The following is a 144179-nucleotide window of genomic DNA, read 5'->3' on the forward strand; positions in this document are numbered from 1 at the left end:
ACTGCCCCCAGACTGTACACTAGACATGACATTCTATGGCATGGAATATTCCTTTGACCAGTTCTGTTCACCTGGCCTGGCCTTGCTCCCCACCAGCTTCTCACACATCTCCTCACTGACAGAGCATGAGAAACCAAAAAGTGCTTGATTTAGGGTAAGCACTACTGAGCAACAATTGAAACATCATTCTCATAATAATAAATTCAAACCACAGCAATGTACCAGCTACTAGAAAGACTATCCTAGCCAAAACCAGGACACTCAAATACAGCATCAGGTCTCTATGTTCCCTGGCATTGAAAGGGGGAGCTTTCACAGACATAACTCACCTCATTGCGAGGGACTGCAGTGACACTTACGTAGCAGATTTCTCAGCACAGCATCAGAATTAATGAAAGAATTAAAGAGCTTCATAAATAAGTTATAAAATAATAAATCTCACTTGAATTTAACTATTTCCCTTGGTTGAAAAACAAGCAAATAAATCCTAAGAACTGGCTTAGAAAATGCCCCATATTTCATATCTAAGTTGAAGGATCTTAAGGTTTCATCTATGGATATGCTCAGATGTTACCAGCATAGTGGAAGGAATTGAATGCCACCTAAGGATTGCCTGTCCTTAAAAATAAAATAGATCAAACTCATCTGGAAAAATACTTTAAACTTTAGTCTCAGGAAGCCAGATTCATTCAAGAGCAGCCTCACTCATTTCAGTGTGTATAAGGACACAGAGACTACAAGTAGCAGTTTGCTTTTGCAGCTATACTCCACTGGGATAATTGTAACCATATTAATAACTTGAACACCAGGTTGGATGCAGGCGATTCCAGTGCTGCCACAAAACAGCTATGCAAGAGCAGAGGTAGATGATGCTGAGGAGAGTGAGCTGGTGCAGAAACCCAGACAAATTTGCACAGAGCCTCACTTAAACCACAGCACTGTGGTAGCTGAAGGCTCAGTTAGTGATGCTGACGGCAAAATGCTTAGCAATTTCACTGCTCGTAATACAAGATGAATCACACCTTCTTCACTCTTTGGTGAAAGCTAATTAGATAAAGTGCCACCTCCCAAAGGCTCATGTTCTGTATGTGACAACACCCCTATCATTGCCTGAGTAGGTGTTTCAGCCTCTTGATGGCCCTGAGCAGTGAATAGCTGTCACCAAAACTGCCTCCACCTGAGGTAGATGGAACGAGAACGGATGACAGGGGATGAGACACAATGGCTGCAGGTACCACAGGTAGGTAACAGATGCACAGATTGTGATGTCCAGGCTGGTTCCCTCTCCCAGGGGGCCAGGGCTGGATTGGCAGCACAGCAGGAAGCCTGGGGCAGCTGGGATCACTGGTTGAGGACAGGCAGGGTTATGATCCCATGACAAAATCCTAATGCCCACTTTACACCTCTTCTCCCTCTCACTCTTCATCACCCACCCACTGATCTGGTACCCACTCCACCACCTCCACTGGCTCAGGTCCCCTGCCTGGGGGCAGCAAAGTCTCCCCACACACGGGAAAACTGTGAGTTGGTTGTGGCACAGGAACAAGCCAGGAAGGGAAAGACTGAGGGAGAAGGCCAAGGCTTCAGATCACCTCTGCTTGGCAAGGCTGTTCAACGCCCACTTGACTTTTTTCAGTCACCTCTAACTCAAGTGTAACAAAAACCAAATGAGGAACAGCTCAATAACCTATACTTTGGTTTTATTATAAGCAAGTGTGACAAAAATCACCTCAAAATTTTAAAACCATTGTAATTGAAGGAGTAGTGGGTTGTTGGCAAAAAGGGAGAGAGAAAACTTTACTGAAGAGATGGGTGGTGGGAGTGACCCAAAAATCATTTGAGAGGAATAAGTTACAATTACTCTAACCTTTTCCTTCATCCTTTTTGTTCTCCATGTATTCCCATTTGAATGCCAGCCTGCTCTCACTTTCCTTCCCTAGCCAAATTCTGTTTTGTGAATGAAAAACAGGACCAGTAAGTTACAACATGAGATGTCATGAAACCATTAAATCTGCACTTGAACAAGGCTGCACTTTGTTCCTCCTCTGCCTCACTGCTCCTTCTCTCTTGGCATCTGAAAATCCCTGAAGCCAAATCACTAGGCATCAGAACATTGTAGTCACTGCAAACATGATCTTCCTGGCTTTTATGGGATAAATAATTACCCAAAACCACTCTAATATATGACACACACCTCTCAAGTGCATTCTGCATTTACTTGAGGCACTGCTCTGCAGTAGTAGAGGAAAGCCTACAGTACTACATTGCAGCCGTGGGTCTTGCTGGAGGCATCTTCCCTGCATCTTCTCCACAAACCATCCCAAAATTTTAAACCTATGTACGTTTTTCCATTCCTGCAAACTCCTGGATTAGAAAATAAAGAGTGTGAGGCAGTTGAGCTGCATGTGAAAAGCTGCAGTGCTGCACCACAAATGCATGCAGGCTTGGAATCACACGGTGTCTGTCGGGTCCTGGGTCATCACTGAAGAACAATCATTATCTAGTATCTCTTCTATGCAACCACCACTGAGACCCACTGCCTGGATGTGCTGCTGCAGGCATAGCCAGACCCCATCCTTCCGCTTGGAGGCATAAGCAGTCCCACTGCCACAGCTCGACCAGAGCCAGGGTTCTGTAAACTCTTCTGGCCTCGCCCCTGGCCAAACCAGAGGTACTTGGGATCCTGGCATTGCTCCGCACACCCCAAGTGTCCCCTTCCAGCCAGACCTCTGTCACTGGCTGCCTCAAGGCCCTCAGCACAGCTGAAAGTGGCAGGGCAGCAGAGAGGAAGCTTTACTCCCTGTGCAGCACATTGCAGAGACCTGAGAAGCCAAGCAAACCACATTTGGGCATAGGGGCCTCTCGCTGGGCCTGCAGCTACATGGATGGAGGTGGCAGTGCAGACTGCACTCCCTGCCCACCCCCCACCAGACACTGGAGCAGCCCTGTACCTCTGCCAACTCCCTAGCTCTCCAGGTTTCCCTGTGCAAATGACAGGACACGTCTAGGTCATGCATGAGCAGCCCAGATTCATAGTGGGAGCTAACCAGAGAGGCTTTGCCTGGAGAGGGAACAACTGTGCTCGTTTGTGTTGCTTCATCACCCAGGATAAGTGGGCAGAGGGGGCAGTAAAGGCTGTCACTATATATAATCTATATATTATCAGCACTGTTTTCAGCACAAATCTAAAGCACAGTCCCATACGAGCCACTGTGAAGAAAATTAACACTACCCCAGCCAAAACCAGAACAAGTGGAAAGACTGGAAAGAAACCATCTGCCTGAAGTCCAGGTCACTTACCTCAGAACTGCCTGAGGGCTGGAACTAACAGGCATGGCAGAGCTCACAAACTGCACGAAGAGAGCAACCACAGGCATCATAAACTCAGACAATTTTTGTTTTCAGCAAGTACTCAGATGCAAGCAGAGTTCAAGTAAACAGGGATGATTTAATTATCATATAAAATTAATTAATTACACACAGGAATCAACAGGGGGGCCTTCTCAAACACTGGTGACACATTACTGTCAGTTGTAGAACACTTAGCCACAGACCTACACTTAGCCACAGACCTACATGAGCAAGACCAGACACTAGTTTCTACTCTTAAAGTAGCATCATTATTTTGGCAGACAAAAATAGGGTTTAAAAGCATCACCAAAGACCATACAGCACTTTCAAAGCAAGTAACATAAAACCAAAGCTGGGGCTGCTTCAGTGTTGCACTTGTAATATGAAAATAGACTAATGATCAAATTAATCAGTCCTATTCATCAGGAGGCTTAGTTCTTTCTGCTAGAGGGCTGGGGACAACTAACATGATGTTAAGTATGGACGAGGCCAATGGTGCTTGTAGCAGCTGTACTGAGGGACAGATCATCTCCCAGCTTCTTGCACCACTTAGTGCATGGCCCCAGCATCCAATAACACTTCATGTGCCTGTTCTCTGCTCCCTTTCCCTTCTGCCAAAAGCATGAAACGGGTAATTTCATCTGAAGTTAAGCATCTAATGTCCACATTTGGGCTGTGATCCCATGACAGCTACAGCCACTGAGAATTCGATCCTGTTGCCCCCACGTTTAGCAATGATGCCCAAGATGACTTAGGGCATCATGAAAGATGTACCTGACTGGCAGATATGACTGAGGACGGATGGGAGACCTGAACCTTTCCTGATGAGAAGCCAAAGGCCAGGCAGGACACCCTACAGGATCTAATGTGGCACTATGCATTGACAATCAAGGCAGTCAGTAGAGTCAGTTCAGCCTATAGAATGAGTCAGATTACCCTAAAGGAATTTAGTACCAGCTCAACTGCTCTGTTCAGCCATAGACACATTTAGCTCAATGCTTAAATTTTAAGTGGCTTAATCCTGAGCTGAATCCCACACACAGCCTGCAGGAAGCAAGAGGACTGTAGTTCCTTCATCTCCCATTAACTCACCACTGTTGCTTACGGCTTAGCTGCAATTGAACCAGGTCCTGTTCATATGTTATCTTCAGATATTCATCAGAAACCTTGTGAGTTATGGCAACCAACTCCAGGTAGGGCACATTTATAAGACTGAGGTTTTGCTCTAAATTATTCACCTCAAGGAACTAAAAGCCCAGTTCAGCATCAGCCCATCACCCAGGAGACAATACTTTCTTTCACACACAACGTCATGTATCCCACCTTATGTACTTACTGGGGATTTGAGCAACCTATTTTGAAAATCAAGGAATGCACCAATCTCAGTGCTGGCGCTTTATGCAAGTTCACAGAAAAATAGTCAGACATCAGGTATCCAAGCTCCAGAAAACAAAGGGCTCCATTTAGATGCCTGAATGCAGCATCTAGTGCCATTTGAGATGCCCTAAGGCACCCAAGATACACATAGGGTTGGCAGATATCACATAGGACCTATGGAAGCAGAAGCTGGAGGCATGGAGACCATGCAGGATACCCCAGGGTGTCTCAAATGGTACTTGATGCCAAAGCATAAGCAACCAAATTAAGTTTTAAAAATCTTGTTTATACTGAAGTCAGCTGTGTGTCTCCCATATCTAACAAACACGTATCTTGCAGAGCAGCTAAGCAGCAAAAGAGCTACAAAGGAATTGCATCCCTCTTTCGGGTCTGCTGAAATCTGGCAGAGCTTACAGACTGTGTCAGCTTATTTTGTTATGAACATATAATGCTCACTGAACCCCGTGAGCTGCTGTGATAACAATCTCTGCCAGCTTGCTGAATGGATTCCTTTCAGTTGCTGCCTCTGAAGTTATGTGGCTAGAACAGAGCTTCTGCAGTATACCAGTGCACCAGGAGCACTGGGTTTTAACCATGGGAGCAAGAAAGTTGTCAGAAAAGATTAATGGCTCAGAATTGATTATCAGACTGTAGGAGCAGAAGGTCATTGTGTCAAGACTCCTGGCTACTGCAGCGAGAATGTACTGCTGGCTAATCCTCTTATAAACACATGCACTGCCACGAGGAGGAATACCTCTAATGATTTAAATCCAATTTGTATTAATCGGTGCACTGTTTATTACAGTGCAGTTGTTATGGCACTACAGTCTTAACTGAGCTAGATGACAGCAGAAGAGTGTACAAGTCTTTCATCTGCAGTTAATAAATCTGGGGTCCCATGAAGGCTGTGTACATCTTTCAAAGAATCACAGAATAATTTAGGTTGGAAAAGGCCTCTATGAGACCAACCATTATCCCAGCACTGCCAAGTTCACCACTCACCACTAAACCATGTCCCTAATGTCACATCTACATGTCTTTTAAATACCTCCAGTGGCAGTGTCTCCGCCAACTTCCCTAGGCAGCCTGTTCATGCCTGACAATGCTTTTGGTGAAGATCTCAGAACCCAGCACTAAACTAGGTACAATAAGTATTTCCAGCAATTAGTGTTACATGAGCATGACTAGACAGCTTATTAGTTTTCTGGACTATCAGCAAGGAGTAGTGACATAATTTTTCCCTGAGGAGTTACTTTGAGTAACCAATGTCCAGGTTAAATCTGAGAATATTCCACCACACATTTTTTGCATAATCTAATTAACCTAATTAAAAGATTTAAGTGGTGAAAACCCAGAAAATACGATTTGTCTTTGGATTTTATTATTAAGGAACTTAATGAAAATTTGTATGCACCAGCATACACCTTCCTGTCCAAATTAGAACTGTAAGTCATTTTTCCATAACATGCAGCTTAAACAGCCTCCATCCTTGAGCACAGGTTATGTGAGTGAATACTGCCATCTAGGCAGGCTTTTGGGAGCAGCACCTATTTCTAGAACATTATCCATCTTTGCCAAGGAAAAATACTCTATTATCCAAAACAGAGGAGAATTGAAAAATTTTTTTCATACTATTAAAACCGACACATCACCAGTCACCGAAAATACAAAACCTGTCCCTCAACCACATTGTCACAGTCCACATAAAGAGCAAATATTTTCTACATGTTTATTAAGAAATATATTATTCCATATTTCCATACAGTTTAATTGAACTTAAGCTTTGCATTAAATTAGAAATTATTTTTATCTATGAAAACTGCAAATACAAAGTATATTGTATTAAGGCTATTAATTACCAAAGTACATTTTACTATGGTAGTAATATAATTGCATCTATTTTATATGCTTTGAAATATAGTAACAGTATGTTTTTAGAAGACAGCTACTAAAATATGCATTGATGTTCTACAAAGACAGAAATAATTTTTAAAACCGTTTTTCTTCATACAACCAAAATAGCTTCCACCCAGAACAAAAAAAAAAATATATAATATATAATGTATCTATTTTATTTAAAACAATAAACAAGTCCTCTACATGGCATTTACAGGAGACTTACAAGAGTTCACTACCAATCTCATTTTGATTGGAGACATTAACAACTAGCTTCACTATCAGCTGTGGGATTGTTCAGGTAATGCACAAACTACGAAGGTAGAATATTGCACAGAATGGTAGTAGGACCTGAAAAGATTGTCATTTAGCACTTTCCATAGATACAAGTCCCTTGAACATGACTTTTTGAAGAGTTCTGCTGCAGGGCAAGCACTGCCACACACTACAAACAATGAAGTAACCACAGGGGAGCTCCTGAGGTTTGGGAGAGTGAGGCGAGAGTTGCTGAGGAGCTCTGAGAAGCACACCACTGAGTTGTCGGCCTGTGCACCTTGGCACTCATCGAGGACAGATTTCCCTTGGATGTCAGTGGATCTGCCCAATTAACAACCTCCCATGTGATCAAAATGGGTGATAGAGGGGCTTAGGGTGAAAATCCACAGTAAAGTTATCCACCTCAGCTTCCTCCCTGGCGAGTTTCCGCTGTCTCCTTCAGGACTGTCCTGAGCAGCTTTGTGTACAAAGGTATTCTTCCTTCTCCCTGAAAATTTCCAGGATAATCATGGAAATGTGATTATCTGGTATACATCTCCCCAATCCCTTTGCTCATGCAGCATGAGACTGGTTTGTGCAGAGAGCAAAGCAACCAAAAAACTTGGAACTGCTCTTTGCACAACTGCTCAGTAGCAGATGCATCACATATCTAGAGGAAAAATAATTAAACAAAGATTGCAGAAAGAATGTACCAATTAAGCATCTCACCTACAGCAACAAAGCAAAAAACTCTCTCTTCGCTTCTCAAGAAAAATGGAGTTTCCCCTTGCAGAAAGGAAAATTAAGTATTACAGACTATCATGCATGAAGCCACTCAACTGAAAGCTAATGCCAGTAGTCAAAGCAGGGTTCCACCACACAAGTTGGTCTGGCTGTCTAAGATTTATTTTGCTGAAAATACAGTCACATTCAAATCACTTCTTTGGGTTTTTCCAAAACAATAGCAAAACTAAGAGAAAACATGAGCATAATATGCTTTATTGAATAAAATTCTGCTTCTAATATTTACACATTGAAGTCTAGAGATGTAACCTAGTGAAGCATGGCTATGTGTAACATTCATATGACATTTGGAATATCTTTAAAAACATCTGATACTACTTATTATAGCAATCACCTGCCCATCACTGATTTCATAATTAAGGAAAATCTGAAGTTTCTGAAGAGTAGCCAAGATGAATATTAAGGATAGCTGAGTTAAAAGAAAACAGTCTGCTATGTAAATTCCAAACCCGAAAGATCTGAAAAAAGTGTCAAGAGTTTTGAAGGCAGTTTCTGTATATCCCTGTTGTTCTTCTCATCTCTGCAGAAAAAGATGACAAAATAAGTTATAAATCTTAAGGCTGAAAGTAATATCCACACCTTAAACACACAGTGCACTCCACGATAATCTTACTTATTAAATTATAATGTCTTAATGTCTAGAAGTGTGAAATATAAGAAAAAATTCATTTTTTATTAAATACTATTTAATTAATATTTTCAAAGCTGACAATGCAGACCCACAGAAATTAGAAACGCTGAGACTGATATCTACACAACATTAAGTATTGCCATCTGCACAAAAATTTTATGAAGTGTCTTCCATACCACTCTAGAACGTTAAGCAAATTGTATTATGCTTTTTCTGGAGCTCTACTAGATGTACTATCAGTCTACTATTACAATGAAGAGGGATCTTGTAAAAAAAATAGAGTCAATATCTTTCCTGTTTATAGGGGTGTTTTTTTAAGATAATTTCCTTATTGATCCTGCATGAATTCTCAGCAAGGTTTGAATGCAAGTAATAGACTTGCAACAGCCATACTAAAAGACTAACTCATAGTTCTAGTAGACTGTTATCTTACATTTGGACTACTCACTAGTTGTAAATAAGACATGATTCACTGGCTATTTGCATGATTTTTGTCATGCAGCAGGAAAAGATTATAAACCAGGAATGTTGTGTCCTACTCAAGCCTCTGCAGATTGTTTATTGTAGTGGGTTACAGACAGTCATTATTAGGCAGGCATTCTAGTTCAGTGTGATAGCTTTGTGTTTTTAGAGACTGTATTTGTAACAGGAATGATGTCCCTCCATAAACACACACTCACCATCATGGAGGTAAACTGTAACCTGCCAAGGAACAGCTTTAAAATTCAGAATTTGACAAGAAAACAAAATATGCAAACGCGGTAGTAAAAGTTGCAAAAGATAACAGAAAAGCACTTAGCTAACTGCCATTTCTATGCTACAGTCACCCCTCAACATATTTGTGTATCATAATAGTATGTTTCATTAAATTTGTGGCTATTTTCTTCCATTTTGTTCTTTTAGGGTTTTTTCCCTCTCTCAAATGAACAGCGAGACACTATCCCATTTACACAGGAAATGTATATCCATCTTAATCTCCCTGCTTCTTTTATCTTTATGTTTTCCAACTACAGAAAGTTATCTGGAACACAGCTGTCTACCTGGAAGCTATTTCTCTTATAGCTGACATAGCTACCAAATTTAATAACTAAGAAGCTGCTGAAAGATAGAGACTTTGCTCTTGCCTGTCTCATCAGTAAGGTATAGAGGATGAATCGACAAATGCTGTCTTTGAGCAGGAAATTCATCTGTGCTGTCAATCTCAAGATAAGCAACTATTCATGTGTGAGATGCTGTCAACATAGGTTGAATAAAACCAAATGTACATTAAGATAATAAGGTTAACTTTAGAAATTATTAACTGCAGCATCCAGCTTGAAACCCTGCATTAGCCTCAGACCAGAAGTAGTAAGTTAATTCAGGTGTCTGAGGAGAACCATTCTGGGTTGAGGTACCTCTGTGTATGCACATGAATACATTTCAGGAAGAATTTTGTTTGTTAAGATGCATATTTCTTCTTTGTAAAGTGAGAAATTCTTAGTTGCGTGAATAGCGGTGGAAAGACTTCGACACACCAATACCTTAAAAGCATATTATGACTGGTAAAAATAAGTTTGGAGTTGGCATGCCCATGCTTTAATATAACAACTGTTTCCAGGTCTAAAGACAACTTTCAAACAATGGTAGAACATGAAACATCACAAATAAAACTTGGTGCTATCCAGTAACAAGGGGAGGGAATCATATTGCTGCAGATTTCATTAAATGACATTTCAGGTAGCTTCTCACTCAAAATACAGAGATTTCAGGACACGCTGGAAAGGACAATCTGATGTATAGCACTGATACATTTGACAATTACCATTTATGTCTTTTTTCCCACAGCCTACCTTAAAGCCATAGATGAAGCAATTCGTAGTAAGCTGTCAATTAAGAGAGAAAAGAGGAAGGTAGCCAACCACACCACCAGGTTGCATCTCACAGAAATGACTTGAAGGCCAAGCAACATCTTAGTGAGCTGTGTTGGTTTTGGTTATGATAGAGTCAATTTTCTTCACAGTAGCTGTGTTTTGGATTTGTGCTGGAAACAGTGTTGATAACACAGGGATATTTTTGATATTGGTAAGCAGGTCTTGCACAGTACCAAGGCCTTTCCTGCTCCTCCTCTGTTAGTTTCCCTTTCCTTACAAAGGTAAGAATATTTGGTCCTTTGGTTTCCTTTGAAAAGGAACAGATCAGCGGCTACCTAGCACAACCCAATAACTCACCTCAAGGAGCAGATACAACCAACCCATTCTCTTTAGGAAAGTGTCCCTGCCTTTGTTACAGAGGTGCCAAACAGAAAAGAAATGTATTTAATGAGTTTACTTCAACTCAGATAAAAGGCAAGGACAACTGTCATGAAAAAGAGAGCATTGACTACATAATCTTCAAAAAAGATCTCATATCAGAAAAGAGCTTTGGTTTTAATTCTAAGGAAATAGGGGAGCATCAGGCAGAGCATTGCAAGCCAGTCAAAAAGAGGTGATTGTCCAGCTCTACTCTGTGCTGATGAGGCCTCATATTGAGTATTGTGTGCAGTTTTAGGTGTCATAATATAAAAAAATACATTAACCTCTTGGAGAGCATCCAAAGGAGGGCAACAAAGATGGTGAAGGGCCTTGAGGGGAAGCCGTATGAGGAGTAGCTGAGGTCATTTGGTCTGTTTAGCCTGGAGAGGAGGAGGCTGAGGGGAGACCTCATTGCAGTCTACAACTTCCTTGTGAGAGGCAGTGGAGGGGCAGGCACTGATCTCTTCTCTATGGTGACCAGTGACAGGACCCAAGGAAAAAGCATGAAGCTGAGTCAGGGCAGGTTTAGATTGGATATCAGGAAAAAGTTTTTCTCCCTGAGGGTGGCTGAGCACAGGAAGAGGCTCACCAGGGAAGTGGTCACAGCACCAAGCCTAATAGAGTTCAAGAAGTGTTTGGACAATGCTTTCAGGCACATGGTGTGATCCATGGGATGTCCTGTGCAGGGCCAGGAGCTGGACTCAATGATACTGATGGGTCCCTTCCAACTCCGCATATTCTATGATTCTCTGAAATGCTCTGGTATGTCAGTAACAGGTGATTTTTGAGAAAAGTGGAACTACATTAGTTTTTGGAGACACTGCCTCACTAGTACTGTTTCCATTTCTCATACAGGCATTCCACTACCAGCTATTGAGGGAAACAAGCAGAGTGGAATGCAAAAACATCTCCTGAAAGTAACTATGCACTGAAAGGATATTAACATTATGGTATTGACAACCTTCTACCCCCAGCCCTAAATTTAATTCAAAGTTTAATGTACAGGTAAAATGGACAGAGGATGGCGTCCCTAAAATAGGACCCACCTTGGCCCTCTCATCTTTTAAATCTACAGCTTAAAATCCCCTGCCTGCCTGCTACAGATTCTTATTCCAAAGAAAAACAGGCCAGTTGTTTTCTGCTTTTCTTTTTAGTTCAGAGATACAAGATTGTATCTCAAAAACTAGGCTAGTTAGTTCAATTAAAGGAAATAGAGAATACATTGTATTGACACGTTTTCTAAACTGTTAAACTTTGGTCACTAAACACCAGAAGTTCTGATGCACAACACTGAGTCCTGGTTGGCCACCAAACAGTCAAATGCTACTATTACAATGAAACAGACAAAAAATGTTACAGACATATAATAGAAACATACATTATGCCACAGTCCTGGTACTCTGCAAACAAATCCTCAAGCAGGAACAAATTACATAAAAGATTAAAAGGAAAAATTATTTTTAGAATAAATACTGAATGTTAGTCTTATAATTGTACTTGAACAGAACTGTAAGATGCTACAGATATTTCACATATTTTCAATGGTTTGTGTATGTTTGCAATGCAGAGCAATTTAGAGAAAACTGGGCATTATTAGTACCTTGCACGATTCCATGCCACCCTGAAGAGTAAAAAATCATAAAATTTAACACTATGGTTTGCCTATGAAGTAACTCTCAGTACCCTAATAGAGACCAAAATATATTCTCTCTATTAGTGTTCCTTTCACCTTTCACTTTACATTTATTTTCACTTCTCAGCATTCAAGACATTTAATTTGGAGATTAATTAAGTAAGTAATTAATTTTTTTTAAACACTGACTTCAATGGCGGTACTTAAAAATATTCAGACACCTTTAAGACTGAAGGCCCAAAGCCGTAAGAGGCAATTCTTATTACCAATAAATAAATAAAAGGGCAGTACTATAGCCCCAAACCTTGCAGTTATTCTGTCTGTTACCTTACAGGTAAGCTGTCAGTTACGAGATGTTATTTCTCACCTGTACTACTGCTCAGTAGTTAATCATTTTTCGAAGAGCATCATAGCATTTCCATTTGTCTGGGATGTAGAAAGGCTCAAAGATGTGAGGGAAGGGAGTGTCATAGCCACATACTCTTGAAATAGGAGCTTCTAAATTCAAAAAGCATTCCTCCTGTTAACAGAAATACAGAATAAATGTTAGTGAGGCCATTATTTTCAGGAGTCTTGCTTCACAAATTGAGGTCGAATGAACTTTGCCAGACCGACAGTCCTGGAAACTCAAGCCTTCTATTTATATCCCTGAATAAGTAGTCGAGACCAGAATAATGCTTCCTTTTGCCCAAAGGTCCATATTAAAATAACAACCTGTATTAATGTTATTTTCATTTTCTACATGTGTGCTGCATTAAATCATAGGCAGGTTATATTTAGTACATCTGCTATACATCCAGGCACCTGCTGCCAAGAAACAAATATTTCAGGAACAAAGGAGTAAGAGTCTCTTTCCTGCGTCACTTTTAAACATATAGAAAAATTACATGATCTAAGAGTGTGTATTACTTGTTGGATACGTGAACATCATATTCAAACTTCTTTGAACTCTAAGATCATTAAGACTCTGTCTAAGCATTAAGGAGTTATGGAAATTATGAATTTGAGCTCCAGTGGATTCGCATATGACCAACCTTTGAGTTGCTTTACTCAAAACCCCACAACCTGTATTCTACTAGGAGACCAGATCTGGCTGCAGGAGTCTCATTATTTGATCTAGTAGAGCATAAAATATTACAGATACACCCTACTAATCTGAAAGTAACCTGCAACATTATCAGCCCTAAGAATCAAATAAATAGCGAGGTTTCAATCTTCTTACACTCAAGTATCAGAGTGATGGCATGGACCACAGTAATGTGCAAGAAGCAGATGTAGAAATAACTTTGCCAGATCAAACTGATGTTGAAGCTAATTATCAACTCCCTTTCTCCTAATATCTTTAGTATATGTATTTGCTTTGTGAAGCAGACAAACCGAGAGACAAAATATGTCTCGTCCTGGCCCCTACTTTATGGACTGCAGCAACTGAGACATCCTGGCCAACTTCCCCTGTACTTGGCTCAGTAAAATGGAAGATGAAGTATTATCTACTGGTCCTTTTCCACCAGTCCACAAGGAAAACAGTTAAAGAGCTATGCTTTTCTACAGAAAAGTGTTAAGTATTTTCTCAGACTGATGAACTGTTTTGATTGCACGTTGCCTTGCAGTCCACGGTAGCCTAACTCTACTTACTGTGCTTTGTACACATCACGACATTTGGCAGTATAGGAGGTATTCATAACACACTGAGATTGTAACTTTCACTACAGCTACCACTTTGGTATATTGCAAAGTGGATATTTCTGAAAGACAGGTGGAAATAAAAAAGTCCGAGAAGTTGTGTGATTGCATACAGTGTCATTACATTTATTAGTTAACTAATTCACCTAAAAAACTTCAGAGTCTCAGTAGATCTGTGATAAAAACATATGCAAACACAAATATTTTTGAGCTCCATCTTCAGGCACTCTTTTCTTTGTAAAATGAAAGATTCACATTAGTACAAAATGCTGGGTAGTAGAGTATATTAAATCCTTTACCTGTCCACGAGGTAAATCACGATGCCCTACTCTAACCTGCTGGCAAGGGTATTTTTGACACTAAGCAGTCCTTGATTCCCACGCTGTAACTGACCAATAATTCAAGGCAGTAGCTTTTGGACCATCCCAAAGCCGACTGCCCAGACCACTGGTCAAGCTGCATTACCACAAAACATGCAAGTGCATTCTAGACCCACAGCTTCCCAGTCCTGCATTGCTGTTTCCAAGTACCCGACACAGACCACTACCTAGGAGAGACTTTTGATTGACAGTGTAACCAGCTCAGTCTATCCCAGATGAAGGTCTGAGAGAAAGTTCATTAGTTTCACTGAAAATATTAAGTGCAATACTCCCAGTATATTACTGCCATTTTTACAGAAATACAACTAATAAAGTTAATAAAGTTTATCAGTTCATGGGGGTTTGATTTATCTCTGGAACCAGTTCTAATTTATGGGACAATATATTCAATAGTGTCCTTTAAATGTAAATCAAACAAAGCTTTTTCACAATGCTACAGAATATGAAATTGCCTCCTTGATGGCATTAACTTAACAACTGTAATTTAGCAAATCAGATTACATTCTTCATTAGATGCCATCGTGCTTTGAAAATCATACTGTTAGCAAGATATATATTGTGATATAGAAAAAATTACATAGTTTATGGACATATTTCTAACTAATCTTCCCTTTTGCACTGAAAAAGGACTTAAAGTCAAATGATCAGCCCACCAAACAGACAAGAGTCCACTTCATCCCAAATATGATACTGCCCCATTTGCTGTTCATACTGCTGGGCCAGATTTTTTGCATCTGTGCAGCCACATCGTAGAGAAACATGACAGAGAATTTTATATAGAACTCCCAGCTCTTTTTAAGACTAAATAGTAGATATCCATTGTACAAGCCTACTAGAATAGGTCTACCACAGTTTTTAAAAGTGATAGAAGGTCAAAATTTTAAAATAAGTTGATTTGCTCCATATTGCTTGGGCTTATAAGGGCTGGTACTAGCCCAAAGCACTCTTGCACAGTAGAGGAATGGAAACTTAAAGCTTTCACTAAGTCCCTGGATATTTTCAGAGAGACTGTTTAAACAATCTGACATCTTTCAAGGAAAGACCTTAGAAAAAAACTTTTAAATTAAATGGTTTTGGAAGCAAAGTAGTAGGCTTGGGATTTCTGATTCAGAGTAAAATGGTTTAAGCTCAGTTTTGAAAATTGTTATGAAAAAGTTATACTTATTTAGTGGGATATCCATAATTTCCAAAATTCAACCAAAGTAAAAAAATATTGTTAGAAAACTAAATGCTTACAAAGCAACAGATACAGTTATTAGTCTAATATATCAAGATCTTCTTAATAAAACATTAAATTACTATTCTTTTTGCTCTGCTTCCTAAGTGCAGAGGCCAAATTCTGGCCTCTGCTATTCAATATGACCTTTGCCAATTACCTTCATTTGCCTGATTTTCACTCAAAGCTTCCTGGAAAATACATCATTATATTCTATAAAGGCATCTTAATTGGTCACATTATTTCTTCTCAACATTTGATGTTTAATACACACTTAGGAAGACCTTTCAAAAAAACTTAAGCACACAAGTCTCACTAAAAATCTCTTCTTGAAAGTCACAGCAGTCAAACATAGCCCACACACCACTTCAAAACAATCTCATGCCTTAATTTTTAGAATAGATGCTAAAAACAAGGACTTGATAGATGTTCATACGTGAAATGGGATCCTCCAGTACTGGGTACACTCCCTGTATTTCCCCAAAGTACAATATTGTAGTACACTAACATAGAAAGCTCTACCCAAGACTATTTTAGCTTTATTTAAGTACATCTTTTCCCCTCATCAGAAATTCAGGTAGTCATTGATAAACCAGGGTTCCAAGTGTAAAACTCGTAACTGAGAACTGCAGACATTTATAGTTATACAATTGTATAAATAGGATAAAGTAAGAAAAACAAATCCACTATTGGGCCTTACTGGAAGGAAATATTACTCATCCTTCTGCAATGTACAGAAAAATAAAGCACTCCAACACACAGTTTAGATGCTTTTAGGCATCTGGCCAATAAGAAAATAGTTAAAGAGTTTCTGGCTCCAGACCATTCATCCTCTGAAGGGTATTTCTATCATTCCACAGTCATACTAAACAAATCTTCATATGCAAACACTTTTGTAAGTAAGTACTGGTAAATGAGACTAATAATGCACAGATAGTAATTCAGACAAATTCAAACTCATATTTTCCCCATATTTTCGTTTTACCCTCCTTACTTCCATACTTCTGGGGTCTATTCCATTTTTCCCCTCTAACTGACATGGATTAAAATCGGTAAAACAGATATTTTATTTTGTTTTATTTCTACTGCTCTATAGAATACTAAGTAAGTAAAAAAATTCTTTAAAAATAAATTATTTCTGCAGTATATTTTGTCCCCAGGGTCTCCCTCATATTATTCTTATTTTGAAAATCTACAAGTATCCCAAAAACTTAAAAGTACAAGAATGTCAGACGACTACTATATAAGAACACTGATTTTACAACTCTTTTTTTCAGTATAGGAATTTACTTTCTGTAGGATGATAAACAAAAAGTTGATATTAAAGACTAATATGAATAAGAAGAGTTTGATAGAAATTTTAATATTTATTTTGGTATTATAGCTATTGTAATAAAAAGAAGACTAAACATAAAGTCCATTACACAAGGCAAACCATAGGAACATTTTTCATATAAGATTACTTATTCTATTGCTGAAAATAACTACAAAATTTATACTCAGGAATTCACATGAAAAGTTGCAAATGTTTAATTAAATTGTGGTCAATTCTATCAATGAGAACTCTGAATTTTGCCATTTCATCTATTGATTATAAAATTTTAAAAACCACATATATACTTGATGAATTTTTCAGACAGAAAACTGTTATCACATTAGTTTCACTTTCTGTTCTGGTATTTTTGTTCTAATTTATTTATGCTGTTGCCATAAACTAAAGTGTGGGGCTCAAACAGTTAAGAAAATTTATTCCAGATCACTTTGCTGATGAATGTTATCTATTAATATAGAAATTATTTATATAGTAATACCTATTTATATAGTAATATCTATTACTATAGAAATCTATTACTACTACTAAATTTTCTATTACTTGTCCATTACTTCAACTGCAAATTACCTACTATTGCAAGAATAAGATGAAACCTACTATAGGTTAACAACAAAAATAACAATCTCTTTTACAAGAAAATCTATTTTTATCTCATAGCTTAGATAAAGATGTTCAAAAGAAGTTTTTCAAAGAGGTAGCAGATCAAACTCCATTTTTATAAAAAGTGGAGTTCATGCAATAAGGATTTAAGGTCTCTTTCTTTGGTTTCTGCTAAAAAGAATGCCTAATCTGAACAATTTACTTTCAATAACAGAAAAAAGCCTCTGCAGTTTTCATATGTTTCTCAATTGTAGTGCAGTACTTTCCTTTACAGCTTCAAGCACCAAATGCTACACATTTCAAACATAATCTGCTTTGACAACATATATATGTCACATTCTTATGAACAGCTACGTTACTTTTAAGTTCTGTTTGGAGAGATAGATAGATAGATAGATAGATAGACAGACAGATAGACAGATAGATAGATAGATAGTTTTTTTTTTTTGAGAGGAATACTTTTTTCCAACAGCTTAGCCATTTTCGTCTTATATATTTTTTATAAATCTTTTCTTGATAGTTACAACAGTGACACAATTTTTCCTTGGAGAACTCTGTAGTTACATGTTTTAAATATTTCACTTCTATCAAAGAGGGTTTTCCTTTTTAAGTCACTTTAAAACTACCTATTTATAATTTAGTACAGATTAGTAATGATTCATTTTATTTGTTACCAAATTCTTTGAATTTACATAATTAATATCTTGTCAAATACAGAAAAATAGTTCACTGATGAAATTATTTATCTTACGATTGCAAGAAGATATATTTTTACTTACAAAATACTTCAGTAATTATAAAATAAAGAAGCATTTAGGAAGAAGAAGTCTGGTCTATGTAATTCATTGGCTTGTTATCATTAAAAAGCAATTAATGGCAAATACTGTCTTTACAGTAATAAACCACATAAAACAGCATTTATAGATGAAGTCCAATTTACCCTATTAATGATAAAATATTTTAACATAAAATGAACAAATATTCTCATTCATACACAGGTTTGAATATTACCTTCAATTTCATTTCAGCCAGCTTCAAAAATTAACAGAACAATCTTTAATAACCCAATGCAAGACTGGTATTGTTTCCTAAATTTTCTTTATCAAGTTAAAACAACACAACCGCTCTAACAAGCATTCACAGCAAGAGTATTGACTTGGAGCTGTTGGGATTGGAGTGTTGGCTTAGTTGTCTTGGTGTAAGAACTGCACAAAGAAATCATGTTCCCCAGGTATTCACAATACAAAACAAACATACAAACTCACAGAACAAACAAAAAACACCATTCTATTTGTATCAAATAGCTTATCTTTATCACAAGAGGAGGTAAACGAATTAAAAGTAACTTCAATTTCTTCCCAATCTATCCCATGTTTTATGCAAAAAGGCTAAGATTCTCCATAAAAATTTTACATAATTTAAATCCATTCTGATGGGATCTAGAATTTAAACACATTCAATTCAGAACTCAAAAAAATAAAACAGAAATCCAGTTCTTCCCACTAAATGTATAATTTGCATTGTTTATAGAGTATGATGTGCAGCACCCAGCACAATTCTTCTCCACAAAATAAATAAGACGAATACGCTCAAGAGGATGTAAGAGGATTTCCAGATTATGGAATATGCTACTGCCTTAAATAAACCATAACAATGCTCTTTCACAAGTGAGGTTTTTGATAATTATTTTCAATCCACTAAATGGTCACTTCCCATCTTTTCACCCCAAGTACTACCAACACTATTTTTTTCTATCAATTATTGCTGCACGATAGCTGAAACAGTTTAAGGTCTTTCCTAAAAGTTATATATCCTATACATTATACACCCATGATACGACAAAATTATTCAAATAGAATTTATTTCTTCTGTATAGCAGCAAACTGCCTTACAGCACATTCACTACAAATTATGTTACTGTATATGATATTCCAAGTTTCCCGTACACTTTCTTAAGTAGCAATTATGAATATTTGCACCGGGATCCACATATTTTCTAAAAGCATGCCCAAAGCCCCACAGTTAGAATGATTTCCCAGGCCCATGAGTATATGAGGATCCTTGTTTTATTTAGTTACTTGGCATTACTAACTCATCTGTTCAGCAAATGACCCTGCAAACTGCTACACATATGTTAACACGGGTGAATAATCCAAGAGAAACCAATGGAGCTAAACTGCTTGCATAAAATTATTCTTATGTGAAAACATTTGCTGATCACAGGTCATTTTTCTGCACAAATGAGAAATATAACAAACGTTTGTTAAGATTTTCATTGAAGATTATCCTTCTAATTACATCCTACATCTTTTAATAACAAAGTTAGAAATATCCTACCAATATAATGAGATTTTGTACTTTTAGATCATCATTTATCACCTACCATTCTAATTACTTATTTAAGTATTTTGTAAAAACATTTCCTGGTTAAGCTCACCATGCCAGAAGTGACTGGAATGATTTGCTGCCAAGAGTTTTAATAGTCAGTGAGTGATATTTTTACTTTTACAGCTGTTGAGGCAGCTGAGAGAGTCTTGCAAAGACAGCCTTGTCAGTCTACATATCTGGCTCAGTAAAATCCTAATACTGAGTGAAGTACTTCACTCAACACGCACTAATGAAATTCAAAGGAAATGCAATTTCAGCTGCTGTTGCTTAACAATTTTAACCAGTGTATCTTCCTTTTTATATCAAAGCATTTTCATTTTGGGGCAGCACAGTGAGAATTATGCTGTCAATCTGTCACCAAACCCTTCACCAGGGCAAACCCACAGCTTGGCCACGTAGTCAGGGAGAGACAAGTACAAAGGAACTATCCTGCCCTCCCATGAAAAGGTCGAGGCTTACCTAATATCTTTTCAAAGCATTTTTTAACATTGCTGTCTTTGTAAAACAGCCTCAGAGCAGAAGGGACTTATTAGATTACTTGAAACAAAGATACAAAAAGAATTTTATAGTGTATTCTTTAAACCAAGTTGTCATTTTACTTACATATTTATTTTATAGAAAGCTGCTTAATGATTTAAACTCAGGTAGAAGAATTCCAGTGCAAAGCTTAAACTCATGTAATAAATATTCTCTCATATAAGGGCAAAAGTAACAGTTACAAAAGTTGACTGGTGAGAATAGAGAGGAAATATTTATTCTACAGAAAAAGTGTAAAAAATTGAATGGAAAAAAATGTAATGAGGTTTTACAGGAAGTATAAAGGTTTATGCAAAAATACTCAGAAATACTAAAAGAATCATACTGGAGACTGAGCTTTGGGGTACAGGGTGACTTAAAAAGCATGAAATAAGTATTTTACCAACTCTTTTACAATAATTAGCTTTTCTTCTTTTCTAGAGACATCCATTTTTTATAGTTTTGACCAGTTTTTACTACATTTCCTACATTATTATTCAAACATATTAAATTGCTATTCCAATGTAAAGAAAAGTTGTCAACCAAACAAACAAAAACAAGACTTCTAAGAAAATAAGAAATTAACACTTCATTAATTTTTGCATGTAGCTGCATATACATAGTCACTGCACCAAGTGATCAACGAAATGTGCTGCAAATGAAACACTTTCATTTTAAAATGTTTACTTAAACCATAAACAGCATGACATCTCTTAATTTAAGAACAAAATTTAAAAACAAAGATGAGGAATAACACATTTCAGAGGCAATGAAGTTTTTAGTTTATCTTTTTGCCAGAACAAACAATTCAAAATTATTGACCTGATTTTGAAGAGTCAATGAAATGTTTATATAAAAACAAATGCAAGGGACCTGTAACATATCCAGTAACATTACAAACAGAAATAGAGGTAACAGAATTAATTATTTTTACACAATAGAGAAATAAAACTATAGACGTTAACTGTATATTCTAGGAGTTTCACTGAAGTTTTAACTGGATTAAGCCCAAGTATTTAACTTGGTCAATATTTTAGAAACGACTGTTTAAATAAATTTCATACATGAAATGGTTATGTGAACTTTACTTTTACACTATATCATTTATACAATTTTAATTTTCACCCCACTAATGAATTTACTGTATTAATATCGAAACTATAAAACTTTTACATAACCTAATATATATCTTCCAACAATTTTATCAATTGTATAGCAAAATTTCTTAATGAAGAAACAAAGTAAAATACCTACACAGCTGCCTTAGTTACTGTGAAGCACCTCACGAAAATTTCTTCTTTTCAGTCAGTTAGCACTCAACATACACTTGCCATGAATAAAATGTAAAATTAAGCTATTGGTAATAATGCAAAAAGAAAATTTCAATACAGTTCAAGGTGAGATTTTCTTTTCCCCTATATGACTCCTAAACAGTAAAAGTAAAAATGTTCCCCTCGTGTAATACTTTAAAAAATTCTTTCTCATTTTATTCACTAAGTAAAATTTTTGCAGAGCTCAATCTCTCAGGACTCTACAAGAGTAGTTATTACTAACAAATGGCATTCAATATAATAAATATAAAATAATAGAATTACAGTACAAATGGAAATTATTTATTCTTTACAAAGTCTGATTCCATTAACATAATTCTTAGTATCCATAACAGTACTTCTACTCTACCTGAAAAAAAATCTACAACTATTATAGTAAAGCAGGATTGTTTGAGAATAAATGGTCCTTATGTCAGACGATTTTTTTCAATATTTAACATACTTTTTAAAAGCATGTTGGGCTTCTTGTTTTGTCCTGTATCAGCATTGTAACTGTACATTAGAATAAACTCTAGCCTCTTGCAATCACAGAGACTGCATATATGGTATACAAGAGGAAGCTTAAAGGAATAAACCAAAAAGCAGAATTCTTGGAAAGTCAGAGTTTTTATTTAGGTCCATTTCATTTGCTGGTGGCCAAACTCACCATTGCTCAAATCAGATTTCCTGTCACATAAAGTCATTACTGATGGCAGAAGACAGGGATTAGGTGCACTGACACTGATGTGCTCTTCCAGCTGGGCAACCACAAAACCAAAACACATTTCTAAACAACAAATTCCTGTCCTACCAGCCCATGTGTCTTGATTTCCCCTTTAATAAATCAGGCCACCAGGCCATATCCAGCTAAAGGTTGTTTTTTTTTTCCACAGACTTCTAAGAAGGTGTAAGGACACAAGACTTAGCAAGGTCTCAGAACAGCAGTCTTGTCAATGCCATCACAGAAGGTCATTGTTTCTATCAGAAATTGCTTATATTTGACTGTACTATATTTTACTGTGGTGACAATGCAGTTACTGGCTTTTTTAACCACATTCCTGTATGACAGTCCATCTTGAAACTCATTTTCTAATTTCAAGCCATTTACTTAAAATTCATTTGTATATAATTCTTCCTCTTAAATACTTTAATATAATTACTTTTGCTGGTTACCTTTGCTCATTTGCCCAGGAAATTTATAAACAGGACTTACATTCCTATAGTCTTCATTTTGATAGTGGGAAGAAGGCAGGCACTGTTAAGCTATTATCATACAGCAGGCTCTCCACAGCTTCTGATGACCCTAGCAGCTCTTCACTCACATTGTCTGGTTTCAGTGGTCTTTTTAAAAACTAGTTGACCACACTTAGATACAATAATCCACATGAGATCATACCGCTGTCTTCCACAACAAAATAAGTCCTTACTGTTTGTACAGTAAGGGCCTCTCCAAACACATTTGTCTTTTCATCTGACTGCAGGATACACTGAGCCAAAGGTAACTGATACACCAGGTCTTCCACCTTTGTCCAAATAATCACTTCCAAGCTTATACTAAAAAAAAAGTTATTCATTCCTAGCTACATAGCAACTTAGACTGAATGCTGTTTCTGAGACCCTCAACATCATCCAGTTTCATTACAGGATTCTAATTTTTACTGTATCAACAATAGACTGACTTTATGACTCAAAAGTTCTGGGTTTTGCAACTACGAAACTCCAAGAGTGTTAAGATCTAACCAAGCCTTAAGAAATGCTACTGTTACAACTTCATAACATTTTTGAGAGCTCAACACACTGCAATCTCCACGTCATATACCTTACAGTTCTTGTACTGACAAGATTTTGTAAAGTCAGGATCTAATACATCAAGTTAATCTGGCACAACCTACACTTGCTGTATAAAGCCCAGTGAATTCAGTGGCAAACTAAGTTTCAAAAAACATCAGCCTCACAAACATTTTTATGAGAACACAATAGCTAAAGAAAAGCTGACCTTCATGCTTTTAGGAGGGATTTCAGAGCTATGAAGACAGAAGACCAGTGCTGAGAAAAATCCAGCTGGTACAGAAGTTATTATGGAGCTTTTCTCACTGTACTTGCTGAGATTTTTCACTTGCCAGCTGGTAGAAATACAGTCAACCAATTCTGCTAACAACTATAAGAATATATCCTGCAGACACTGCAGATGTGCACTTATATTGCTAAAGATCCAGTTTAAGTGTTTGACATTGTACTTTTTCTTGAACAAGACAAGAAACGTGCTCTCAATGCCTTCTTTTGTGGTTGGTTAAAGAATGAAAAAAAAGCCAGGAAATAAAGTTCACAGCTAACATTACTATCAGGGTTTGTATCTGCTATGAAATCAGAGATACCCCAGAAATTATGGATTTTGTTGGCTGCATAGTCTCCTGTCCATCATAAAATCAGTATTATTTTGAATGCTCCGCAAAAACAGAGGTTTAAGCAGCTGTCTCTGAACAGTGTATAATTTTTAAGGCATTTCTACTTATTTTAGTGGTCACTACAAATTATACAGAGAAAGTAAAGCCTAGCTTTTAGTGGTTAATAAACAACTTCAGCCTAGAAGACCCTGTGACCAAACAAAGCAATGGCTGAGGTTTGTTGTGGCACAGTGACCAGAGCATGCTGAAATTCAAGTTGCTGGTTTGCATTTTTCTTAGTGAGTACAATGGTTTCCTTCAGCCAAATGTCTTGTGTGGTTTTCTTAATTATTTGATATAACTTTTCTAAATGATCATTACTTGCACCTGAAAACAGCTGTTTTCAAGACTTTTTTCTTTCTGATTTCCTCCCTAGCTAAAGAATTACTTAGGGGGAAAACAGTCAGTTCTGTATGATTCATTGGCTTGTTCAGATCTTCCTACTCAAAGCTACATCAGAACTTCTATCCTTAAAGAACAATCAAAGTTTCTTTATAACTTTTGCAAAGGTGTCAACATCCACATTTACTCACTTAATCCCATCATGCATACTTATATGAGAAATCCTTTTCTTAGTATTCTGAATACAGATAGTGATTAAATACACCATAAATAAATGATTTTGCCTCAAAGGAAAATAGATTTATCCATTTTTATTTAACCAGGTAGGATTCCTCTTCAGGGAAGTTGTTAAAATGGTCTTGTAAATGCAACATTGATGATGCAAGTTCATTTTTTAATGGATTGCTTCTTCTGTATTACTTAACAGGTTCTGTGCTCATTTGAAACATTCTCAATACATTCTGAAGCTAAATTGCTTACCTGAAGCATTGTGGATAAATAGGAACAATTTTCTGACTCAACATATAGCAAAATATGATGTTACAACTCATATTTTGGAGATGTTTTTTCTCCTTTCATTCCTGCCCTTTAGGACTGAATAGAGCATAAATAACTCCTTCAATATATTTATTAGCTTATAATCACATTAATTCCATCAATGTCAATATCAATATATATATTTTGGTTGACTCAGATATATGCACATGCTGCAGACTTGAACTTGACACCTACAGTATACAGAAGAATATTCAGTGTTAGCTTTTTATACTCAATATTTCTTATTCTCAGCCAAATAGGATTCCCAATGCAGGCCAGCAAGCATCTGACATTTGGAACCTAATCCCCAGGTATGATAGCTGCAGCTAATCTGCAAGAAGCAAATAGAAAATAAACAAACAAACAAGAAATAGTAATTTTTGAAATACTCACATGAATTCAGAACTTCCCTAACAAACAGACACAGAGAGGGGTAAAACTGGAACAAGGGGCATCCTTCTTGTGGCACCCCAAAAGTCACTGTGCCACTGAACAGCAAAGAAGGGAGCATAAGTGAACAGAAGAGGCACTTCTGCCCATTGCCAGGGCACTCATCCCAGGGATGGCAGCTCCTCCACTCTTGTTATTTCTCATATATGCATTTTATGTAATGGCTGAGGATGCAAAACAGAAAAACAGCCCAGGAAAGAAACTCAGACTTTCAACCAAGAACACCAAGTTTATCAAAAATTCCACCTGTAAAGATAGAACTACTACTCCCAGAAAAAACTCCTGGTAAAACTGGCAAAAAGAAATTGGCATTTTCTGACAGGACAATAATTTGCCAAAAAATCCACAGCAAGTCCTAAAATAGGGGCACTTTATCTTTATTTTTGCTAAAGAATGAAAGTGTTGCATGTAATTAGCTTCCTACCTGGTTGAAACAAAAGATTTGCAGAGGCTGAATACTATCAGCCCCCAAACAATGGAATTGGATAGTTATTCCTCCTCCAGGTCCTCAGGAATTTTTGTCTGTCTTCCTCTTTCCCTACCATTAATGTCTTGGATCTACCCATGACTTGCAGACATACTCAAATATAAGAGTCTGCACATCTTTTACAGTTCATCTTAAAGAAAAATATTGAAACTATGTTAGGCCAAGGGACAGATAAATCATATTTCTACTTGAGTATTTCATAAATGAAATGCAATGCTTGTTTCTCTGGAATAACACCAGTCAATGCTAGCCACCCAAGGGGCCTTCCAGGACTTAATTACTGAAACTTGGGCCTGCAGATAGCTTTTTTCTATGACAATACTGAATAGCATAAGTTTGACTGTATTCAGAGCAGCAGCCAATCCTAAAATACAATTCATCCATCTCAGCTGTCCAACAAAAGCATGGAGCTTTCACATTATAATGCAGGATTTAAGGAGTGGGGTTTTCTGCCCTTTTTTTTCCCCCCTTAAGTTTTTGCAGGAACACCACGTGAGTTGTCTTTGGACTCAGAAACTGTTTCTTGTATGCTTTTTGGATTTCACTGTTACCAGTATTTCTGCCTCCCTGATGGAACATCTTAGGTCTGAGGTTTCATGATTCAGAGCAATTATATTATAAAAATTGAATGTTAAAATAATTCATTTACACATATGTTTATATTGCTCCAAAGATTTTGTACACTGAGATCAGATTATGAAACACATGGAACTCCACCTGTGTTTCAGTTTCAACTAGAGTATTCACATCCAGTAAATTGTTTTAAAATACGATGACTGCACTTAATTTTAAAGTTTGTGTATTTTTATAATTATATTATACTTTAATGTATTTTTGCACTGAATTAATCACATTATTTGGCAAAAGGACAAATGCAGCCCCGTGAAATTTCCATTGTACTACTCAAAACTGCTTTTGACTATAAAACCTAAGAACAGCTGTAAAAAGGAAAATTTTTCCTTTAGTCGTGAAAAAAAAGTTAAAGTATAAAAAAATTAAACATGCAGAGTTCCATATACAATACCATAATTATTATCATAATTTTTAGATGTGGAAAATTTATTTTTAAGGTTAGAGAGTTCTGCTCAGTGTTTTTTTAAAATCAAAAATTATGTTTTTTTAAAAGAACTAATACTAATATGTTCAACATTTTTCTGATCTTTAGAATGAATTTTAATAATTTGTTAAATAGTACTAAATAATAAACAGATCAATTTAGTATAGAAAGCATATATTTAAAATTACAGTCCTGTATTTAAGTTCTGTATTTGCGCTCCATAATTTACTGTAAAATCTCATGCTATGAAATAGGCATGAGAATGACTTTCAGATTTTAAAGCTGTAGTGTTACTACAAACCAGAGCACGTGGAAGCAATTAACTCAAATTGCAATCATCTTATGCTGTGCTTATAGAAAATTAGGTTTAAAAATACTTATATGAAATAGTGATAGTTGGCAAATATGCTTGGTGTAAACATAAAGAGAATTAGAGGTAATCTATTATTTTTTAGTATCAAACTACGAAAAGAAATATACTATATTAATGAGGTAATAATAAACCCATACGTTTTCTTTAGAATATATTTCATAATTGTTATTAATATTTATAAAGAAAAGCACACTGAATTCTTTCATTCTTACTTTCACTAATTACCATTTTGAATTCTTTCTGCAATGTAAACAAAAGGACTGGCTCAGAATTGTCAAAAAAAAGTTAATGTTGCATAGAGGTTAAAAACTCCAGCCCTGTGAGCTGTGAAAATGCTTTCCACGTTTACTGAAAATTCTCAGACCTACATCAGAGATGACAGCAACAAACAACACAAAGGGTTAGGTCTGAAATTTTTTTTGTGAACGAAACAGTACAAAACATACTAATGCACTAAACTCTCTTACTGATATTACTGATCGAACATGTTACAGCACACTAAAAACTGCAAGAAAAAGCAAGAAACATTTCATTTGTAAAACAACTCCCTGGTTTGGTTTCTTTGTCCTCAGGTAGGACACAATTCAGCTCCATGGGAATTTTGGCCATCAAAGAAGATGGACATACACACCATCAAATATTCAGATTTCTGTGACGTCTGATCAAAAACTGTAAAAGCTGAGACAACAGATTTTGCTTTATACTTATTGTAATTCAATTTATTCTAATATAGCAACCTGTCTGCTTTATCCACTGGTCTCAGGGAGCCCCTGAGAAAAGCCATCCATTCCACTCATCAAAAGCTTGCTTCAATAAAATCAATTTTGAGGGCCCTCTTCCAAATTATTTCTGAATTCAAGCTAAAGACCTTCTTCAAATTCTCTAGGCAACTTCCAGACCCAAAACTTCCACCTCGCTTGGGACACATTTCAAGGTGTGAGTGCACCACTACAGTCACCGGCAAAGCTCCTCAGCGAGAATTCCCCACAGGGGGCATCTCCCACATTTCTTTGAGGGGACAGAGCCCTCCCCTCCACTTAGCAGGCAGGGATAGCCTAGTGATCACCCTCCAACCTCGGGTAGCACAATTCAGTCCCTCAAGTCACAAAGCAAGCACTAAACCCCCAGTTTGGCAGCTTTAAGTCATCTAAAAGCAGGTTTTGTTACTCAGAAACCATTGAATAAATTTGTGTTACTGTACTACCCAGAGGGGAATGGCAGCAACCGCAGCTGAGTATTACCTGAAAGAATTTCAAAATGCACTTTGGACAGTAAAATATTTAATTTTAAACTGTTTTGTCAACAAAATGTCTGAAATCTGTCCAACAAAGTGGGCAGTTTCTAACCTCAACTGGCTATTTTAGAGCCAGCATCTGGTTTGAGCTAGTTGCCTGAAGCCTCCTCACAGTTTGAGGGAGAAGACAGGCTCCCCCGGGACACGGCAGACCCCGGGCACTCTGCGTGACTGAGACTTCTGCTCTGCAACTGCAGAGCAAGCTTATGGCACCAAAGCCTCCAGTCCTTCAGTTACCCTGCCCCAAGCAATTGTACATTCAAGCAACAATTGAATCAAAAATTAAGTCCCCTTTATATAAAAAGTTACCAACACTAAATTGAAGTTAACTTGAGTCATAAAGAACATACAAAAATGTACACAGAGTGTATGGAATTACCATGAGCCCTGGTCACCCTGACGGTTGCCTACATAGCAAAGTAAATCTTTATTTTTCATACAGGGCAATAAATTAATACATGCTGGTAGATGTCACCGTAGAGCATGTCTTAAATCAAGAGTGCCACGGAGGAATACCTAAAAATGTCTAGCCAAAGAACTGCAAAGAATCAGTACTAAAATCTCCCACATGACATAAAGTGTTACAGTGTGAAAAGGAAAAGTACAAAAATACTTTTGTGGTGTGGAAATGCTCAACAGTTTATATCACTGCAGTACACTTGACTATCAGCATGGTTATCTGCACAGCAGCATGTTTAATCTATCTGTCTTACACTGAAGATCAAACCTTTTCCCACTTCTCTAGTGCCATATGCTGGCTCCAGGACTTCCCCATTCTATGACACCACTCAGTGCCAAGATGACTGGGATTAATGACTCTGGCCTCCCTCAGTTTAAAACATAAATACCCACATTTTGCAGCTGAAAATCCCACTTTTCAACTCTCTTGCTGTAAATACTAAGCACCTCTGAGCTGAGGAGGAATTTTGTTTTCTTAAAATTTAAGGGTGAAGACTTGCAGGAGGAACATAAGTAATGGGTCGCTCACCATTTCCCAGCCACAGAAACAAAACTGTCAGCGGTTCCAACCAGCTCAAATGCTTTGCTCTGCTAAGTTTGAATCAGCTTTTCCAACAAGCTGAGTAGTTAGAGGTTATAACACATGATAAAATCAAAGCACCAACAGCATTTGCACAACAGATTATTGCAAACATCATGATTTTCAAGAATTCAAATACAGAAGATCATTCTTAAGTCTGCTGAATTGTAAAATCTGGTCACTTGTAAAATCTGGCACCCACAGAGCAATGTGGATCTTACCAACCTGAGCAAAAAAATTAAGACCAGCCTTTAAAGTTTTATTTAAGTATGCTTTATTCTTAATCTTAGTCTCTTCTCTCCAGAAATTGTGTTTTCAATGAAGCAAAAACTTTTCAAAGTCCAGAAAAGTGTCAACATAATTACAACCATATGAAGCAAATCTCCATAACAAAACATTTGTGGAAAAGCCTCAGTGACATGGAAGAATACCTCTCAACAACAGAATATATTTTCCTGATATAGTCCTCTTGCATGTTTAAATACAATTTGTGAAAACTGTCATGTATGTAATCCTCTCAATCTGCATAATTACCAAAGCTAGTAAGTTAAGGGTAGAGCCAGTTTTATATCAGAGCTTCCCTCACAGTTATTTTGTTGTGCTTCATATGCTTGTCCTCCAGAGTCAATGTTATCCGTCCTGTTCAGGACTATTATCTTGACTGTATGTCCCCTCCTTTTCTCTTTATGAATTCTGAACTTCACAATCAACTCCTGAAATCCTCTGAACTCAGTTCTCCTTTTGGACTTCATTCTGAACTCCAACACTATTTATTTCCAGTAATATTAGTGAGAGGATTAGAATTAGAGAGCAATTGCTTGGCATAGAAATTCAGATTTCTGTCACTGTTTTAGGATATTTGAAAACTCAGGCATTGGGCAAATGCATCACCACTGATAAAACTCATGTTGTTAGTATATTTCTTACTAATATTTAAAAAATTCAAGTGATTTCTGCTTACTTTCATTTGGTAAAGTGTCATTTTGTCTACAGCATTACACTAAAGTCAGACTTACGACAGACCTATTTCAGCTTCTTGTATTTCAATATCTGAGAGAATTATTATTTGTCATTTTCAAAACTTTTAATCCTCACATTTCTCAGCTGCACTGTGTAAAACACTACTGCTTACTCTTTATGTATGATTTCAAAACTGTCATTCATCAAGCAAGTCATGTTTGAAAGGGTATCTATCCCTTTTTTGAGAATAATTTAAGGTTGGGATTAAAAATTTAGTTTGATATCACCTACAAACTTCCCATTGAACATTCGTTACTATAGGGTAAGAGGTTGTTTTGCAATTGTCTTCAGAAAAAGAAATAGATATTTAGTCTTTAATTCCTCCTTTTCACAGGCACATACAAGGCCCTCCTACAATCCAGTGAGCTTTAGGCATATAAAACTAATGCTTCTAGATACTTGGGAAACTTGCTAGATCATGCAGGATGTAACTTTGTTAAAGACACTATGGTAGATTAAATGGGGTTTGGTACCATAAATACCTGTACACACTCTAATCACATGTGAGAGCATTTTCCTGTCACTGAGATTTATAACTGTGAGTTCTTAATTTATAGCAAACTATAGGTACATAGATATATTAAAAGGTATATATATACAAAGGGTAGCTGCTCCTTCTGCTTCACTTACATTTTATTAATAGGCTCATAGAATGCCTTCTTCCCTGCCGACTTGTCTTTCAGCACATGGAGACAGCCTGCCCCTCCACCTTTAAGGTTTCCCTCTTGAAGAATATTCAGCTTTTCTGGACCCCTCTGACCTTCAGGACTGCCTCCCAAGGTATTTTCTCAATCCATCTCTCAAACAGGTCAAAACCTGCCCTCTGGATGTCCAAGGCAGCCATTCTGCTGATTCCCCCTATTTACTTCTTCAAGAACCAAAACTTCATAATTATTTTGTGATCACTGTGCCCAAAACAGCCTCCAGCTATCATATCACCCACAGTCCTTCTCTGTTCAGAGACAGCAGGTCACGTCACCAACCCAAGATCAAAAAAACCACAGAAATTCTGCCAGTGACCCCAGGCTCAGAGTTGGCTCTTCCTTTTTCTTCCCTCATCACTCCCTGCAACTGGAAGGATAGAGGTGAACACTACTTCTGCTTTTGATCCCTTAACTAATTGTCCCAAAGTCCTGAAGTCTCTCCTGATTGCACTTGGACTTCTTGTTCCAACTCCATTGCTGCCTACCTGAAAAACCAACAATGGACAAAAAATCTGAGGGCTGTGCTAGGGCAAGAAGTTTTCTCATCACATTGTTAACCCAGGCTCCAGGGAGGCAGCAAACTTGCCTGAGAAGTGGATCTGGTCTGCATATGGGGTATTCTGTTCCTTTCATAAGGGAGTCTCCTATGACAATGACCCACCTTTTTTTTTTATGAAAGCAGTTTTGACACGGAGCATAGGCTGACTAACCTCTGTGACATCTCCGTGCTAGATGAACCATCATCCCTATTACTCATCAGTTCCACTTGCAGAGCCTCATATCTATTGTGTCAGAGCACTTGGGGAGGGGGGACAGTCACAGAGGAGACAAGGCTGCTGCATCAGGCAGGAACTTGTCCCCATTGTACCCTGTCCTTGAGTCATCATGTTTAGCCAGGTAAAGAGAGGACAGGGAATCCTCCTGTCTGCCTGTTGGGCACAGCTCAGGGAAGAGCAGGGTGCAGTTTCAGTAGTCTACTCTTTCTCTTGACGCCCTTGACATTCTTTAATCACTCACCTTCTCCTGGAGCTCTGTCACTGAGCAGAGCAGTTCCTCTGTCTGGGTGCACCTCCCACTGCTGTGCTCACAAATGCTGTTTCTCAGGTTATAGCTAATGTCATACTACTATTAGATATCACCCTCAGTGCAAAATTCTTAACTTCCTCTGCATTTTAAAGCTAATCTCCTCCACACCTCGTCTTCAGAGATAAACACATTAATCTCAGTTCTAAATGCATTCTTTATGTTAAAAATATTGAGGTTATCCTAAGTATACAACTTTTCTTTGAAACAGTGTAATAGTCCTCCTTTATTGGGCAATGAATGTCTACTCTGAAGACAAACTGTTTGACTCTGAATAGACAAACCAGAGTGTCTTCAAGTGCTAGTCACAAATAATTTATTATTAATGTCTCCTTGCAACACTTAAACCAAGCAAAATACTCCTGAAAACAATGGAATGTCTTAAAAATGTTTATTAACTGTCTGAATAGATGACATTAGCACTTCTTACTCAAAATTAAGGATTTTCAACATGTAATTATTATCAGACATGGAATTAATAAATCATCTTTTGTAAAATATGCAGCTTCTTCTGTTTAGTTCAGCTATCTGTTATTTCTTCCCTATAAGAGTAAAACTTCTCCCTAACTTCAGCTTAAGTCAGGCATCCTAACCAACCTAGTATCAAAGTACTCTAGAAAGGAAATATGACACATCAGAGATTAAACACCCTCTGCATATGTCAATGGGTTTTAGAAAAGGGTCACCTCTTCTCTGTAAAATTCTGTTTCATCTGTTATTAAAAGAAATAGATGAGACAAATCTGATCTTAATTGACTAAAACTCTGTCTGACGAAGTAGCTTGCATTAAGGAACTGTCTATCCACAATACAAATGTAAACTATTGGCTAATATTCAATTATAGAAGCAGCACATTTGCCTCCAGAGAACAGTCCCATTCAAGCATAGATATATGTAGCGTAAGAGTAGAAAATAGTCACAAATAAATAATAAATTCAACATCTGCTTTGAGTGTTATTAAACAATTTTATTTCCATTTTTTAAGTAATGCAAAATAAGTAAATACACCAATCTCAAACAAATACACATCTGTTATGCTGAGCTGTAAAGGTCATACATTGCTATCATTTGTAAGTGAAGCTAACAGGCTTTCTATAACAACTCAAAGTTTAAAGAACTTACTTTCAATTGCTGACATTTTTATTGATTGCATTGATGTCAAGTGGAGGTAAATTACATGAGCAGTGGAGCTCAGTTATGCACTCATTCAATATGACTACATAATAATTGTTGATGAGCACCCACCTAGAGAAGAAATCTCAGCAAGATCAATTAGATGCTTGCCAATACTGCCAAGGTTTAGGGGTTGTAGCCTGCATTCTAATTCAGAGAACCTCTGCAACTTCCATGAAGATTTTGGGCTGCAATCTGCAAAATCCCTTACGAAGTGCACTTGCTTACTCTGCAATTCATCTTAAGACAGTAACGGTTTTACTTGCCACTTCAAAATAATTCTCTAATTATTTTTTATAGCCTGAGTTAAAAACAAATCAGTTTATCATTACAGGTTTTCCTTAGATCATTTTAAAATATTTTCTTGTAAATGAGACCATACGATTGCTTTCCTTCCAAGAATATTTGAAAGAGCTTCTAAAATAACTGAATAGTGATGAATTTGAGGAAAGGCAAAAATGAAAATATGAAACGTACATTAAAAACAGAAAGTAAGAAAACAAAATAAAATCTAATAATTAATTATGTCACATGACCATATAACTTGATAGTGTGAAGATCTGATGTGTTTTCCAGAACATCTAGGCTGTTGCCCCATACAGAACAACTACGTTTCACACAGATAGCTTCCAGTTATCCTGAAGATAAAATGGATTCATATACTAAAACTCCATAGAAACTACTGACACCAGAAAGTAGGAGACAAAGTGAAAGCTGTTTGTCAATGGCAGCCAAGATTTATCCAGCATCAAGGAACTGATCAGGAGAAATACGTACAAATAATCCCAGATACCAGATGGACATCCACGCTACAAACTGAGTAGTTTTTCATGATAATTATTCCCACATAAACACATCATGGGCTCCCAAACTTTCCAAACTAAAGTTCTATTTTATCTAAATCAGCCAACAATATACAAACCATGGATCTAGGAGAGAAATTTTTCCAAATTTTCTTCAGAGAACTGCTTCCTTTGTCCACTTTCTGAGGCCAATTCCAGCTGTTGCAAAGGAATGCAATGTAAAAAAAACCTTCCGAGAAATCTGATGCTGAAAACCATGCATCCCTGCAGGATAAAAAGCCTATCAAACTTCCAAAATAAATACCTTCCTTCCCTCAAAAATAATACAATATTAATTTAGCTTATCTTTTTCAAATATCTCCATATTCAAACAAAATCCAAATTGACTTGTTTGATGATGACTGGGCTTGGCAGACCAGTTGAGAGTTAATTTATGTAGTGAAAGATGTTAACACAATACATAGTAAAAGCATTCCAGTCTCATATGGTCACTGCAGCTTTTCATATTAACACAAAAACTACTAAGCACTGAATTGGGTTTGGTGGGGTTTTTTTCAGAAATGCTATCATTAGTTTTCTTTTCACCATAATATTCTAAATTAATTAGGAAAATTAGTTATGTAAGAACAGTCTAGCCTATGCACTTCTGCCAATACATTTCATTCAGGCCACCGGGTACTGTATAAACAAAACCCAGCACAACCTTTAAACTAAATCAGGTGGCTGACACAGGGTTGATTTTTTTGCCTAGAGGGACTCCCTGCTACCACAGACAGATCTATAAAAGCTGATTTTTTCCTTAAATCCTGTATGATTGCAGGAATAAGACACAGTAGGTATATGATTTGCATAGCAATGTAATAAATTCACATTTTTAGGCAGGGCAGGAAGGCAGATCTACAGAAATGTGATTCTGCAAGTGAAAGCCAGTCAGCCTAACACCAAGTTCCTATAAAGGAACAGGTTGAAAAAGTGAGCATGGGTTGAAAACTGTCTGGATCAGTTGGTTTCAAAGGGAACCTGGATCAGAGGAACAAAATCCAATTGGCAGCTAATTAGCAGACATATTCCTCAGGGATCAGTATTCATAAATAGCTTTATTACCAACCTTCACAGTGGGATGGAGCGCACATAGCAAGATTACAGGTGAAGCCAAACTAGGGGGGGAAAGGACTGATAAGCTGGGACATGGAACAGCTACTCAGAGGCACCTTGTGAGAATGACAGAAGCAGAGAATGACAGAGAAACAGAATGACAAGCATCTCATGAAGCACAACAAGTCCAGGACCCAAGCACTCTGACCACCACTGCAAGCTGGGTGCAGCTGGCTGGAAAGCAGCCTTGCACAAAAGAAGCTAAAAATCCTGCAGGGTAACAAGCTGCACAGTGTTAGCAAATCCAGGATCCTACTGGTTTTAAAGACTTTGCTTTCAAGGTCTTTTTTCTGGTGGTTTTGTAAATCATATTCCTTACATGACACAAATATAATCCTCGTGGGTTAATACTACAACTGCTAGTAGTTTTCAGCTAATGACTTCCTCCTCAGCTCTCACTGTCTTTTCTTTCACATATTTAGACTCTTCATGGATTTTCATTTAAAAAATAGCTTAGAAGGCTAGGAAAAGAAAACAGATACATTTTTGTCTGGGTTTTTTCTCTGCTTTAAATGAACACTCTTGTGCTAATGAATCATAACACATAACCCCTGTTCATCTCTATTAGTTCAAAAGAATAAAAGCCAAAAATAATTGGCATCAGCAAAGATTTTGGATTTAAAGAGAGTGAGCACAATATATTCCTTGTGTTATGCCTCTGTACTGTACTAGGAACTCTGTAATATTCCATCATTACAAAATGTGCCTGTGAAAGAATATAAAAATAGGCAAACAAAATAAAGACCAAAACACTCAAGCTCAGAACACACAGTGCACAAAGTACATTCCCATTGTATTTACCCAGTCATTAGCTATCTGTTTGCATTGTATATGGGGAAGTGCAAAGTAAACCAGAAAGCCTGCTTGCGTAGTCACTGACATCAGGACTGTAGGGTTATTAGACACTGGACAACCTTTTGCAAAAAGCTTTTATGATTTGAAAACTTTCTAAAATAACAAATATGGATTTATTGTGAGAACTGAGACAAATCTAAGCCCTCACTACCCTGCTTTCTCTAATTAACATTCTTTGCTATGATGGGCACAGTCCCAGGCATTGCATGACAGAGGCACCAAACATTCATGCCTTCTGCTAACATAACACTCTTGAATTTCAGTATATGATACTTTAAACCCCATAAATGCAGAGTACAAGATTATGCAATTCTTTGTTAATCAAAAGCCATTATTTCCCTCCCATGCCCATCAGCAAGGCACATAAAACTGGAAGGAAGAGTGGTCACAGCTGTGAAAATATCCCCAAGATCTGCTAATGATCTTCTAGAGAGTTACAGCTCACATTACCAAGTACAACTGAGAAAGCAGGGAAAATGGCCCAGAACAGTAGCATGAACACACCCTTTTCAGCCCAAACAAAGCTATGAAGCAATAATATCCAATTCATATTCATTTTTAGCACCAAACACAGGTTCTTTAGCAGAATAGCTACCCTAAACTTGTGGGTTTTGCAAGCACAAATATGACTCTTTAGCAGAATGGTTACCCTAAACCTGTAGTTTTTGTATGCATGGTAAGAAGAGAAGAATATTAAAGCAGCATGTTGGTACACATCTCCCAAAAATTAGTTTCTCCTATAATTTTTTTTATCTAAAAAAACATTTTGTTGAAATGGACAGGAAAACAAAATCACCTATATAGTAAGCTTAATGTGATGACTGTCATAATTTTTTATGATTGATGTACACCAGCAGATCAGCATCGTTCATGTAACTTAGTCCAGTTGAAATCTAAGGAAGAACAAAACATTCCCCAAAAAACAAAAGAGAAAAATTTTACAGTGAAAAAAATTAAGAGTTACTCTTCCATTTTGGAAGCACATCAAAACAATATTTATTTCACTGTTTATTTTCAAACTTGAAAATTATCAGTAAAATCTGCACCCATATTCATCCATTCTTTTCTCCTTCTCAGTCATCTTCCTTATCTTAGCCATTTTCCTCAACTGTTTTGTGTTTTTAACAGATCTACTGCTAGTAAATTGTAACAGAATTAAAAGCAAACACAGATTAGAATATTTTGCAACTGACTGGAGAAAGCAGTGAGGTTGCCTGGAATACAGCCAGGAATTTGTCTCTATGCCTTTGCAGAAACTGTCAGTTTCAAGGAATAAAGCTATTGCACAGTGCAGCTATTTCCAAGCAAATTGTAAGGCTCCAGAAATTAATTGAAGTGGTGTAAATGACAGTTCTTAAAGAGAAACGGGATTTCCTTCTAGCCCTCAACAGATATCAAAGGGGAGAGGGGAAAGATACTACCTTTGGGTTTTGTTCAAAATGATGCTGTTATGCTCTATTCAAAAGCATATTTAACACATTTGTAATATCCAGTGAGACTCCATTCTAGCCAATAAATTTGTACCTGAGGAGATTTTAGTTCTGACAGACGGGTTTGGGGTGTTTTTATACTTTGAACAACCTTCTTTGTCCTGGCCTTTGTGGCTGCTCAGGTTGTACTTTCCCCTCTCAGGGAGAATATGCTTCATATCATTCCCTATTGAATAAACTTTCAGCATTTTTAAGATGCTTTCCTGCCTTTGCTTGTGATGAAGGGGAAAGCAAAGGAAACATACATGTGTTTAACTCAGTCACCACAACCAAACAGCTTGTCAGATCTGTACATCCAGTAAACCATGAAACACAGCCTTTCCTAATGTTATCCCACACTCAGAGATTTTCAGTCTTTCTTCCTAATGGTTTTCAATCAGCATTTTAAGTGTTTACTGCCGCTGTGATATGGGCCGTGATATTAATGCTGTCACATTCAGTCAGGAATAGACGTCACCTATACATTGGCCCTTATGTGTTTCATAATTTATTTCAGCCTTGTTTTGAAACACCGCCAGTCACTGGCTCTATTTATATGCCTCAGTGCTACTCAACCTTAACTACTGCAAAGCAGGACCATATTAAGATACAGATTGCGCAAGGGTTGATAATCAGCACTCATACCTCTCGTTTCCTGAAGTGCCGGGTAACTGGCAAGGCAGCGAGCACTGCCCTCCCCACTGAAGCCGACACGATACCTGTGAGCACGCTAATAAAGGACTGGGACCTCACACTTGCAATACACTTCAAATGCTGCAAAGGGCTTTTCAAGTCAGATTACTCTGATTTACTTCCACAGGAGTAAGTGATCTTCATCGTATTTTTAGCAGCAGGCCCAGCTCGTGACTCAGAGCGGCACTAACTTACGCAGAACCACATCCCACTGTAAAGCACTGGAACATATGCAAACAAGCAGGTTTGGTTTTTTTTCTTTTTTGCAGAAGATATTTTAAAATGTCACTGAGGAGGACTTGTTTCTAATAATACAAAATACAAGCATAATAAATACTTAAGGATTGATGAAAGAAAAACTACACCCATAACTATAAAACTGTGTAGTCTATAAAACTTCTACAACAAACCAAAATTCCATTTTATTTAACATTTTAAAACTTTTTTTAAAGATATTCTGCATTTTTATTTAACTTCAGTCAGATTAGAGCAGATATTTTCTTTTGCAATACATGTTTGTATGCTCAGAAATACATTTTATTCTGATCATAATACTAGCACAGGAATGCAAATTTCAGTAGCAGAATTTTCTTTCATATTTAATTCAAGTAGTAGCATGTACTACCACAACTCAGACCAGAAATTCATTTCTGCAATATGAAATCACTTGGCTGCAAGAGTTTCAACAGTTTTCATAGCACAATTCTTGTATGCATCACTATAATTCTGCATTTAAAACTGATATGTAGTGTTTTCTTTGAAATTAATAGCAGCTAATTTTATTATGTCATCTAGACTGTATTTACCTGTGATGTTCAGGATAAGCAATAATCAGTAATAGCCTCACCATGGGATCAATTATAATTTAATTATTTCTGCTTACTTTTTGTTAGACTGTTTGCACACATTAAATACAAAATATACAAACAGTTTAACAAAAAAAACCCACAACCTGTTATTTTATCCCAGTGGATATTCTTCCATCCAAAAAATGTTATGTGCATGGTGGAGATTATTACATCTGCATCTTTTAACTCAATCAATTACTGAAAAAGCAATGTTTTTAACCACAGGAGGCCCAAATGATGTACTCACATCATGACAGAAGTCAGGCAGCTTTCTACAAGTTAAGTGATTAAAAGGTGCACATCTCTGATACATGAAAACTCTGAACTCAGCATCAAAACATGTTTGAAACATAGTTGCAATAATTCTCAGCTACCTTTTTTTGCAAGCCATCCCACCCATCAATAATACTTGCTCTGTGGTAAGTTCAGCTCACAGACAAGGAAATAAATCAGAGGGAAGGACATGAAAAGTAATTTTTATTCCAAATGTTAATTTTATCCTTATTTCAAAATAAATTCTCAATATATTAGCATCATAGATTTCTGCATGTGTTAGCATTACACATGTGCAAGACAAGTATCAATCTCTGTCCCTGGGAAGCCGAATTTTGTCACTTAAATTTGTAAACCATGAAACTCACCACTGTTAATCATAAACATGCTGCTGCCTCAAGGAATAAGATGCTTCTAAATCTACAACGCATATTAAGACAACCTTTTAAACCACACAATTTTATATTTTCTTATTTTTAAAACACTCTAAGTCTAAAGATGTTCTCAAACCAGTAAATTAATGGGCAGATGTGCACAGAAAACCTTACTACTTTCCAGTCACACAGTTATGAGGGCAAAGCTGCTGTGTAAAAACCAGATCTCTCTCAAAACATAGAAAAGCTTCTTTACAGAATTTTGAAATGCTGGCTCTGATTTGTTGATCTCAGTTATTCAATCACCTTTGAAGCAAAAACTTCAATACCCCTTCTTTTTCTTTCAGTACTTTCTTAAGAAAAAGTAGTTCTCTTTATTTCTTAAGTGGATGATTTATGGAGCATCAACTTTAAAAGGAAGAACTAGGAGACACTTAGGTTAACTTTTTCATAATAACTCTGTTTTTCATTAATGAGAAGTCCTAAGAGAAAGAAGCCAGCAGAAACATTTCATTAAGCTTCAGGACAGATGTGGATTTTTTTTTTTTTAAGTCAGTCCATATATTTAGGTAACCAAATACAGACTTCTCAGTCTAACTACACGTACCTCACAAAGAAAAAAATCCCCAACCAGACAACTTTAATAAGCTCATAGGAGAAGGACTGAGAAAGGGAGACTGCAGTGTCTCGCAAATAGCTTTTAAAACCAAATGTTAAAAAAATAAAATGACATTTTCTGACTCTCCATGACAGACCCATCATAATTGTGGCATATTTTTCAGAGGGTTGTGTGATGTCCAGAAATGCATTGCATTGCCTTTCATAACTTCCAGTATGGTAAGACACACTTCTAATTTTTAAGTTGCATTTTTGCTAATGGATAACGAAGATTCCATCTTTACTGCTGCTTTTATCATTTAATCAGACATGGGTGCAGTTTTGAACTGAATTATTGTGCTGAGGAACCTTGAGTCTTCTCAAAAAATGCACTACATTTTGACTAATAGAGCTTAACATAAGTGTGTCCAAGTTCCAAATTTACTCTAATAGTTGGCTGCTAAATAGCTTCATTTAGGTCTCCTAATATACAATAAGCACTGGATATTCATATAATATGAAATACAAAGCCATAAAGGATTCTGATATAATACTGCTGAAATCAACAAAATTAGAGAGTAAAACCATGAAAAGTTCCCTCTCTAGAACATGTGCAGATGTTTTTTTTATATATAGTCTATCAAAAATATTATTCCTAACACTAATATTAGAATACAGTCTTGGCATTTTCTTTCCCTAAAGATGCTGCACTTTTTATTTTTATTCATTGCAAGGTTATTCATCCATGCACAGGACAACTAATGCTGCTGCCTGAACAAAAGAAGGTACAAAAAAGCAAAGCACTATAGTTTTTGCTGTAAAGAACTCAAGGTTTCCAATTCTACACATGTGCAACCAGTTAAAGAAAAAAAGGTGCCTCTTAGGGCCAACCATCCTCTCCACGCACTGTCATGTAAAAGAAGTGGAATACAAAATGGTATTCAGAATGAAATCTTAATTCCACAGATTTCATCACCAGGGCCTCTATTTTCACTGTGGGTGACTTAGAGCCAAGTTGATAAATGCCAGAGACACATGGGAAGTGGAGGATATGGTATTCAGATAATGACTCTGAAATCTCTGCAGCTTGCATTTCCTACCACCTCCCAGATGACAAGTTAGGGGTTTTTTAATACTCTTTGAGTAAAAACTGACATTTTATCTATATTCCTTCCTAATCTTCATTAATCCAAATGTAGGACAGCAGTTTCTTTAAAATGTAGTGGAAAAATGGTACATTTTCACCAGATGATGGGAAAGAGTGAAACACCTCTGTGCTTCCCGCTTCAGACATCCATCCAAGATCAGACATCAAAGTGTTAGTCATTTGTGCATGCTTAGTCCTTCAGCAAAACACAGCTGGGTGATGAGCACACCAATTGCTGTAACACTGACAAAAGGCACTTCTTCAGTGATGACAGGGAACAAAATATTATTTCCAAGCAAATGTATCTTGGGAAGAATTCCAGCTACAGCTACACAGACCAACTTTTCCAGAGTCATAAACTTCCATACAAAGATTAATAAAAGATGGGTTTGGCTCTTTGTAGAGCAACTTTTTCACTGTTTTGAATGTTGTTTTATAAAATTATTGCTTCAGTGTTTGGTACAGAGGAAGCAGTACCTTCCTTCCTGACTCTGTCATGTCCAGCTTTAAATCCTCACTAGCTTTCTCTCCTTTGGAGACAACTGTCTGTAGAATGATTTGCACTATGTGTGCCTAGAACTTTTTTTCCTGCGTAGATGTTCTGCTGTTAAACGTGGTAGTAACAAACATGTCCAATGGGATGTAGACAGGTGCCAGTACTGCCACTGCTCTTTGAATAAAGCTGCTGTTCAATATCCTGCTCGTGGTGGCAAACAGCACAACTACATAAAACATCACAGGCACTGCCAATATACAGCATGTGAATTATATGTACAGCTAGGAGCACCTCATGCTCATTCTGTTATGCTGGTGTTCATTATAGAATAGGTCTTTCCCTAGCAGTCTAAAGCCTTGTCACAGATAAGGCCATGGGAACAGAGGGATGCGGAAGGTTCTCTCCTAGTGTTGTCATTTGTCTCATGTAACTGAGTGCAACTTTCTTTTTCTCAGGAACTAATTCCAGGCTTATATCTACTTACCAGGAATTCTTAAATTACTTTAATCATCTCTGTAGCTTTCCAACTGTAGTTTTTTAACTGCTAGATCCCTATATGATAGCACTGAATATATGTAATTTACATTCAAAAAGACTATTCAACAATTATTTCACCTGTGCCTACCTAAAATATCATTACGAAACTCAACATCATCATAACTCACCCTACAGTCATATGTCCATATCTGAGGCTTTAAGCCAGAGTGACACTTGGGCACTGACTAGCTGTGCCTCTCCCCAAGGAGAGCAGGCAGGTCCCTTCTCAAGGAAGCAACAGAAGCTCCTAGACTAATTCTTTTAGGCAGTAAAACTGCACCCTCCATTTTCTCTTCTTTATTAAAGATCTTAATGTAGCCAATAGCAACAGTATAAAATTCACAGCACTCTGGAAGTGCACAGAACCACACAAGAGTTCAAGAGGGTCTTTTTACATTCCCTCCTACAAATATATTCACCACAGAACTGAAATAATTTGCTCTTGTATGTGTACATAAAACATCAATAAATACACATTGTTTTACAGGTCTTTTATGTATTAATTAAACCTGCAAGAAAATTTAAAAAGCAATGTTCCTTATATACAGTACATGGAAAACTTCACTGAGCCAATAACATGCAAGGATAGATTTTTCTGTTTCCTACCATAATTTTCCCCTTTTCTGCATAGATTTTTATATGCCACAAACCACTCCTCTCCAGTCACACTACTCTGAACTATGTCTCTTTCTCTAAACTAATCATCTAGCCAGACCATTTCCAATGGTCATATCCATATATGACAAGCCAGGATAAAAACAGAACCATTTACTTTGAGGAAGCAGCACTTTACAACCCCAAACCAACCCACTAAAGCAAATTTTTAAGTAAATAAGATAAGCTACTGACTGTCTGCTCCAAAGAAGTAAACTTGACATATAGTGCAAATAAAAACCTCCACATTATTCTTTACCCTGGCTTGCCAGGCTGCCTTGGCACATATTAAGTTGCTATACCTGTAACTACTAAGGATTCTAGCATCCCACTGAAGCACTTTGAGAAATTATGCCAAAGGTCGAGTGAATTCAACCACCCAAGGAGTTTTTCATAGCTCTAAAGCACTGGAAAAGGGAAGAAATGTCATTACCACACTTTTACAGGGGACTCCTGCTAAACTGCTGCTCAAAGCACTTCACTGGAGTTCTAAAGCAATTCATAATTTATTGGAAAGAACAGATAATGCCAAACAAAATAAAGTAAGTCAAACATAGTATTGTTCACTTTTCAAGCAGAAGGGAAGTTAAATATCCTTGACTTAGTAGTTGCTTTGCAGAGTTGACTTACTCGAGAGTCCTACCACAGATCATCTTTTATCAGACTAGAGTGAGAATTTCAGAGAACTGTAAAGGTATTTTTTTTTACTAATTTTCATTAAGCAACGTGCTGGTGATTTGATATGGTATAATAAAAAGGCCTGCTGAGTAACACCTTTAACATGGACCCAAAATTGCTGTAGGAAAGTTCATAGTTTTGATGTCCTCCTAAATCATCATTAGTTATGTTTACAGGCCAGTTAGAAATGCTGATGTTACTGAACTCTAATATGGTATTAGAGAAAATAAAGGAAAAAAAAGAAAAAAGGAAAAATATCACTGCATTCACAGACCAGAAAACACAGGATATGCAGTCCACAGAAGTTTTTTTTGCTCTCCTCACAATGTGGAGTAAAACCATCTAATTTCTATCAGCTCCATGGGCTATCAGAAATGTAAATGTTAGAATCTCAACATGATTCTAATTAAAACAATTTGAATTACAATTGTAAATGTATACTGTACCTCAGAGTAAGTATAAACACAAAAAAGTTCCTTCAACTAGAAGAACAACTCCTAACAGCTAAAAAGATGAAAATGCAGATGGGGAAGAGTGTACAGCAAAGGGAAAATTTTAATTTGCCTCAGTGCCCATGTTTTTGGTCTTTTTGAGAATTAGCATTTGGAAGACCAAACACATTGTTCAAAGTCATAAATCGCAATGAATGAACAGGGGTGCATCAGCAGGACAATGATGCTGGAGTTCAGCCTCAGGCATGTGAACATTTGTATGCCAAATTAAATATCACAACATGGAAAAAATGTCCTCAGTGAATACACTAAGAGCATACTTAACACTATACACTTGACTGATTAAGGTGAATCAAACACTGCGCTTGTTCAGTAGTTAAAACTTTTGATTTTACCGAACCACAATGACTCTCAGCATATTCTGCCACTTTACCACTTTGTATTGCCCTGGGGATAAACTCGTGCCTCTTCAAGAATTTGCATTAAAAAAAATTGAGAAGTACTTGGCTGCACACTTGTGTACCCCACCAACACAAAGGAAAACCAGTTCAGACAGGAGAAGACAAACAGGGTTTGATGCATCTCAAAGAAATGCTGCCCTCTGCCTAACAGACAGTGCAGCTGAAAGTGGGACAGGAAAGGGTTATTTTCCTTCAGTGCCAAAAGCCATTCTTCAATACGTTACATGAAAATAAGCAACTCTATAGAAAGCATGTAAATTAACCATAGGCTTTAAAAATGTTCTTTTCTCAGTTGAATGCTTTCCTAAAAGGTGTCTATCTTGCTGGTCATTGCCTATCAGAAATGTCTGCGTGGAGGAACAGGCAGTCTCAAGCTGATCACTGCCTTGAGTTTTCCCTGCTCCATCCATGGTGAGGTGTTCACTGGCACATACCTGTCATCCTACCACCCCTTCCATCAGTGAACTCTGATCCCATGGCAGCAAAGCTGGCAAGTGTAGCACACTCCAAAAGAGCCAGCATTTATCTTGAGAACAGCCTCTCAAGACCTTACTGCTCACCTTCTTCTCTCACTTATTAAAGACTTCTAATGAGCCAGTACTTACTGTGTCCCTCTCCCTTCAGTGCCTATGGAAACTGCCAAGCTCCTCTTTCATTTTTGCTTCTACCTCTCTAGTGATAAAAAAGGAACAGCTTTAGCTCTCATAGCGCATGGGAAAAGCTTACTCCAACTCCAACAATTTTTACAGAGAACACACCCAAAGACAAGTAGATAAGACACACTCTCGTTGTGCAGAAACCCACGTCCAAATCAGTGCCACTGGGATTCAAGTGGGGGTTAATAATTTGCTATCAGAAGCACATGCCACAACTGGCTGACTAAAACATCATCTGCAGGCAGGGCATTGGTCTGTGTTCCCTCTCACACAGGGGATGAGACTGTCCTCAAAGACAAGAGGAGCGAGCGTGCATGAGCAGCTCCATGGCTGGGACATGTCTTAGCCCACATGCCCACTCTTGCATGGACCTCTTCGTGAACCGTTTCACAGAAGCTGAAAAGACTTCAAGTTGAGCTGCAGATGAATAAGACATTTTGATTTTTGTTATGTCTAGAGACTGGACTAATTGGTCATGTAAACACTCAGTGTTTACAACTTTAGAGAGTGTGTTCTAGGGCTGATTTTATGAAAATCTACCACAATCTTTGAGCACTTCATTTTCCAACTTGAATGTTGTTTTAGGATTTGGGGGTTGTTTGCTTGTTTTAAGAAATGTATTTGGGGGTTTTACACAGTACAGAATACTGTGTGTCCCATTTAATATTTGGCTATATTGAATTCATTAAATCATTTTTCTCTGCTCAGTACTGAATTTATTCCAACCTAGAGGAACATAACATTCCCTTGTAGCCTGAACTGATAAACATATGCCAGTATTATAATAATTTTCTGTTTGCATTTTAGAGAAATTTGTTCCTCCTTATGTTCATGAAAATTAAATAAGCACGCAAAAAGCCTCATGGGTAAATTGGACTTTATGACATGATAACATCAAACAAAACATCTTAAAAGTCCATTCATTCTGTGCTGCATTTCTTGCAGTTATAAACCAAGATATCAGTATGGGTCATAGTATCAGAACATGAGACAAATGAAAATTAAGATACTTCTATGCAGTGAGTCAAACTATAATAAGAGACTTTTGTGTAACATCCAGACCAATTTTGTCTTCAAAGAGTTAGTGTAGAGAAAGTCCAGGCACCATTCTGTGAACAGGCATAGCTTGTTAGATTTTGGTTTCCTCTTAAAAGTGACACAGGTTGAGAAAAATGCCACCTCTGCTAGACAAACACAACCACCAGATCTCTACAGTTGGGCTCACAAGCCCCGGGACTGTGCAGGCACTGTAGCAATGGTTTAGGAGGGGGCACACATTGGAGTACAAAACACAAAACATGTTCTTCCTCATTTACAAAGGAAACAAAAAAAAAATCCTAAATGCCTATTGCTGTATCCAAGCCCTTAGAAAGCTCCTTAAGATAAAGAATAACTCTTAGTTTGGTAACTAGTATAAAAGATTCACATTAAATTCATAGATCAAATTCCTAATCTGAAAGATCATTTTTCATAAAGATTTTATGGAACTTTTCAGTACCACTGGTGGATCTTACTTTTCAAATATTTTTGTAGTACATAAACCTCATTTTTATTGATTAATAATACAGTTCCATTTCTTTTGAGAAATCTTATATTGTCTATTTACTTTCATTTTCTACATTGTGTAACAAAATATACTTACATTCAATGCTATGCCAGATTTCAGACTTGCATAGCAAAATTTGCTTCTCGTTCATGCTGTATCACAAATTGTGAGTTTGATCAACTGCTTATAGTCACTTTTTATAAATACAAGCAGCATTTTCATGTACTTTTGACTCAAGTTACTGAATGGTTAATTTATGTTAATATTTCCCTTACTGCTCCCAACCTCTCACTTAAGAAATAATATTATTATTTTTTATCATTATGGTTTATTTATATATACTCTATTTTCTTTTTCTTCAAATCACTGCTCTTTTCTGTATTACTATACAATTTATGCCCACCATGAATTTATTTCCCTGTATTTACTCCACCTTTTCTTTATATTCTACACAAATATTTCCTAGGTCTCACTCCTCCTGACAGAAACTGATGGTGTGATCTATAAAACCAGACTTTTCTATTGTAGTTTGTGATTCCTGCTAGATGTGCCACAAATGAAGGACCACATTGTGTCAGTATTTCATCTCTTCCAATTTTACTGGCTATTGTAATTGTGTCAAAGAAAAGTTAAAAAATATCAGTTCAGATGCAGTAATTTTCTGACACCACCTGAACAACCACACTGCTGTTCCCGTATGTTTTAGTGTGCCTTTTCCTTGAATATTTGTGTTACATTTAGTCCAGAGACTCTCTGTTCAGACATTCCATGAAACAGTACTCAGTGAAAAAAGTCTGTGTCCTATGAAAAGCTGTCCAGGCTGGCCTGTGCTCAATCATCTTTTTCATTAATATGGGAAAACATGTTTGAGTCTTCTTTTATTATTTCTCCAGCTGAACAGAGAACAATAAAAATTTCCTTCATTTCTGTAATTATGTAGTTCTAACAATTTGTACCTCAAACTCTTCCAACTTCTTAAGACATACACATTCCACCATATCTCAGTTCAAAAGGCAATTTGCTTCAACACATATTCTGAGAATGAAAGCATTTAAATATAAATTAATAACAATTATACCAAAAGCATTGCTTTCAATAAAGACAGACTTTAATACCAGTTAACAGCCTGCTCATTAAAATTAGATTTTAAGTGGCACTAGCACAAAATCTGATGTTATTCACCATAATTCCAAAATAAATCCCACAGATTCAGTTATTAATTAGTTCCTTTTGTACTTAGTACAGACACAGGTACACAATCTGAAACTCAAACCTGGTCTTACAGATATTTTGGAGTACTGCATTGCTTTCACTTCCTCAAAACACCACAGAGAACTTTAACTTCCACTTTAACTTCTGCTCAAAAGAAAACTGAAATAATGGAGCTATTTGGAATATGTCAACATCCCAAATTCTAAAGACATATAATGTCTTTAAAGAAATAATTTTCCATAGACATATGAAAAATGATTCAGGACAAACATTCTGAAAACGCTTTGTTGGAAAGCGTATTTTATTCATAAAATAATAGTTATCTATAGTTATTTATTTTTCCATAAAATAGTAGTTATTTAAGACAGTTTCAGCCAATACCAGTCCAATATCATTTTACTTTAAATGTTCATACTGATGAAATCACTGAATTTTGTTGTTGTTGTTGTTTTGGTACTTTTTCCCCTACGGTAACCTTCTTTGGAATAAAACTGCTGTGAAACTCTTATGTCTTTGAAAGGTATTCCTAGATACACCCACTTTTCCTCTTCCTGAAATGCTTCTCACAAAACCAGCTCATCTGATAGTTTCCCCTAATGTCACAATCCAGCAGGAAATTACACCACTTACTGGAGACTAGGCCTTATTTTGCTGCAGGAGGAGGAAATCTAAAGCACCACTGACCAAACAGTCCAGTACTATTATACTCAATTTTTAGATACAGAATCCAAGATTTAAAAATAAGATCACGTAACTCAGCCTCAGAAACAGGTTATTTTATTGAATTTTCTTGGTCCTATCCTCTGATTAATACCAATCTTTTGGAAGACTGATACCCCTGTGTAATTCTGAGAAGCACACTGAGTCCTCTGGAAGGGCTCAGAGGGACAAAGTAATTACCAGGCAATAAGAAAAGAAACTACACTACTAAGACAGAAACCCACAACTAAATCAAAATTGCTTTGTTCCTGTAAGAATGACAAAATGTTCCTTTTCACATCTGTGCAACCCTCTACAAAAAACAGTGTGCTGACTTGCTATTTTATAGGCAGCCATGACCTTTACCAGGTCAGCTATCAACTTACATCACGTGCATTTCTTGTATTTTAATAACAGCATATATTTCCACGGTGTATTCTGCTGCTAAGTCATCCATGTACACAAAAAACAAGATTTCCTAAATGAAATTTTAAATATTTAAATATTTAAATTTAAAATATTTTAATATTTAATATTTAAAATATTTTAGCCATTATTTGTAGAGAATGGTTAGAAACCAACACGACCTTCCTGTGACATATGATTTCTGTATTTGCAAGATCAATGCCAAAGGATATGTGCTAATTCCCTACATTTATTTCAGCCCTATCAGAAAATAGTAACCAACAAATTATTGTAACCATAATACAACTTTTCCTTTTATCCTTTTATATCTAAATTTTCCTGTATCTATGCCTCCCCAAACCACCTCAGTTCTCCACCTCTCCCCAGTTTTGGTTCCTCCTCTAAACACCCAACAAGTCTTGCATGATTCCAAAACTCTTCCCCCACACCCCATACCAAGTCTCAAATGCTGGCAGGCAGCAACTCCACTCAGACTGCAGAGTCATCCAAAGTGTCCCTTACTCCTGGTGCTGGCTGTCTCCACTGTGGCCCATGGGGCTGAGGCTGGTGACAGCCTTGGAAAGAGCTGAGATGGGGGCTCCATTTCCCAGACTGAGTTATTTGGGTTCCCCTGCCTACTGAGCCACTAAACTCCTTTGTGTGTGTCTGCACAGGCAGTTGAGCCTTTTATCACACACCTTAACATAGTCTACTCCTGCTTCCCTTTTTCCACACATTTATCCCTCTTTGAAAACGTCTTGTTTCTTTTTTTTCCCCCCTTTTTTTCATTTTTGGTTTTTAAAACAGACACAATTACTGGATTTACGTCCCTTTGTATTACAAGTGATTAATGTACTGATGAATTCCACACCAAATCCTTCATTATTTTGGAAGTGACATCTCAGTGGGCCTTTCTCCCAAGGTTTCTCAAACTGTGCTCCAACCATTTGCCTTAAGCAAAAGTTTAATGGCTTCTCTGCTGAACATGACATTTTTGCAAGCTTTTATACAGAATACAATCAGTTTGGAATATTAACTGTGGCTGTATTGAATTTATCCTAACATTTGTTGCTCACTTCAGAATACTTGCCGAGATCACATACAAAGCATCGGAACAAAGGGCAATGTCATATCATGTAGAGTTTTAACTATACCACCCCATCTTGTTCTTAGTTTTACATGTTTGAGCAGAGTAAAAGACTACTTACTACAATAATGTGCCCCTTTAAAATATTCTGTGTTTGACACGAAACAAATCTGATTTATTATGCTCTCCAAACGCTGCTTTTAATCTCACATATGAAAAAAGAAAACTATTCCATGCAGTTTTTTCCTACAGTTCATGAGTGAAAGCCATCATTTCCATTTGTACTCTTTTCCTTGAAGTGTACATCACCATGAAGTGTTTGTGACCATTAACTTTTAAAATAACCTATGTACTTTTATTCACCTTGTTTCTATGACAAGAGACCTCACAGCACGGATGGAATAACAATATGGAAACTAACCATCTAATCCAACTGGACACACTTTATTGAAGTCCTATTACTTCCATGTGTAAGAGGAAACTAAAGCCAACTGCAATCTCCAATTTTTGGCATTCTCAGTATAGACTGTATCCAGCAAAAGAGAATTTCACTTTTTGTTTTTATTTTTACAGCACAGTGATATTAGACATATGGGCTTAACTTGACCATTTAGAGATCAAGTTTTTTCAGTGGGGATGAAAGGTAAGGTCTTTATTATGCCTAAAGCAATACAGTTCTTTAAAAAGTTGTAATGCTTTGTAAATATTATTCTAATATCTTTTGCAGTATAGTCTTTAAAGTAACTCATATCAAAGTTTTAGTATGGATGATAGAATCTTCAAGAATGGATATAAAGAGTAAGGAGAATGTAACCATAACACAGAGTCGAGTTGACCCAATTATATGAAAGAAACTTGTCATGGATATATTCAATGCCAACGAGTTATATTTCAATTTATTCTGAGGGAGCAGGTGTGATAGATTAACTAATATTTCTCAAGATAGAAAGCCTAGTTTCTTAAGAAATATGAATATAAAATTATGAGCAGCTGTAATAAAACAAATATTTTCTTTCAATATTGACCGAAATAAACAGCTCTTTACTAAAGCATTTTAAACTTTGTTTTCTAAATAAGTGATATTTGTCAAGATATATCTCTGACATGAAAAACAACACCAAGACGGATCAGTTAGGTGAGGAGCTTTGTCAGTGGAGGTGTGAGGAGATTAAAAACTCATGCTGTAGTTTAGCAATATACTGGGCATCCCATGCTCTTCCAATTATATTTACTGATAAGCTTGCTTTCTTTTCATCTCACTTTTTTCTTGAATACATGCTTTCTTTTGTTATACCAGTTAATCAAGACATTGCCAAAGGGCTTAGAATAGTCTTCTCCCTAGGTGTTAATAATAACATAAGACACTAAAAGACAGGATCTTTTGGTTGAGTTTATTTCACATTTTTGTAAGAGTTTTAAAAAAATATAACTTTCTATACTCACATTTGGCAGTACCTTAGGACTTTATTAACCATAGTTTAATCAAAGAGAATACATATTGAAGAAAGGAGGTCAAAAGGCCATGAGCAGGGACAACTTCCACTAGTCCAGGTTGCTCAAAGGTCCACCCAGTGGCCTTGAACACTTCCAGGGATGGGGCATTCACAACTTCTCTGGGCAATCTGTGCCAGTGCCTGACTACCCTCATGGCAAAATATTTCTTCCATATATCTAATCTATCTTCCCCTCCTCCCCTGAACTTCTCATCTTTCAGTTTGAACCCATTACTCCTTGTTGTGTCACTACAGTTCCTGATGAAGAGTCCCTCTCTGGCTTCCTCTAGGTCTCCTTCAGCTATTGGAAGGCTGCTATGAGGTCTCCATGCAACCAAATATTTGGTTCTTAACAGAGAAAAACATTTTGGTAGAAAAAATGAATGACCTTAATATAGTCATGTTAAAATTAGCACAACTACTCTTTAAAAGAAATTGTACCACAAAGCTCAAGAAACATAGTTTTCTGATTCCTTATGCACATTTAATTTAAAATTACGTTCCTGAAATTATTAACTCTATTCCTTCCTACAAAAAGGCTGATTCCTGAGCTATAATTATTGACTATATGGTTTATATTTTGTGAATTTTAGAATCTCATGTCTCTCTAGTCCTGTAATTTAACTATTCTAAAATACTCAGAAAATAGTTATCAGGTGGTGATGGGCACATTTAGTTTTAGATATTTCTATAACCCAGAGTCACTGGTGTGCATAGGAAAGAAATCAAGGTAAGGGAGAAAATCTGTATGCTGGTACAGATATAAAGCACAACACAAAGCTTAGAAGGACTTTAAAAGAAGCCTAATGCTCCAGATGTAACTGGTACTGATGCACAGCCTTTCAAAGCTGTTCTGTGCGTACAAGCTCAACACGTGTGTCAGCACCACCACTACACATGAACAACTTCTGCAGACTCCTTTTTTGTAATCAGGTCTCTGAACACGATGTGTAACCCCACGTTATACTGTACTGGACCTGAGTGCTTTTCCTGTGTCTGATTTCAGCATTTCTAGAATGTATTTTTAAGAAGTTTCAGCGATAAGCATATGAGGGGAAAAAAAAGTAAATTAAAACCAGACTATACATAAAGTTTTTTCCTCTGCATCTGACAGTTCATTCTCCCTGTTTTGCAGTGAAAGTTGAATTTCTAGCTTAGCAGGCACTATGCAGAGTGGCTGGTAGGTAGATGATTTCTCAGCTGCTCGGATAAAGTAAAGCAGGCATCCACAAAACTGAAATTTAATAAAAATGCAAAAGAGAGTAACTTGAAAAAAAATTAAAACCTCAACTTTTAATGTAATAATAAGCATTGCTTCTATAGGTAAACACATTCAGCCATACAGAACACTTAAAAACAAATAACCTGTGTACCTGAACTGTGGAACTGATTTCAGATGCAAATCCTCCTGTCAAGGGAGCCTCATGGCTAATCAGCAATCGCCCAGTCTTCGCCACCGACTGAAATGGAAAAACAAACCCCCAAAATGTCATCAAATTACAACTCTTATGATTTCTTACCAGTACTATTTGTGGAACACGTGAAATATGTGATGTTATTAGCAGTGTTAGAACTTAGTTACTTTTCCACTCTTGCATTTCCAGTGAAAGATAAATTATCCTAAAAGACTAAATTGAGTAATTAATAGGATGCTTTTATGTTTACTACAAAAAATGTTTACATTTTCTACTCAATTTTAAGCAAATATCAAGAACAAAAATTGAATCCATCATATATGAATTTACACTACTAATGCAAACTGTAACATTTCTGAAATAGAATAAAGGATTTTAACAAGTATTCCATAATAACTCAAATCCTAAAAATACTAAAAGACACACACATAAAGTAATCCTTCACTGATATCTCCGCACAATCAGTTCCTATGTTCTATGAATCGTAGCTATTCAGAAAGTAAAACTGTTAAATAAAAATTTCAGCAAGAAAATACCTGGATTATTGCTGCTTATTTAAGTTTTACATAGCAATTAGAAGCACCATTTTTTAATTTTACATCTCAATGTTTGTGCAATCTTTATGTGATCTGCCTTACAAATAAACACATAGCATACAGAAGATGATCTAAGCATCTTTAATCAAAAAAAAAAAGTCTGTGTTCATTACAAAACATAACAATGAAAGTAAAATATTTTTAATCTGATGGGAATATGGAGCTTCACCACACTCAAATGTCTTGATGTTTATTGCAACTACAGGTTAAATTGCCTAGAATCAAACAGTATCAGATACCTTTGGTCAGAAATATGGTAGCAAAGTCTCTGATTCCATAACATGCATTTTAAAATTAATACACTAATAAGGTGCATTAAAAATTTTCATAAACTTTTAGACATGCACATCAGAAAAAAAAATCAGATTAATGTGTATGTTAATCTTTCAAGAACAGTTACAGTCTGATATTTAAGATAAGTACATAGTGTACTGCTGGTGCACCATTAGTCATCAAGTGGAAAAGCCCAAGTCAGCACTATCATGTTAGACTTTCTGAATACTGTGATCTTCAATTTAATGACTACGCCAGCACAGTCTGCAGTTGGGCAGCTCTGTGTTATCTGTGTAATAGAATACACAAAGACAATGGCTTAATTATGCAGCTTTCCCTCTGATTCAATATTTTTCTAATTTTTTGCCTATCCACAGATGTGCTGGCAACTCACAGGCTACGAACACGATCCATATACTGTACTATGAAGTGGTTTGACAACATTCAGAGCTAAACAAGACAGAAAAAAGCATTTCAACACTTGGAAAGTAACCCAGTTACATAGGCTGATTTCCTTCTTTTGCCAGCACTGGAAACTCACACCAGAAGAGCAGAGGCATTACCTGCACTGTAAATCTGTCCAATACATTAAAACATTTCAACAAACAAAATGTACACTCCAGTTTTAAGTTGGTATGATAAAACTGATATAATCAAGTACAAGTTGCTATGGTAAAACTGATACAACTAATCAGTGTAAAAGTTCGTGAGGGTTGTTTTATTTGTTTGGTTGTTTTTAAATCCTTTACTTTAAATCCTCCTACTTAAATCCTTCTTTCAAAGAAAGATTCAGTTGCATATATTGGTTCTGAGAGGTTCACATTTTGATACGTTATAAACTGTCATTAAAGTTACAGATTTCATTTTTCAGGATATAGTACTATGAAACAGATACTCTTAGAAAGCATATGGGAAAATTCACATGTGATCAGACCAGTAATCCAGCAGTCCAGTATCTTATCTCTGGAGATAACTCAATGTTTATGGGAAAAAAAAAAAATAGGGTCTTCAATGTGTTCCTTCACTATGTCTCAGCCTCCAATTATTTTCACATTACCAGTTTCCTGAATCCAATGTGGTCTCTTGCAGTAAATAACTTCTAACTTTTATTTCAACTGTTCTCAAACTGGAGCCATGTAAACAATAAAAACAAAAAAACCAAAACAAACATAGCAAAAACCAACCAACCAACCAACCAAAAAACCACCGCACAACAACAACAAAAAAGTAAAAAATAATCTCTTTTTGGAAACCAGCCTCTACTATAAGATAAATCCTCCTTTTATTATGTGATTCCCAAGGTCTTCAAGGACTCCTTGCCTGTAGGAGGTCATTAAGAGGGAGCACGTAGCTGCAATCACCAAGCCATGCATACAAATAGCTCAGCCCTGCTAGAACACAATATATATGTATATCACTCCTAATACAAAACCATGCTAGCATAGCTTCAGTGCTTTTAGTATCCATCCCAACTTGTTCAGGGGCAGCATGGATACCTGCATCACATTGCACAATATAATAAAAAAAATGGTTAAACCAGATTCAAAGTGAGCAGAAATGAACCACTACACTGCACTGCAAATAGCGCCGTGGACTTTAAGTAAGGATGTTAAGTTAGCATTGTGATTACTAAATATTACAAGCTCCCCACATCAACTTCTACTTTGCATTAACTCTGTGTTCCTAAACTACAGTGAGTCTTTCAGAAAGACATGCAATCTTAATTACAGTGTTTCCAGCTTGCAAATGCATCACACCTACTCATAAGTTCTTCCAGTGCCTGACTCCCTTCCCTGTACAATTCTGCACCTTATTTCCAAACTCATTTGGCTGACATCAACTACAAAGATGCTGATTCTTGTTTTATTTGTTTGCTAGAAGGAGACCCTATCTATGATCACATTTCTGCTCCCACGTGAATATATTAAAACTGGGATCAGATGGTCTCAACCACAATTTTGCTAGGCTTAGCAGCCTGAGCTCTAAATCTTTCAGCAAACAGCACATTTCCAATTCCTTCATCATTCTTACTCTACCCTGAGTCATCTCCAGTTTCCTATGTCCTTCTTGAAGCACACCCATCTGGAAACAGCACTGCAGACTTTCTCAGAACACCACCAAATACAGAGATAACACAGCCTCAGTACTGCAGCTCTTAGATGTATGAGGCCTTTCAACCAAAGCATAATAACACCAGTGCAGCTTTAACTAACGACTGTGATTCCCTGTTCTTGGGAAAGAGAGTTTTCTTTTTAAAGGATAATTGCTTCCTGGAATAAAGATGGAAATATAGTGTGCATTTATTATTTCAAGACACAAAAATTATATTTGGATGTGCTGAAAAATACATTGTGTGTCTGAGTCTAGCTCAGTTAATGAGCATATCTTCTCTTTATCAGTAATTGAGTGCCTATTTTATCTGTTTATTCAGCTGTTTGTTGTCTCTAATTTTTTATCAGTAACAGTTTTAAATGTTCTCCATATATTTGATGGAAATATTAAACAGGTTCAAAATCCAATTTTGCAGGACCTTGGGACGTTACTATTTCAATTCACTAACACTGCTCTTCTATGCCAATAGATTTGAAGTCAGCACAGCACTAATGCCCTACTTCTCAAACTATGTTAATTTGTTTTGTGAGTGTCTATTAAGTGTTCTTTAAAAATAACATTGAACTGTAAATCATGTATTTCTAATTATTTTTTAATAGCTCCTTCTTCCTTGATAACTTCTTCCCAGTTTATGGATCATTCTCCCTAATTGATCTGGTACAGGGGATTTTTTTGTGGTAAAACTGCTCCATAAGGTATCAGACCAATAAATTCCTGGTCAAGAGGTACTTTCATTTAGCAAACATAGTGGGTCTTTGTATGCCCTTTTAATTTTAATTATGTTATTATTCTTTTCTATCTGACAAATGACAGTACTATACATTAATAACAGCAGACAATAGCAACAAATGTGATTTTTTTAAACACAATTTTAAAATATATATTACAATTTTAAAATATATATTACCATGTAGAAGTGTTTCAGTCCATATAACTTAGGAGAAAGCCTGATCAAAAAAAACCCCAATGTTTTCATATACTGGTAGTGTTCTAGAATGGCTAACTTATTAATTTCTCTACTTTCAAATGAAAATTTCATCTTATTTCCTGGAAGCAAAATAGTTAATCAGTTAAAAACGTCAAGATTCAAAACCAGCTGCTATGCATTCTACAGGGCACAGTGGCCATGGTTCATGATTATTTGCAGATATCAATGCTCTTCAATAAAGAATTAATTTCATTTTTAAACTCTACTCAAAACATTAATCTCTGTTAGTTCAAAATGAAGCCATAATTCAACCTCCAGGATAACCAAAGCCCACTGTTCAGAAAACCATTTACAGTCCAAATGAATGTAGCTCAGTAACATCATCAGGTAATGGTGTCCTCAACTTTCAAACTTAATGGGAAATATCACTGGCATAAAACCGGACAAAACAGTGCTAAGTCAGCACAGCGTAACAAATCTGCCAGCACAAAATCCTACAGTTTTATCATCTTTTAAAAAGAAGTGTAATCTTTCATTTGGATTAACAAGAGAAAAGGACAGCCTTTCAAATGTATTTAGTCCTCTCACAACCAGATATTTGCATTTCTGTAAGGGCTTGATTCTTCATTTCCTCAGCATCCCCACTTTGTCTTCCAAAACCTCAGTCTTAACACCTTTTCTTACCTAAGTAAAAGACGACAATTTTGAAATGCATTAAGATTTTGAAATTCTGCAGCTCATGTACAGTGCTCTTGAAAATGTATTTTCAAAGAATATGGTATGGCTTAAGACTGGCACTGATAAAAATGTTCTTTCTGTACATCCCAAACCAGAAGTTGTTGCTTGCTGATCTTTAAAGTCCAGATATACTTCTGACGGCACTAAGAGATTCTGTAGGTATATCATGGTCTCAAATTAAATGAAAACAAACTTTTTTGTTGTCATCTTTAGTAACAGACCATAAAGGAAAGTCAGAGGCAACATCCAGGTGTTTAGAGAGCATGGCTCCCCTTTGTGTCATGGTCACTCTACCCTTTCAGAGACAACTTCAGATGAGGCAACCTTGGGCTTTTAAAACGGAAAGGTCCTACCCTGCTCAGAACCTCCTGTTCCCAGCCCATCCCTCACATCTCTTCAACACCCAAGTGGCTATGGGGAAAGCCATCTGAAGGGGATAATGGGGATAATCTGATTTATGCTGTACAGTTAGCACAAAGCAGCAAACATCACCTCAGAGACAGATTTAGAGATGGGAGGCAGATCAGGATTCGCTCACAGAAATCTTCAGCAGTGCTCTCTCCCTCCAGAAGGCAGCAGAGACCCAGGCTATGGCACATCACTCATCTCTGCTATATCCAGTCATTAGAGAAGACACTCTAAACCTTTACACTATTAGATTAACCCCAAAACAGAACCAGAAACCAATATTGACTACACTTTTCCACCTCGGTTTAATTGCCATGACTGTTTTACCTTGGTGTCATTCACAAGGACAACAACTGATGTTGCATCAGAGCCAAAGGCTAATGATCACTCTGATAAGGAAATGTAAAAAAACCCCTAATGCCTTTGCAAAGCAAATACTTTCAGTGTGCACTCTGAAGGTTTTCTGAACTGCAACCCAGCATTTTTGCAGCGAAGCAGCTGAGCAAATTACTTTCAACTTCCCTGATCACGTTCTTAATCCCAGAGTTTCTATAATCACTTTTCTGTTCAACTCTCAGTTCATCAAATTGGTCGTTTTCTCCTCTCCTACAGGCATTAACGACAGAAGAAAACAACACAAGAGTGGCACTTCCAAGCACTTTGAAACCTAGAGTACTGACACTACCAATAACATTTTCTGCCCTTACTTAGGAGAAAGCAGTCAAACCAAAATGAGGTTGATGGTAAACTGCATTTAACAGTACTACTCTCCACACATAGCGACATTGCTACTTCCAGTGCAACCAGTTGCTTCACTAACACAGCAACTGCCTTGAAAGAAATTATCAAAGTGAAAATTTTATTAAAAATGACTGTTATTTGGTCACAATGGCAAGTTGACTATTTTCTTTAGGAAGAAAAACTTGTTTTCAGAACAAAAAGATATTTCATCTCTTACAGAAAAGGAATTATTTTGATCTTCACTTTCCCACTTAAATTTTTGCATAGTTTTGACTGTGTTCTTTAAAGACTATAAAAATGTTCTGCATAATTGAAAAACTAGATTTCCACAATATTTTTTTAAAAGCCGGCAAAAGTACTGAAATTGCATTTGTGTTGTATCTTATTTTGCCCTAAACATGTATGATGCAATTATAAAAATTATATAGAAAAATGATATAGAAATTAACATAATAGATATGTGCTGTTATCAAAATCAAATCAGAATATGGAAGCTTAAAAAAAAAAAAAGACACTTCGTAAAGTTTCATTAAATGCCTTGAAAAACATATTTCTTTTTCATTTTTAGATCAGTTTTAATGAATTTTTACTTGGAAAAAATAACACCTGAGGGAGGTTACTTTCCCCAACCCATTAGTTCTACTTTCCCTTTAATGTTTCAATAACAAATTAAATTGCATAGCAGCATTCTTAGTACTGAACACCATAACCATAGGAATATAAATAAGATTCCCAATTTCTATTCAGCACTTCCCACAGAGAAATATGAAACATAACCTGCCAGATGAACCTGAGGATTACATTTACTTAGCACACACAGATCCATAGGATGACACACCCCAAATACAATGAATTGTTTGTGCATGTGATATACTGACAATCTTAACAAATGCAGTTATTCCAACCCCAGTATCCAGACACCCTAGAACCTTACTGGAGTTGTGGGATCTATGGAAAACCAGATCCTCAATCTCAATCACTTTTTTTTTTTTTTTTTTTTTTTTTTTACTAGAGTCCTAAGAGAAGGAATGGGGAATAGGTTGTATCCTACTGGCCTGGACACAAGAAATCCCTGTAGCTTTCAAACGATCATGTTCTAGTTTGCAAATCACAGCCATCAGTTGCCCACGACTGCCTTGTCCTAGAAGCAAGAAAAGCTAGGAATAGTAGTTTTTAAAGCTCCAACAGACTAAAAAAAAACCCCAATTCTTAACACTGAAGAAAAAATTACTTAAAAAGAAAATGACAACATTTAGTGTGGGTTTCCACAGAACTAAATTCTCAGAGAAAGAAAATGATAGAGGTTTCAAATGTACTCTATCACAATGTACACTACACTTCCAAAAGTTGACCGAAATTCATTTACTCATTTATCAGTAAAATCAAGACAATTCAGAAATAAACAAATGACATCAAAAAACATTACTTCATAACATACAGATCAACAGCCCAAAGTATGAATGAGATTTCTCAACTATTGGTACAAGACAGTCAGCATTACACTCCTTCTGTTAATATCCTATTAAGTATAACAAACACATCACAGCACTGCAACTGTACAGCAGGCAATCCTAGCTGAACACTGGCAACAATCTATGCAGATCAAAGACAAGCTACTTGGAAAGCAAAATATGTCATTTTTATACCATCACTTATGAGGGCCACTGGATAAAAATCTTTAACCTAAACTTTTCAAACAATAAAATGAAAAAAACAGGCAATTCTGTAACAGCTGAGTATTCTGATTAACAGTAGGGAATGGAAAACAAGTCCAATGTTTCTAACTTGACACAAATAGCTAAAAAGTTGCCTATTTTAACTAATCCACATTAGCAGAGCACAAATCTTAGTCTTCCTGCTAGTAGTTGATCAAAACAGAGGCTTCTAATCCACTCCTGTCTGCTTGTTCAGCTGATGCAGCTGAGGTTTGTGCTTTCTGACCTACAAGTCAGGAATTCATTGACTGCAGATGGCATAGCTGAGACTGCTGCGGCAGGCTTGGACCTACTGCCAGCTTTGGAAGATCAAAACGCGTTTCCCCAAAGCAAAAAAGATCTGTGATAATAAATTTACACGGCAAGGATGAGCAGATCCTTTAGGGCTCCCAGACTGCAAAGAGCACAAAGATGAAGAGGCTTTGATTCTGAATTCTATCAAGGAGAAGCAAAACATAGGAGACAACACTAACAGGAATTAGGGACAAGAGAAATAACAGAGAACAGCCCTCCACTGCTGCCGACCTAGTGCAACCTTTGCGTATCAGGGTGGTAAAACAGGGTATCCTGCTGTACAAACACCCTATGACACTGTTCCTATTACTTTACCTACCTTCTCTGGAACAAAAGATGAAAACAGACAAAATCCACAAAAACCAAACTAAAACAAAAACAACAACAACAACAAAACCTAGAAATTTTTAGTCTAACCTCCTTTCCAATTAACTTCAAATCACAGTAAAAGACCAGATATTAGAGAAATAAACAAAGATCTAAAAGTAAAATGCATTACAACTCTATCATAGTAATGGAGAAAAACATAGGAAAATTAAAAGAAGTATTAGAAATGTCTTTGCTGTCCAGTGAGAGGTTTACCTGAAATCAAAGAATTAATGCTTCATCAAATAAATTATCAAACCATGTACTAAGCTGCAGCGTGTTGTACTGTCCATTCAGATCATTGAAAGTTACTACCATGCATCCAAATATTGATTTCTAACCAGGAGTAAAGCTCCAAAAAAAAAGAACTTTGGTTGTTGTTATGTGGACACTTTAAATCTGTTCTCCCTAAGCAATCAGTCCAGCTGTACTTCCACCTGACTACTACTTTTACCATCTCCATAGTATTAGCACAATTTAGCGGGATGAAAATCCTAATGAGAGCCCAGAAGGAGAAGGAACAAGCAAACAACTTAGAGTGCAGGGAAAAGCTGGACTAAACTTTTGACAGTGGCAAAGGCAGAAGAAGAAGAGGATGCTACCAGTAGAACAAGGGAGGAAAGACAGGTTCTAGTACAGACCCCCACAGTACTTGCTTGTCACCAGCTTCCTGGTAAAATACCGTACTCTACCCACCAACCATGACCATCTAGGCCCCATCACACAAAAACCACCCTGCATATCCAGCTGTTCATTGGATCACAGCATAACACACTAACCTGGATACAGGAATATTCTGAGAGAGAGTAACAAAAGCTTTGCTGCAGTCAAGGAAAGTGTCATTCATTGTTCATCCCTTGTCACAGATCCAGACACTTAGATTTAGCCTCAGGAAGGCCATGCTTACTTTTCCTCATCTTCTCCTTAATATGTTCAGAAATTATGTGAAACTTTCAGTCTGTGTGGAGAACACTAGTTTTAACTATTAAAAACAGCCTCAAAGCATCTGCTGATAATTCTTTCATGAAAGATATAACATTTTCTTAAATTTGATCACAAAAAGGCAATTGAGTGGTCACTATGAGCAGTCTTAGTGCTGCCAGTGAGATGACCCAGTGCAGAGAGCACTTCAGCAATCTCAATACACATTTGCAGAACTGTATTCTAAATCATTATTTAGAAAATATTATTGCTGTTTTCTCCTCGAGCAACTCTGCAGTTGCATCTGGGGTAGACTATATACCCTCAGTAGAGTCGCAGATGACACAAAACTTGGAGGAGCAGCTGATAGGCCAGAGGAGCTATGCTGCCATTCGGAGAGACCTGGGCAGGTGGATGGGAACCTCACAAAGCTCAAAAAGGGAAGAGCAAAGTCCTGTCGCTGGGGAGGAACAACTCCAGGCACCAGTGTATGCTGGGGCTGCACCGCTGGAAAGCAGCTTGGCAGGAAAGGCAGACAGATGCCCTGATGGACACCACCTTGACCATGAGCCAGAAACGTGCCCCTCCTGCAAAGAAGGTAAATGGTATCCTGAGCTGCATTAGGACTGCTGCGAGCCAGATGAGGGAGGTGATGCCGCCCCTCTGCTCAGCACTGGTATACATGGCCATACCTGGAGTGCTGTGTCTGGCTCTGCACTCCTCAATAAGAGACACATGAACATATTGGAGAGTCCAACAAAGGGCTACAAAGATGATTAAGGGTCTGGGATGAAGGGACTTCATCAATGTATATACATACCCAAAGGGAGGCTGCAAACCAGACAGAGCAAGGTTCTCAGTGGTGCCCAGCAACTGCATTGCATGGTTTGTTATTCTGCTGATGTTGCATAACACACTGGTTAAGCCTCACCACTTTGAAATCCTCATCAGGATGAATCTTTTCCCCAGTTTAAAATGTATGCATGGCAGGAACAGTTCATAAAGAACTAATGTGACCACAGCAGGGATGCACATATGGAACATCTTGCAGAGAAATGTTAACACAACCATAAAATTTATTGACTCGACACACCAGGATTTTAATATTCCAGTATGTATCATTTTACACTATAAATGCCAAAAATAATTCTGAAATTATTCCTGCATATTTCTGCATAGCGCCAAAAACATAATGCTGTAGCATGAAAATGGTGGTGCAGAGATAATAAAAAATGAAAACAAGCACAGGAATAATGCAATGTACATGAAAAATTTTAAAAACTACAGTCAAAACCAAAAGGGCTGGCTACAGGACTAGGTAGAACATCCCAAGAAGCAATGAAGAGACAATATCAAAAGAGTTATGGCCTTTTCATCCAACACAACATTGTCAGGGAATGGTTGAGATGATCAATGGAGAGATTTATAAGTTTCCTGCAAAGCCAAGACCCAAGAATAGACTCCCAACGTGTTAGATACCATAAAAATACAGAGTAGCAGCTTGCAATTTAAATAGCTGAGACGGTAAAAAGAGAAAAGAGGTATAATACACAGCAGGGCTGCTTCAGTTGTAATAGAAGAGTGTTAAAGCAGATTAAAAGGATTGATATTCTATCAAGTAGTGACTAACCCTCTAATGCCTTTCAGTAAACTTAGTCTTGTAAAACAACACTGCTATAAACCCTCTTGTAATACCTTTATAACAACATTTTACGTACTCTAAAACAGTTAATTGCTAAAAAAGCAGCAACTGCTAACAGTGGTCACAGAATGTAGGGACAATGGAGAAAAGTTACTTTTTGTGCAGATGGGTACTCCTGCTTAACCTAAAAATAAACTAAGGAACACAAATTAGAGTCTTCATAAATTAACTTGCCTATTCAGTTTTTCCATACTCATGCTCAGAACTAACACTTATTTTAGGTCTTGGAAGTTATAAGTCTATTAGTAAGTTAAAATTTAAGATTATTTAGCCCTTTTGCCTTTCAGAAATTATGTGCACAGTGTTTATTAATAGTCACAGGTTTTGAAAATTTCATCTGTCCCTCAAATTCCTGGAATAATCAGGCTGTAATAGTACATCTCCTCTTCACTATAACAATTCTTTATTAAAAATAAAATAAAATCCAAGCTTTTGAGTGTTTTTTTAAGGTTCCTCCAAGCTAACCTTTAAGGAAAGACTGCAGTCTTCTACAACCAAAAAGGCAGGGAAAACACTCACTTTCTATAAGATGCAAGTCCAAAAGTCTTAGAGGCATCTACCTCAGAACTACCACGGTATCTAAACCCCTGAGACACTAAGAGCATCTAGCTAGCTTTATCACCCATGCTCATGACCATCACCACTCCCTATTCAGCATCCTAGCTCTTCCAGGTGCTCTGACTCTCATGTAGAGTCACATGGAAAAGTCAGACAGCAAAGCTGAGTCTTTATGTAAACTTTATGGGGATGAACAGTGCCTCAGCTAAAATTTCTAATTACTATTTATCCTTTTGCTTTTGAAAAACAGATGGGATCTTGGCCAGTTCTTAAAGAGCTCCCACAGACAATCCAGTTATTTGTAAGATTCGCAAATCTTCTGAACACCTCTCCAGTTAATCTGGAAGATCTAAGAATGGGACAACTAATTCACTGCCATACTCACAGCCCATTACATACACAAAAACACTGTCTGGAACAAATTTTAGCACTGTTCATGCAGAAGAAAAACACTGTGTTGCCAGATAGGACCCACACAACAGGCCTCTTCAGAGTAATTTTATTGAGGCTAACTATAGGTTTAGAGAACTTGAAAAAAGCCAACTACTGTTCTAAAAAGAAACAAAATACCATCAAGTCACCAGGAAAATAAGTAAAACAGTCTGAAATTTTATTGCTGAACACAACAATACTTTTATTTTCTCCTATTGAATTACTCAGTAGCTTCTAACATGATTCAAATAACAATGTGGGACAAAAAACAGTGTCCCAGCAAAAATCCTGCCTTGATCTGAAAAGAAAGATTAAAATGAAAGTGATATTTCTTAAAGCTGTAGATGAAGAAAAAGACTGTGAGATGAATTTAAGAACTTGAAGGCAGAATAGACAGAAATAAAACACGAATTCTGGAAAATGAGAAGTGTAAGAATGTCAATGAAGAAAACAGTAAGGAAAAAGAAAAGGTCATAGCAAGAGAGAGGTCAAGTTTTTGAAAGAAAATACCTGGATTCTAGAAGATATGAAAAAAGGAACTGAGAAAAGTGCTGGTAATACCAGTTGTGGTATATCCCTTGTCTGTTTTTCACTCTGGTTCATATTGGGAGTTCTAGCATGACCAGGACAGCAGTGAGACTTTGTTCAAGCCATGACAATTCACTCTTAGTCTGATCTATGCAATTTGCTCTTTATGACTAAACAGTGCCTTCAAAGACTCCCATCTGTTCTGCCCTATTCTAAGATTTAAGACCCCTGACAGTCTTCCAAATCACAAATATAACTGTTTACCTTTCCAGGAGGAAAAACACCAAAACCAACCATGCACAATGCTCAAAGATTCCCTTCTAAGACATAAAGCCTTCTCAGGCTACTATATTGAACTGATAGAACCAAACATCTCAGCAAACTTTCAACAGAAAAAGATTGAATATCAAGTTTTAAGACTAGTATAAATAGCATCTGAACTCTAATAAAACATCATCTATCTGTAGGCTAATCATGACAGTCAGAACATCTGATAACACAACTAATCAAGTGTAATGTTTCAGAACTGGGTAACAGGGTTTGGTTTTTTTTTTTAAACCACAAACAGGAACAGAGAAATTCTGTTCTACTCCTTACCAAGATATTGGCATGGCATGAAAATAAGTCTCCTTGATGATGAAAGATATTTTATGCTTGAAAAGACTTCTGCCCTGAGTCAGAAGTCATCTAAATTGCTCACCAGGGAAAAACTTTCCTAAGTTGATTCCCATTCCCTGCATTTATTTATCTAACCACAGATTGTGTTCTCACAAACAATCCAGACATTACTCGCTCTTATGATGTACCCAAATAGCAAGTGAAAGTTAAAAGGAGATTTTTCAACTCAAGACTAATATGGAGCCTTCTAAAAAAGGGAAATAGATGTTTTAAAAGGATGTTCTAAATGGTGAAACTTTCACAGATACAGTTTGTCCAAAACAATGAACTCAGTACTAACTCAGAGTCCTCCAGTTGCCACATGTTCACAAAATGTTTTAGACACAGAAGAAGGGAACATCATTAAGTTTCTAATCACCAATAAACACCTGTGAAGGTGTCTTTTAAGTGTGTAGTGGGGAAAGAATCACTCTGTTGATTTCATATCAGCAACTGTCTTTTTCAAGTAACATTGCAAGAATCACATTGAGGAAGACCAGAGCATATATGCTAAATCTGAAAGCTCGTGCATTTTATAATCTGAAAAACCAATTTGAAAATTTACACTAGACTTCTAAAAAAAATTCACTAAAACTCCCAAAGAAGCAGGAGCTTCAGCATCTATGAATCCAGCATCTGCTTCATTCCTGTTTCCTGAATTTAATTCCAATTTTGATAGCAAAAATACCACTTCACAGACAGTTGAATTAGTTTCACTGCAGCTGTTGAACCCACTTATGCCTAGGATTTATTGAACTTAGAATCTGAATTACTAACATGGATTATATGGGAAAGCAAGAGGCAATACAATGGAAATATCTGAACAAAATGATCACTAAATAATTTAAGAAAAATATGAAGTAGACCAGGATGGTCAGTGAGATGTCTGAAAATGAGAGTTGTGCCATCTCTGACCCCTTTAAAAAACAAGCTTTAGTAGGTATCTAATGGATGTGATAACTATTGGAAGGATACAAATTGTTTACAGAATGTTTTGCCAAGTATCTTGCAAACCTATGCCTTAAAAAATACTGTATCCCTTGTTTATATTCTTCTTAATATATTTTTTTGTATTACTTACAACTTTATTTTTCTAAAGTAACAACCAATTTGCCTTCTCTTTTCACTCATTCAGTGTTATATTTTGTCCTATTCTCTCTCTATCTCTTGTGCCCTCTTCATCAAAACCATCTAAGCAATCATCGTGTCATTTCTTCAACAGTCTCCATTTTTTCCTATGTTACACACACTCTGTATTTGGCCTACTTCAACCTATGGAAGAATTAATAGTCATTTACAAGGTATATAATCATTTTCAGGCTGTCAGCCAAGAAAATGAGGGTCCTGTGACCCTATTTTTCTGTCCATTTGTCAGTGTCCCAAAAGTAATTTTGCAGCCATTAAAAGTATTAAGTTCCTTCAAGCTTGGTAAAAATCAGCTTCTCTGAGGAAGATTAGTACTCCTACTTAGTAAATTAACAAAAGACAAGATGCACTTAACACTATCTTTCCCACCGATCTTTCAGCAACCAATAATGGCCAGTCTTCGCGAGCGAAGATCCGGGGAAGGTCTTTACACCTTCCAGCCTGCGCACTGGATTTTTTAGGTGAGACACAGTGTGCGCGGAACTGAGCCCACCCTTTAATCCTAAGGTTCATCTGCCGGGGCCAAGCGAGCTTGGACGGTGGCAGCGAGGTCCTCAGGACGTAGGTGGGTTGCCTTTAAGTGCTAACGAGCCCCACCTGCCCGGGAGTGGCCCTGACCGGGAATCGAACCCGGGTCTCCGCGGTGATAGCGCCGCGCCTTTACCACTAGACCACCAGGGGCTCCTCAGCAACCAATATGCATCAATAAATTCTCTTTGTCACTTTTTGTCTAGCCAGCCATTTCAGAGAGGAGCTGAGCATCCTAACGTAGGTAAATAGAGAATATGCAACGGTGAAAGGTAGGAAATACAGAACATAAATCCATATAAAAACGAGCTTTAGTACTCACACAGTAATTATTTTTCATTCTTTATCACAATGTTGTTACCCAAGGTAAAGAAATCAATTCATTCCTGTGCCTTCATAGCATTGCATGGGAAGAGAAGAGATGGTAAGGCCAAATCCCAAATCCATGGAACATATACTTGAGAGTTCTGTATGCGTTTTTTTTCCAGATCTCCATTTAATGGAACATTCCTACTATGTTGTTGGGATTTTTAAATCATTAATCATTCTCAGTAATTTACCTATAATGTTTTAATTTCAATTTCCATAAAAAACCCATCAAACATGAGATAATAATTATTTTCTATTTAAGAAGCAACTCTGCTGCTTCTGCAACAATTAGTTTGATCTTTGTGATGTGTGTCTCTCAATCCAGTAATTTTGATATAACTTCTTTTTCCCCAGAAGAGTGACTACAGCTGCAATCCTTGGGATAAAGGTAAAACATTACCTCTTGATATCAACTGATTAAAACTACATGATGACTCAATTTATATAAATTTGCAGGTTTTACTATTTCTGTTTTCTGGACTAATTGCATGTGACAAGAAGTCTGAAGCTCTATGATGTGAACAGAGGTTGATATTCAGCAATCTTTATTGTAAATTTGACTTTTATAAACTATGAGTTTATTTTCTGACAAAACCCACTATTACAATCTTCCAGCATGTTCCATCAAAGTCTTCCATAGCCAAAATAAAACTAATAAAAAGATTAAATTACACTAAAATTAGAACTTCTTCCAGTGCTCAAAGACATTAAAAAGGTCAATCATATGCTTTTTAGTTCTACACTATTCAACCAAATTCATTCTCCAATTATCCATTTTCATTAATTTTAACAGCCTTTTTGCACAAGTGACATGCTACTTAGAGCTATAGTAAGACAATGACATTTGCTGGGTTAGCACAGGACAATAAAGCATTAATATACATAAAAACTATCACAAAATACATGCATTTGTCACTGATGTCAATGGAAATCTCTTCAAACACCAAATCAAGCCTCAGATTTGAGAAACATGTTTCTTGACACAAAATAGCTACATTTCTTTGCTACATTGAACTCTTTAACACACGTTAGCCCAAAAATCACTAATTATAGTGATTTCAAAATATACACAAAAAAGAAGTCTGCCTATAGACAAAGAAATACACTTCATTTTTAAATAGCCTCTCCTGATGACCTGAAAAACTGATATAGATTTTTTTTATTATACTGATCACCACAGAATCAAAATGAGTCAGCAGCGTGAGCAATAAGAGTTTATAAATATTCCTTATCGTATTTAGTGTATACTCCCAGAAGATTTAACTATCTGGCTTCTTCTGTTCAGCATGATACACAGACATTTGCATTTCTCACTTAGATAAGTAGCTTAAAAGACATGTTGAACCCTTTACATGCTTATCAACTAAAAGACAGCAGTCATCTTTGTTCGTGGCAGAATAAATACTCAAAGCCTGTAATTCATTCACTGCAGAGTTCTGAATATTGCTGAATAATAGTCTTTGTTCCCTCATTTCTTCTTATGCCATACTGTTAACATATCTGAGACACAGTGTTTACTCTAAACACTTTGAAATGTGATAGTCTTAGACTACGTGTCACACGAATATTTTTCTCCCAAATCACTAAGGCAGTTATGTCTGACAGCAGATAGGACGCAGACAGAAAATCATGAAGTTGGCATAAGAACCATACGAGGCCCAAATGAGCCCTTCTTGTCTGAAGCTTTGATTTCCTAATGTAATCCTATTGAATAACACTCATTCCAAATCAGGAATTAATTCTACACCACTGTAATCATTAAAATGCCTGTAGAGATCTCCTCGTTTACATCCTGTACATATGTGGGGAACAGAGAGAAAAGATGTTAAATACAGATCCATGAACTACCAAGGAGCCTTGTACTTCTCAGAGCACGACAATGGAAGAGGCATAACCAAATTCATCAATCGACCAAAACTGTATTTGACCAGAGTGTCACTTCACTTTTGGACAGCCAACTAGCAGAGCTGTAGATCTGTTATAGATCTCTAAAAAATTTGATTTGCTAGTGGAAAGGTCAGATGGAAGACCAATTACCAATTACGTACTGTAGGTAGTAAACAAAATGTGATTGTTTACTAGTTCTCTCTATTTTCCTACTCTGAGCAACATTTGCTTACAGAAAACCACTTGCTACACACCCTCTCTTACAGAAGCTCTACAGCTTACTGCTCCATAACAAATTCTGTGTTTTCTTATACTCTTTGGAGCTATGTTTGCAAAAAGCTGTTCAGGAGCAGGTTCATCATAGTTTCTAGATTTCTCAGGTAACATTTTATTGAGTGGAATGTATTCATTTTAGAGAACCTGTTGCTTAGCTTTTGTTGTCACTTAGTTTCCTCAAAGGGCAACTGGTTAAGCACATACTAAATGGCTGGCATGCAGAATTCAGAAAATTGGAAAAGGGGACTAAGGGTCTGTTTTGTAGTGCCTTGAAGAAAATTAGACAAAATATCTAAAGCTTTAAAATTTACTGGAAGTCTTAAATAATTAGTGTATTTACATTAGACAACACCAGAAAAACGAGAGATTAATACAAGTTTTATACATGGGAAGACCATGGCACAAAGAAATTGAGTAATTTGACAAATATCTTAAGTAGCATGTGGTAGAAAAGCCCTAACTAATGCAAATCACAATCTCTTCCTTTATACTTTCACATTTCTAATTATGTTTACTTGTAAAAGCATTGGGCCTCTAAATGATGTAATTTTAGATTGCTCAAAGTCTCCTATTTATTTAAAGATGATCATTTCTGTATTATCAGTTATGTTTTATTTCTTTAGAAGTTTTTCATTGTATACAGCTCAATATTTTAAGGACACGTGGAGAAAGCTTAAAACTTCATCACATCAGCAATTTCCTCAGTACTTTGCTGAATCATCAGCTGCACAATCATGTTGGTTCTGACATTACTTTAGACGGTAATGAAACTAATACTGAATTAATAAAGAATACAGGAGGAAGGGGAAATATGAGTCTTCTGCTTCACAGTGACCTTTATTATGATCTTTTCCCAATACTGAAAAAAAAGGTATTTTATTATGGAGTACTGCAGGTCAGAAAACTAGTTAACACTATGTTCCTTTAAGCAAAAAAAGTTACAGTCTTATTAAATATTTACAACTACTGAAATCCCTGAGAAAAAAATATATAGCTAAATTTATCTTTTGTATTAGGCAAATTCCAGTGTGCTACTAAGTCATTTCTGAAATAAGAAAAGGTCCATATATTAGCTTTTTAATTACCCAAATAATTGCCCCTAGAAAATCTCTTCTCCTAGAAAATGCAAAAAGCATTGCAACATTTCACTAGTGCAAGCAAATGTAATTAGGTCTAACACTCAAGATCTTTCACAGGTTTAACTTCATGATGGTACTTTATACATGATGGTACTTAAAAACCTATACAATGTAGATGATCCTTTAAATCTAGATGGATACATAACCAGTAACATATGCATTAACTACTTCAAATACATTTTGATTGTCCAGTAGAAAGGACAATTTACAAATGATTATGTAGACTGATTCACAGAATCACAGAATCTGCTGAGTTGGAAGGGACCCACAAGGATAAAGTCCAACTCCTTTGAAAGATTTATTTTCTTTCACAGGAAAATAAAACTATACTAAAATAAACTACTGACAAAGTTTTTAAGATCTAAAAATCACATTTTCCTTAGTCAATCCATTATTTAAAACACCATTAAGCTCTTAGCCAAAAACAAAAAATTACAGCATCAAGAGATTTCTCTAACATGAACAAAAAAACATAGTTGGTAATCAGAATTTAATTGTTTCCACAGGCTTTTTAAAGTGCAACATTTGTTGCCATCATACTGCAAATAGTTCAACACTAACAAGTGGAAAACTGAAAGTCACATTACTGTGCTTAATAATCTAAATTTACTTTTTTCTCCTCAACTCTAACTCCATTCTCCCTGTAAGAAGAAGCAGAGGGAAAACACACATATTCTAAATTTAATAAAGAAATTGAAATTTCTAAAGAAAAACCTTGAAAACTTTGAAAAAAGTAATAAATCAACTTTTGCCTTTAGTGCTAAAATAGTGTACCAATTTAATGTTAAATGATCAATAGATGCCAAATACTCTTTAAATACAAAATAGATTCCCCTTTTGCAATAAAGCCTTTTAAGCCCTTCCTCCTTAAGGAATTTGTAGCCTTCCATGGTAGCACTATTTTGAACATCAAAGTCTAAGTGCGTGTCAGTCAATGCACCAAAAGTGCCAAATATGATAATGTAGTATGGATTAACACCTCCTGGTAAGGTTTGACTACACGCCAAAAGAGTGGTTTTACAGTTTTGTGCAGACCAACTAAATTCATGAAACTGGTAGCATAGTTTTTTTAGCTGGATAGAGAAATCAAAATGCACACCTACAGCACAGGCATTATACTGTAACCAAATGATTTTAAATTACCACTTACTGTTTTTCTCACCTGGAAAGTTTGATTAGCATTCTCTGTGAACAGTTGCAAGTCTTAAGCTACAAGACACAAACCAAGGTACAGTTCCAACTCACAGCACACCGCACTGCTGATCCAAGTAATGCGACTACCCTTTAAACAGAATATTGCTCAGGCAAGTGGATAAATATCTCACACATGTATCAAATGGAAAAAAAAGAATGAATTGCATGATCTTAAAAATATATCATGGTAAGCATTTATAAGACTGGCAGCTTCTTCAAAAAATTTAGGCTGAATGAACAATTCTCCTCACACCACACTATTTTAAAAAATGTTTAAAATTATTCTCATGTTTAGCATGGTTATTTTAGATTGCTTCAGATTAAGACCTTCCAATACTTTATTAATTTCTGGTTGCTTTTCTTATACATTATTTTTCATATTCTATCGTCAATGAGAAGAAAAAATGGTTTGAACTAATTCCCCCAAAGACTTTTTATAATTTTATAAATAAAAATCTTGCCTATTTTTAAATTAAATAAACTGGCAAAACAACTACATAACACCGACACCGCCTGTTCACAAGGTACAAGACTGATTAATGGCAAAACCATTTGCAGAGTAATCACCCAGGTATAAAAGTAGTGGAGGAAGAACAGTGTCAATGAGATAGGACAAAACAAATTTCCTGCACTAACGTTTACAAAAAGCAGAGAATACCTGATGTCTCTGCATGTTTAGCATTGTAGTGAGATTCATTATGCAAAAAATGCATAAAATCACACCAGAACCATACAAATGCGTACTTCTTAGTCAAGTCATGGGCAGAAGAAGAGGACATGAATCAAGCATATGACAACATTCTAGCACCACCAATTCCATCTCCTGCTTTTCCTCAGATGTCACTTGTCCATCCCGCTTTTCCTACCACTAAGGCCAAATTTTTTCCATTCTTCTCAAAGTAATGATGACGTATGTCATAGCTCAAAGTGCTTCCCTTCATCCGGATCCTCATTTTAACTAGTTTGTACTTTAAGTACAAAGGTTAGAAATTAATATAAAACATCTCTGAAAATGGATACCAGAAAGAAGAGAGCAACACAAACAGCAGCAAATTTTGTTGGAATCAGATATTACTTTTTTTTTTTTTTTTCATTTTGTTCCTAAGAGAAGAATGAAGTTGAATAACAGCAAAGCTTTCCTCTTTTTCAGCACAGAAAACTGAATATGCTCACATGCCAGAAATGAACAGGTACAAAATCTCCAGAGATACTAAAGGGCTGATATTAAAAGGTAAATTAGATGAGCATCTTCCAAGAGATGAAGCCACATGGGTGTCACAGTATCACTAATCAGCTGCTGTATCCAGCACACAACCAACAGAAATCTATATGCAACTTAGCTGGGAGCAAAATTTCAAGCTGAACAGACTAAGAGTAAAAGGTAAGATCAGTCCCCTGAAATTCTGTCCTGTGTTTACTGTAAAAGGATATTCTGCACAACAGGCAGCTTCTTGGTTCCATAGGGTTAGCTCTATATAAAACTGAAAGGGAAATCAGAGATAAGGGGAAGAATTGCTAAAATAGACTGATGTAATTTCATACCATAGAAAATTGTTATTAATTTTTTATCCTTTTATGTTAAAAAAATCATCTTCAGGAAGTTCTGGAATACAGAAAGTTTAGGATTTCCAAAAATGCAGATCAAATGAAACAATTTCTAAATTACCGGTATTAAAAGTTTTAAATATCAAAAGCATTTTGCACACATAGAGGTAGGGAAAAAATGAGTCTGACTAGTTTCTGGAGGAAAAAAACTCCAGATCTATCTTTTCATGTTATACTGTTATATAAGCATGCAATATTTAAATCCACACATCTCTTTTATTTTTCATTATATTACAGGAGAGTAATTTTTTGTTTTCCTATATCCACAAGCAAAAATAAAATGTCTACAAAGCCCACACAAATTCTGTCCTACTCTGTCGTATTATCAAGTGAAATATTATAATAAATTTCAGGACAGTCCTTATTAAAATATACTATAAAAAAACTTTCAATATCGTAAAGTTCTTAATGTGTGTCAGAGACAAGAAAAATTGTGTAACAAGAAGATATAATACATATAACAAGAAAATAACTGTTTTCTATCATAATGAGTCAATAAGGTAATTAGACATTCAGGATTCTATGCATTAATTCAGCTCATCAGATTTGCAGAGGGAATCAGTCACACAGGCTAAAGAATTTCAAGAGACATGGGGGATTTTAGGAATACTCCATAGTAGATTGCCAGAAAAAAGTTACTGTAGAATATACTGAGTTTATTTAGAAACCCTTCGACTGTGGTGTGCACGGTAGCATGGCAGACCAAAAATAAGAGCCATCTGTAAGTATGGACTCTTGAGCACAAAGTAAAGATATGGTAAATGGTTTGTCCAGTCCCACATCAGCGGTATCAGAGAAGACAAGAGCATGATGAAAACTGAGTCTAATCAATATATCTATCAGGTCAGCGTTTAAGATACCATCCTATTGGGTATAGTTCTAAGACCTTTGGAAAATATCTTAATGAAAAAAAAAATTCTTACTATCAAAAAATCCAGTAATGTTTACACTTGGAAATCTCTGCAGTCTACATAGTTTATGCTTGATTACAAGCATTTCAGACTGCCTTCACAGAAAGCTCACTGTGAATAGAAAAATACTTACAAGAAGCCAAATACAATGCATTCTGCTATTAATAAAGGCATATGCTGTTAGACAATAATTCACTAAAAAGCATGTGAAATATTGGTATCACAGATTTCAACATTATGTTTAAAATCATTGCAGAAATACTTAAAATTACATTCTCATGGGGTAAAGGTTAATAAAGCACAAATAATAAGAATCTACAGCATTCAATCCAAAAAAAACCAAAAAAAAACAAAAACAAACCAGTTTAAAAGACCAGCTGGCTTAACTAAGTGATAATAGCAGGATAAATAGCTACCGGCATTTAAAGAAGGGCAATACTGTAGGGAAGCAATTATTATCTCCATGGAAGAATGATTCATACACAATTACCATCATGGAGCTTCATCCCAACTACCATTAGCATTCAATCAGCACCAGTTGTGAAGAAAAAAAATAAACACACATAATGGAGCTATATTTAACTATAGACTACATACCACTACTCATTTACTTACATAAGTGCCTTTAAATTTGAAGTTTGTAATATGGAATGTGACCAAAAAAGAAAAGGCTTTATGAAGAATTCATGGATGGTATCATCAGCACTATACTCAACGTTAACAGAAACTACACACAAGTGCCTTTTCTCTATTCAAGGTTTTCTATGATCTGATTCTTTCTCAAGTATCACTTATGAATACATACGTAAAAAGACTGAGAACTACTTTCATATTGGGTGGGAGAAAGGAGAAAACAGAACTGTATATACACAAACACCTCAGCACTGAGATACTTCCCTGAAACAAGATGCATAGGAACAAAAAACAAGGCTTCCATTCAAAGTTTTCTTGAAATATAGATGAGAAAGATATGAATAATTGGTTTCTAAAATGGTTATGTATATATTCTCATAACTTTAAAATGACTGCCTGCAAGCGTGGCTCCAGTGTTCTGCTTTTGGAAGCCAACGAACAGTCCACAGCACACTCTAGTAAACTGAAACTACAAGACCAAAAGACACAAGTTTCTTATGGAAACAGTGACAAACTGTCATCATGTAAGCAGTACAACTTTAATCATATTTTATAGGTACAAGATCCATTCAGTAAGAAATCCAAGGAGCAACATGTAAAATGGCAAAAGTTCAAGAACAGATAGCCAAGAAACATAAATCTGATCCCAGGATACCTGTGCTACAACTATACAGTTTGATGCCTGGTGAGTGCATTTAATGCATAAAAAAACCACATCAGGCTTGCTGATCTTGATTTTCCTTTATTCACAGTCCAAATAGATGAAGTAAACTTAAAGGAATGGGAACAACAAGCTGGTAGACCAATAGGTCTGCTAGGACATGCTGGTTCTTAAGTATAGTACACCAATGATCTACTATTGAAAATTATTCAATTGCTGATGATGTCTGACTAAAATGCCACTTGTGTATTAAGGAGAATGCTCTAATACATGCTGTAAAAATGGCTCCCATCAAAGCACCTTGATGGAAAACAGAGTTTTCCCCTGATCTGCTCCCCAGTGCTGTTCCCTCTGAGGAACTCTGCTTTCTCTTTTGCTCAGATTTGTTCTTTCCAATGAGCAGCAGATGGTTTTGCAGCCTGACAAGAACTTGTGCTGACCTCCATGGGGAGGTCTGCAGAACCCTGCCTAAAGAAAAGCAAGGCAAACACCAAGTGCCCAGAACTACAAACACCCTTTCCCTTGTCTGTAATAGTGTCCTAAAGAAGCAACTTCAGAATTACTATCTTTAATAATGTCAATCCATGAACTACGCTCCTGCAAAGGCACCACTATTTCTCCACAAAATTCGGAGCTACCCAGGCTCACAGTAACCCGCAAGCCCTTAATGTTGCAGTTCAGATTACAGTGCTTTTATTACTAAGTCATGAAGGAATAATTTTCCACATATCTTTGCACTACAGTAGTAACAGTTCAGAAAAGGTTAAGATGACTAATTAGGTAATAAAAGCAAATTTTCATCATTATGTGTGGCAAATACTTGTCTGCTAAATAATACAAAAACATAGAAATGTGCATTTGCAAATTTTCAGCTGCAAAGGTAAAAATGGCAGATGGATACTAATCAGTTTGAAGTTTAAATAACACACTTGGCTTGATTCAGGGTGGAAAAAAAAATGGCAACTTGCAGAATCCCTTAAGAATACTTAATCCTGAGCTAGATTTCCTACTTCCAGTAACACAAGCATATTTTTCAATATAAAAATCACTACAACAACAGAATTTTACCCCAAATGTGACCAGTGAAGCACTGGGAAGTGTGCCACTGGCTTTTTAATCAATACCACACCACTCAACAGTTCATACACAGAAAAATCCACACAGCCTAATCTATTTAAAGCTTCCAAGCTAATCTGTTAAGTATACAGAAGAGAATAAGACTTTGTCTGAAAACTTAATTTCTGAAAGGGAGGAAAGGTATCTTCAAACAGTTTTGCAGGTTATAAAGAAATAATTTTTATAGATATTATCTACACATCTCATGTTTCATTTTCTTGAGCATCACCCTTCATGGTAGCTTAGTCTTTCAATATTAACACAGCTAATCAGTTACGTAGTGTGAAAATGGCTGGATTAGGAACTGACATCTTTGCTGTGGCTGCACTAAATGCAGATGTCTGCATGCTCAAGCAACAGCTGGCAGTCAGCAGTGCATGGTCAAGGCAGAGGTGTCGTTATCAGCAGGGTATGTTAATTAACACATTAATTTCATGTGTTCATGTTTACAGGTGAAGGTATAATGGGGAGAAATCTCTCTTGATCCCAGTCCACTCATGCATGAATAAAACACAGAAATGGAGGATACTGACATTAGAATAAGTACAAGGAATGCATTCTCTCCCTCAGAAAAAAAAAGTTTAAAAAACCCAACTCCATGAACAGCTAACTCCTCTCTATTTGAATCATAACCACTGCATCACTCCAGCCCTAGGGAAAAAAGCAAGAGCTTTAGTCAAAAATCAGTGAAGATTGTCAAAATAAACAATAAACAAGAGACCCACTGAATTTTTCAGTGGCCCATGAAGTGACATCATGCTTTGAAAATGTATATATAGACAAGAGGCTCAGTAACCTAAGAACTGCTGCATTTCCTAAAGAAGCAGCAAAGGCAGCACATACTCAACAAGCTTATGTCACTTTTCTCACACATAACACAACTTTTTATGTTAATCTATACAGCTACTTATTTGGAGTAGATGCTGGGTTCACTTTCACTCCTCTAGGGGTAAAGCATGAAGAATTGCATCTTGTCTCATTCAGAAGCAATATACCAGAGCTCCGAGTATGTACAACCTCTACAATCTACTCCATTTTTCTTGCAAAAGACTTCAGAAAGATTACAGATCAGCATGTGTTTTAATGTATAAAAATATACATAAAACACACACACAGATTCTTCTTTTTATCCTAGCAAAGAGATTTCAGATATGTTTTTTAAACAGGCCAACCACTCATGTCAGCAGTAGGTGTCATCTGTGAGCTGTACAATGACGGTACAATTTATCTCACCTAACTTCATACATTACACTCAGTCAGGGCTTCCTTAACTTATTTTCTTTGAGATCAAACTTGTAAACCATGACATTTCAGAAGCCAACGTATCTCATCCAAAACTGCTGAAACAGCTGGGAAGAATGACTCTCAGGAGATATCCATTCTCTAGAATAGCTCTATGAGCTACTGTAACTAGCTTAACCTTCATTACTCATCCTTAGACATCTGAAGATTGACAAAAGAAAAATCTAGCCCCTGTTTGCACATTTACCAATCCGAGGAATTGTACCAAAAAGAAAGTTACAATTGTTCCTGGGATCCATTCAAAACCCATGGTAGTCTGCTCCAGGCAAGTGCAACCTCATCTCCTTATGCAGATGACAAATTCTAAGCTATTTCAAAACTGAACATAATCTCCAAAATATAAATAAAATATCAGTAAAATAGGCAGGAATTTTTATCTATGTTCACTATATTTACTCTTTATGTTTATCTGTGTTTCACTCAGAGCTATATATTCATAAACATGCTCATAGGAGCGATGCAAAGTCAAAGCAGACGCTTAACTTGACTAGAAGAGGCCTCTGGTGGCAGTTATGAAGAACAGTTCATAGTTCTAGGAAACATGCATTTTATAGAAAAAGCTACAGAAAGTAGATTAAGCAGTTAGATTTGCAGTGAAAATTCTGACATATGACTGCTCATCTCCAAAGCACTAACAATTTCAACCCACCCTTCTTCATGTCTACAGCACAGTTGGCAAATTAGTCTTAAAGCTGCATGTATTTCCAGCTAAGCAAGATTAAAATAACAGCCTTTACTGATCACAAAGGACGCCCCTTCCCAGCAATAAAACAGAGAGATGTGTTTTTACAACAAAACCCAAAGTCCTGCTCTCCAACACCACACAGACTCCCATCAGGCAAGGACCGTGCATCGCAGCACCAGCAGGAGAGCAATAAGGTTGCAGTGTAACACATGTGCCATCCTTTTCCTCTGCATCCAACACGACAAACAGACACTGGACATATTTCAAATACACATGTGCAGACAAGGTAAAACAAAAACATTTACGGAGGCTGGCACAAGTAACAGCCTGAGGCAAAGGGCAGCCTGTAACAGCTGATAATTTGCCTATAAATTGGACTGGAGTAAAAGCAATTCCATTTTCATTTAAGAGCCCACAAAGAGAACACAAGCAGGACAATGGACAGCTGAGGACTTCCTCCAGCACAGCCAGCTTTTCAAGTGCTCTCTTGGTCCCTGGCACTGGCATCTCAGGAAGGGAATAACAAGTCCCATCACACAAACTGATCCTTGTAAGACACTGTCAACTTCAACAGCTGACACAAGCAATTCCTCTTGGGATGAGGCAACAGCAAGCACCTAGAATGTAATTTCCAACCTTCTGTTTACATTGGCAATTACCTTAAAAGCTGTCCAGAATGCAAATTAAGTTAAAAAGTTTTCAGTGTTGCATAATGCAACCAACTAATGCACAAATGCAAACCACTAATTATTTTCAGCTGAGCAAAACAGACAAGATCTACAGAAGAAGAGAATTTAACGTTTCTCCCATCAGACTGACCAGCCTGCAGCCAAACTAACAAAAGAGCAATGCTAAAAACATTTACTATTTGGTATTTATTATAATAAACAGCTGAACTGCCTAGCCAACGTGTACTGTACCCTTCTTGAAATAACCCTCTTAATGATAAACAGATTTAAAGCCATAGGTCCATCTGTTCCATCTTTTAAAGGGATAGAGCACCTCTCCTATGAGGAAAGACTAAAAGAATTTATATTGTTCAAGCCTGAGGAAGAGAAGGCTTCAGAGAGAGCAAATTGCAGCCTTCCAATACCTAAAGGGAGCCTACAAGAAAGATGGAGAGAGACTTTTTACAAAGGTGTGTAGTGATAGGACAAGGGGGGACAGCTTCACACTGAAAGAGAGTAGATTTAGATTAGATATTAGAAAAAATCTTTACTGTGAAGGTGGTGAGGCACTGGAAGAGGTTGCACAGAGATGTTGTGGATGCCCCATCCCTGGAAGTGTTCAAAGCCAGGCTGGATGGGGCTCTGAGCAACCTGGTCTAGTGAAAGATATCCCTGTCCACAGTAGAGGGGTTGAAACTACATGATCTTTAAAGTCCATTCCGACTCAAACCACTCTATGGCTCTATGATCTTTTTATTTATGCTACAGTTACCTTAAAAGATGTCCAGAATTGAATAGGAGCTGAAAATCTTCATGAAGTATCTATTTTTAGAGCACATATTTGCAAAATATTGGACGGCTAAAGCTGTGCACTTCCTATGCACACCTGCATTTTTTACTGACAGCATTTCAGTGCAGGTTCAACCAAACAAAACAGACTTAACTGCTCATTCAAAGAGATGCTTTGTTTTCAAAGAATGACAACTCAAACCTTTAAAGAAGGAAAAAAAATTCACTAAAAAAATTGAACTATTTTACTTTTCCAGAAAAGCTTGTAAAGTATTTATTACAGCCAAAGTTTCTTTTCATATTGATGAGTAACTCAACACATCTCATTTTTTACAACTACAGAGTACATCCAGGTAACATGAAACACAGTGTTTTAAACAAACACTGAAAACACTTCAACTGAGAAGATCAAATTTATATGAAGGAACTCATAGCTATACATGCAAGTACACAACTTGTTACACATCCACAACCAGGCTGCAGGACACTGTCAACAGCAGATTTCCAACATGGATCGTTCCTGCCATAATCTGCTCCTCCCAGTCCCACTGGCAGTACCTCAGGCAATCATAACTGTGGAGAAATACAAGGTTTGCCACAGAGTAGCAGATCAATGGTTCATCTTTTCCTTTATCACACTTAATATGTTTCTACTCTATCTGACCAAAACCAAGGCCCTTACCAAGCAACTACATAATGACAAAACACTTTTCTACACAGTTGAGGTATTCCATGTATACAGAGAGAGTCAGATAAGGAGGTGTGCCTGATCTGCCCCATTTAAGCATCTCTACAATCTGAGTTAGCTGTAGGTATGATACCACTATGCCTTAAACTAGAAACTGCAGGTAGAGAAAGTACTCGATGGAATCACACATCTTTTTCAACCCAATGGCTCTTCCCATCCCTACGGTGATCTTAACTCAATACACCACAGTTACTAGGCCTGAGTTAACAAAGCTGCAGACATCTGTCAGTTTTCTGAGTGATTTCTTCAGCAGCATAAAATGAGCTAATGTACAGAGATAGAATAACTTGATAGCCAGGGTCCTGCAGGAAGCTCACAGCTCGAATAGAAACAGTAAGCGTTCTGCTAACCACACACCTTGTCCAAGCTTACACCAAGGGAGCCATTACTGCAAACAGAGGCATAAGCCTTTGGCTATGCTTTAATTGCTAATGCTGTAAATAATGCAGAAAGAAAAACACCTGCAGAACCTTCTGGAGCACTACAGTCCAAAAGCACATTTATCAGCATTTGTACTGTTGGATGGCACTCAGGTAAGTAGCTCTTCTCTCATTTCTCAAGTAGCTTGACAAAACATGGTTTCATGGAAGAGACGTAAGACTAATTTTCATGACTAACAATACTAGCATTTAATTTGCAGAATATAAGTTTATTAATGTATTTATAATATTAAAAGTACCTCACCAAACAGTTAAGTGAAAAATGAAGGAAAAAGACGACAGGAACCAAAAATAATGCCAAAATTGCTAAATCAGGACAATATGAAAAAAAAAGATAATAATTGGGAAATGGGAAATCAAGTTTTCCCCAATAAGGTTTTGTTCTAATGGCCTCAAATTTCTTTGGTGGGTTTTGGCGTGGGTTTTTTTTTTTTTTAATTTTGACAAATGACGCTTTTAAAAGTGTGCCTTTGGATTCTTACTTACATTTACAAAATCCTTTGGAAAATACTTCCCCTTCCATTTAATTTAAGGTCTTTACTCCCAAAAGCTCTTAGCTACTGAAGAGAAAACAGCATGGAGGGCGGAAAAAAGAGGTAAGCAGACCAAGGTACGTGTAAGTGCAATAACCATTTCCCATGGTTTCACAGTATATGGGAATTCAAATTCCAGTTTCAGCTGCCCAGTGTTTTGAAAGAAACGCTTTGCAAAATCAGTGACTTCCACAAAGAAGACAAGGACTTCACAGTAGCCATGAATTTCAAACTAGATAGTCTGAGAATAGTAAATGCAGCCTTTTCTCCCAAACCCAAGTATTCATATATCTTAAATCAAAACATTTATTTCTAGAAATATAGACAAACAAAACCAAGGCACGTTATTGTAGATCTAAAACTAGATAAAGGTATTAGACTAAAACAGCAGGGAAAAAAGATAAAGATTTCTCCTGATCTTTTCAGACCTAAAGACAGCAAAGGTGATACAAGGAGTCAGAAATTGTGGAAAAGCAGTTTCAAGTAGAAGTCTGACTAAATCCTGCCCTTTGCTTCAATGCAAAGAACATGAATTCTGACAATATTTTGAATCCTGAAACAGTGTTTGGTCCATGTAATGTGCATTTACACTGCATATATGATACAGAACAACACATACATTGCAAAGCAAAAAAATGTAGGTCTTTAAAGAAAGCTTAGGTTTGTTGTGGTTTTAAATTAACGTGCACCATTTTCTTACCTTGCAAATGGTCTCTGTATCCCAGGGTAAGATGGTCCTCAGATCAATAACTTCACAGGACACACCAAGCTTTTCTTGAGCCATTGCTGCTACCTCTTTGATCACGTGTACCTGAAAAAGCAACATATTATCACCAAATAAGCATGCAATTTCTGCGTAAGTTGTTCTAAATTATGCATATTCAAGCAGTGCTTACAATATATGACCCCCACAATCAAAGGATATGGGCATCAGTATGATAATATAATAATTTACTGGTCTTCCAACACATAGTTTAATACCACCATAACAAATGTTGCATTATCTGATTACTGTAATTAACATTTTACTAAAACAAAAACATATTCCCCTCTAGTAAGAGGCTATTACTGAACTGGAATAGAGATTATTCACTCTCCACCAGTCAAGGAATCTATTTAGTAGCATATGTAACTGCATCAAGGTAGATGTCACACAATCCACATCTATTACCATTCTTTTCATAAGGTATATTATAAGAGTGGAAAAGAAAGCAATACTACATACATTCAAAATTTTATCTTGACATTATGTTATAAAATACTTAAGTAAAATGTATTTCAAGCACTGGCTTCCCTAAAACAAACATTTGCAAGCAAATGCTCCAACACGGAAAATAACAACTGTTATGACAACAACTCAGATTATCCTCCACAAATATCTCAGCACAAAGTATTTCCTCGTGAGATATGAAGGTAAAAAAAATTTCTAGATATGATGCTGCCAATAAACTCTGGGGCTCTCCTCATTGTTAGAACATTTCATAATATAGGTTTTGGACTGTGGCAGATGACCTCTATCAAGCAATTTCTAGGCGTAGTAAGCGGTTGGAGGCCAAGGACCATTCCCCAAAAGCAATTTGGATGAGGTCATCTTGATCTTGAAGGCAACAGAATTTAACAACATGGACATGGTCAGGCAGTGTCAGTTGCCTGAGGGTCATGGAGCATTAATAAATTCTATACAGGGCAAAAAATCTACACAGAAATAAGATGATTAAGGATTTAAACACACAACTACATCATGCAAATACGAACAGCTAAACACCAAAGAACTATTTTAAAAGGTATATCACTAGAAGTATTGTAATAATAGAAAGGAAATATAGCTTGCAGTATTTTTGTTTAAACTTCTAATACATCTGTGCCTGTAAGAAGAACTTTTGAGAGTGTTCAACATGGCACACAGGATGGATATTTCTGCTATTTCTCTGATGCAAAAGGGAAAACGCTTACCTAGCTCACAGAGGATAAGGATTAGCTAAAGACAATAAAAGACTCAGCATAACTGGAGAGGAACTAAAAGCCTTTGCTGTCCTTCATTAGCACCACCCAGGAAAGCTTGCATAAGGGAACCCCACCAGAGCAGCAGCCAAGCAAGTCCCTTATGTTCATAAACATATGAGAAGTTACCAGCGAGTATATGCAACCACTCTGCCTACTGACTGTGCAGGATTGGTAACACCATCAGCAATCGAAGTTTAGGTGCACAACCCACAAACACCCTCTGCACAAACTCATTGAACATATTTGATCTGCATATGTGTGAAACATCTGTCCCCATTCTGTTTTACACAGCCACACCCACAGTTTGGTCGGCTCTTAAATCTGGATTAGGGCTGCACATCTGTCCTGTTACTTTTCACATCAAAAGAAATGCCTGTCTTAACTTTTTCCAAGCACCAAAGCACAGAGGTTTTATGAAGGATGTTACTGCAAGTCCTCTCTGCATTACTGCCTAGGGGGTAAATTCAGGATATTATTAAACCTCCATAGCCAGCTTTCAAGCCATTACTTTATCAATATCTGATTGAGAGAAATGAGTACAAGTAAAGATATTTAAGAAGTCCACAATTCAATATTAGTGCAAAGTATCAGAAAATAATAGGAATAAGCACAGATATAAAGGAGATCAAGTAGTCTGAGGACAAGGAAACTACCACAGAAAAGCACTGAAGATTACAAATTTCAAACAAAAGCCGAACAAAAAACAAACATAAAAAAAAATGATGACAACAAGAAGGCACAACCCCAGAGACCAATACAATACTCTTGTGAAGAAAGTTTCAACACTCTCTCCTCTAAAAGCTTCCCAAATACAATCAGGCCGAGAAAACAGCAATTTTTGGAAATTCCAACCTATACTGAAGTTTCTTTTCTATAATTCTGGAAAATGAAGATGTATTTTCTTATCAGATTTTTCAATATTTGCACATCTTAATTTGGGTAATGTGTGTATGTGTCCAATCATGTTCTTGAACAGCTTTGAAATGTAACTGTTAGAATCAAAACTATAGTAATGCCTATTTGTATTAAATGTTCAGGGAATTTTTAACTCTGTGTAAAGGAAACCCCAGACTACACTTCTTTAAATCCTGCAGTAAAAATCTATACTTTTCTTTCAGCTTAGTATTTTGAACTTTCCTCTCCCATCACCTTCCTCAGAGTCACATCTCACTGCCCCATTCTTAAATCTGTCACTTTTATAATCACAGACAAATCGTTAAGCCCCCACACATGTCCTCTTCCACATTTCCAGAGTCATCTTCAATCAAAAATGATTAGCAACTTGCACAATAAAAAGCAGGTTTCATATAACTACAAACACTGATAAACGTTTATTCAAGCATATAGCGATGGAAGATGCATGCAGTTCGTTGTCTGGCACGTGAGCTTGAATTCAAACATCACCTGACCCACCCATGGCCCAGGCTTTGCTGGGTGACAAACAGCTCGTGAGAACGTTACTGACCTGCGTGCCCCAAGCAACCATTGTCACATCACTGCCCGTCTGCAGCACCTCAGCTTGAGACAGTGGAATGTTGTAGGGCTCCACAGGAACTTGTTCCACTGAAATTTTTTTTTTTTAAAAAAAGGGGGAAATAAGCATTAGATTCCTTTAGTATTCAATATCACCCCATAAAAACATACATTAAAAATTTTCATCAGTGTTACTGCCATCTAAAAAAATAGATCAAAGTAGCATTAAGTATTAGCATTCATTTCAAAGGTTTAGTTGTAATTCAAATTATTTTTAATTACACTGTTAAACTCTACACTGAATGTATTTTTAATTCATGTTATATACCACAACAAGATGCATATACACACATACAAAAGACAATAATAAGTCCTGGTGTATATCAAGTCAAAATATCAGCATCAGATTTGGAGATGGACACTGCTACTTTTGATTAAAAAATGTCAAATAACCACTGCAGTTAATTCTAATAATCATCAAGACAGTCTTGAAATTATACTTCAAAACTCAGACAAGAAGGAACAAATGAACAGCTGCACCAGCACCCTCCTGATATCTGCCAAGAACGATGCTCCAAAGTTTCACATTTAAATTTAGGGAAAAAGTTTTCAGAACCTACACATAAAGGGTCAGCAAAAGCTTCTCATTATAGCAGTTTTAAATTAGTTGAAACATTTCTGCTTTAAAAAAATGTTATTGATTCACCAAAAATACACCAAAATTAGAGAGATAGGTAAAAAATAGGTATCTTCTCTAAGTCATTAAATGTGGTTCCAAACAACTTAAGACCCATTTACTAGTTTTCAGATGAAAAACTGTTGTTCTAGTTTTGAATCAATGTTCCAATGCACTATACATTGACTAGTTTAATGACCGAAATAATGATAAAGCATCTGTGTATCATATTTTTAAAAAATATTGTTTTGATCTAAAGGTAAACTTGTCTAATGCACCAGCAAGTCAACTAATACTTCTTAAAGTAAATTCTAATGATAAATGGAAAAAAAAATCTTACTCTTTCTAAATAAACAAAAACAATTTCTAAGGAAAACATTCTACCTTTTTTTGTTAACATATTTCATAGCTCATAAAATACTTATTGAGTTCCTGCTGAACAAAACTGTTTCTTGAAGTTATGATAAAGAATCCTACTGAGTGATTCCAGCAGTACTTTTTCTTCATTGTTATGGTACATCCAATACAAGTAGAATGACCTAGGTTTTTTCCTGACTTACAAGTAAGAAACATAGATTCAATAGATGAAACAACAGATCTTTTTATTTTTTTTTACAGCAGATGATTTTTTTTTCTTGTCGGTAATGATTTATAAATATCACATATTTCAGAGAAGCACAGAATGGCTGAGGTACGAAGTGACCACTGGAGATCACCCAGTCTAGGCCCTCTGCTCAGAGCAATGGCACCGGTCATTCAGGGCCATGTCCAGTTAGGTTTTGAGTATTTCCATGGTCAGAGACTCCATATCTTCTCTGGGCAGCCTGTTCCAGTATTTGATCACCCTCACAGTAAAAATGTTTTTGTCTATGCTTATGTTAGAGATATCTCACTTTACCTGAACAGGCACAGAAGGGACATACATATTAACTAAATCAACCTTTCTAAAAACATAACAGGAAATTCTGTTTCAGCATAATTCAACAACACATGTTCATTTAATCAAAGAAAAAAAATTTAGAAATGTATTTTAAACACAAGGTGCTTTTCAATATAGCAAAAAGTCAGATTTATTTGCAAACAATTTTAATGTACTAAAATATCAGTGTCTTTCTGTAATAATTTCTTTGAATAACAAGTGGCTAAATTAATATAGGGCTGAGAAAGAAAGAGAAGAAAGGTACATCTAGCCCTTGCTCACTGCACTTTACTGGTTAACAGTAAAGCAGACCAGGTTTTTGTGGATTTTGCACACGGTAAAACCTCAGGCAAAAGAAAGAGGTTCTGAAAGAACAAAACCCACGACTGTACTAATTGGTTTTGCATAACTGTCTTTGTCATGAGATGGTCACCTACATGAAACCTGGAGAAAAAGAAACTTAAAAAGATGCCATGGGACCCTCAACTGGAAACCCAGGCAACTGACATGAAGGAGAAGGTTTTGAAGTGAGTAGGATGCACCAGAGGAGGAACTGGAAGATGTACATGATATAAAAAAGAGCTTTTCCTTTGTGTAATGGTTCTATCCACTCATGAAAATTAAATATAATATAAAATTACACAAATTAATGAGTTTCTTATGAAGGTAAACCGTTCTGCAACAAGATGTCCATTAGATGAGCTCATCTATAATTCCTGGCAATTTTAAACGCAAAATTCAGCCTGTCAAAAATTTATAAGGAGGTCCAGATTTGGAAGGATTTTCTTTATAAGCCTTTGCAAAAACTCCTCTCCCCACTGATAATGATGAAAAATAGCACATGAAATTATTCTACGATATTCTTTCATAATAACTATCTAAACCAGGATGACAGTGTTTACATACAAAGCAGCCCAATCATCTATTACTGAAGAAATAAATTATTTTAAACCAAGTGTTTCAAATAGAGCAATTAACAAAAAGTTGTAATTATCAGCAAAAAAGGGTCATCACAATTTTAAGAGGCTCCAACATCTGTTGGTTTTTCTAAAGGAGCAGTCTGAACAGCAGAAAGAAAACACATGTTTTCTCATCTTACCTGTCTTGTCTCTATAACAACCACTGATGCAAGTCATATTTATTTCTACACCACCGATGTCATATATAGTACAATTAAATGAAACTGAAAAGGTCAAAAAACATTAGAGTAGGTTCTCCACAAGATACCTAAACCTGATAATGTCAAGGTGACTCATCTTCTCCTTTGATTCACGACCATTATGTGCTCTTGACACTGCTCAGGCTGTTAACTACTTTTCATAAATCAAAGCCGCCTTTTTCTTTGTAATTCAGATATTTTCTTAGTATCTCTGACATTTATGGGGACGTCACTACAGCACTTTCAACAACATCAGGATCTCGTAAGTTCAATAGCAACAGAATTCTTTCTATATATGTGTACTTGCATATTTAACTCTGGATTTTTACCCAGAAAGGTTTACCTTTCTTTGCTCCTTTCTAATATTACTGAAGGAAAATTAACATACACAAAACTTCTCAGGAACACTTGTATGGTTTATGTGGAAGAAGATAGCATCTGCTCCTTTAAGGGTGTCTGGACAAGGATCTTTACAATGCAAAAGGGTATAGAAGAGGAAGAAGCCATAAGGAAGAACACACAGGGACACGAGCCTAACCACCAAAGGATGAGGATGGCAGTTAGGAGAGCCAAATCTGCTCAGTCCCACCTACTGATAAGGGTATGAGGAATGTGGGAGCATTTCTTTCAGTAAAACTGTCTTATGAGGACCTTGTCAAATAGGATGGTAAAGAAAAGAAGAAGCTCTAAACAAAATATAGAGACACAAACCTGAAGATTAACACAGCAAAGACAAGAAACAAACCTCATCAGGAACACTCAGTGAAGGACTATCAAGAAACGATGGACACACTAAATGGTGATGGTGGGGTTCAGCTCTTTTGAAACAAACTTTGATTAGGAAAACTTATTTTACTATCTAGAGTTATCACAAGAAAGCACTTTAACTTCTGTCAAATTTATACTGCAGTTGATAAGGAATAATGCCACTTAGTTCTATTTCTTCTTTTTTTTAACTCAAGACTGTATAAAGCATTCCACTTCCAAAGTTAATTGAGCATGAATCAGACTGTAAATGTAAATTTATCTTTGCAGTCAGATTTAGATATCTTACCCAATTTTCACAATTCCTCTAAAAGCCCAAGGCCCAACATAGGTAGAGACCAAACAAGTTAAGACTTTCTGTTGAAATATTGTTTTAACAGTGACTATCAACACACATGTACAAAAAAAAAAAAAAAGTTGCTTTATTGGAAAATACACAAAACTTTACCTGCAGCTCTGTAAAGTATTTTAGGTTCAAAAAATATGCATGGATTTTTGTCCTCTATGCATGACAGCAGCAACCCTTTGGCCTGAAGAGGACTCCTTGGAATAACAACCTGTAAAAACATTTTTATATAATTTATTTATATTGCAATTCTGCTAGAAGCTTCCTCAATACTACTTAAAACTAAGCAATTATTTGCTTTAAATGAGTTTATGTACAGATTGAACAGTTCTTATAAACTGAATTAGTAATACAGCACTGATTTTAACACACATTCCAAATTTTGAATTTTATTTTGTTCCTTGATGAGGCTTTAATAGCTCCCCTCTATGCCGTGATTTAAACACTAAGGGACTCCTCTCAGATAAGGTAGAACTAACATCTTAACAACAGATGGAAAAAGGAACAGAAAAAGGAACAGAAGAAAGTCAGTCAGATTAAAATATATATATATAATATATATAATACTTTATATATTTATATATATATATATAAACTTAGTAAAATTCATGTAGATGTTTGAAAAATTCAGCGGAGTGATCCTCAGTTGCTCGGGTAAAGATTCATCAGAACACACCTAGAAGGTTTTCAGGCTTAGTCCAGTAAGTTTTGAAGACTGAAAAGGGAAATAGCTATTTAAAGTTGCCTTTCTTTGTTTACAGTGGAAGTCTGAAATTTGTTCATTTTGGAAATGAACAAACACCAATACATACCTTAAACTATTATCAAGCAAAGAAAACTAAATGAGGCCTCCAAATGTATCTGAATACTTGCAAGAAAAAAGTATAACTTATCTGCCAATAGAAGAGTTAATTGCCCAGAAGAGTTAATTTTGGATGCTTTAAGAGAATATTAGTTATGAAAACTATTTTAAAACTGGGAGTCACTACCACTACAGAAAATTATACCAAAAAGATCAGTTCACATTGAGGACATGACTGACAAAAGCAAACTGAAAAATGCATACTGAAAAGTCATGCTTAACAACCACATTTGTGTTATAAATTTAGAACTCAGCAGTAGAAATTCAGATCTGAATTTATTATCTGCTCAAAGGATGAATAGGACACTATGCAGTACATAATAACACAGCCAAGGAACTGTACTTGCTATTGCAAAAATCACTGCTAGAAACTCAACTGGAATACTGTATGACTATATCAACCCTTTGGAAAAAAAATTCATGAAACAGATGTCAAAAGTGCTCCAGAAATTGTTAACATTACTTTGATAGTTTGATTTGTTTGGTCTAACAAAATGAAGACTAAAGAGAATACAACTGGTTTAGTATATGAAACAGAAGGTGAAGAACAGGTAAGTTAAACTTATAAGTTAGCCAAGAACAAATATAGGCTGGAAATGAAAAGAAAGCTTCTAGCCATGACAGCAAATATTCTTACAATGAAATGCAGAGAATCAATATTAATGTCTTCCATGCATTAAGAAGTACATCCTCACAACAGCAGACAAAAGATACAGCCATCCAGTAGTGTCCTGTCACCTCGAAAAGCCTTGTGTTAAGTACCAATGACTGCAGTCCTTCCCTGAACAGCCAAAGTTGTACAAACTCCCTTTGGCTTGGGAAATCCAAACCTCACCTGCCACTTCAGAAAAACACAAAATAAGAGGGCAAAAATCTTCCACAGAGCTTAGTAAGAGGATGTTCTCCCAAAGGTCAAACCCTATCCTTCTCAGCTTGTAAGACATCACCTTTCCTTCTGTAATAATGGAGAAAATACATGTAGATAAGGGATGTTAGAGAATGCATCTGAACCACAAGTTCATGTGCATTTCTTGATTCCCATGTTAAGGGCTAGGTTTGGGTTCATTCAAAAAACAGCTTTGCAAAAAATATTAAAGGGATAACATTATTTTTACAAAGTATCAATATTCAAAAAATGGAGTCTAAAATACTTCTCTGTGCACCAGAAATTAGTATATTGTTCCATCAGTTCCACCCAATTAATGTGCCCTTTACCTTCAACTGAGATGACAATTCTTAGTGGTAGCAATCTATTTTTGCACTTTACCCAATGAAAAGTGAAAGAAAGTGGAAAACCAACAAGAAGAAAGATCAGAGGTGGGAGCAACAAACTTATATTACGCAGCATGACTAAATAAAATTCTGACTTACTAACTTATTAAGAAGACTATGCACCGGTCTAGGTAGTACTAGAATTAGAGCTTGAATCACCTGAGTTGGCCACTAAACTTCAGCACTTGGTTTAGTATATAAAAACTTGAGATTGATCAACAAGATCAGCAGAAATTAGATAGACCTGGCATCAGTATTTTAATCATGTAAATTATCTAGTGCTTTCATATAAGAAACTACTCTAGTTTTTTTTAGGAATGCCTCAAATATCATAAAGAACACCCAGAGACAAAAATGTAACCTCATTCCTCAAATACCATGAAATAAAATGTGAATCATATAAGAGGTTGTATTTAAATAAAGAGAAACAGGAAGGAGAAATGGCTATGGTCTCCATGTAGATGAGTAATATCTGAAGCTTTAGAATACCAAAATCATACATGGACAACAGTTTAAACAACAGATAAACAATGAACATGTGTCTTTAGCATGCAAATACCAGTTTAAGTCTTCCACATTAATCAGCTATGAGTCATTGCTCAATGGTCTGGATGCCAGCTAACCCAGAAGTGCAAGTTTACAGACAAAAAATTTACTCAGAAAAAAATGGAGAGCTGGCAAAAAGTGCTCTCTTAATCTGAGATGACTAGATCCTGCAGCTCCCTCTTCTGTAAGCATTAGCAAACTTAGCTTCAAGGGATGCCACCACCTGATGTGGAAAGCTTGCCTAAAGGTATCACTCAGAATCACCAAGCAGTTGAGGCTGGCAGGGACCTCCAGAGATCATTTGGTCCAACACCTTTGCTCAAGCAGATCCATCCAGAGTCAGTTGCCTAGAACCATGTGCAGACAACTTCTGAATGCCTCCAAGAATGGAGACTCCTCAATCTCTCTGGGCAAGCTGTGCCAAGTGCTTCCTCATGTTCAGACAGAACCTCTTGTGTTTCAGTTTGTGCCCAGTGCCTGGCACTGTCATTTATATAAATTAATTCAATAATGCACTTAAGACAGATAAAGAAAGGAAAAAAAAGAGAAAGTACTACTTATTAGTGTTAAAGTTTTAGGTTCTGTACTACACTAGGCACAGAACAGTGTAAAATGTATGTTTTTAGTGCAAAAAGCAGACAAGTACAAAATGCTGTCTACTTAAGATTGCTTCGTAATGGTTAAAAATTCTCAAACACTTAACACAGTTTAAATTTCATAAATTGAAAACGTCTAATAGTTTTTAATTAACATATTTAGATATTTTGCTGTAGACTGACATTCTTTCTTCCCCTGCCTGCATCCAGACTCTTTGTTAGTCCAGGCCATTACAAAACAAACAAAATTCATCTTCACAAAATAAGAGTTACTGTACCTTTATTCCTGGACAGTGAGCAAAAAAGGCTTCTGGACTTTGAGAGTGATATAATGCACCATGACCCACACAGCCCCAGGGTGCTCTGATGGTGAGGTTTCCACAATTAAATAGATCTCCAGAGCGGTAACGATATTTTGCTGCTTCATTAACAATCTGGGAAGATTTATATACAAAAATAACATTCAGTCCAATACCTTTAGTTATGCATCATTAAGCCACTTCAATATATGGGATGCAACTACATCATCCACACCATGCATGAGATTCAGAGGACCAAATTAGAAGCAAAGGAATACTCTAAGCCAGTGCAAAGACAAAAATTCTTCAAGGCAAATGAAACAATCATTTACTGTGTTCAAGTTAGATGCCTAAGCCTCGGGGGTAGCCTTATAACCCAATTGTTTCCTCATTGCACACTGTCAGTCATCCCAGTTCAAATCTGTAATTTGTCCTGTGGACACATGGCCAGCTGCAGCTGCATGCAGAAATGAGAAATTGTGTTGGGAAGACACAGCTGATGAAGTTAAGGCTGTTGAAGCCAACACAGCCACAAAACCAAAAATTAAAACAAACAGAGAGGCATTTGCTTCAAACAACATCTTTAATTTCCATTACTTATTAAGCCTTCAAACTGGTCTTGGTACAGTTTACTGTTTACAGTACAGTACCGGTACTGTTCGTAGTTTACTCCTGTTTACTTAAAGCATGCATAAATATTAGTAATACAGCTGTGGATGTATTTGCAAAAATTACATATTCAAACCAAGTATTAATGCTAACAGAAGAATAATTTAAACAGTCATAAGATTTCTTTTAACCTCTCTCAAATTTATTTATACTAACCTGATCAAAAGCTGGAAAAATGTAATCTGCAAACTGAATTTCTGCAATGGCTGTAGCACCTGCAACAGCAACTCCAATACCAAAGCCAACGATTCCTTGTTCACACAAAGGGGTGTTGAAAACTCTATCTTTACCTATGTATTAAAAAAAAAAAAAAAAAGGACAAAAATACTCCAACACAAAATTCCTTTAATACACCAGGACTAGGTGGAAAATATTGCCCTAGAAATATTTGACTTATAAACAAGTCATATGCAACTAAGCATACAGCTCTTTAGATGCGTTTTTTTAGGTACAGAAACAATAATCATCCATTGCAGATACAGATACTTCCACTCTAACTTGTAACAACTCAGAGGAACAGAAGGAGAAACTAAATGAAAGATAAGAACAGTTTCTGTAATTTACAATGTTCTTAACACTTCAAGGAAAATAATTTGTTGTGATGTATATACAGTTAAGCATGCATAGCCTTCATGGTTACATGGGAGCAAAGAATACTTCCAAGCTAAGAATACTTCCAAGCATTTTAAAAAGTTTACAATAAAGGTAAGTGTTGTTTCTTCCATTTTTCCAGGCAGTCAAAAATAACTGTCCCAACCCAAAGGCACACAAGTTCTACAAGTCTGTATGAAAGCATACTGCCTTTTGCCCACATTCCCCCATCACCGGTGCCCATTCTTATCAGTCTTCTCTCACAAGGTAAAGCCACATTTAAAGAATTTGCCTTGTCTCCAAGGCAAGAGAAAAAAATTCTGTTCCTGCTGCAAACCTAAAATATTTAATTTTGTATCTTCCGTGTGGGAGTGCAAAAGGTTACTTTAGGCCTGACATAATTCTGTGCCACAGTAATTTCAGATCCCAAATATGCATAAATCTAATAGATCATTAAAGACAAAATTGTTCAGTTCATGACATTATAAAAAAGGAGAGATGAAACACCACTACAGTATCCTCTAAGACATGTTTATAATGTTTGCTAGCAGTACTTTTCTGCCAAGGGAGTACAACAGAAGAATCTCCTTATGCTATTAAATCTTCCCTTTAGAACACTGGGAAATAGACTATATAGGAGTCCATCATGCATGAAAATGCCAAACTGGATGTAAAAAATGTGCACAGCAGTGGCTATGAAATAAATTAAACAATAACTAACCATGAAATAACTAACAAAAAAAAAAACACAACAGACTAAACCAATAAGTGGGAAAGTTGTTACTATGAAGACTTGTAATTTCAATAGCTGTAAGTTAAATTAGAAAAAAGAAAGTTAACCTAAGTTTTCAGAAATGGATGATTAGGGAGAAACCATTGCCCAAGGTTGTATTTACAATATACTAAAGGGAGGCAAGTTTTACAGATCTTTAAACTACGTATCTTTCATCTTCACACATCACCCTGCACAGCATTGTCACTCCTTCTACACTGGCTTTGTGCCTTACCTGGTGTTTTGAGTTTCCTACCTCAGGGTAGGGGGTTTTGTTTGTTTATTGGGTAAAGGGGGACATATTTTATACATATAAACTTTTGGCTCTCCCCTCTGCTTTCCTTTTTTTCTCCCTCCACCAGGAACAAGACTAAAACACCATTTATTTAAAGCAAGTAAAAAAGCCATGCCATCGAATGATACTTCAATGTTGGTGGTGTCAGTGAGGCTACACAACCCAACACCAAGCACAAAGAGCTACCACAATTGCAGGACACTTCACTATTTTTCATACAAGATGGTGGAAACAAAGAATGAAAGATCACTTTTTCACCTAGAGAGACTGTATATTTTGTGAATTGTTCTCATTCCTGAGATAAGTGTAATCTCTGTTCCTATATAGCATCCTCTGGTGCACTCTCTCCACTGATAGTCATCATGGCCAAAGAAAGAGGAACATAAACTCCCTATGCAAACATGTAGTTGCCCCAGGCCTTACTGCCAGTTGTGATAGTGCAGAAGCCCTGCTTTAGATGCAACCATAAGAGCTGTCCCTGTACTCGTATCCATCTGCAACACTAAAACACTTGGCAAACATCTTCTCTCCTTTTTATGTATCTAGTGTACCACGAATTAGACATCTTGTTTCCCTTCTCTTTAACTGATGCATATAAAATTTTAATTTAAAACAGATCTCATTTTAAAATTGTATTAACATTATGAAGATATATGGTAATGTTGGTAATTTTCTTTCCTACTTCTTAGAAGTCCGCTGGCAGATCACTATATTTCACTTCACCTGCTTGCAGGATATTTTGATACAAGACTTATAGCTTACCTAACCTTATTCTTCATTAACAGACTTTTTCAGAGTACACTGAAATAGCCTAATGCACAGGTTCCACAAATAATTTTATACCATCACAAAAAAACTGAAACGTATTTGAACAACCCTATAAAATGAGCTTTTAAATAATAATTGGTATAATAATGGCCAGTCTTCGCGAGCGAAGATCCGGGGAAGGTCTTTCCACCTTCCAGCCTGCGCATTGGATTTTTTAGGTGAGACACAGTGTGCGCGGAACTGAGCCCACCCTTTAATCCTAAGGTTCATCTGCCGGGGCCAAGCGAGCTTGGACGGTGGCAGCGAGGTCCTTAGGACGTAGGTGGGTTGCCTTTAAGGGCTAACGAGCCCCACCTGCCCGGGAGTGGCCCTGACCGGGAATCGAACCCGGGTCTCCGCGGTGACAGCGCAGCGCCTTTCCATTAGACCACCAGGGGCTCCAATAATTGGTACACACTTGATAGTTAGCTCTTTAATATCAGTTTTGGGTAGGTGAACAAATTTAAGTTCCACCAAACTAGTTTGTCACTCTATAATTCAAAATATAAAAAACATCCTATTAAAACTGCCGAAATACCACTGAGATTTTAAACTAGAGGCAACACGCTGCTACCAGTGGAGTATGATGAAATAAATGAAGTGAAAATCAATAAAGCAAAAGTGAAATGTAACATGACAGCTGTAATGTGATCAGCTTGAAGCACCTAATTTGGACTTTCAGGACTACAGGCACAACTCTGAAGTACCAAGCCTTAAAACAGTAAAGATTGAGCAAGGGATTCAATTAACGAGATTTATTGCTCCAGAATGGTTTTGATTGTACCATTAAAACAATAACACTGATTGCTTAAAAGCAAATCCTAAAGCTCTTTACTGTTCATTAGATGGGAAAACAAGCTTGAGTAGAGTTTCAAGGGGTAAGGTTTTCTTTATAAAATCTAGTCTTTTAAAACAAAAAGATATACACATCATTAGGACAAAACAAATTCAATTTATTTATTTGAATATTAAAAATTGTATGGTATAGTTTTAACCTCTTACTATTATTGATATACTATGAAAATCATTACTAAAAACTAACACGAAATATTTCAACACTTTACATTTAAACGCATTGAGCCTGTGTATTTTTATCTATTTTATTTCACGGGGTTTTTATTTTTCACATTTTTTTTTAATGCAAAAAGGAAGGGAATTTTGATAAACAGCCATTTACATCATCTTTTGCAAACCAGCTGAGTCAGATTTCAACTGAAATATGACTGAAGCAGACAAATTACCCAGAGATATGTTGTCTTTCCATATTTCATTTCCTTACCCATGAAAAAACATTTCCTAAAATGTACTCTTCTCCTATGATTTGTGTCAGCCACACCGCTCAAAACAAGCTAGCACAAACTCTGTAAGCTCTTGTCATTCCAGGTAAAAGCAGTACCTCTACATTTTCTGAGCCAGGTGCGTCAGCCTCTGAAGAAAGACGTGATGCTGATGTCCATTTCAATTAACCTGCCTGGCTCTATAAACATCCCTGGTTTCAGCCACCTGAACAGGTCAGTGCCATTTGCCAAGTAGTGAAGGAAGTAATATGGCAAACAGGGCTATGTGAAAAAAAGAAAAAAAAGATGATTCTTCTCATCTCTCCAGCCCGACAACTCAGGATTAAGATTAGATACACGTTAAGGAAGTGAATAAACACTCCAGAAGTGTCCCCTAATAAGGCAAATCTGAAATTACTACACTAAGGAAAAAAAGCAATACCTGATCCAATTTTCAAACAATTACTTCCTCCTGCCGAGACTATTTTTACTTAAATAAAAAAAGATTGATCCTTGTGATTTTCGGAACAAAGACTACCCCACAAATGTTCAAGTTACCGCTGACCCTCCGTCTAAGAGACAACAGCTTTAAGGCAGTCTCAAACACATCTTCTTGTCTGCCAAGAATAAAGAGTTTCATAGCAACCTAACAGAGCATGTTTACAGACATACGTAGTCGATTATTGTGCATTAATGTTCTGGCCCGCTTCATCTTTATTTGTTCCAAGACATCAGGAAAAAAGTATTTCAGATTTCAGTATCTGTAACAAGTCATGTTCCTGTCTTAATGTAACTTCAAAAATGAGATAGTCAAATAATATCAAAGCTCCTAACATGTTAACACACCATCCAATGCCCCAGCTCTGAGTAATTTCATATCACTCTGCAAGAGTCTACACCAGACCATTTGAGTGGCTTAAGGAGTACTGATGGTAAGCTAGTCAAAAAAGAGTTGTGTTTTGTTTTTAAGATACTTATACATCACTGGTGTTAAAAAAAGACATCTTCAAAGATGTCAGTACTGAGCATTTTATTCATGATCCCATCGACTTCCATTTAAAACATCTACTAGAAGTCAAATAGAAGACTGTAAGAAGCTAATTTTGTCCTCAAATGCAGCAGTCAGGGCTGCACGTGCAGAAATAACTGGAAAGAAAAGGAAGCCTCAACAGATTAGCTTCTTTGCTACTCACCAGGGACTTCCTATAGAAAATGCAAATATAAGTGAAAGATTTCAAATCAGTCCTGCCTTTGAAGGCCTTTTCTAACCCTAGAATATTTAGGATTTTTCACAAATATACATCTACATAAGTCTACTAACTGTATCTCGTAATATAATTAAGACAGTCTATCCAGTAGTCAAACTTCTTTGGTCCCACCACCCACTTTAAACCTCGTTTTACAACTGGTGACACTTGTTATCTACCATTTCTCTGATACTTTGTAAGAAGGTAGGCATAACAGCAAGTAAAGTAAATTTATACTCAGCTCTTTTAGAGTTCCTGGGTGAACACAAAAGACTTCTAGTAATTTCTGATTAATTTTAATCATTTTGGTTTACTGATATCCTAGTCACAGTTCTCAAGTTTTAAAAAAAAGGTGTGCAATGGGCCCTATTCCTCTATAGGGGATACCAGTAAAAGCACATTTACAGCTGAATGTAGAAATTTCAAACCTACTTCTCAATAGCAGGCCTTCAGTTTCACAGACACAGAGACACTTCACCTCTCACTCTTGAATCCTTGCACACTAATGCACCATGTCATTAAACAGCTGCTTTTTCCAGTCCTGTCCATGTTAAAATACATTATTTCATCCACCTAACAGATGAAAAGTAACTATATGAAATGAAAAAGATTTCATATGTAATTAGCTTACAAATTCTTAAGATGACTTTTACATATTGCACCCAGAATAATACAATTTACAGAATTGAGCTATATTCCTCTCCTTTTCTTCCCCAAAATTGTATCCCAAAAGAGCCAAGAACATCTGTGTGCCCAGACACTCACAGCAGGCTTCAAGGACCCAGAGGCACAGCTCAGCCAACTCCATGGCCAAGTGGTCAGGTCTCAGCCCCCAGTCAAGTCAACGTAAAGTTTCAAGTCAAGTGCAGTGAGTTGGGTCTGTTACAGGAGAAACATTTATATCCACACACAGACACAAATCACAGTGTATACACTGCCTATGCCTTCAAAAGAATTTCAACATTGAGTTCCTTTGAATGGAAAAGTCATTCCAATTTTGACTACTTAGCAATTAATTACATGGTATTCTCATTACTTTTTTCTGTAAATATTCCAGAAAGTCAAGCTATGGCAGTAAGATACAGGAGTGAGTAAAACAAACGTACTGCAGAAATCTGTCAGCAACTGACAACGGGGTCAGAAAAGAGATTTGAATGCACTAAACTAAATTGGCTTCTTCCTATACTGCTGTTGCAAAATTCACTATCACACTCTACTCGGCAACAAAGGAGCTGACTTCTTATTCTAGACAGAAGTTTTAAAGGTCAAATGACAGATACGTCTCTCTTATTCGGTTTCACTTGTTTATAGGAGTCCTAATTATGCTTCATTTGGGAGGAAAAAAAAATCACACCAAAAAATTTATCCTTCTGAAGCACCAATCACCACAATGTTGCCCAAAGTAAAAGGTCATCTGTTTTGCCCAGCAACTGATAAGAACAGGAATCCTTCACAGTTATGTTATATGGGCCATTGACACAACCAACACTTCTGAGGAGTAGTTCAGGTAAATTAAAAGTTAAGAACAACTAGAGGATAGGTTTTCCTTTTAAGTCTCTCCCAGTTACTAATTCCAAGGCAATCATACATTTGAAGAAATATGAATATTTGAACTAACAGTTCTAGCTCAAAATGTTTTCAAGTCATTCTCTTATTCAAGATGATGAATTTTTCTTCCAAGAGCTCATTAGATCACAACTACACTTTCAGCTCCTTTCCCCCAGGATTCCCTTAGAAGAAAAGCATATCTATTGCATTTCATTTAACCCTTACTCTCAAAGATCACAAACAATATCAGAGTCAGGAAAACTGCTGAAGTACAAAGAAAAGGTTACCATGAACAGGGAGCAATTTCCTCAATTATCTACAAATTCTTACAATCTGCACAGTTACCACATTTCAGGTTTGGAAAGAAAACTTTCTAGTAAAACTTGGTAAATTCTACAAGTTCACAGCATTACTATAACACTGAGAACTTACTTGTCAGGCTTACAGCCCTCTGGATGAGGGAAGACTCAAAAAAAATAATTTATGAACACCTCTGCCATCCTAAAGCAAATAGAGAAGACTTGCAAAAGGGGAAACTAATTATATAAGAAGAAAAAACCTCACTATGACAGTAGTGAAATGCTGAAACAAACTGCCCTGAAAGGTAGTACAAGCTCCTGCCTTGGACGTGTTCAAAACTTAGCTGGACAAAACCACAGGCAACCTAAACTGAGTCTAAGTTGAGTCCTGCTTTGGACCAGATAACTTTCTAGGTCTTTTCCTTTCAGCCTTTAATGTTCTGTGATTCACCGATAGCCCCAAGCAGGGCTACACGCTGACTAACCAAACTTTTTATGCCTGTACCTGTCCTGTTGACGGAAGCATTTAATGACATTGATAAAATAGTACTGATTCAGCTCCACACTGTTAGAAAAACATTCAATAAGCAGCTCACATCTAAGTGGCAGATTTGCTCACCAGAATTTCTTTTTACTTTTCTCCTAAGGGAGTTATGGGGGAGAGGAGATGAAAGTGTAGTTGTGATCTAATGAGCTCTTGGAAGAAAAGTGCATTGTCCTGAGTAAGAGAATGACTTGTTGAGAACTCTCTGAGCTAGAACTGCTAGTTCAAACATTCATGCAGGTTGCCCACAACACACTGAATTCCTCATCATCATCTGGCTCACATACCCAGTTGTATGCTAAATAAAAAAACTGTAATGCCTAACTATACAAGGGATTGGAGTGTTCCTCCAGCTATGACTAATAACATTCCTTGCTCAGCCACAAAAAAATTTTGCTATGTGAGAAGCACACTTGCAGAAAAGCATAACTGACTATTAAGTGTGACATGAGAAGCTCTACCAGATGACAGAATGCTTACTTGCAAAAATACGCCCTAAAATTGACATCTACCAAATACTTACATGTGGGTATAACCAAAGGACATTATATCAGCTTAAATTAAGAGGCTTAGGTCAGCTCCATGCATTTTCACACTATCTGCAACATCACATGACAAAGAAATCCAACAGGAAACACCAAACATTTACCAAAGCTAAGTATTACAACATGTTAATGAAAATTCTGCTATAATAAGCTGGGTACACTATCTGGATGACAAATAAAGTAATAAGCAAAACTGTCAAGCACAAGTTACGCTCTCTCATGTTCCTTAGCATCAGCAGTGTAGAAATACTTTAGAGTAAATGTGAAAGCATGCTGGATCTACCTTGAATTGTAAAGCAACTATTCCCAACACAAGAGCAAGGATTTCATGCTGCTCAAGAAGTACTCAGGAGCAAAGGGCTGAATGACCAGTAATTTGCAGTCATGAAAACCATCTCCCAAATCGCACTTGCAACCGTGTCTGTCCCTTTATCATGCAAAGCATGAGAAAAATCAATAAATTGATCTATACTTGGTGTTTCCATGTAAATGTGAAAACTCTTTACCAGGTTTTGAGGATTTAATGTTTCTACAAATTAAAAAGAAAGGAGATTTTTTATAATAAATAACTAGCATGACCAGCTGATGCCTGGTCACCAGAAGACAGCTCTGAATCAAGTTAAATTAAGATTACCCTGCTCTTCAAAGTGCTTTTGCTGCAAATCTGCTAAGACAATTGACCAGACTAGTCCTGACCTTTTTCACCCTTTTAGGCTTCAAGCAAATTACTTGCTTTCAAGTTTTACTCCCAGTAATAAAGTCTTTGGCACCTTCTTAAATTGAAATTACCACACTCTTATCACCAAACTCAGAGGTAGAAAAAACAGTGAACATACTAAATTAGTCCCACTTGATGAGTGAGATGAATGAACACACAAATATCCATTCATATGTGGGTGATCACAGGAATAACCAACCTCTTAATTCTACCTAAGGAACAGGAAAGGCATAAAGACAGACATCTAAAACAAGGTACATAAAATGTCCTTGCAGGCTTGATATTAATAGAGACTGCAAAGACTAGTTACACTCATCAATTCCGTCTTGTGTCTTTAATACATAAAGTTTCAACCTCGTTGACACAATATTATTAAAATATTATTTTTACATGTTTCACTGCAAGTATTTTCTTAAGTGGAAAATTCCATTTTTATGAAGCTCAGCAGCACACACTTTTTTGCCCAGCAATCTATCTTGAAGTATCTTAAAAATGTGTTAGAACAGCTTTCTTAAGCTCTGCACTAAGTATCAAGTTCTATATCAAAAATTATATTCTTTATCTTTCCTTCAAACAGGTCTACAACATATAAAAAGAAACTTAAGAAATATTAATAAGTCCCGAACAAACAAAATACTGCTTTTACACCAGGTACACTATCAGAACAATTAAAACAAAAACAAAATTAAAATAAAAGCTGTTTAGCTCTGACACAGACTGATTTATATCATTATCCCACAGATACAAACAGTGTAAAAAGACATATTACATTTTAGCAAGTTCTCAAATAACTTTTCCCTTTTTTCTAACTGTAAATCTTAAAAAAAGAATTGGCTATTTAACATGAAAATGAACAAAATGTACTATTGTGTAATGAGTCTGGAACACATTCTCCAGATGTTACTGTTCAAAGGCATTTATATAAATCAGAACAAAATCCAAGTCTTGCCAAACTGCTCTGGAAGAACCAGGCAAGCAAGCTACAGAATTCACCACTTAAATCCATCCCCAAAGAAACAAGGATAACCAAACCCCAGACTATTTAGGTTTTACTCAATCTATACATAACAACTAGTCATTTTTAACTCTGAATAAAATGTTCCACTCTCAGCTTAAGTCCACCACATCAAAAATCTCAAAGTACTTTCTTCTACTTCCTACCATGCAATGTGGTCGGAAGGACCAGCACCTATGTGAAAGAAGCACTGTGCTTCTCCAACAAGCTTGCAGTCTGTCTCTGAAGTGTCAACATAACATTTTCTATCTACCTGTTCATACGATAAACTCCTAACACCTATGCTACTTTAGGCTGAGTTTTTCCTCCTCCCTATAATAGCATATTATGTTTTAAAAAAAAAATAAAAGACTCCATGATTATTGACTAAAAAAACCCACATAAAACCCCAGAGTGTCTCCCCATCAGTTTAATTAATACTCAACCACTAGTAGCTTCTGGGAGGCAGAGCATAGTACCTTAATATACTGCATTACAGCCCATCCAAATTGTGTTCTTGTACTTCTTGCCTTGGCACTGTTCCTGTTTGGCACCACAGGAACAACCAGAACAACCCAGAATCCCCACTGACAGATCTCTGCTCCCTCACCAGTAGCACGCCATGAAGTCTAGACAATAAACAATTTCCTGAAAGCACTAGCAAACAATATTAACAATATAAACATTTTAAAGTATGGAATGGATTTTGGAGGCAAATTATGAGAATTTTCTTTAAAAAACACTACATTCTATCTATCTCCATTAGCTCAACTTCCATTATTTTATGCTACTCAAAGCCATCAGTACGTTAAGCAATTTTTGCAAGTATATCCAAACTTTAGCCAAGAAGCTTCACCAAATACTGTGACAATCTGGGGACAACTCTTATCTTCTCACCCATGTTTCCCCTTATAGGCTTTTCACTTAAAGCACAGAACTTGCCTTCAGGAGTTTTCTACAGCTCAAGCTCATAAAATAATATCCTGCTCAAGTAAATACTTACCTTCAAAGAATGACTACCATTATTTTAGAAAGGCTGGTGTCCCTCGGGCATGGCTAAGTACAGCCATCTCCTGGCCAAATAAACAAAAACTCCTGAATTATTTTACTGGACTATAAACAAACGATTCATTTACTGAGAATGAAGTGTTCCCTGAAAACTCACACAGATGTTTACACCTTAGACACAAGTCTAATAACAACCAGGGATTACAGTGGATCAGATATTGTAAATAAACATTATTGCTGCAAGACAAAATAGCATCATCATGAGATGTAACAACGGAGAGCTGTAAGCAACCAGGTTTTACTCAGTAAGACACAGAGTAAAGCATCCAGTTTTGGATGGTTTATATCCTCCAGCAGCCAGAGCTCAGAGAAAACTGATCAATAAGGAAAAGCTTCAAACCATAAGAATAATCCTGCACTGGGACCACGTATGCAGGAAAACCAGAGAATCTCCACCACTGAAGGCTAAAAAACAGCTTTTGCCAGCTGATCTGTCCCAAAACATACCCTGTTCTTCAGAGACCAAATTCTGTAAGGCAGGCAGAAAGGAAAGAAAAACAAAACAAATATGGAAGTGATAAATAAAATCATTTTTAAAGCATCCAGCTGATTGCTAATGTGGCTAAGTCATCCTGACATAAGGTTGCTATTTTCTCGCTACAACTGTAACTGTGGTTTCATATGTAGTTCAGTCACTTGCTTTTTGATGTGTTTGAAATTTTCCACAGGGGAAATTTTTGATTCAGCTCCCCCCATTCTCACGGGATTCAACACAAGTGTTATGCTTTCCTTTGATTTTCCTTTTTGTTCTGTGATTTTCCAATTTGCAAGCAAATATCCTGGACTGACTGAACAGTCAGTAATTACTGTTTATAATCTGCTCCCCACCTATTTCACACTTTTTTTTAAATAAGAGTTCGAAAGAAAAATATCCTACCAACTTTATCTACACTTCTAGGGACATCAAAATAACAAAGCATAGGAAGGATTATTTATTAAACAAAGAAAAATATCCTACCAACTTTATCTACACTTCTAGTGACATCAAAATAACAAAGCATAGGAAGGATTATTTATTAAACAATCCTATATACTTGAAAATATTTAGGGAAAAAAGATACTTACATTTCAAGTTACATGTGCATACTTATTGCACTCTTTCCATTCCACGAGAGGGAATTTATTTTAGCTATGAAAAATGAGTAAGGAGGGAAAAATATTGAAGCTGCATATTTCTCATTTACTACACTCTGCATGTATGTAACTCAGAATTACCTGAAAGGAAATGATCTGAGACTGATTTTGTTTTGTACAGGAGTGACACACAATTGTTCCTACCCAGTTCCATTTTATCAAGTGTCCACCAAGAAAAAAAAACCAAAAAAACAATTAGTGACTGCAGATTAGAAAGAACTTGGGGACTAAATCAGGCCACAAACTGACAGTCAACACTGCATTGCTAAGAAAGGCAGCAAACATCACTCTAGAACATATCAGCAATGTTACACAGAAATCTTATGAACAGCATTTTGTTCTAATGAGGGCACCATAAGCTGTTGTGGGCAGTATATCTCTGTGTGCACTGGCAAACAAAAAGAAGGGAACAACAATAACAGAGACCAAACAGAGAACCTAAAAGAAAGCAGCACAAACAAGAATAAAAGCCATGAGTGAAAAACCCTCCAATCAGTGACAGCACATTAATCCAGAAAGGAAGAAACCTCTCTTCCTCCTGTTCACTCTGCTATCACACAGAGGAACCCAAACAGTGACAAATGAATCACATGAGCAAAAGACAAATTCATTCCAAAATATTTCAAATGAACAACTGCTGACAAAACCATTTTTGCTGTATCTCCACAAAGATCAGATTTGGTATTTCAGTCAACCATATGTGGAGTAAGTTCAGAAATCCTGAGGGACAGCACTAAGGCCAAGTCCCTTCTATCCTGGGCAAGCACTCACTTCTGATGGGAGACACCACAGTGCCACCCTCCAGAAACTGAAATAATCTCTGAAATAAAAATTCCCATTTAAAATATTCACATTCTACCTGCATTTGGAAATAGTTACAAGTGAATAAAAATACCATTATTCAAGAATTCCCTCCTGAAAAGTAAAAAGCTCATTTACACTACTCTTAAAGTCAAAAAATAATTTTCAAAAGCTTAGAAGGCTACCTATTCAGGTCTGTAAATATTGGGAATCTAATTTACAGTCACCTAGACTCCCTTGGTGGCAAATAGAAGGACATTCCATGAAAGAGAACTGCAGACTGCTGTGTAATAGGGGATTGAGCAGAACCTCAGTAAGTTTACAAACCTCATCTATAAAAGTGAACATATAAACAAAAAAAAAATCAGCCTCCTCCAAAGCACTGCTGCAGGGAAAGACCTGTCAAGCCCACCTTTCTTCTCTTGGATTCCCAGGGTTCTGAAAAAAGACTGAGCCCATCCCACACTCTCAGAATACCGAGCTTTGAAATAGTCAGAAAGCTCTTGACCCTTACCCTCGCAAAGGACAGTCTTTTGACATGGCAGTAAGTGCACATTAGAGACTCCCTTCAAGTGCAGGCCAAAATGGTATGAAAGGACAGCAGAGGGACCATTCAAGGCAAGTATTATATATATGTACTTCACTTCCACTGTTTATACAATCTTAAAACCTTCATTTTTTGGCCACAGTAGAATAATAGGTCTCTTTTTTTTTTTTTGGAGTTACCCCAAAAAGCCTGCCCTGGCATTCTTCTGAGTGGCATATCTTGTCAATCACTGTTTCAGTTTTCTTGTTTGTCAGTCTTCATTTCTGTCCACTTTCTTCATTTTTACCTTATCCACTGTTTTTTCTCCCATTTCTTTACCTCCTATCATCTAATTCCTACCTCTGATCTCCTCTGTCTTTCTGTCATGTGGATGATACTGATCTTTACATGCTGCAACTCTATTTCACACTTCAGACAGAGCAATGGGACACATGTATTCCCAATCCGAGATCATTGTTTCAAATCCATTTGCAGAACTTAAAGACAAATGTACAGTAATTTCATTTGGATAGCATTTCCTCTAAAAGATGGAAATAATAATGTACTTAACTTTAAAAAAATAAAATTTAAAAAATATTTGCACACATTACCTAGGCTATAAAAATACAGTAGGCAGATAACATCACAATGCTTTAAAGACAGGACACATCTCCAGACAGCAGGACTATGGAACAGCAGATATTCCTTATTTCAATAAAGATACTCCAGAGGTTAGAGGATGTAATATCTGCAAAATGGTGACAACCAAAAACCTTTCAGAGGGTGGTGGGAAAGCAGATAAGAAATAAAACATGAAAATGCCTTCCACTGCACAAGACTAGAGGGAAGGGACAAAGGAAAAAAAAAACTTTACAACACTTATTTCCCTTCCCTTATCTGAAAGGAACACTCTACATAAATATTTCAAGAAGTCTACTAATTTTCAGGATGGAGGATTATATTGTAAAAGATTTCTAAGCATTCAGTTCGATGCCAGAAAACTGGAAACATGTATTTCGACATAAGATGTATAGGAACAAACATAGCACCCTAAGTCATAGCTATCATGGAAAAGAAACTTCCACATACTGCCTTCTTTACATATGATTCATTAATTAAACATTTTCAAACACAATCCATCTGATCAAAAGGTTGGATTTATTTCCTTACAAAGTCAATGAGCTTGACTTCTTTCACTTACTAGTGTAGGCCTCTAGCTGTGTTTATACTACCGCATTACACTGCACACAGGTTTGATGGCTCTTCTGGAAAAAAAATGCAGCTTTTATATTTAATGACAGATTTATTCCAAAAGAACATTTTTTTCTCTTTTCTGTCTCTCCAGAGAGACTTCAGTGACATTATGAACAGCAGCCAGCATTTGTATAATACAAAGGATTAATATACTAAATTCTCCCTACCATAATATTATGTGATATTTAGACCTTGACCTCTATAAAAGTGCTTAAAAAGAAACTATCAATTTGTATCAAAATAACTACTTACAGGCATAGACTGCCACCTAGTGATTTTGATTATCTACAAGGAAAAAGAAACTAAACAAAAGAAAAATCAGCTTCCTTCTTCCAGAATAGGAGGAAAAAAGCATTCATTCCTTCTTATTTTACATCCACATATAGAAAATACCTCATATTATATTACTTGTATCACCTATCAATATGTTGATAAGTGCAGGAGGAGAATGGAGAAAAGAGTCAGTAAGTGTATGTAATCTTCCTCTTATAGGTAAGATCCATGAGGCCAGTTTTTTGTCAATTCCATCAGAAACTCCTCCTTATTTTACAAGGACTAACCTTTACATAAAACAAGCCTTCCATCTAGAACTTATTTAATCTCTACGACAACACTGATAGAAAGACACACCTCCCAAAATATTGGATTCCCTTAATTTTTGCACTTTTAGTCTTTCCTGGTTCTCCTCAGCATTGTAACTATATTTTCAGTACATCCTCTAGTTCATCTTTGCCATTCTCTCTTCAGTCACGGCCTGTTTTCTACAGAATTTCACGACTAGTGAAGAAAGAAGCCAAGTTACCTGTGTCATCTCATCTGCCTTACAAAGCTGAATTATCATTTCCTAATGAATGAGCCCTAAATTCACCTTATCTTCAGACTTCTCTTTCTGTCCAAACTTGTATTTCAGACTTTGTCTTCATTTGCTTACCAGCACCTCAGCAGCACATAAGGAACTTTTAGTTTTCCTGTGTTTTTGGTTTGCATGGCCAGGTTTTGATAGCACCACACCAAACAGATAACCAAAGCAGAAACTTAATTGGAAGAGCAGTGAAGGATTTGGAAAAGTCCCTTTAGATTTGCCAACCAGGCGTCAGAACTAGGTGGTTACATTCTATCTACCAAGAACTGTGAATGTAACACTTACATGTTTGTGCAACAATATAGGATCTTAAAGTCTTTTCCTTCCCCCACCACCCTTGGAAGCCACTGAAACTCAGCTGTAGGAGACTGTCCCACAGAAACTGATGAACCAAGTTTCTTACAAAATTAAGACAATATATGAATTAATTTAAATCACAAGTCACACAAAAAAAATTAAAATTTTAAAAAAATTTAAAAGCTCTTGTAAGTTTTAAAGAATTGCTTATTTAAAGCTTACTTAGAAAAAATAAGTTTTTAAGAAAAAATTCCTGCAATTAACTACTTTTCCTCTTCCACTGAACTCACCTCCACAGTCTGAGATATTAGATACTTAGGTACCATCTTATTTTTCATATACTTTTGTAAATCTCTTTGTTCTATACAATGTAAAGGCTACTTCTAAGGTTCTTTGAGACAAGGTAGTAGCATTTCTCTGAATGCTTTCCCGTAAATCTCCCAAATAAGTAAACCAATCACATTCTAGATAAAGGACAAGCATAGCTATATCATTTCTTTATTGACTTTGCAGACCACGCTAGTGGAAAAACTATATAACAAAGAGTTTAAATCCATTTTAATGTAATTTCTTCATGGTTCTTAACAGATAGGATGAAAAAGCATCACCATGTATTGTTGTGAGTGATTACAGTAACAGGGTCACAATGATGCATATCCGGTCTGACAGCAGTTCAAAAAAATGAAGTTACATTGATAAAGGTAGTTGAAGAAACAGAAGACCCCTGAAATACATCAGCAGGTTTCAAAAGCTTGAAAAGCTTACAGAAATGGTAACACATTCACAGCTTTTTCTATTTCTAAGAACAGCAGAAAGGAAAACAGAAGTGTATTTACAAGGCTTCTCTAGTATGTGTTGTTCTCCCAAAAAAACACAGCAGGGTAAAAAAGAGCAGCAATGTTAAATGAAACTGATGTCAGATTTATAAGTTAACTTACCATATTTGTCTCGCAAGCCAACTGTACATCTGAAGACTCCACCAAAGGCCACATCTTCACCAAACACTACTGAAAATAGGAACAGCAGAGGAGGGTAATATTACTCTAATGTATCTTACTTTTAATGAGCATGTTTCAAAAGTTTTTACATGAGACACTAACATGAGTAACACCTTACATTTCCTTTCACTACAAGATTTATCTAGACCTAAGCATTTCTCATCCACAGCCTAACCATTACAAATGAAGAACCAATAGAATTCATGAAACTGATTCAGTTAGGATTTCATTAAACCATATACTTATTTTTCTGAAATATTCTATAATATCACAACATCTAAAACTAAATGAATAAAATTCCAAGAAGCAATTACATTCAGTCACTATAGAGTCATTGAAGTTAGGCCTTCTGCTTCAAATGGTAACCATTTGCATTCTTCATCCACAGATTTTGGTAAATATAGTGTTTTGAAAGCCATCAAATTGAAGTTGTCTTCAAAATACCGATCCAACGTGAAATTTCAAACCTCCTCCAAACCTACTTGCCAGATCCCTGAAGAGTGACTTCAAAGGAACTCCTCTACAGAAAACATGAATATTTAATAAATTGGACAAATCTCAGTATTTCACACTACTATCTTTGCAGTCAAAAAAGTTTTATCACTAAAAGTATTTGCCTTTAAAACTTAGCTTTGTTTTTACCAGCTAATTACCAGCTAATCTGGGGTTTTTTTCATTGAATTTATGGGATGATGATGTCTAATTTTTCTTAAAACAGTTTTGTTATTTATTTCACAGAAATAAGTATTGCCTATTTCAATTTTTTAAATGTGTAAGATGTGCAGCAGTACCACCAGTAGCAGATTGCATGAACTAGGGTCTGTTCTGTTAATTCCCAAATTCCTCACTACTCTTTATAATCTAAAAGACACAAAATAATAAGTTAATCTTCTTGCCTTTCAATTAAACTTTTAATTAAATAAAATAAATTTCTGATTGGAAGCACTAAAAGGAATTAACACACTTCTGACAGTCACATCAGTGACCACTTAAAGGAAAATAACTTCAAAAATTATGTAAAACGAATGCAGTCATGGAGTATATGATAGAAGTATGTCCTTAGATTATTTCTCTAATTAATTTTTAAGATTCATTCTGGGGGGATTTTATGTACTTAAAATCTTTGTAAGGCCTTTCTGTTACCATATGGCTACTCACTTTCCAGCCAGTTGGCATAGAAAAATAAAATAAAATCCCACTTAGTGCTGGTATCCGCAAACTTGTGTGGATTTACTCATTGAGTTCAGACACCAAAACATATTTTCCTGGACAGATTCTACTTGTCATCAACACAAGTATGAGGATTTCCACTACTTAAACAACAGTTGCTCAATTCCCATAAAACTAAAAACATATGAAGGACATGCTTTGTATTGTGAGAAGTCCTAATTAATTCAGTAAGTGCGGTGATACTGACAGATCACTGGACTGTAGAACTCCAATATGGTCTTGCAAACAGCTTTACAATGATCCAGCTCTGCAAAGCTGAGCAGCAAGACTGGAACCTTAGAGTAACTGATTCTCTAAAGGCTGAAGATTATCTATGACTCTAGGTTCCTCCTGGGCTAACATTCTACTTACTTTTATATGTATATTCATTTTATATGGCTGATTCTACAGAAATCTGTACTAAAATCTGCTCTTGGCACCCTCAGTTGTCTAAGTTTAATCTAATCAAGGTGAATATAACACAGCTGTAGATTGAGAGAGAATGTATACAGGCATAGTACTGGACAGACAACATGAAATTTGTCCCAACAGATGACCAGTCAGACTTCAGGCTGAACACTGGTTCAAGCAGTGCCAAAAGGAGTTACTAAAATACTAAAAAGAAGAACCACAATTACCCAAGATGGTGCAGCTTTTGCAGCTGTGTTCATGACATGAAACATCTTTTTCAGATATCTGGCAATCATCATGCCTTTGTTAGGACAACAGAAGCAAAAGACTTCCTCTTATGTATACAAATTAAAAGTGGAATAAATAGTTCTATGCAAGAGTTTAAGATAAGCCCTTTAAATCCAGCTATAATGAACCATAATCTTCAAAGTTATAGGTTATCCAGACCACAAAAGCCTAGCAAATCTTACATTGCCTATGCATAATGATGAACTGAAATCAGTAAAGTTATTAACTAACTTTGAAAGGCAGGGAAGAAGACAATGTAGAATGGATGGGGCAAGGAATATACAGTCTCTCAAAAAATATCATTTTTAGAGAATAAAAAGTTTAAGAAATTAAAAAGTATTATTTACATATTTAAAACTCCCTCTACTGGTGGGACTCCAGTTGCCCTTAAGTATAGTTCACATCAGTAATACTAGAAGCATGTTAAATAATGTATCTTTCTGTCCTGGTTTTCAAGCAAAATACACAGAGCTAATAACAGAAGACAAAACTTCATCTCAGATCACACAATCCATTAGTAATCCGTTAAAGCAACGCATTTTTAAGATTTTTTTTTTTTGAGATCAAAATCTAGAAATAACTTATTAGAGCATTTTAAAGGCCCTAGGAAATGCATTAAATATTGTACACAAATAGGCAAACCAAAATGCAGTTTATAGAAAGCAAAGCACACTAAGAAGTATAGGATACCTGCAGTTGGATCTTTGGCTAAAGCGTTGTCCAAGGCACTTGTTATGGATTGGAAGAGGTTCATCTTCTGAGTTTGCCCTGTGTGAAAGTGATAATTTAGCAATTTAATTTGGTTCAAAACACAAAGTACATTAGAAAACACTGACGCAAACATGACTAAAAACTTTAGTTAACCATCAAAAACAAGATCCCTTTAGGAGTACCCAAGATTCATTTCCTAAATAAACTTAAATTATGGGATAGATGAGATTGAGCACGGTATACTTCGCAACCCAAAGGACTATAATTCTACTATACTGCATGCAGCCATTTTTTTAAAAAACTACACTCTTAGCTAGAGGAAAGGCAGCTTTGCAATGCTCATTCAAACACCCAAAACAATGACTAATAGAACAGTTTTTTTCAAAGGAAGAAACCAAAGTATTATTGTTTTGAGGACTGGGATCCTTTCTGCTGAGATTCACCAGATCTCATTAAGCTTAGTTCATCATGCTTTAGTTACATTTTTTTAAGCACCAGCCTTTCCCATCTACAGACATGCATCATTAATCAAGTTTTCTAGACCACTGGCCTGCTCTCTGCATTGCAGTTAGAAAGTGTCAGAAGCATCAAATCCATACTTTAAAGAAAGAAAACTTGGTGCTGAAATAAGCAAATGCATCAGACTGCTGCATTAAAATCTTTGAATTTTAATTGAAATTGAAAGAAATTGAAAGAAAACCTTCAAACCAAAAAAGCCTACTGGAGTGCCTTTCTTCATTCCAACACTGCAGGGAAAAACAAATGGGCCTGAAAGCAAAGATGGACCAAAAAAATAGGCCAGTCCCCACTACTGTAACCAACTCATATTCTCCAAGCAAATAAAATAATGTCTTAGAAGAAACTGAGTGCATAAGAAATTGCCTGGTTGACATTTGGTAAGTCTTTAGCCAGCAAGGCCTGTAAGTCATGACCAGAAGCCACAGCCCAGGAGAATGCTGACTATCAACACATACAGCATGGAAAGCAAAATAATTAAAAAAAAAAAAAAATGGTTTGGTGAAGATTCCAGACAAAGATAACAGGTGTTAGAATTAGAATTCAGAAAGGAGAACTACATACTGTTTCCAGTAGCTACAGGACCTCTCACCAAACATTCAGCTTCCCTTTCTCCTCAATTGTTAACTAACATCAGTATTTTTTGTTAAAAGACTCATGTGATGCTGAACCAGAGCTGAGTAGCTGCGTTCCTACATATTCCTGTGCTTGGTGACTTCACTTCTCAGAATAACAGAATATGCTGAGTTGGAAGGGACCCACAAGGATCATCAAGTCCAACTCCCGGCCCTGCACAGGACCATCCCCAAGAGTCACATCATGTGCCTGAAAGCATTGTCCAAATGCTTCTTGAACTCGTTATACTTTACATGGCCCTTTAAGAGGAAAATGTAAGAAAAAAAAATTGTTATGGGAACTGTTGAAATTATATGAAAGCTACAAATAAACAAAATTTACAAATTCAAGGGAAGGAAAGTTGGGGAACAGCAGCTGTTTCTCCCTTTCCCAAGTAAGTCATCCACATCAGTACTTAGGTCACCTTTTCCACAAGATACATTCCTTCCAGTATTTGATATAAACAAATATTTATTTTTTTATTTTTATTTAACCAACTGTCAGGAGCTTCTCACACAGATAGTTCTGACTTTCTTTTTCTGCTTATAAAACAAGGGCTTTTGTATCAGCCCTTGCAGGGAAGGGGGAACTAATTGTGCCCTTCAGATTTGAACTGTGAAGTTGGAAAAGCATTACCTAAGCAATATCAGGTTCAGTATTGGCAAAATTTTGTTTCACTTTCACAGCTTTTCACAGAATTTCAAAGTGTAATTTGACTCATAGGGAACTAGTTTTCTATCAGTAAATGGCAGCAACTGGCCTGCCCCACTAGAGATTCTTCACCATGACTTCAAGTTGGGACCTGCAGCACACAAGCCTTCTGCTGTGACACCTGGGAGACCTGTACCTCTTCATCACTAGTAGAAAAGGCTGAGAAAACTCTCAGTCACCTCTGTTAGTCATGATCAAGCTGCAACACCAAGATGTCCAAGTAACACCTTCCTAGAAGACATTGACACTCATGTGAGAGAAGCAGCTATCCTGCAGCAGCCAGGCTGCTTCCAGGGGAACGTAGGACCTGTCATTTGCAGGGATGCATCTCAAAAATTAAGTTAAACCAGCAGTTTTCACCACCCTGTTCATTTCCAAGTGATCTGTGTTTACTCTCAACCATGTGACCACAGGGATGACCTCGAACCTTTCACCGGACAGCAGCCTTTATTGATCGCAGGTTTATTATCACAGTCATGACCTGAGCAGGCACTACAAAGCTCGGGGGTGATGTCAGTGAGCAGGGCACTGCCAGAAGCGTTACCGATGCGAGAGGGGCCGGGGAAGGCCTCGCAGGTCTGAGCAGACGAGGGGCCGGCCTAGCGCAGCTCTGGCACTGTCCGCCTGGAACATTTCACCACCCGAGGCACCAGTGGCCCCGTCAGCGGCCCCGGGGGCTTTCCCACCCACAGCCCAGGATTTCCGCGGAAAACCCGCGGGTGGAAGCGCCGAGGTCACAGCGGGGTCACACGGCCTAAGAGGGCGGAGGCGCGGAGCGCCAACCTTCTCTCTACCTCCCTCCCTTCCTCCCTCCGCTCCGTCCCGGCCGGGCGGAGGCGTCCCCCGAGGAGGCGGCGGGGCGGACAAGGCGGCAGAGCGAGGTTGAGGGCGGCCCGTGGGGTGGACCCCGGCCCAGTCCCGCTCTCACCGTACTCGCTGGGTGCCGGGTCCGGCTGGAAAGCGAAGTGCGCGGCGGCCCGGCGGGGCGCGCCCGGCAGCCGGGACAGGCGGCCCCAGAGCCCGGCGGGGAGCGCCCCGAGCAGCGCCCGCCCCGCCGCCATCGCAGCGCGCTCTGCGGGGACGCCGCCGCCGCCAGCGTTCTAAAGAGGCGGGGTCCCCGGACGGCCTCCCGATTGGCCACGGCGGGCGGCGGACGGACCAATCAAAGGTCGCCTCGCGGTGTGTGGAGGGGAGAGGGCGGGGAGAGGAACGGGGTTATGCTGCGCGTGCGCGGCGGAGGCGGCGCGCGGGGTGGTGAGCGCGAGCGCGCACTGAGGGCGCGGTCAGCAGCGCGGAACGGCGGGATCATGGAATTAATTGGGTTGGGAGAGACCTCCGAGGTCATCCAGTCCAACCCTTAATCCAGCCCCACTGTGATTACTAGATCATGGCACTCAGTGCCACATGCAGCCTCATCTTAAAAACCTCCAGGGATGGTGAATCCACCACCTCTCTGGGCAGACCATTCCAATGCCTGATCACTCTCTCTGTAAAGAACTTATTTCTAATATCCAACCTAAACCTCCCCTGGCAGAGCTCAAGCCCGTGCCCTCTTGTCCTACTGCTGATTGCCTGGGAGAAGAGACCGACCCCCACCTGGCTACAGCCTCCTCTCAGGGAGTTGTGGAGAGTGACGGGGGCGTCGCCGTCCCCTCGGTGCTGCCGCAGCCGCGGCTGAAGCCAAAGGCTCCAACTCTCGCCTTAAACGCTTTTCTTTTGTTACGCTGGGGTTGTCGTGTCGCCATCCCAGAATCGAGAAATCGTAGAATGGTTTGAGTTGGGAGGAACCTGAAAGATCAGATAGTTCCAACCCTCTTGCCATGGGCAGGGACACCTTCCGCTAGACCGGGTTGCTCACAGCCCCATCCAGCCTGGCCCCGAGCACTGCCAGGGATGGGGCATCCACAGCTTCTGTGGGCAACCTGTTTCAGTGCCTCACCACCTTCACAGTAAAGAATTCTTTCCTGAAATCTAATCTAATACTACTCTCTTTCAGTTTGAATCCATTCTGCCTTTTTCTGTCACTGCATGCTCTTGTAATTAGACTCTCCATTTCTCTTCTAGGCTCCCTTCACAAATATCTGAAATCCTCAAATTCTACCCCAGCAGGTAGCCCAGAAGGAGAAAAAGAATTCATAGACCTGCAGATATCACCTGCTCCACTCTGTCTCTCAAAACCTCCCTCAACTGCACATCCAACCTGGCTCTGTCTTACTTTTAATTTTGTCCAAGGTCTTATTTTCCTAACACTCTTGATCATACCTACATTACTTTTTTTTTTTTTTTTAGGGAAATTATTTATTTTATTGACATTATGATCTTTCATACGTACATATTTTCCTATACAGCATTTAAAAAAGCATTCTTTCTAATGTTCTCCTTACCAAAGTGATCACCTCACATTCCTTCTCCAGATGCTCCCATCATCCAGGTGAATCTTCTTGCTCTACATCTGCAGCCTTTCTTACTCCTTACATCCATCACTGACATCTTTTAGTTGCCAATCCTTGTCCTTACACATGCCTCTTCATCAACCCCTTTCATGCAGCCTCCAACACATGTGACAGTCCCAAGACATTACTGAATATCCCTGTAATGACCACAGGACCACTTCAGTGAAGACTATTGTTTCAGTATGTATTTTGTGAAAAAATAGTCTTACGTGTATATTTAGAATTTCTTAATCATTGAGATTTGGGCAAAATGAAAGGCTTAATCATGCTGCTAAATGGGTAGACCATTCACGTGCGGTTTAACAGGCCCTGTATCCTTAGAGACTGGGATCAAACAAGTTTTAACATATACCAGTACATCCCATGAAATGAAAATACAGTTTAAGTTTCTAAAGGGGGTGAGAATTCTAATAAGCAATAGAAAAGCAATCTTTGTAATGAAAGAGGAGTATAAATGTCAAATATTAAAATTGCTTCCAGCTTCACTGGAAGGCAAAAATAGATATTTGAAAAAGTTTAGTACCTAGCAAACGTCATAACCCTCAAATGATATATATCCATTTATTTGTATGGTTAATGGTGGAAGAGATCACAAATATACAAATTTACTATTTGAAGAATTGTGCTTCTTTCAGGAAGCAGTGTATTTGAGTAGGAGGAATTTAGCTCTATTGCATGTCACTGTGGCCAGATCTGCAAAATTTACAAATGGAGAATAATAGTATAGAAAGGAATTACTTTACATGTAAGGCTGTTGTCTATTACTAATATGTCAGTTGTTGGATCTTTGAATTGCTAAGCTCACAGTATAAACTGTAAGATATATTTGGTTTATATACAGTTAGAATTTGCCATGCTATGTTATTTATAAAATGTAGCAGTGACCTGGTCAGATATTCCAGCAGATACTTCAGTTTTCAGCACAGACAGATAAAGGATATTCCTTCATGTCTTGTTTGAAGTGACTATTGTCTCCTACACCTGGTGATATACGGAACTTGAAAAGGAAAAGAATGCTCATGTGGCCCAGTATCTTACAGAGGAAGTTATAGCATTTATGATGGAAGGGTGGAAAGAAGTAAGATGTGTTCACCTGCTAGTCAAACCTAGGTGAAAGAGAAAAAAGTATCTGGAGATACTAACACCTAAATTATTATTACCTTCTGAACCCAAAAGGTGATTTGTCCACATGGCCTTGGGTATTTGCGCTGCTACTAAAAAGGGAAATGGGCAAAGAGATTTATCCAAATGTACTTTGGCTGACCAATACGTTAGCAAAGATGAGTCCTAGCATTCATGTCTTTCCAGCTCTGATGGGGTAATAATTATATCCATGTTGTTGCTGATATATGTTATAATATTAAAGCAGCTTTAATTACATTTTGAAGTCAGCTTTCTCGTTTGGAAGTTGTTCAGTCACTTAGGGTCACTTCTGTTAAATCTATACACCAGACATTTAAGAACTGAAATCAGCTACGTTCCCCATCTGTGTATTAGTCATTGTGCACATTCTTAGTGTTGTTGACAACCACTGAAAAACTTTGGCAGTGATTACTATTAGTTCTGAATAATCATGCAGAGCAATTAATGAGAATCTGATGATGATCACAGATCGTACTGACACGGACCAGATTGTGCCCATATTTATGCCACCATCAATCAGATGTAACTCCTTTGAAGTCCCTGTTGTTGCCTCTGATTGACATGGATCTAATTGTGAGCAAACTGCATGTATTGGATTCTGACATAAACATATGGCTTCCTGTCTGCTATTCTGTCCCAAAATCTCTCAAAATTTTTACATAGCTTGTTGCTGAACCTTAAACTTATCACATTTCCCAGTAGGTGTTGCTTTATTTAAATTACATTTCTGTAGATGAGGAAGCATCCAGGTGATTTCTGTTGCATTCCTTCAAGCATACTTGTTTTTCTGTCAATTCTGTCTGACATGCTATAGGGTTGCTGTATGTTTTTCTCACTGCTCTGTGGTTCAGTAAAAGAACTTTGTAGCATGTTTCCACCCCAACAGTCGATTAGCCAATTCACCCTCTCTTATAGGACCTGCTAGTAAGCACTCATCATGCTAATCCTATGTTTTGGCACTACAGCTGTTTTCTTGCTTTTTTTTGCTGTCCTCTGTCTTCATTTTGCACCAATTATCTACTTCGTCCTTCTTTTTCTGTATTTTACTGGTACTTTGGAGCTGCTTTCTCCTATCCCTACTTCCTCAGACAAATAGATTACTTTGCTGGTTAGGAACAATCATCTCTTTCTTTGATATGTGAAAAGAAGTTCTAATATTTGACTTGGATGGTTTTATTGTCAGTCCTGTATGGATTAGACCTGTGGACAGAAAAGGTTGTCTTACCCCTAAGAACAAGTAAGACAAACTGCACAAGGGCAGAGCAGCAATGGTTTTGATCAATGGAACTTAGAAGTAAATGGTTTCATCTTAGCTTTCATAAATGCCAGGGAGCCTTTTGCAGTTTAGCAGAGAAATTATTTTACACTGTCATAAAAAGCAGACCAGAACACTGGCCCAGCCAAGCTGTAGTCTGACTGAGAGCAGGGAAAAAAAAAAAAGGAAAAGAAGCTTTAATGGAGTAGTTTTGAACTCGTTTGCATGCCAGGCCAGAAATCATCCAGTTACTTCTGACATATGACCCACCTCTGTGGTAATACAGTGCATCCCACTCAGTCTAGAATAGTAACTGTGGCTTTTATCCCCAGCTGCTTTTTAGATTTTTAGGCACTGCACCAGAACCATTGCACTCAAGCTGAAGATAGTCTTATTTTAAATTTACATGATAAATCTATAACATTAAGTGAATAAAGGCTAGAAAGAGTGGTGTCTATCCACAGAGATGTTATTCAGTCTTTTTAAAAGATGTTTCAGTGTTTCATAATTACAGGTAGAGAATCCCATTCTCCACCATTTAATTCAATAAGTTTTAATTGCCTTGAAACCACAGAGTGTATTTAACTCTATTTTCTACTGCAACTCAATCTAGAAATACCTGTCCAGGGAAATCATTTCTAATAGTTGACATCTCATAATTCTAATGCAAAAAAACGTCATAATGAAGTCCAGTTTGTACAAGGAATAAGGTTCACTTTTCTATCCTGGGGATAGTTAAATATAGGAACAATTTACCTGACAGCATTCTGGATTCTCATCACTTCCATTCTTCAAGTAATAACTAAATTTCTTTGTAGAAGATGTACTATAGCTCAAACAAAATTTATGATCTTGATAGCAAAATTATTGGGTGAAGTCACACTGAAATAATCTTATTAATATCTTGCAGGTCTAAAATACCTGTTGTTTTTCAGTAACAAACAAGAATTCCTATTTGACCAGTCAGGAAAGTACACCAATAAATCTTAACCAGATTCAGAAACAAGTGGAGTGAGGGATTCTTCATATATTTATTGTTCAAAAACCAAATATATAGAAGGCTTGTATTCAGGATTTTTAGGTTACAACATATCCATTCATCAGATCATACATAAAACATGCTGGCATACCTCCCTGATATTTTGATAATATACTACAGTACAGTGGTCAGTTTTGGTGTCTGCTGTTTGGTATAGCCATGTTCAGTGAAGTTAAAAACGTGTGGTTGATCAACTTGTGCCAGGACCCACTGAGCCAGAGCCTTGCTTCTTCCCTAGAGTCATTCATTCCCCTAGAGCACAGTGAAGTTCCCGCATCTTTTTAAGTGAGCTACCTGTTTCATCCTCTATAGGTAAGCATAATTCTGTATTTTTCTGCTATGATTTTATTAGATCACTATCTGCTCATTTAATTCAGACTAACAGCATTAGCTCTGATTTAAATAATAATAACCCATAAAGCTATCACAATTACAGTTAGAAATGTGTTACAAAAGGAGAGAGAGAAATGCACTGTCCATGAATGACCTTTTGTCAGAAGATATGGTTTTATTCAGTTTAGGTGGCTTTAGGTAACAGTCACTTGATCTAAAGAAGTCACCTTTGGGTCCCATGAGTTCCCAACAGATTTCCAGAGTGTTCTGCCTGCTGCTGGCAGGTGCTACTCTAGAGATAACCATGTACCAAGCAACATGTTTGACAGGTTTGAATCAGTGTATGAGATTCTGTTCTCCTTGCCACAAGCTGGCGTTGAGCTGCCGAGAGAGTGGGAGCTGTGATTATTTACAAAAGTAACAAAATCTCACCCTATAATGTTAATAGCAATTTCTGTAAATTAAACATACAGAATTTGTAGTCCACCAGAGAGTGAACAAGTGAAAGTCCTATTCCTGCTATACAATTGTAAAGTGTACCATTAAGTATGGAGACATCAATTTCTTTGCATTACCTGTCCATTTGTTGAACTCGTATCAATAGCCAGAGAAGTAGTATTGTACAAGTCAGTGCAGGATCCAGGCCCACATTTCATCGCAGTCAAACATGAGAAGATTGAAGAGAACTGTATTCAGGGTGTGACTATTCAAAGCTACCCAAAAATAGATCATACTCTAGGGACACCTGTGCTACTAATTTTATAAAAGCAAAAAACCCCATGCTCAGGCTGTCAGTTGACTTAAATTTAATCCAAAAGGCAGGGGGTTTTCTTTCTACATAACTCTTCTTTTAGTTTGACCATCTGTGCAGTTAGAGGATGTTCTAGATATTTTTTTGTAGGCTAATTTAAAAAGGTTTAGGTCATATTCAGATTCTAATGCTGCTCTCAGTGTGGCACTGGTGTCTGGACCAAGGCAATCACCCACCTACAGCCACCTTTAAATAAAGTAGATGGTTGTGGTATTTATTATTACTTCTCTTTTCCTTCACCCAGCCAATTTTCTTCATCCCAGCAAAAAATGTCTAGGTGCGTTTTTAATTTTAACATAAAAAAAAAAGTGTATCTTTCTGTACTCTCTTTGAGCTAAAGATTTTCATCACCACAGAGTATCTGAAAATTCTGTGGGTCACCAGTAAAAGCAGGAATCCTTAATACTCATGCAATTCTCTGGGGAAATCTAAGACTCGTTCAACATTTCTGTGCCTCATTCAGAAAAACAACTATGTTGTGGCAATGCTGTACACTGAGGCTTTGTAATTTTCATATAACAGATTGTTTCAAATAAGTGTATAACAAATTTCTGCCTAAGTTTAATTTAGATGAACAGAATTACTTGTAACAGGTTTTCAGAGGCAACCATAGGCAGCACAGGCACTTAATATAGAAATACAGCTTCACTAACACCCAGGATTTAGTCTAAATTAGGCAGCCTAGATCTCACTAAAAGCCAGTAAGAGTAATTCACATTTTTATCTCTAACCTTCATCTTTCTCCATATTTAAATAAATATATCGAAGACTATTAGAAATAGCATAAATTGGGTATTGTCTTACTGATTCGTAATTTCCATGTATACCATTAGGTGGCAGGGAACAATAAAGATTTATTTGATGAAATACATATTTGGAAATACAGATCTATCAGATTGTTCTCTCCACCCTTTTTGAATCAGATTTCCTACTGTGAACTGTCAAGAGCTTTGTTTAGCTAAATATTAAATGACTTACCAACAGGGCTCATTGCTTTCATCAAAACTGCTTCAGATTTCACTGCTGTGCAATCCTTTTGTGAAATGAGGAAAAAAAATACCCCACAGAAGGCATAGTCATCTCACTGGGGGTTCTTTAAAAATTAAATACCACCGCAGTTGTATATCTACTTCTAATCTTTACTTCTGCTTCTGGTCAAGCTAAATCTAACTGCTGGAATTAGTCCCTAGGCCAGTCCAGCTCAGTGGGCATTGGTGGAAGGCAAGAAAGCTTATTATTCTTTTGGGAGCCTTGATTCTAAACTAGTTGTAAGACAAAAACTAGCTTTTGTCTGTGTCCAGCTACAAATAGACACTTTTTACATAGCGTAGGTACAAGATGATTGAACTGACAAGGTTTAGATACCCAGGCTGACAGACAGGTGGGTGCATGTAAAAAGATAGGGAATTTATACTGCCAGCAACTTTTGTTTCTCTAAATCTAGGTGGTTGCTGATATTAGAACTGCAGTGGATGTCACTGGTGAAAGGGTAGGTGGCAAGAATCACAGGGCAAGACTTGTCTGCTTAATAACTCACTGTATGATTGACGTATGGGAAGTTAATTGCACTACTAGTGACTCTGTAGGAGATAAGGAAACCCATGCTCAGCATTTCCCAGAGACATGGACTTAAGTCCCTTGCAAGAGTAGCCCCTAAGAAATTTATTCTTATTCCCTCAAACTCTTCTCGTGTTGTCAGTAGGAACTGCACCATATTGTCACAATGTGCTTAAATGGAAAGTCCCAGAGCAGATTTTTTCCATATGTTTATAAGAAAGAAGTAACAATTCCAGAAAATATTATACAGCTGCAGTTTGCCATTCCCACTTGTTAAATTCACACTTGAAAGAAGGAAAAGCACAGGAGGGACATTTTCTTCATTTGTTATTGGTTAGTCTGATATGCAGAGAAATTCTGCTCAATGCAGTTTTAACGTGGCTGTGTGAGTGACAGTAGAGAGACTGAAATTCATTATTCATGGAAAAATGTGTGGTGCCAACTCACAGAACTCTTACAATGTGTATCTTTTGTGCCAGACAATTGCCTCTGGAAGCAAGGAGCCCTTTGTTCCCCCAATTCAGTCCTGGCATTACCTGAAAACACTGACAGTAAGTACACAGGTTGTAATCCCAGTTTACATGTCTGCTTAAATTAGAATTCAGTATTGTAGTCTTTGAGTTTTAGTCCCTATATTGTATCCACACAGTTCAGACATAGGCAATCTTGTGGGAAACCGTGTATCCAAACATGAATCTTCTATAGTTAAAAATACCAAACCCAATAATAATGATGGTACTGCAAGGTGACTTAGACAACAGATTCTATTAACTTGGATTGCAGAAAATCAGATTCCTTTGAAATATAAATACTCCATGCCTGTGCATATCATAGTCCCATGGCCACCATGGCTATCAGTATAAAGGGTGGGTCGTCTTCAACAGCCATTTGTTTCCTTCACAAATAATAGATACAGATTTTAGAAAGCTGTAAAATAGGATTGAATCTAATTCAGCATGCTGTCAGCCTTATCATCTGACAGTAGTCTTGGTACTCCAAATGGATTAGTCGAGCAGTCAATCTATAGATCACCCTACCCAGTTTCTACCATTTTACTGTGTCGATCATGGAAAGATCTACAGGAAAGATCTCCCAGGAAAGATGCAATAAAGCCCTGGAGATCGTGGGAGAGGGGCTGCAGTGTGTTAGAAGGTTGTGCTTGGATTCTGTGTGAAATCAAACAGGCAATATTTTTTCTAGTGCACTGTGAGCCACTCAAAAGTAAAAAATTGCTGTCTTTGGCAGACTTGTTGAGAAACGGGACTCACTAAACAAGTGTGTCTCTCAGAGGGAATTGTGTTCAGTGGAGCTGTGCAGGCTTTCTGCTGTGAACAGGTAGGTGCCATGCAGTGCCATGCAATGCAAGCTGTGTACACAGTACAATTTGCCCCTGGAGTCCTTGGCACACTGTGAGCCCCATGGAATGATCTTTGCTTGCACACTCTAATGCTGCTCCTGTGCTTTCACAGTGCCTGTTAGTACACTGGTTAATGCTGTTGGTTTGGTCTGGGCAGAGGTGATTTATTTATCTTTGTGGGAAAGGGAGGAACAACCATAAAGATTAAGTTGATCACTTATTGTGCCTTATGTTTTTAAAATCACAGGTAAGCATCATGAAGTATTTGGATCTTCAGAAAGGAAAGGTGTTGCCAGTCTGCATAACTCAAATGTGAGTTACCACATGCCTGAAGCTAGGAAACACTATTTATCTGTTATCAGTCTATTTTCCTTTTGTACTTCACAGTTTTATCAGAAATGTCAAGAGCTGCATACTCAGGCCATATCCTGAAGATTTCCATTTGTGCCTTTGGTCCTTTCACTGTTTTACAATCAGATGTGAAAGTCTGCCCCAGAAGAACATACGTACGTTCTGAGATATTGTCATATTTTAAGAATGCAAGGACCTAAACAAGATTCAGTCTTACTGCATCCCTCTTAGAATTTACAGTTGTTTGCAAGAGTGGACACAAACAATTTTTTGATTTCTCCTGAGCTATGTCCAGGAGGACAAAGTTCAGCACCCTTTGCAGGATTTTGCATCTTCCATCTAATTTCTGAGGTAAATGTAATAAAGACAAGAACTTGAAAAATTATCTGCCTCAGCAAAAAAAGAAAAAAATTATTTCTATTCTGTATCATCTCCTTTTTACAGAAAGCATCAAACAGCTTGGTTTTGTTTTTATTGAAGTGTCTGTGCAATAAACTGTAGATTTGTACTTTCTAGTGCTTTCTTCTAGGATCGCTCAGTAACTTAAATATATTTCAGAATGCATGGAAGGGATAATATTTAACTGTAAGATAGGAGGAAAACCCTTGGTCTGAACTAACTCAGATTAATGAATGAAAACATTTTCCTTTGAAAGGAAGATCTCAGGCAGGACAGTAGAAGCAGGTGAGTTGGAAAAGTCTAAACATTCAGGAGATCAACAGAACAAAGTGTGTTTCCTAGGCATATGACGAATTTGTGGAGACTCGTGCTCTCTAACATCTTACTTTGTCTTCTCTGCTAGGCTTCTCACGTCACCCAGAAGTGAGATTAGTGGAAAGGAAGAAGTGTGCTTTCTTAGTACATTTTCCCTAGCATACTGAGAAGATGATAACAAGAAGTAGGATGAAACAGAAAACAGGAGTGGTTTTGCTCTGGTCTGCAAGATTTACATTGCAGTAGAAGAATGCCTAGGGTTGTTTTCCTTCAAATGTGCCAAGAGGTGGTACAAGACCTACCGATGGTTTCATATATATTGTTAAAGCTACTGCCTACGACTGCACACATTCAGCTTCTTGTGAAAGAATGTTATGGGCAAGACCAAAGGAAAAATTACTCTTGCAAGCAATGCTCTACTTGCCCAAAACAAACAACAGCTAGGGTGGCTTGTGTAGCAATTTGTAGGAGGAGGTCTGAGAATTTTCATCCTTTCTTTAAGGCTGGGATCTAGGAAACTAACCTGAAGGGTAAGAGAGGAAGAAGGATGCAGCTGCAGAACAAAATAAAAAGACTAACTAATAAGGAATAATTTGATAAATGAATTGTGAATTTTCACTAATGGAAAGTGATGTGAAAAAGCAGGCAGATGATGGAGTGGCAAAAGAGAAAATTAGGGAAGCCAGTTGCAACAGAGGAGAGGAAGATATGATAGAGATAGCTAAGAGGTGGAGTCTCAGGTAGAGCAATGAAGCCTTATATGATACTGACATAGAATAGGAAACAAAATGACCTCCAGGTGAAGGAGAGAACAGATGGAGCAAATCTGAAGTTCACTTCTGTAACAGAGAGATTCATCCTCTGACTCAAGCAGGTCAAGTGAGCATAATATTAGATCGTCAGTCAAAAACAAGAAAATGAGATGTAAACCAGAAGTTGAAAACTATCAGAATAGGAATGGTAGGAGGGGCTGACAGAGGCAGATGGATATGGGACACAACTGTTGTCTATAAATATCTTGGATGAACACACTGAGTGAGAAAAGCTATTTGAATTGATGTTGGTACAAGAAAGAATGTGCATATAATAGCTGTTAATAATGTAGAAATGGAATTAGAAAGTTCTGGAGTTAGGGAGTTCCTAACCATCAGATCAGGAGGTTCTGTCCCATTATGTATAGGGTATGCAAATACATCCTAGATTATCGTCAGGTGGAGCTTGATACGTTTTGGGATGCAATCACATACAAGATCAATATCCATGATGAGTGAGACCAGATTGGATGTTGTAGGAGGACCTTCCTAGTCCCTGCCCTAATTTTATTTTCCTAATAATGATGCTATTGACTCATATATATTGACCAGGACAGGTGCAGACAGACACTTATTTGCCTCACTCACTTTCCAAGCCAACTGGATGCCACCCACCTCTGGAATCTGTGTATCTGGAGAGGCCCAGGGCCGTACCCAAGTTGTTAAATCTGTGCAAATACATGACTTTCAGATCTGAACTGGCTTGCTTTTGCCTAACTTGGAGTGTGGGCGAGGGAGTCCACACCTATCTATACACCCTCAGAAGGCTGTGCAGGGCTCACATGTTCAGTGTCTCAGAGGAGTGTGAAAACTACTTAGATTAAGGGTGCAGGGGCTGTACAAGCTGATGTAGCAGGGTTGAGGGGACTCAAGATCTTGGAAGAAATGTAGTAGCAACATCTGCCATCCAGCAGCATGCTCAGGAGCTGCATGCAAAATCTCTCCGGTCACTCATGTATGGCAATGGGATGTTTGGGGGCAGACTAGTCTGATACACCAACATTGTGTAGCGTGTCACCAGTAATGTCACCTTACTCTTACATCTCTGATTGCCCTCTCCTCACCTGTGCTTTCCTAGACAACACTGCACAGTGGAGATGTTTCCTCCTGGTAAAGTATCCCTTCCTTGACTGTAATCATACTTCATGTTGTGCTCCCAGGAGTTGCATTGCTCCTCAACAAATGTACAACCCCCTGCTCATGCTGCAGTGGTCACAGCCATCTGCTGCATCATGTTCCAATGCACTGAATGATGCTTGTATATTTAGAAGCAAATGTTTGTCTATTATAGGCCCATGACAGGTTATTTTTTATTGCTAATAAGATCCTGATAGAGAAAGATTATTAGACCCTTCACTGTGTGGTCGTTTGCATAAACAAGACATTTATTTTTCACACTAAATTTCCATTGTGCCCTCCCAGTAAAAATCTATGGTTTGTGAGTGCGCGTGGGTCGAGCTGTTTCCGCTGTGACTGAAATGAGACCATTCCCACGCTACTTGAAGCTTTGCATTCTTGGCTCCTGAGATTATCTGCTAGCAGATAGCTGTGGCCGTGTCTTCCTTTGATGAAGATGTTCTTATCTTAGCTGAGATGTGCAGTGCTTCATCTTGCAACATTTCTGCTACCCCCCCAGGCAGAGAAAGAGAGAGAGAGAGAACACAGTAAGAATGACAACTTGTACTTTCCAAATCACAGCCTCATAAGGACAACAGTTGATAACAAGCCCAAGCAAAACTGAACTACTGACTCACCCTCCTCTCTCCTGGCCTACTGGGAAAGATTGAGGATTTCTGTACAATTGGTAACACTGTCTTCAATGGGATCCTTTTTTTGTCATTAAAGGAGCTGAAGCTCCTTTAGACTATAAATTTATTATAGAAACTTGTCTCCTTTTTTTTCCCTGAGTTAGACTGCTTTGATCAACAGACCTGTGGTAGAAATGGTGCATATGTTTTATTTCCTTGTGTGCCTATATTAATATGAAGTACAGAACTGCGTTTTTCACATAGCCATACCCTACAACAGTGGCTCGTCTGCAAATAAAATTATGTCTGAGCCTGAGAGCATGACTTGCAAGTGCTTTCTAGCAAAAGTGAAATTTTAGGTTTTGAATGAAATAGCTTTGTTTCTACAAAAGAGGTAATAAGGGCATTCCACTTGAAAAATAAACAAACAAACACACAAAAAGAAACAGCATAGAAATATTGATGCAGATATAGATAGCGCATAGATTTAAGAATGACCTATATGTGACTTCTTAGTGGTTTCTGAGCAGGTGAATAAAATCAGAGAACTATCTTTTTTTCCAAGCCTATACCAGGTTTCAGTAATTAGAAATACATGTTTAGGTTAAAGCACAAGTCTAAAACATATTGTTTAAAGACTAAGACTGGAAATCCAAGCACACTTCTAATGTTAATTAGAAAATGTTAAAGTTTATGTTGCAGGTGTAAATCAGATCCAGATCACTTCTGTATATGTCGTAGAGGTGGGATTAATCTTACTTTTACCATCTGAAAGTTAGACAATGAATCACAAATAGTTAGGTGGCTTCCGTAGCTGTATCAATAGGCAGAGGTAAAGCAATTCATAGTGTGGTTCATTCAAAATTAAGGCAGGTGTGAGAGAAGGGAGGCAAACCTCCCTCAAAGCATATCTCTCTCTCTGTGCTCTAGGGAGAGTGCAAGTGACTCTCTTGCAAGTCAAGCACTGACTTGCAAGTTGGGTCCCACCGTAGCAAATGACATGTTTTTTTTACTCAATGCTTACTAAATCTTACTCTTCAGTATCTTCCTTTTTATCCTTTCCCTGAAATGTGTAAGCCTCTGCACTATTTTAGTCTATGCTGTTGAATATAGCATAGAATACTGAATTTATTAATTTTCAGTATGACTTTCTAATGTGCTCAAGTATAATATTTGTTAGCTCTTTACAAACACTGATTAATATCTTCAAGGATGTGCCACAAAAAAAAAAAAAAGCAATATTATTACAACTTCTTTTTATAAAAGAGGAATGAAAGTGTCAAGATTAGAATTGTTGAGAACTTCCCTGAACTTCCGGTGTGCACCGACTGATTTTTTAGTTCTTGCAGCACTATACATTATTTTAGAAGTGTGAGACACAGCCTACTGGGACCTGGATTGCAACTGTGAGAGCCTAGTGACTTCTGCAAACCACCCTTTCCCAGGCCTTGTGTTTACCACTGTGAAAAACAAAAAACTTTCACTCCAGTTAATGCTGTTAGTTACAGCCTTTTTCTGGGACAATACCAGTCTGGAATAATGTCACCTGAATTTACTTGGCTGGCCCACACTCTGTAAGGCATCATTTGTCCAATTTAACTGTAGGAGCATTGCTTCTGTCACTGTAGATCCATTTTAATCCATATCCTGCAATGTTAGTGCTGCAACAAAAGCAGCTGAGCCTTAGCTGACAGCAGCCTCCTCCATTGCACAGTCATCACAAATTTCATCAGCACAGGCCATTCTTTGCCCCAAGTAAGGCAGGGAGTCCTGAGGGGCAACCACAGGAGTCTGTAATCAAATCACTAAAAGAGCTTATGATAATATTCCAAAGGAGGATGGAGTAAGATTTTGCAAGAAAACAGAATTTACTTTTTCATTCTTGATTTTGCAAATATAGGTTTCTTCCAAAATTTTAAAAATATTGTGGTACACTGTTTTGAACAAATCAGCAACTAGGAGAGGAGAGATGTCTCTGAGTGAAAGCTCTGCCTGGGTCGTCAGCAGTGCTAGGTGCTTTATTTGGCAGGTTTCCATCAGCTCAGCTCACACTCTAGGTGATGGCGATACTGTCATCTCCTGGGCACTAGAGGGAGATGGATACACGTACTTTGTTGGTGTATTCCATAGCTGGAGAAACAATGCTTCTGGTTTCAATTCCAGAAGATAAAATAAGTGATAAGTGGTGACAAGCCTTTCTCTCCTCATTGTTTCTCTCTCCCTCTTTTTTTTTTTTTTTTTTTTTTTTTTTTTTTTTTTTTTTTTTTGAGGGGGCAGTGGGAGGGGAGCAAGGATTTTCCCTTGCCTTCCTTTTGTCTTCAGTTCTATCTCTACTTCTTCATTCCTTTGGTTTCTAAAGGCTATTTTGTGCTGTGCCTTTCCACCTTCCAGGGAGAACTCCTGCTTTTGCTCCTACTGTCTGCTCATGATCCCTCACCTCTCTTGTTTTTGCCTGTTTGTTGTACCTGCATAGCTTACACCTTCATAGGCAGTTTATTTACAGTAGATACAGATTCTTACTCTGTCCTCAGCAAAACAGTGCTATCTCAGCCTCTTTGAACAGCATACCAAGAAAATGATTATTACAGCTCATGCTCCATCTGTGATCAGGTGTGTGACATGGGGAATGTTTGCTTATATTGAGCATTAGCTCAAGGTTGTTGAGTTTTTTAGTTGCATATGGACTAAAGATGTGTTTTGTTAATGACCTGTTGAAAGGCTGACTCTTGTATTCAGAGAACAGTGAGATGAGGTCCATGAGCATCAGATCTTGTGGGAGTTCCCTCTGAAAACTAGTATTTGCCTTCGTGGCATAAGGTCAAATCATCTTGAAAACCCAAGCTGTTGACTGTGATCTTCACTGTGGAGCACTAGGCGTTCTTTTCAGACAACTGGTTACATAGACACACACCAGGCTAAGAGCCATCAGCAAACACAGCACTGTCTTCTGGGTGAGCCAAGCCATGGGAACTTGCTGGCATTGTGCCCTCCAATTCAAGGAGAGTTGAATTGAAGCCATTGTATATCTTATAGATAGTCAAAGACCTTGCAGTAGATTTTGATAAGAAGTAAAGTTGTGAACAGAGACTGTCTGGTATGTTCTCAGCAGCCTGAATTTCAGGCTACTGAACCATGAACCCTGTCCTGGGTTTAGGTTGTTGGTGAGTCACTAAGCAGGACTTTGGTTTATGAAAGTAAGCTGGACTCTACACAGAAATGAGCTCTGTTAATTAGTCTTCCTCTCCTGCTTTTTTTGATCTCCCTTGCTGGTCCTCTCTCTAAGCCCCCATGACTGTTTCTCATTTTGCATGTTTTCTGTATTTTTTTACCTCTGTCTAAAATACCTCACTCTTCCCACTGAGCTGAGGGTATTTCTTCCCCTCTCTGCTCTCTTCACAATGGCAGTGGAAGCACTGAGATAAGAACAGGGATCCTCTTCCCATTCCTGTTGCAGAAGCTGCTGCATGTGCAAGGTTAGCTGAGTCCTGCTCCTTTCACCCTGGCCTGCACTGCACTTTCATTGTGCACGTGGAGCATCTGTTGCAGAGGTAGAAGCTGTTAGGACTTGGGGGGTTTTTGAGGGAGAGAAATTTGTATGTCCACTACCAAATGATATTGTTAATACCAAACGTACAAATACCATTTTGGGATGTATACTGCTTGGTTAAATTTTAAGAACAGACAAAAATCAAATGTCTGGAACTGCTGCTTTCATTCAGCATCACAAATAACTAATCATGGAATATCCTGTTGTCATGCACCAATTGGTCTGTGGCAATACAAATTGAGCCTTTTAACAAAAAACCCTACAGAAAACTTCTACTCTGAGGGCTTTCCATGGAAAATATCTGTCCAAAAATCTTCACTTCTGAAAGGTTTGGTTAGCTTGTAAGGTAAGAAGGTGAGTCTTTTTGACTGTAGAGGTTGTTACCTCCAAGATCACTAGTACCCAGGGATTTAGTTGGTTCGTATTGTTTGGGGGTTGCTTTTTTGCCCTTATTTCCACAATTTATTCCTCAGTTACCAAAGTGGGGGGAAAATGTGTAGGCTTTTGTCAAAACTGGTAGGTAGTAAACTCTTATTATTATTTGAACTTCTTTCCTTGATTGACTTTAAAAGAAAGTCCTTTCAACATCCATCTCTGTTGATGTCCATTTATGTATATATACATATATATCTAAATAGAGTTCTCTTTCTTATAATTTTAGCTTGACCTTCTAAGGAAGTGTTCATTAAGCTATCATACTCTTTCTCCTCTTGTCTAACTACCTGCCTGTCAGTACCCATGTGGTGAATTAGAGACCCCTTGCCAAACAAAACTAGATTGGACCCACTACTGAAAAAAATCAGAAATTAATTCCTCTAAGTTTCATGGAAACTGTTGGCAGAGGAATGGGACAGGTAAAGGATTCAAATACCTTCCATTACAGAAGATAACATTTAAGCTCAATGTTTTTTTTTTATCCTGACAGATGACAAGTCAGCACACACGTTCTGTCTCTTCCCCAGCCATGGATGGGAGGCAGCAAGATGTTGAGGAGAATGCTGCAGCGTACTTGGAGGTGGAGACGTGGAACTATTGCAATGAGAGGTGGAGGAACAGATTGTACACATCTGTAGGAAACCACATTTTAGCATTTCTGCTGTCCAAGGAACATCTGACATTTGTTTGAAGGGAAGTGAAGGTAATTATAAAAGGATGCAGGGAGGGCTAAAGGAAAAAGGTCTTAAATGTGTAGGAAACTGGGCTGCATTAGTTTTGCTGTTTATGGCATGACACACTAGCTTTCAGCCTTTGTTATTGCTATCCTGGAAACAATCCTGAGCAACGGCTTTTGTCTAGTCAACAAATTTTTGATTTGTGTTGTTCAGTTTCTTACTTAGGGAAGAACTTTGTAAATAATGGGAGAGGGATTTAATGCCCACAGTTTACTGCAAGACTTAGAAAAGAACATATAAAAAGCAGTTAGTAAGGGGGAGGTCCATCAAGCAATTACAGCCAAGGGACTAGAGTTATCAGTGGAACAAAAAGGGGATTGGGATCAGGGACTGACATCCCAAGAAAAGGAAGGATTTATACTGATTTTACCATTGACCAGCCTTTTATGTATCTATTAATCTTCAACTGAATAAAATTTACCATTGCCCCAGCTCCTGAAAGCTAAAACTTCTGGAAAACCAAAAGCATATAGTATAAACAGCTGTAAAAATGCTCATAGAAATAATATGGTTGAACCTAGCACAACTGGAAAGTATGCTGGTGCTCCTAGACAGTCTTTGAATTCTTTAAACTAAGGATTTTTGAAAGCACACAGTATCACGAAATGCTTAGATTTCTCTGCTTTAATTCTAAAATGTTAAAAAAATACTTCATACAAAAAAAAAAAGAAGGCTTTCAAAGATGCATCAATTATTTGTTTGAAATGTGTTTATTTAGCTCATAATAACCTCTCATCTCTTCAAAAATAGGTATTTAAGAGCTCAGATGTCATCTGTCTTCAAAGCCAGTCTGGCTTGACGTATAGTGTTGCTAGAAGCAATACATTTAGGATGACCTCTCCTCGAATGGGCCTGAAGAAAAGCTCTTCAATAGCATCTGCATCGATGTCTCGAAGAGAGGTGATTAGCTGAAGAATCGAAGCAAACCTGCCCAGGTTTCCATGGTACATTGTTGAGACAAACTCCATCAAGGCTTGCTGAGCTTCCTGCTGCAGTTTCTGTACATAGGGGAGACATTTTAGGACACAGCATCCTGTCAAAACAAAAAGTAAAATAGCAAATCTTGAGTAAACACTTCTGTTCTGAGCTCTTCGATGGATTTCTGGCTTATATCACTACTTTCTCTATAGAAAAACAAACTCTTTCTAAACATACTTTTTGGTAAAAGAAGATATGTGTTGTTTACTAATTTGAAGGAGCGTTGAGCAGCATTGTAAACACATAGTAATCTGGCCTATTACATTAAAATCCAGCTTTGAAATAGTAACAGCAGGTAACTGACTTAGTACAGATAGAGAAGAAGCTTTATTGTGTTGTCTACCCACCAAATGTTTCTGAGCCCATAGTCTGCGTAGGTGGAAAAATTCCAGTTCTAATCTATGCTAGGTAGGTAACATCAGGAAGATGGAGATGGTGGTCTGGAGCAGCGAGCAGGCTTGCAGCCTGAAGACATGGTTCTGATGTCTACTTAGCCCCATCTCCACCCTGTTATTGCCTCTGCTTACTAGACTAAGCTGGGGAACTATGGTTCACCATGTTATGTAGATACTTTCATTTACAGTCTAAAAAGAGCATAAAGATTCTCTGTGAGATGCATCATGACCCACAGGAATGGGTCCTGGTTCTGTGTTCCCTTTCCTCAGCCATTTCTGAAAGAGGAGAGGTCTCTGTCCTTGGTCTTGAGTCATGGTCTTGAGCCTCAATCACATACCTCCCATAGCATGTGACCTGCTGGCTCGAGGGCACTTGTGGGTGCCAGGGCTCAGTGCAAAGAACACCCTGTGTTTATCCTTTGCCTCTGGAGGGATTGCCTTGTCATGTAGCTCTCAGCAATCTCTTGCCACTTGTTTTCAACACCTAAGGATAACAACATCTTTTCTTTTCTAGAATAGCTGCAGCCTGGACAGAGGTAGCACACACTCTAGGCCTATTTAGCATCTTTTACAGTGACGACTCCATCCCTCCCTGCCATGGGATCTGAATAGCTTACAACAGGGAGCGTTTCACACAAGATCACTCATTTAAGTGTGGGAGGTTCTGCCTTCTTGCCTAGTGCCCTCTACTAGGGCAAAACCAGCCTGGTTGGGTTCTCTTCAGCCTGTAACTGGCTGCCCTTTGTCAGCCTTCAGCAGCTCTCTTCCTAAACATTACTGCCAGAGGAGAGGAAGTCTCAGCCAAACTTGAAACAAAGCTAGCCAGAAATGGGACTTTGGAAAAGTCATCATCTCCTCTGGGATTACCAGCAGCTGCAAGCTGTGAGGATGGTTCCAAGCGTTAGATTTTTTCATGGAAAGGAAATTGCCAAGATTTTGTATATTCAGGATAAAATTGCAATTGTTTATATCCCTTCAAATATGCCTGATTTCCCCATTTGGTCTTCTTTTCTGTGTAATCAAACGTTGAGTTTAATTTACATATAATGAGGCACTTCTTGTTCTGAGATCTATTGTAATAATACTCAGTCAAACACATGTTTCCAGCTGAACTATAAACCTCTTAAGAGCATCCTTTTTAACAGAAGTCCTGTCAAAGCCTTGATGGAGTTTTAAAATTTATATATGTGTAGAAAACACTCCATAAATATGTATATATATGGCACTGATTAATTAGCAGCATTTTTTTTTTTTTTTCACAATTACCATCCCTTCACTGTGCAGTTCCATTGCTTTTCAGACAACTCTCAAAAGTGCAAGAACATTTTCACCTCACTCTGAACTGTTCCTGTGTGGCAGAACAGTCCTACCTGCTCCTTCCTCTGACCTATTGCCTGTGTCCTAGTAGAGAAGGCCTGGCAGCTGGACCCTTCACCCACAGAAACTGTGACCTCTTGGAAGCCACCTAGCCAAAGCTCCCCTGGGAAAAGCAGAGATGCCAATATGTACTGGAGAGTCTGGATGCCATTGATGGAAGGTGCCTGTTTCCCCTCAGGGGCTGGGTGCATGCTTTCTTCTTTGCAGGTTCTTGCTGGCCCACCTGAGGTCAGTCAGTAACCCAGCCAGAGCCTCCTGCACAGAGGAGCTGCACAGAGTCTGCTTCTATTTCCAGCTCTGGGGCCCTCAACAAAGGAAGGATGTGGACCTGCTGGAGCAAGTCCAGAGGAAGGGCCCTGAAGATGATCAGAGGGCTAGTGCACCTCTCCTGTGAAGATAGGCTGAGAGAGTTGGGGTCATTCATCCTGGAGAAGAGAAGGCTTCGAGAAGACCTTATAGCTGCCTTCCAGATACCTAAAGGGCTTTACAAGAAAGCTGGAGAGGGACTTTTTACAAGGGCATGTAGTGATAGGACAAGGGGTAATGGCCTTGAACTGAAAGAAGGTAGGTAGGTTTAGATTAGATATTAGGTGGAAATTCTTTACTGTGAGAGTGGTGAGGCACTGGAACAGCTTGCCCAGGGGTGTTGTGAATGCCACAACCCTGGAAGTTGACCAGGAGGCCAAGCTGGGACTTTGAGCAACCTGATCTAGGGGAAGGTGGCCCTGCTTACGGCAGGGGTTGGCCTAGAGGATTACGGGGGGTTGGCCTAGATGATTTTTAATGTCTCTTCCGACCCAAACCATTCTATGATTCTTGTGGTAGGACCTACGTTCCATCATGCTGCCTGTCACTCTCTTGACAAAGGAATTTTTTTAATGATAGTAAGCACAATATCTGTGCCGCAAGAGATCACCCAGGGCACAAGCAAAGCTTTGTCGTACCTGTCATGCTTCTTATCCAAGTGATGGCTGCTACAGCTGCATGGCTGGAAGTCCTGTTGAACTCCTGCTAACAACCTAGCTCTGAACTTCTCTGTACCTGCCCCATCCCCATTGCATCAGTCAGTTTTGGTGGTCCTAACCAGGGTGGGAGCCCTCATGAGGTACCTCATGATCCAAGAAAGGGTTTACCATTGTCACTGCTGGTGGCTCCCTGAAATCCTCTTAGAACTGAGGCCTGCAAAATATTAACATTTTGCCAAACACCACACTAAAACTTGAAAAGTTTGAAAATATGCTGCATGTATGTAGAAAATATCTTCTGAGTTTGGTGAAAAGTATTAAAAAACTTCTCAAAATAGTAATTGTGAAACAACAGCTGTACAGATTTGTTTGCAGCAAAGCGCAGTTTGGGCAGTGTATAGGCCCTGAGTTCTTGTTTCAGCTCAGAGTTAGATTGTAACTGTTTCATCTGGAGTCAGGCTAGGCTTGCCAGAAGTTTGCTAGGCTGCCTTCTGCAGAGGACAGGTTCATCCCACCTATGAGCTAGGTGACATTCCTGAAACACTGGAATGTGTCTGCAGACAGCATCAAGGGCTGCTAGCCCTCTCATACAGCACCTTAGGGAAGCAGCAGGCCTTAGAAGGTACAAATCCAGAACATAACCCTGCTTCTTTCTCCTTAAGTGAAATCTCATTTTACCCACAGAGATAATAAAAATGCCTGCTAGTTAAACAGTGCAAGCAGCTTCAGATGAGGCATTTCTCTTCTTACCATCCCCCTGGATATAACTGGAGGTTTCGTTCAGCCTGATTTTACTGTGAAAAACCTGACAAAATAAGTTGCACCGAAACAAACTCCACTGCTTTGATGCTGCAGCATAGGCACAGAAGGCAATACCAAACATCTGGATGACATTACACCTCAAGAGTCAGAATCTGAATCCCATTGGAAACAAATATAAAATCATACAGCTTCTGAGCAGCCTATAAACCATTCACCACAAGAAATATAATGGAATAACTGAAGCATTCGTGTGTCCTTTTGGTGCAGTCTGAAGTACAGCACACTGCTGACAGTGCAGCCAACAGCAGTGGCTGCTGTGGAAGGAGCCGGGGATCTGAGCCAGAGCAGGCTGGAGTCAGTAAGTCTTTCCATTTACTTTAGTGTACTTAGAGCTCATTTTTTAATGACTCATGCACTCCATGGTGCTGACTGAGGAAACCGTCCTTCCTAAAGAGCCTGAACTTGGCATCTGAAGTGAGAGGATGCAATCACCAGTTTTAGTTTGCTCTGTGATTGCTGTTGCAGGCTTTGAATGTAGAGATACTAAATTATATAAATGAAGGATATAAATAAATAAAAGTTGTGTAACATCAACACAGCATCCTTTTGCCTCATTGATGAAAATCAGTTGATAAAGACTATTTTGTCTTCTCTAGAGTTCTTTTTACAGAGGAAGACTTTGTTAAAATACTTCCAGTGCTCACATTGTGTACCCATGTACCATCTCTCCTTTGCAGTACTACGGATGAGGCTGCTGTATTATCTTTGAACTGAAAATCAGTTTGAAGTGACACTATTTATTATTTATGACTTAAAATTTGTCTATCAGAAGCTGTTTTGGCTTACAGTGGGTGACCTACTGCATACAAGCAAGGAACTGAAATAAACTATTTCAGGCAGAAAAATCATTAAATTGAGGAATATGATTTTTTGAGAACATTTAGCTGTATTCATAGGCAAGAGTAAAACTAAACAATTGTCTATATACAAATGAAAATGCCAAATGCCTTTCTAAGCCCATAATCATCTATGTAGCTTCCAGGAGGACTCACCAGAATTAAAAAGAATAATTCCTTTAAGATAGGCATATTCTTTTGCACTTAAGTCCAGGTACCAACATTTCCACAAGAGATTCTTCATCTTCTGAACTTCTGCTAAAGATGCTCCTGCTGATGAGCTGCCCAGTTCATTGCTAGCTGTCAAAGACTGATTGAGGAGAATATTTTTCAATAAACTAGGGACTGAAATCTCTCTCAGATCAAAATCCACCCCTTCTTGTGCCATGCCCAGGACAAAAAGAGGGGCCCAGTTCTGCTGTATGAGGACAAGCTGATCATCCAAAGGCATGTGATAAAAAGAAGGCAAGTTTCTAATAAAAGTTGAAGTCTTCAGGATCACTCCAGAAGCTCTTCTGCACGTGGCTTCTGGTGTTTTCAGGACAACTCTTCTCCTGTCCCAACAAGAGCAGCCCTTGCTTTCTGTGGAGCAGTGGGGACTGTGATGCTGCTGGTGCCACTTGGTCTCACTTCCATGCTCTTTGTTAAGGATCTGATACAGGATGCTCTTAGTATGGTGTGTCTCACACTGACATTTCCCAGATTTCTTAACTGGGATCTTGGTAGCCATAGAGCCAGAGTTCCCTGTGGCAGGAAACACCACATATGGAGCTATGCATCAACGGCAGGAGAGAGCATTCCTGCCACACAGCGAGGCAGTGCATGTCTTTATACACACAGGCGGTTGAAAAGAAATATGACCCTGATCTGTGAAGTTACCTTGAACTTTATTTGCACCAGTCTGCTTCGAACGAGGCGGGGCTGACAGCTGCTGCCACCAGGCAGTGGCCTTTTGCCAAAGGCCAGCTCTATAACACGTACAACCTGCCCCTGAGGGAAAGCCTGAGAAAAACTATGACACCATAAGTGAAGAAGGAGCAAGTTGTCTATGTTTTCATTGGTACACTGACATTGTCCACTACCTAATGCTCCTGAGGGCACAGGAATGCATTTATACTTACAAATGATGCTGTGTCACCAGGCACTTCTTGAAGTGCCTACTTGAGTAGGCACTTCTATTTCTTGTTTAAAGGAGCCACCTGAAAATGCTGTGGATGTTTACCATTATTTTTCATAGAGCTCTTAACAGTGTTCATTCTTTACACTGTAACTAATAGGATACTGCCTCAGTATGACTGCTAAGGACACATCATCAGCTTTTTCTGAGAGAATGATTATTTGGAATTATGAGTCAATATGGAATTGTAGGTGAAACCTCTACTAGTGGTCCTGATTCAAAATTGCCTGAAATGAGCTTTCTGCATGACCCAATTTTCTCAAACATAGAGGACCAGTAGCTAAATTCAGTGCTATGCTCATAAATGAGGCAACAGTTAATTTTTCTTTCTAAATCTTACCAATAGAATGGTTGCAGCTACATGCACCTGGATATAAAGCATCTAAGTCTTCTTGCTACAGTAGGAATGCTTCATACTTTCATATGTTAAGAAAGTATATGATACAAAACCCAGTTTTGTGATATGAGAAATCCCCTATGGTTTTTTATCTACTTTAGCTGTCTCTAGCACTATGAGAACGGTAAGACACAGTCACATCAATGGTATTTTTTTCTGCTTTGCATTTATATACTTTTTTCAATCTACAAGGAACACACACCCACATTCACTGTCACCGCATTCTCTTTGCAACCATCAAAATTGCTCCTTGGGCACAAATGCCAGCATTTGGACAACAAAACAGTGTGTCCTAAGTACACACACAAAATTAGAAGAACTGAAAGAGGGTCAGTTTAGATTAGATATTAGGAAGAAACTCTTTACCGTGAGCATGGTGAGGCACTGGAATAGGTTGCCTGGAGGCATTGTGGATGCCCCATCCTTGGAAGTGTTCAAGGCCAGGTTGGATGGGGGCTTGAGCAACCTGTTATAGTGGAAGGTATCCCTGTCCATTGCAGGCTGGTTGGAACCAGATGATCTTTAAGGTCCCCTCCAACTCAAACCATTCTGCAATTCTATGGCTGCTGCATACAGCCCTTTGATATTCTCACCATTGCTGGGAATAAAAATAATAAATATGCTATTGGGTCTAAAAGTGTAAGACCTATTATTTTTGGCTCATAGTTCATAGCATTAATTCAACTAATAGAATACTTGGAAGGCTTAAGAGACTTGTCAGATAATATAGGAGCTTACATGGCCATCTTATCCTTGCCTTGGCAGTAGCCAAACATGAGTCCTTCAGGAAGAATGCATGATATATACCACTCTTCTCATGAGTATTTTTCTTGTCTTCAGTCATTTGTAGCCTGGGGGAAATCCTGAACCAGAATGATTTTATGCATTTAATAACTTTCAGTTAATTTCTAACCTCTGATCTTACACAGTCTGCTCCTGAAGCCACATGAACATCCACATCAGCTTATGTCAAGGAGCTCTATGGATGCCTGTGATGCGAGACAAACACTGATAAAACATGACATTTGCTGGATCTGGAACCTTTCTGCTTTTGTTCTGGGAAGAAAAAAAGGGAATCGATCCCTATTCACTCTCTCTACAGCTTGCTTTATTTTACAAATCTCAGTAAGACTCACACAGTCATCCTTTGTCCAAACTAAAGAGATGTAACTTCTTTCTTTAGAGTGGCTTTGGGCTTTGATCATCTTGTTACCCTGCTTTGAATCTTTCTTGGTCCTATCACTTTTCTAAAATATTCTTTAAGGAGAAGTGTGGAAAGAATGAGAGCAGGACACAATATCCAGGACTTAGGAAAACATGGATTTATACAGGGACAGGATGAGGTTTTGTGTTTTGCCTTTCCAAGATGTCACTCCTGAGCTGCTGTTGTCATGAAACTGTCACAGCCCCCAGGTTTTACTCCTGAACAATGTTCATCAGTTCAGAGGCTCTTATGTTAGTCAGTAGTGGAGTTAGGAGTGTTTTATCATATGTGCATTTTTTTCCATATAAATATATTTATAAATACATATGTAGACACATAATTGTCATTTGACACCTAATTGATGATTTTCATGAAGCCTTTCTACAATTCTTCTGACAGCCCTAATCTACCTCAGTAATTTTTTGCCATCAGCAGACATTCATATTCTGGAACTTTGAAGGCACTGCTCTTTAGAATAGTTCCTTGCAGTAGAGTGTCTATATATGTACAAGATGGCTTATATGTATATGTGTGTATATATGTGTGTGTGTATAAATATCTGTTGGATTATAGGTATATACACAATGTATATAGTAAATATGTTATTACTAAGCAGTGATGTGAGTTCTCCTACTTTCCTAAAAGGTGAGACTGGAGGCAAGATGCATTTCTGGAGAAAAAGAATCTTCCAGTATTATTTCATATGGGCTACAAGAAGGAAACACCTTCCTGGGAAGCTGACAGCAGCTTTTTTGACGTCACACCAGGTTGATATATGTACATATTCTGTGATTCAGTGACCTCTTATCTTTCTGGTCTCATGTAAAAACATTTATATGGCCTGTAAACATCCATATGACTTCAGAACAGGATTCTCTAGAAGTTTTACACAACTTATTTTCTAGGAGGAGCTGGGTGGATTTCGTGTCACTGGTACTTTTGAGGACAGCTGATCACTCTAACAGCCTTAATGATGACTAGAGGAGACAGTAATAAAACCATTATCACACCATCTCTCTTGAGCAATAAAGATATTAATTTCTCAGCTAGAGGAACTAAGAGCTACCATTCAGACTGCCTGTTTCAGCTAGGCAGAGACTGGGAAATATCAGGCCCAAGTTGAAGCCTGCTCAGCTTTGAAACAAGCTCTGAAGAAGTGTCTTTAGCTTCTGGTAATGCCATGGCAAAGTGAGATATCTGAAGCAAATCTACATATATCATGAATCTAATTAATTTAAACACGTTCAGGCTATTCTGAAGGTCAATAGGTGAACTTCTCAAGTGATAGAAGGTAAGCATGTGTTTAAAATATTTCGTTGATTAAGGTCTGATAAAATCAGCATCTTTTTGATGATAGCTGTTTGAATAGAAGTAGCAAATTATTAGAGAAGCAGCTGCCCCAAGAGGCCCTGCAGTGAAATGTTTCTATCACTGAAACTAGGCCTGTTTTAAATTTGCCTCTGATTACTGAGTTACAGTGAAGGCAAATGCCTCTGAACCTGTGCCCCACATCTTGCCATGAAATAGGAGCTCTGAAAAGCCCCTTCCTAGAAAGCTACCCTGGGCATCTATGTTTAACTCATGTTCTGTTGTTCTTTGTTTTCCGAATTACTGGAGTAGCATTTAAAGTGACTTTTTGACAGGTGCTGCTCACTGACTGAAGAAGGGGGACTGTTTGTCTTCATTTTAAACCAAGGATATTTTGTTAGAGATTTTAAACTGCCTGACCATACCTCAGCTGTTGCAAATGTGAATGCAAACATGTGCCATCTGGAGCTATAACCAAATCCAAGAATAAGTACATAACAAGAATATAAGTAAATAACAGCTCGGCAATGCTCCTCGGTCAGAAGACAGGATGA

The 144179-nt window shown here is 37.4% G+C and overlaps 2 protein-coding genes across 2 annotated transcripts; both read right to left on the minus strand.

Annotated features, from left to right (window-relative positions):
- Positions 1-7862: 7862 nt before the first annotated feature.
- Positions 7863-116954, minus strand: BCKDHB (branched chain keto acid dehydrogenase E1 subunit beta). Its single transcript, XM_050314268.1, has 11 exons — positions 116803-116954; positions 114012-114089; positions 111354-111422; positions 94993-95126; positions 94147-94302; positions 90695-90803; positions 86720-86817; positions 83951-84061; positions 53610-53696; positions 12585-12737; positions 7863-8203 (listed from the first exon to the last, which is right to left on the minus strand). The coding sequence occupies exons 1-10, from the start codon at positions 116933-116935 to the stop codon at positions 12597-12599; spliced, it is 1116 nt and encodes a 371-aa protein (XP_050170225.1). The 5' UTR covers positions 116936-116954; the 3' UTR covers positions 7863-8203; positions 12585-12596.
- Positions 116955-134933: 17979 nt separating this feature from the next.
- On the minus strand, positions 134934-140269 carry LOC126640153 (nuclear receptor subfamily 0 group B member 2-like). Its single transcript, XM_050315715.1, has 2 exons — positions 139696-140269; positions 134934-135199 (listed from the first exon to the last, which is right to left on the minus strand). Exons 1-2 carry the CDS (start codon positions 140267-140269, stop codon positions 134946-134948), a joined length of 828 nt encoding a protein of 275 aa, XP_050171672.1. The 3' UTR covers positions 134934-134945.
- Between the last annotated feature and the right edge of the window lie 3910 nt (positions 140270-144179).

Source organism: Myiozetetes cayanensis, unplaced genomic scaffold (genome assembly GCF_022539395.1).
Source record: "Myiozetetes cayanensis isolate MyiCay16 unplaced genomic scaffold, myiCay2020 scf2-11, whole genome shotgun sequence".
Taxonomy (NCBI): domain Eukaryota; kingdom Metazoa; phylum Chordata; class Aves; order Passeriformes; family Tyrannidae; genus Myiozetetes; species Myiozetetes cayanensis.

Coding starts and splice junctions, on each gene's coding strand:
- LOC126640153 (XM_050315715.1), bottom strand. CDS start 140,269: ATGGCTACCAAGATCCCAGTTAAGAAATCTGGGAAATGTCAGTGTGAG. Junction 135,200..139,695: donor AATTATTCTTTTTAATTCTG/GTGAGTCCTCCT, acceptor TTGTTTTGACAG/GATGCTGTGTCCTAAAATGT.
- BCKDHB (XM_050314268.1), bottom strand. CDS start 116,935: ATGGCGGCGGGGCGGGCGCTGCTCGGGGCGCTCCCCGCCGGGCTCTGG. Junction 90,804..94,146: donor CTCACTGTCCAGGAATAAAG/GTACAGTAACTC, acceptor ATGTTTTTACAG/GTTGTTATTCCAAGGAGTCC. Junction 86,818..90,694: donor AATACTTTACAGAGCTGCAG/GTAAAGTTTTGT, acceptor AAAAAATTTCAG/TGGAACAAGTTCCTGTGGAG.